Here is a 143,804-nt window from a genome sequence, read left to right as displayed (position 1 = left end):
GGACGTTGGGAAGATGTTTCCATTGGTAGGAGAGACTCCGACCCGAGGACACAGCCTCAGAGTAAAGAGAAGGCCTTTTAGAACATAGATAAACATCAACCTCTTCAGCCAGATAGTGATGAATCTATGGAATACATTGCCACAGAAGGTTGCAGAGCCTAGGTCACTGAGTATATCTAAGACTGAGACACATGTTCTTGAGTACCAAGGGGATCGAGGGTTATGGAGAGAAAGCAAGACAATGGGATTGAGAAACCTATGAGTCACAATTGAATGGTATGAGCAGACTTGATGGGCTGAATGGCCTACTTTCTGCTCCTATGTCTTATAGTCTTTTGCTGTCCTGGACACAGTAAGAGAACTGGGAACAGAAGTCAGCCATTTGGTCTTTGGAGCCTGCACCAGCATTGAACAGATCATAACTGGATATGAATCTAACTACATCGAAGTGGATAGGCTGGGACTTTTTCACTGGAGCACAGCAGGTTGCGAGGTGACCATATAGAGGTTTATAAAATCATGAAAGATATAGATGAAGTGAACGGCGGGTCTTCTTTCTCTGGGGTGGTTTCAAGATTGGGAGCAAAATTTGACGGTGAGTGGAGAAAGATTTTAAAAAGACATGAGGGGCACCAGTTTTTTAAAAAAAACACAGAGTGTGGTTTGTGTGTGGAATAGATGTCCAGAGGAAGGATGCAGGAAACGTAACAACGTTTGAAAGAAATTTGGACAAGTACATGAATAGGAAATGTTTGGAGGGATATGGGCCAAACACAGGCAGCTGGGACTAATTTAGTTTGAGAACATAGTCAGCATGACTAGTTGGACTGAAACTGTTCTAAAACCATTTCCTTGCCTTCCCCCATAAACATCCACTTCTTTGTTGTTCAAAAATCAGACAAACTCAGCCTTGAATACATTCAATGACACCCTAACTGCAGGAAGAAATCCCCACTTCTGAACTCAATTCCTCTTGTTAACAAACCACTTGCCTTGCTGATTGCTTGCTGCACCTGTCTGACAACTGGTACTGACTGGTGTGGAATGATGCTGAGCTCCCTTTGTACATTCACATATCATTCCTGATGAAGGGCTCATGCCCAAAACGTCAACTCTCCTACTCCTTGGATGCTGTCTGACCTGCTGTGCTTTTCCAGTGCCACACTTTTCGACTCTGATCTCCAGCATCTGCAGTCCTCACTTGCTCCACATCCCAATACATCACCATTTAAACAATACACCTCCTTTCTGCTTTTGTTTTCACAGCAGAAGCTATAATTTTACATTGTGGTACTGCATTTGCCAATTGTGAACTTCTCTACATCGGGGAGACTTGGGGAACAGTTCACCGAGCATCGTACCTGGGCCCGCAGAGGCTGACCGGACCTCCCAGTCACCAGCCATTTTAATTCCCCTTCCCACTCCCTTTTTGACATAACTATCTTTGGCCTCCTCCCTTTCCACAATGAATCAAACTGCAAATTGGAGGAACAACATCCCATCTTCCGCCCGGGCTGCGTAGAGTTGGGAGGACTCAACATTGGGGAACTCAATTTCGAATAAGCTCCCAATCTTTCTAGCTCCTCCTCCTCCCTGCCACCTTCCTCTCATTGATGGGGGCTCTAGGGTGGGGCTTGGAAGAACAGAAAGAGAATGGACGGAGGCTGGGGAGAATAGAGAGAGAATGGACGGGGGCTGGGTGGAGCTGTGGAGAACAGAGAGAGAGAGAATGGACAGGGTAGCAGAGGGTGAGGGAGAGGAGAAGGACTTGGGGGGGAGAGAAAGGCCTGCGGGGCTGAGCGTGGGGGACCCAGAGAATGGGGGGGAAGGGTCTGAGAGGGAGAATGTGGGAGTAGAGTGTTGGGGGGGGGGGGGGGCAGAAGAGAGAATGGTGTGGGGTGCAGAATGTGAGGGGAGACAGAGAATGGACGTGGACAGAGGGTGGGTGGAGAGAGAGAATGAGTGGCAAGGAGAGGGTGGGGGCAGTGGAAGAATGGGCAGCAGAGAATTGGTGGAGAGAGAGAATAGACAGGGAACAGAGAGATGGAGAGTGGAGGGTGGGGGGAGAGAGGGAGGATGGATGGGTGGGCAGAGGGTGGGGAGAGGGAAATGGACATGGGGCACTGTGGGTGGCAAGGTGGGAATGGACAGGAGGCGCTGTGGATGGACAGGGGATGCTGAGGGTGGTGGGGAACAGAGAAGAGGTGCTGTGGGTAGCAAGAAAGGAATAAGTGACCTCAAGGACAATTTTTTTTATGCAGAGGGTGGTGTGTGTGTGGAACAAGCTGACAGGGAAGTGGTGGAGATGGGTACAATTACAATATTTAAAAGGCATCTGGGAGGGATATGGGCCAAAGGCTGGAACTTGGGACTGGATCAGCTTGGGACATCTGGTCAGCATGGATGAGTTGAACCAAAGGATCAGTTTCCGTGCAGTGTGTCTCCAGATGTCTATAACTCTGTGATTGAAACCAGACCTTTTTACTGATAATCTTCCTGCTTGACTTTTGTAGCGCACCCAGTTTCAGGAGATTTGTGGTGGGTACAAGTGGCACATGTCTCCTATCATGGGAATTCTGGAAAATATAAAGGGGCTGTTAAAAGTACTTCAACTTTGGGAACACTGGGTCTTGTGGAAGCAGGGCATTTGACAAACCTTTTCAGAGAAATTTTCTCCAACTGGTGGACTGCAGACAGTTTTCCCACGGAATATTACACAGATATTAAGAATGTTACCTTCTGTAAAACATTTTCCTGAAAAATGCAGAAGAATTCAACTTGCTAACGTGAAACAAATGTTGGAGAGAAAGGAAACTACCAAGATCAAAAGGCTGATGAATGTCAACATTTATCAGATTGTTTCGAGAACAGAAAAACCTGCACTGGAGACACCCTGAAGAGGGTTGTCTCATACCTATTCCTTCAATTAGTTTATATGTCTTAATTGTTAAGTCATACCTAGCACATGGAAAAATGGCTATGAATTGTGGAGGTCAGTCATCTCGACTTCAGGACAACTCTGCAGGAGTTCATAGGCCGAACCATCTTCATCAATGACCTTCCTCCATCATAAGTTCAGAAGTGGAGATGTCGCAATAATTGCAGCTGTTCAGCACTATAAACAACTCCTCACAAACTGAAGCAGTTCAGTTTGAAATGCTACAAGATCTTAACCATATCCAATGGGCTGATGAGTGGCAAGTAACATGAATGCCATGCAAATGTCACAGAATGACTCATCCCCAAAAGAGATAATCTGACCACTGACCTGTGATATCAACAATGTTACTGTCACTAAATACCCCACGATCAACATCCTTGGGGTTTACCATTGAACAGAAACTCAACTAGATGAACCATATATACACAGTGGCTACAAAAGCAGGTCAGAGGCCAGAAATACTGTAGTGAGTAACTCACCTCCTGACTCTCCAAAACCTGTTCCAACTTCTACATGCCACAAGTCAGCAGTGTAATGGAATACTCCCCACTAGCTTGGATGTGGTTGCAGCTTCAACTGTATTTGAAACGCTTCATACCATCCAGGTCAATGTTGCCTGCTTGATTGGTACCATATCCACTGTTCAGAAGCAGTAGTGTGTAGTACCTACAAGATGCACTGCAAAGATTTACCAAAGCACCTTACAAATTGCCTTTCAAACTAACAACCACTTCCATCTGGAAGGACCAGGAAAACAGATACCTGGGAACACAACCTCTTGCAAGTACCCCTCCAAGCCACTCACCATCTTCACTTGGAAATGTTTCTTCAGTGTCACTGGTCCAAATCCTGGAATTCCTTCCCTCAAGATGCTGTGGGTCACCGTACAGGGTTTGGACTGCAACGGTTCAAGAAGGCAGCTCACCACCACATTCTCAAGGAGAACCAAATGCTGGCCAACCAGTGACGCCCATGTACCAGAAGTAGATTTTAATAAATTATTGAAGCAGTGTTGGAATCTGCAAACTAAAGAAAATCAACGTTAAGAAGGGTCAGATGGAGAGCATTGATTCGATGCTTATTTTAGAGCAGATAAAAAGCGATTATACTGACACTGAATTGGAACTAGAGTTTAGAGTTAAACACCTGTAGTGTTCCACTCAATGTATAAATCTAAAATCGATGAATGATTTACCCCTGACGTGTACTTCATTAAGGAGGAGAAAGTGAGGACTGCAGATGCTGGAGATCAGAGCTGAAAATGTGTTGCTGGAAAAGCGCAGCAGGTCAGGCAGCATCGAAGGAGCAGGAGAATCGACGTTTCGGGTATGAGCCCTTCTTCATTAACTTCATTAACACGTGAATAGGACAGTTAAGAAGGCATATGGGATACTGGATTTCATGACATTAATGGCGCCTTCAGTTCCCACGATCCCATGCGATCGAGAAACCTCCCTATAGGGCCCTCGCTGTGCGCATGCGTGCGGTGAGGCAAAGTTACTGAGTGTGGGAGAGGAATGGCGCCGGCGGCTGTCGGAACAGGAGCCGCTGGAAAAGCTGAGCAGGTCCGGCAGCGCCTGTCCAGAGAAATCGAGGAGGCATTTCGGGTCCGGTGATCCTTCTTCAGAACAGGACCAGGTTTCAGAAACATCCCGGGGAGAGGAGACAGTGAGACAGGGTAGGATTGGGAACCGCGGGAGGAGGGAGACTGGGGAGTTTATAAACTCCTAGGGGGAGGCCTGAGGCCGTGAATAAAACCTCCCCAGGCCCACTTCACCACCGAAGGAGCTATCATGTTGCCCGGGTAACAGGGCGCCATCTTTGTAAGGATAAGGCGCATGTTGACTTGGGGTGGGGAGCGCGGGCGGCCATCTTGGTGAGGGCACCATTTGCTGTCATTTCCGGGAGAGAAGTGACAGTTGGTGTCATTCAACTAGAATTTCCTCATTTCACTCTGAGAGACCTGGCCCTGAGCTTGGTCTGTGTGGCCTTAAAACAGGAAAAGGGAGTGGGGGAGAGAGAGAGATCTAGAATGACACGAAGGCGGACTGTGAATTTGAGGTGAAAGAATCTGATCATTTGTGGAGCTGGAACAGAAACTGGGTACTTCCAAGATCTCAGTGACCAGGAGAGCATTGATGTGTTGATGTTGTTTTCAGTTTGTAGACAGGAGAAAAGAGAACGCCAGGAGTGGAGGAAAGACATGATGAAGATGGATTTGAAATTCAATGCAGGAGGAGGGATAACTTGAGCCAGCACCCAGCCCATATCCCTCCGAACCCTTCCTGTTCACATACCCATCCAGATGCCTTTTAAATGTTGCAATTGCACTAGCCTCCTCCACTTCCTCCAGCAGCTCATTCCATACACTTACCACTCTCTGCATGAAAAATTGCCGCTTACATCTCCTTTAAATCTTTCCCCTCTCACCCTAAACCTATGTTCTAGAGTTATCAACTACCCCAATCCAGCAAGAAGACTTTGTCTATTTATTCTATCCGTGCATCTCATCATTTTATAAACCTTTATAAGGTCACCCCTCAGCGTCCGACTCTCCACGGAAAACCGCCAGCATGTTTAACTTCTCCCTATAGCTCAAATCTCTCAACCCTGGCATCATCTTTGTAAATCTTTTCTGAATCCTTTCAAGGTTCATACATCCTTCTGATAGGAAGGAGACCAGAATTGCATACAGTATTCCAAAAGTGACCTAACCAATGTCCTGTACAGCTGCAACATGACCTCCCAACTCCTGTACTCAATACTCTGACCGATGAAGGAAAGCATACCAAACACCTTCTTCACTATCCTATCTATCTATGACTCTACTTTCAAGGAGCGATGAACCTGCACTCCAAGGTCACTTTGTTCAGTAACACTCCATAGGACCTTACCATTAAACAGTTCTGCTAAGATCAGCCCAAGATTTTCCAATTGCATGACCTCAGACCATAGTTTGGGGTGTGGGTTACCAGCACAGGGATTTGTAAACTTTTAATCCCATCAGTTTCCCCAACACCACTTCCCCACAACTGCTCATTTCCTTCAGTTCTGCTCTCATTGGACTATGTGTTCCCCAACATGGGATGTTACCTGTGTTTTGATAGAAGCAACATATGTGGTTAATTGGTCTGCCATCTCTTTGTTCCACATGAGAACTTTGCCTGTTCTCATTGTTATTGTTTTCTCTAATTTTATTTTCCTCTTCACATACCCCATTTTCCCCTTTTGACCAATCCTTTTGTTGAAACCTGAACTGCTCCCAGTCTTCAGATCTGCGACTTTATTTTGAGCCAATTTGTACGCCACTCCTTTGGATCTAGTCCTATCCATCATGTCCCTTGATAGCCGTGGCTGTGTCACCTTCTGTGTTTTATTTTTTCAGACAGGAATGGACAACTGTTGCAGTTCCTCCAGGTGCTCTTTAAATGTTTGTCATTTCTTTCAAAAATGTTCCTTCATTTGTTGTGGCCTATTTGTGCCGCTGCCATTGTAATTTCCTTGCTTTAGATTTAAGTCCCCAGTCTCAGAATCACTCTGTTCCTCTCCATTTTAATGGAAAGTTCTCTCACTCAGTTCTTCACTCTTCCGCAAGAGGCCTCTTACAGCTACATTGCCAATTATTCCCTTCTCATGAAGAAATTAATATTTTGGAATTAAATTGCCATTGTTCAGCAGAACCATAGCCACTTTTGAAACGTTGTGTGCAGTTCTGGTCTCACTCCTATCAGAAAGATGTTGTGAAACTTGAAAGGGTTCAGAAAAGATTTACAAGGATGTTGCCAGGGTTGGAGGGTTTGAGTGATAGGGAGAGGCCAAACAGACTGGAGCTGTTTCCCCTTGCGCGCTGGAGGCTGAAGTTGATAAAATCATGAGGGGCATGGATGGGGTAAACAGTCAAGGTCTTTTCCTTGAGATGGGATACTCCAGAATGTAAGGGTAATAGGTTCATGGTGGGCAGGTGGGGTGGGGAAGGGAAGGTTTAAAAGGGACGTAAGGGGCAACGTTTTCATTCAGAAGGCGGTGTGTGTAAGGAATGAGCTGCCAGAGGAAATGGTGGAGGCTAGTGCAATCACAACATTGAAAAGGTATCCGGATGGGTATATGAATAGGAAGGGGTTAAAGGAAAATGGGCCAAGTGCTGGCAAACGGGCCTAGATTGTTTCTGGATACCTGATCGGCATGTTAACTTTCTCTCTGGTGTCGCTGTCAATACCTTGATGTCTCATTTTCTCCCCCTTCCTGAGGATGTTAACCATTTCATGTCTCATTGTTCGTCAAGAAGCTGCATTGCAGGTTCACCCTGAATTGACACAGTATTTGTTTCCCAAAATCAGACCTGTTCAGTCTCAGCAGTATTCCAATATTGGGAAAGATATCAACTTTCTGGTGGAGTTATCCAAAATTCAGAGAGATGTCAGACTTGACATTTTTGCTTTTCTGCCCCTGTAAGATCCTGAATCAGCACCTTCAGGAGAATTAGCGCAGAGTGAGAACAGAGGGGGAGAGAGAGAGAGAGAGAGAGTGGGATGATGCTTTCAATTTTGTGGAGTAACAAAAGAAAAAAAACGTTTTGCAGAAAGTAGAGTTGCTTGTTCTGAATTTCTACTCTGCACTGACAGTGATGATTTTTGTAATCTCTTTTTACAGATTATTTGAAGATCTGAATTTGGAAGTTTCAAAATCAACAGATGAAGGGCTTATGCTTGAAACATCGACTCTCCTGCTCCTCGGATGCTGCCTGACCTGCTGCGCTTTTCCAGCGCCGCACTTTTCGACACTGAGTGTCCAGTGTCTGCAGTCCTCACTTTGATGTCAATGTCAGACAGTCACTCAATCCATTGGGAACGCAACAATTTTCAACTGTGATTCTGTGAGAAGGAGCAAAGCTTTTTGGTTCCTGTTTCTGTATGTTTTCAGAATCAGTGGGACTGGATGAGAGACCACACTGTTGCAGTGCACTGAGTGAGGAGCCAGAAATAGTTATACAGCCTGGAAAGAGGGATTCATGGCAGGGAGGGGCTCTACACATTTTTGTGCGTAGTTTTGGCCATGGAAAAACCTGAGGGATCCCGCCCCGTAGAGAAACCATGTAAGTGCGGTGACTGTGGGAAAAGTTTCCATTTCCCGTCTGCCCTGGAGACTCATTGGCACACTCACACCGGGGAGAGGCCGTTCCCCTGCACAGAGTGTGGGAAGGCCTTCAGCAATTCCTCTGACCTGCTGAAGCACCAACGAGTCCACACGGGGGAGAGACCCTTCAGCTGTCCCAAATGCAGGAAGGGCTTTACCCAGGCCTCCAGTCTGCTGACCCACCGGCAGGTCCACACCGGGGAGAGGCCGTTCCTTTGCACCGAGTGCAGGAAGGCCTTCAGCAATTCCTCAGCCCTGCTGAGGCATCAGCGGGGCCACACTGGGGAGAGGCCCTTCAGCTGCCCTGAGTGTGGGAAGGTATTTAGCAATTCCTCCGCCCTGCTGAGACACCAGCGGGTCCACACGGGGGAGAGGCCCTTCAGCTGCCCCGAGTGCGGGAAGGCCTTCAGTAATTCCTCCGACAGACTGAAGCACCAGCAGGTCCACACTGGAGAGAAGCCCTTCAGCTGCCCCAAATGCGGGAAGGGCTTTACCCATGCCTCCACCTTGCTGACCCACCGGCGGGTCCACACCGGGGAGAGGCCCTTCACTTGCCCCGAGTGCGGGAAAGCCTTCAGCAATTCATCCGACAGACTGAAGCACCAGCGGGTCCACACTGGGGAGAGACCCTTCAGCTGCCCTGAGTGTGGGAAGGGCTTTAGACAGGCCTCCACCCTGCTGGCCCACCAGCGGGTCCACACTGGGGAGTGGCCATTCACCTGCTCTCAGTGTGGGAAGGGATTCACCCGCTCTTCCCACCTGCAGAGGCACCAGCGAGTTCACATGCCATGGCAGGGGGATTGAAGGAGCAATGGCAGAGTCCCATTATCGACTGGACCCCTGGGTTTGAATCCCGTCGTGGCAGATGGCGGAATTGGAATTCGGTCAGAAGTCTGGAGTTCGGAATCTAACGATGAAACCATTTTTGGGGGCGGGGGCGTGAGATCCCCCATCTGAATCACTCATGCCCTTTTAAGGAAAGGAAACTGCCTTTGCAGGAAAGGATTCACTCAGTTGTCCCAGCTGCATCCTTTACCTGGGTGGCCTACATGTGACTCCAGACCCAGAGCAGTGTGGTTGACTCCCACACCTGCAGAAATGAACAGGGAGAAACTCACTTGGATACAGGGTCTGGGTTGAAATTGCTGAGTGAGGCAATACTTCCTACGGGTTAAGGCTGTACCAAGGATCCAATTACAAAGGGACAACTTGGTGCTGACTAATAGTAAAGAAAGTGGGGGGTGGGGAGACTGTGTACTCTTTGACCTTGAACTGTTTTTTTTAAAAAAGCTACTTTTTCTACACCTTTTTGCTGGGGGAATCTGAAGCTGTAGTAAAGTTGGGTCTTGATAAAGGTTACCTGAACTTATTGCTGGGCTCAGACTCTCATTGAAAGCTTTGAGGTCCAAGAGGTTTTTTGTTTTAAAGCTGCTCATTTCTTCCAGCCTCCTGCGCTAAGTTTCTAATGTCGTGTATCAGATGGAGCAGTGAATGAGTAGCTAGTATCATTAGAAATTGTAAATTTTTAAGGAGTACAGGTACTGCATCGTTTCATCAGCATTGTAAAGTTTACTGGCAGCACCGGGAGGGGTGGGCTGCCTTCACGAGAAATGATGTGGAGGAGCCAGAGATGGACTGGGTTGGATCAAGTTAAAAAATCACACATCAGGTTATAGTGGTTTATTTGGAACCACTCGCTTTCGGAGCGTTGCTCCTTCATTAGGAAGCTGTGGAGCAGGATCATAAGACAGAATTTATAGCAAAAGATCACAGTATAGTGCAACTGATCGGATATATTGAACAAACCTAGATTGTTGTGAAGTCTTTTGTCTTTTAGAATAGGTTGCAAATTTTAGTTCATTAATGTGTAAATCCCAGAAAGTCTTTGAAGTCAGATTCTCGAGATGACTTAAGGTTTTATATAAATAGGTTTCATCTCAGTTCAGACAATAATGAAATGTGTGAGGTTTGAGTTTGTCTGTATCCCAATCTTGAATCAGACTGGTTCTATTTCCAAAGTAGGAATTTACAAATATTACATGTATCAACTGCCTGCAGGTTGTTTGCTTTTTGATCAAAATTGAATGTATCTGCAAATGCAAATTCACCCCATAGACCTGTGTGTGCATGAGAGAGTGTGTGTGCATGAGAGCGCGTGTGTCTGTTTGCGTGTGTGCATGCTTGAAGCGTGAGTGTGATGGAGGAGAAGCCTGTGAGAGGGTGTGAGTGTCTCAGAGAGAGCATGTGTATGAGAGAGGTATGGATAAAAGCGAGGGGTTTCATTTTGCTAAAACAAGGAAGGGCAGGGTTTGTATAGTTAATGATAGGGCCCTGGGTTGCGTTGTAGAACAGAGACATGGTGGGTTTCAGGTACATTGTTCTATGAAAGTTGCATCATTGGTAGACAGGGTGGTTAAGAGGCGTTCATTACACTTGCCTTCATTGTTCACAGCGTTGTGTATAGGAGTTGGGACATCATGTTGGTAAGACCACTTTCAGAGTACTGAGTACAGTTTTTTTTGCCCTGTTATAGCATGTCGGAGAAATTTGCCCAATAAGTTAGAGATCACAAAGTGAAATTGACAAACACTTTATTACAAGCAATGTCACTGGAAGAGAAACTGACTAGACTGACACAGAATTGACAGTCTGTACAGGTAGATCAGAATTTCTCTTCTAAGAGCTGAGGATGAGACCAGTTTTTATAATAATGCTGTACGATAAGGCTGATTAAGAAATGGGGAATATACAATGTATCTGGAAATGGAGTAATCTAGTTACAAGGATGCTAATTGGAAACAGTTATCGGATGAATGTCCTGTTCCTTCACACAGCGTAACATCCTGACTATCGATGGTTCCATTCCTCTTCACAGGTAGGTGTTAACTTCTCCTCTGAAGTGGTGAGGTGCTTCCATTTCTTGTTCTGGAAGCAAGTCCTTGCTGGTGCCTCTCTGTCTGACCTGCTCTTTGTGTGGCTTTGGTATTGTTGGGTTGTGAAACTGTCCTTGGGGCTTTGAGGTACCTGTGGTGCTCTGTCATTGTAGTGAGGTTGAAGTGCATTCCTCTGTCCGTGTGTGCTGTCAGTTTTGGCTTGCGAGCCTGTATGGGCATTCTGGGTGTTTTAGGTACAGTTTGGCCAATTTTGCTTTTGTGGGCCTATTGTGGGTTGGCAGTGTGGCAGATCTTTTTCCACAATTTCCCCCCTTTTCTTTTTGTTTTGCTCAGGGGAGGGACGAGAAGGGGCAATGTAGCCGGAGCCAGGGGGATTGTCGGGTGGGGTCTCGGTATCAGACAGATAGCTCTCTGTGTCCGAGTCTGGTCCAGGAGAGGCTATTTTAGGGGCAGGGATGTTCTCCCAGTGGATCTGTGCTAGCTGAGTGGTGAGGGGGCCAGAGGGCAACAGAATTGTACATAGGTGTGAACAGCACAGTCGGATAGCCATGGCTAGCACTCTAAGCCTGGCAATGATAGTGATGAGGGCTATCAGTCCCTGCAGTCAGGCTCTGCGCGTGCCCTCTTTCACAGCGAGTAGGTAGTCCAGGGCTATCGTGTTCTGCAGAGTCACAGTACAGATGGCAACAGCCTCCACATTCAGCTGGGCGAATACGTCTGCTGTGGAGTTTGCCACCTCCTGTACTGTGACAGCGAGTTTGTGGGCTTCTACCTGTAACTGTAAGGTTGCGGAGTGGGGTGACATCAGGTAGAGAGCTGCTTCAATGGCAGCGAGGGGTCGTCTGCTGCCTGGCATGGGCTTTGGGAAGGGAGGGGACTGGGAGTGATAAATGAATGGTACCGCATACCCAACATTGTAGCTCCCTGTCCAGGACAGCAGTAGGCTTTGTGGCCACAGATAAAATAGGTGCCATTGTCGGTCTGGAGATGGAGTGTCTGGGTCCCTGTCCAGCTGGTGAGGAAGGTGGTATTCTGGGTGATCTTGTTGAGGCCCTGTCGGTTTAAAATGCTGCCTTCTGCAGTGGATCGGCGTGCTGCGGGAGTTAGGAGTAGGGAGTCAGTGCACCGGCTCTAGTCAGCCTCCCATCCAGATGGCTGTGTGTGTTTCAAACAGATGGAACCTGCAGGTGGCCCGTGTGTGTTAGTGTCAGCAATGGTCAGGGCTGGGGGCTCATGGGAGAGGTTGTAGGCCGGGTAAAAGCACCCTTTATATTTTTCCACGTGGTAACCTGCAGACCTCCAGCGGGCTGGACTGTTACCCCCATATTTGGTCATTGATGGTGGTATTTTGAGTGTGGTAACTTCAGGGGACCTGTCTGGCTCCAGGCACCATTCCGCCATGTCAGAGATATTTAAGGGGATTGAGGCTGAGGAAATACCCCCCGTGAGAGTGGACAGGGACCTAGTGCAGACCCAGCAGCGGGTTTGATTAAATCGCATACCCATGAGCCATTTTGAGGAAGGTGTTGGCCTGCAAATCACAGTGGATTATGAAATGTGCTGCCCCTTGGGCCTGTTTACCAGCAAGCCACAGTGTGATGGTCAGACAGATCAGACAGCTGGATTCATCCTCTGTGTTCGGAGTGGTGCCTTCCTCTGTGTGGTCCCTGTTCAGAGGTTGTGGAGCCCTCTTGCAGCGGGTGGTATGTGTCCATTCGGGCCATCCTTCCGGTTTCACAGCAGTCCGGATTGTCATCAGGATCAGGTAGAGACCTTTCCACCGAGGGGAGAGAGAATCTTTTTCTAGTGATTTGATCATGACATAGTCCCCAGGTCAGAACAGATGAATGGGCAATGATTGGGGTGTGGGCAATGCAGCCCTGACCTGGTTGTGTGAGCACTAATGCTCCTGCTAAGGGCCTGGACATACTCTAGTGGGGCCTCTTGTGTCAGAAGCAGGGCTGTGTCTGTGGTGAGTGTCAGGGGTCTGGTGGCAGTGGGCATAGGCTGCCCCATAAGTACTTGAAAAGGGGTGAGCACAGCTGTTCAGTTTGGCTGCATATGTGTAGCATAGAGGGCAAGTGGCAAGGCGTCTGACCAGGTCAGTCCTGTTTTCTGGGTGGTTTTAGTCAGTGTGGTCTTCAGGATGCCATTCATCTGCTCGACTATGCCTGACAACGGGTTGGTTGGGGATGGGGTGTCGCTGTGGTATCCCTCGTGCCTCGCTAATGCCGGTCACGAGCTAAGCCGTGAGTGAGTCCCTCTCTCCGTCGTTATGCTACTGGGAACTCCAAATCTGGGGATGACATCCTTTAGGAGGCATTTTACTACCATACATGCATCATCCTTTCTTGTGGGAAATGCTTCCATCCATTCGGAGAACATGTCTCTGATGACCAGGATGTACTTGTAACCCTGTATTTGTGTGTGAAGTCAATCTGTAAGAGGCTGAAAGGCCCCTCAGGAACTGGCAGGTACTTGACAACTGGCTTCCCTGCATTGTTCTGCAGGCAGATGAGGCACTGTGACAGCAGGACTTGGGCAGCGGCAGTGAATCCTGGTCCAAACCAGGACTGCGTTACAGTGTGTATCATGCCCCTCTTGCCTGTATGGCCAATGCTGTGGGCTGCTAGGGCCAGTGTGTGTAGGTGGGCACTTGGGCAAATGATGTGGCCATCAGGGTGTATTAGCAGTTTGAGGGAAGGAGATTGTGTGGCCCCAGTGCAGGCCCAACTGTCCTTTTCCTGCTGTGGAGCAGTTTCTTGGGTAGCTTGCACAGCCTCCATAGGGTCAGGGAATATGGGAGCCTGCAGGATGTAGATGGTGGGGTGCAGATGATGAAGGATGAACCATATGTGTAGAATATGAGGTCAGAGTTGTTTAGAGGTGTTTCAGAGAGGTCAGGGCATGGGGCAACGAACTGCTGGACAAGGTCTAAACAGTTGTGTTCATCCGTAATAGTGGTCAGAGTGAGTGGAAGCAGGGTGGTGGGGTTTAGGGCAGGGGCACATTGTAGGGACATGATGGCTTTGGATAGTAAAGCAACCTCATAGCCAATTCTCTGGGTGGCAGTGAAATGTTGCTGCTGGAAATGGAGTAATCTAGTTACAATGATGCTAATCGCAAAACAGTTATCAGAGGAATGTCCTAATTCTCTACACAAAGCAACATTCTGACAGTATCGATGGATCAGGAGCTTCCATTCGTCTTCGCAGGTAGGTGCTAATGTCTCCTCTGAAGTGGTGAGGTGCTTCCATTATCCTGTCCTGGGAGCAATGCTCTTGCTGGTGCCTCTCTGTCTGACCTGTTCTTTGTGTGGCTTTGGTATTGCTGGGTTGTGAAACTGCCCTCAGGGCTTTGGGATAGCTGTGGTACTCTGTCATTGTTAGTGGGTACTTGAGCTGTACAGGTATTCCCTTGTCTGCAAGTGCTGTCTAGTTTCACTTGTTAGCCTGCTTGGTCCCTGCTGAGGCATTCTGGGTGTTTTGGTACAGTTTGGCCAATTTTGCTTTTGTGGGCCTTTTGTGGGTTGCCAGGGTGGCAGATCTTTTCCCACATACAATTACCAGGAATACTTGGAATCCTGAGAAGGATTCAAGTGAATCCTAGAGAGATGTTGCATCCCTTGGACTATTCCCAGAAAGTGAATAAACTATCAAGACTCCAATTAATTGGTAATTTTTATTTCTTTAAAAATGTGAAAACTTAATGAAGAGTTCTTCCAGTTAATCACTGGGTATTCAAATTTCTCTTCAGAATTAAAGATCATAACAAAACTGGGTGTCATTGTGGGATGTTGAATCTGTAGTATGTGCTTGGTAAGATTTGGATGAACAATATTTCAAAGTGAATTTTATCATGTTAAGTACTAAGACTTTCTGGAGAGGAAAGATTTGCCCTTGTGTGTTTTGCAACACTTAATCAATATCAGTTCAATAGAATACGCAGACAAGTTGATGCTAGAGTTGGGAGCTGTGGCAAAATATCAGAAATAATGCAGGCAGTAGCACGGCAATTAAGGTTAGAAAGTTAGCTAAAAAAATTATAATAACAGGTTGGAAAGTTTTGTCAGCTTTTCTTAAAAAAAAGTTAACAAAAATGAGTCTGGGGATTCAGTAACGGAGGATAAAGGGATGGCACATGAATTGAAAAGAGTTTGAATCTGACTTCACTAGAGAGGATACAAGGAACACCCTGGAACTAGCTGTAAATCAGGAATTGAAAGGGAGGGAGGAACTGAAGAAAATTACAATCACCAAGGAATTAGTACTGAGTAAACTGTTGGAACTACGAGCTGATAAGTCCCGGGTATTTGAAGGAATTCATCCTAGACTCTTAAAGAGAAATTAGCGAGTGAAATAAGACCATAAGACATAGGAGTGGAAGTAAGGCCATTCAGCCCATCGAGTCCACTCTGCCATTCAATCATGGCTGATGGGCATTTCAACTCTACTTACCCGCATTCTCCCCGTAATAGTTAATGTATTGGTTTTAATTTTCCAAACCTCATTAGTTTCAGGGATGGTTTCTTTAGATTGGAAAAATCCTTTCTTCAAAAAGGGAGACCGAGAACAGGAAACTGCAGACCATTTAACTTAACATATGTAATGGGGAAAATGTTCAAAGCTATTATCAAAGATATTATGACAGGGCACTTGTATAAGTTCAAGGTAATCAGGCAGCGTGAATGTGTTTTTGTCAATGGGAAATAATGTTGTAATAATTTTTTGAAGAACGGCCTCTCCGCACTGCAACTGAGCTGATGAATCTCCAGTGCCCACAGGGAATGGAATCCCTTCCCTCAGTCCCCACATTTCCACAACTTCTCCGCAGTTCTGGTGACTTTTTGGCTCTGTGTTTCCGATGAACAATTGAAAGTGTGATCACACTCAGGAAACGTGTACAGTCACTCCCTCCTGCGAATAGTGTAATGTTTCTTCAGTCTGTGTAACTGGTTAAAGCGCTGCCCACAGTCAGCTCACGGGGAGACTCTCTCAACAAGGGTAAAAGACGTACAAAGGTTGAGCAGCGAGACAAAATGCAAAAGCAATAAAATGTCGAACCACGGGGAAAACGTATTGTGGCTCGACCCCTTTTTTTCCTATTGGCATTTGAACACTTAAAATCTGTCAGTAACACCAGCATCCCGATAGAGCATACAGCGCATGTTTGCCGGTGTCAGCAAGCCATGCGCATGCTCGCCGGGTGTCAGCAAAAACACTGGGTATGATCATCGCAGTCCGCACAAAAAGGCGCGCGATCTTCTTTTGATTGACCAATAGGAAGTACAGGAGGACCGGAAAGAGTCTAGTCCTCCTGCCAATCAGAGCCACCCCATTGTCTGAATGCGGAAGTTGGACCCTGAGTTTCTGAAGCTGCTGCTACTGCTCCTGTTTCTCTGAATGAAGATTGAGCTTCACCCCAGACTGCAATCTCCTTCCTCTGTCCAACATCTGTGAGTACGGCACTCTCTTTTCTCACCACCTTTTCCATTTCTTTTTTTTTCATTCAGGGCTTCAGTTGTTGACTTGCAGCAACTGAAAGGAAAGGTAGTGAATCGGGGTGGACAGACTCTAGAAACGTTGCTCCACGTCTGTGTCGCAATTGGCAAAATAGACAGGCAGGAGACTGGAAGAACAAGCCAGGTAGCATCAGGAGGTGGAGAAGTCGACGTTTCAGGGGTAACCCTTCTTCAGGATTGGGGATAGGTGCAGATAAAGAGTGTCCTTGGGGCAGGGTGGTGAATTGGGGATAGGTGAAAGGTCTGACCTGGTTGGTGAATGGGAGGAATAAATCTGGTTCATGAGTGATGAGGGGGAGGAGCTGAGAAGGGAGTTGTTTGGGGGGGGGGGGGGAGAATGGGAAGTGAGGTTATTTGAGACTGGAGAACTCAATGTTGAGTCCTCTAGGCTATAGGCTGCCCAGGCGGAAGATGAGGTGTTGTTCCTCCAATTTGCTGTTTGGTTCATTGTGGTAATGGAGAAGGCCTAAGATAATCTTTTCAGAAAGGGAGGGGGAAGGGAAATTAAAGTGGGCAGTGACTGTGGACCTGCCTGCGATGCTCAGCAAACCGTTCCCAAGTTTATGCTCAGTCTCCCCAATGTAGAGAAGACCACAATTGGAAAACATGAGAAAAAGAGTACAACAATGTGAAGTTGTGAAAAAGAGCAGAAAGGAAGTGTATTATTTAAATGGTGATATATTGAGATGTGGAGAAAGTGAGATCTGCAGATACTGGTGATTAGAGTCAGTAAGTGTGGCGCTGGAAAAGCACAGCAGGTCAGACAGCATCTGAGGGGCAGGACAGTCGATGTTTCAGGCACAAGGGAATAGGGAATGATATGTGGATGTAGAAAGGGGGCTCAGTGTCTTTCTACACCAGTCACTGCCAGTTGTCAGACAGGTGCAGCAAGCAATCAGCAAGGCAAGTGGTATATTAGCAAGAGGAATTGTGTTCAGAATTGTGGATGCCTTCCTGCAGTTAGTGGTCATTGAATATATTCAAGGCTGAGTTCATCTGAGTTTTGAGCAACAATAAAGTGGATGTTTATGGGAGAAAGCAAGAAAATGTTTTGAAGACAAGTACAGAACAGTTACAGTCATACAGCAAAAAAAACAGACCATTCAGTCCAACTAGACCACGTTGAATATATTCACAAACTAATCTAGTCCCACCTACCTGTGTTTGGCCCATATCCCTCCGAACCTTTCCTATTCATGTAATTAACCAAATGTCTTTTGAAAGTAACATCACTTCCTCTGGACACGTGAACTACTGTATTTAAAAAAAAAGCTGCCTCAAGTCTTTTCAAAACCTTTCTCCTCTCTCCTTTCAAAATTTGCTGCCTAATCCTGAAACCCCCACCTGAGGGAAATGACACCTGCCATTCACCTCATGTATACTTCTCATGATTTTATAAACCTCTATAAGGTCACTTCTCAACCTCCTGTGCTCCAGTGAAGAAAGTCCCAGCCTATCCACCGAGATGTAGGAAGATTCATATCCAGTTATGGTCTGTTCAATGCTGGTTCAGGCTCCAAAGACCAAATGACCAACTCCTGCTCCCAATTCTCACGCTCTGTGTCCAAAGTTAAAAATCAAAAACACAGGATTATGGTCCAACAGGTTTATTTGGAAGCACTAGCTTTCAGATTGCTGCTCCTTCATCGGGTGGTTGTGAAGAATACCATTGTAAGACACTGAATTTATAGCAAAAGTTTACAGTGGGATGTAACTGAAATTATATATTGAAAAAGACCTGGATTGTTGTTAAGTCTCTCCTCTTTTAGAATAACCATGTTGGTTTTAGTTCTTTCATATGTAAATAGCAAAACCTTTTTTAAAAGTTACATTCCCAATTGGTATCATGTTGTCCCAGATAACGTATTGAAGGTGTGAGTTTCCCTGTGTGAGGCTGTCTGTACCACAACGGTTAGACTGATTCTAATCTTAAAAAATGGATTAACAGAATCTTACTTGGATTCATACAGTTTGTGTCCAGGACAGCAAGAGACCATCAGATATAGGAACAGCAATTAGGCCATTCAGCCCATTGGGTTTGCTCATACCATTCAATCGTGGCTGTTAAGTTTCTTATCCGCGTTCTCCTGCTTTTTCCCCGTAACCCTCGATCCCCTTGATACTCAAGAACCTATCTATCTCAGTCTTACATATCCTCAGTGACCTGGCCTCCACAGCCTTCTGTGGCAGTTAATTCCATAGATTCATTACTCTCTGGCTGAAGACGTTTCTCCTTACCTCCAATGTAAAGGGTCTTCCCTTTACTCTAAGACTGTGCCTCGAGCCCGAGTCTCTCCTCCCAATGGAAAGATCTTCCCAACATCCACTCTGTCCAGGCCGTTCAGTATTCTGTATGTTTCAATTAGATCTCCCCTGAGTGTGGGCCTGTTAAACAGCATGAACCAGACCCTTCAGGATGAGATACAGCAGGGATTAGGTTCTACAAAGTGAGAAGGGAGGGAGAGTGTGTGGGATGGAGATTTTCAGCTTCGAGAGAATGAGAGGAAGCAGAATTCACTATAAATTAGAATTGATCAGATGGTCCAATGGGCCAAGGAGTGGCAGATGGAGTTTAATTTAGAGAAATTAGGTTTTGCATTTTGGTCAAGCAATCCAGGCAGGACTGGCACAGTGAAGGGGAGTGTTGCAGAACAAAGAGACCTTGGAGTGCAGGTTCATAGCTCCTTGAAAGTGGAGTCGCAGGTAGACAGGATAGTGGTGGTGGTGTTTGGTATGCTTTCCTTTATTGGTCAGCGTATTGAGTATAGGCATTGGGAGATCATGTTGTGGCTGTACATTGGTAAGGCGACTTTTGGAATAGTGCATCCAGTGCTGGTCTCCCTGCTTTCGGAAATAACTTGTGAAACTTTGAGAGGGTTCAGAAAAGATTTGCGAGGATGTTGCTAGACTTGGAGGGTTTGAACTACCCTGGAGCATCGGAGGCTGAGGGGCAGCCATATAGAGGTTTATAATGAGCATGGATTGGGTGAATATCCAAGGTCTTTTCCCCAAGGTAGGAGAGTCCAAAACTAGAAGGCATATGTTTGAGGTGAGAGGGGAATGATTTAAAAGGGCCCTGAGGGGCAACTTTTTCACGCAGAGGGTTGTGCATGTATGGAACGAGCTGCCAGAGGAAGTGGTGAGGCTGGTACAATTATCTTTAAAATGTATCTGGCTGGGTACATGAATAGGAATGGTTTAGAACCATAAGAGCCACATGCTGGCAAATGGGACTAGATTAATTTCGGATATCTGTTTGGCACAGACGAATTTGACCAAAGGGTCTGTTTCCGTGCTGTATGACTAATTGTCTTCGGTGAAAGCAGAAGTGTGGTTGTGAAGACTGGACTTTCAGAGCAACTTTCAAAGATTTTTTTGCCCTTACTGGGAGCAGAAGAAGTTACAATGAAATATGCTGACCATTTGGGATTTTGGTGGAAAGTGGGAATTCATTGCACTGTGGGGATCAAGCCCTTCCTATCCAGTCATTTCATCTGGTGGATGAGACTCGGCAGTTCATGCAGGCAGTCAATCCAGATAATATTTTATAAATTCCTGCTTTGGAAATAGAAACAGTCTGACTCAAGACTGAGATACAGGCAAACTCTGACCTCATACCTTTAGTGCATTGTCTGAGCTGAGATGCCACCTTTTGTTGTAAAGCCTTATGTTATCTTGAGAGGGTGCCTTGCAGGAAGTTTTGGGATTTACATATTAATGATCCCTGCAATCCATTCTAAAAGATGAAAGACTTAACAATCCAGATTTGTTCAATATATCATTTCCATGGCAGGCCACAAATGTCTTTCCATAAATTCTGTGCCTTATGGTCTTATTCTCCACAATCACCTGATGATGGAGCAGTGCTCCGAACGCTGGTCCTTCCAAATAAACCTGTTGGACTATAACGCGCGTTTGTGTAGTTTTTAACTTTGCCCAGGTTAGGGTGGATTGATCATGCTAAATTATGCATAGTGCCCAGGGATGTGCAGGTGAGGGTGGATTGGCCGTGTTAAAGTACCCATCGTTCCCAAGGAGGTGCAGGTTTGTGTGGGTTAGCCATGCTAACTTACACATAGTGTCCAGGGATGTGCAAAGTAGGGTGGATTGGCCAAGGGATATGGGCCAAGTGCTGACAAATGGGACTAAATTGATTTACAATATCTGGTCAGCATAGACGAATTGGACCAGAAGGTCTGTTACTGTGCGGTATATCTTAATGACTCTGGCTTTTTACTAAAGTTTGCCACGTCTCTTCTGTTCAGTTTCTCTCTGGTGTCTGTGTTAATACCTTGATGTGTCTGGTTATTCCTCAAGCTGTATTCCTGATTCATCCTGAATTGACACATTTTGTTTTGCTTCCCAAAATCAGACCTGCTCACTCTCAGTATCCCAATGTTGTGAAAGATATTAACTTTCAGGTGGAGTTATCCAATATGTAAGTCTTGACGTGTTTGCTGTTCTGATCCTGAATCAGCACCTTCAGGAGAATTACTTAGAGCGGAGTGAGAACAGAGGGGTGAGGGGGAGAGAGAGAGAGAGAAGGAAGTTGCTTTCAATTTTGTGGAATAACAAAAGAAAAGAATGCTGCACAGAAAGTAGAATAGCTTGTTCTGAATTTCTACCCTGCACTGACAGCGATGACTTTTGTAATCTCTTTTTCCAGAGTATTTGAAGATCCGAAGACAGAAGTTTCAAAATGAACAGATGAAGGGCTTATGCCAGAAATGTTGACTCTCCTGCTCCTTGGATGCTGCCTGACCTACTGTGCTTTTCCAGCGCCGCACTGTTCAACACTGACTCTCCCCTGTCTGCGGTCCTCACTTTCACGTCAATATCTGACAGTCACTCAATCGATTGGGGCAGCCACGATTTTTTATTACAATTCTGTGAGAAGGAGCAAAGCTTTTTGGTTCCTATTTCAGTACATTTTCATTATCAGTGGGACTGGATGAGAGACCCTACTGTTGCTGCGTACTGAGAGTGGAGCCTGAAACTGTTATACGGCCTGGAAAGAGGAACTCACAGCAGTGAGGGGCAGGACATGCATTTGCTTGTGGCCGAAGCTTCGGACATGGAGAAACCGTGGAAGTGTGGTAACTGTGGGAAAGGCTTCCGTACTCCGTCTGACCTGGAGATTCATCGGCGCATCCACACCGGGGAGAGGCCATTCTCCTGTCCCAAGTGTGGGAAGGGCTTTACCCAGGTCTCTGCCCTGCTTAGGCACCAGCGGATCCACACGGGGGAGAGGCCCTTCAGCTGTCCCGAGTGTGGGAAGGCCTTCAGCGATTCGTCCTCCCTACTGACCCACCGGCGAGTCCATACGGGAGAGAGGCCCTTCAGCTGTCCCGAGTGTGGGAAGACCTTCAGCAATTCCTCCACCCTGCTGAGGCACCAGCGGGTCCACACGGGGGAGACCCCCTTCAGCTGCCCCGAGTGCGGGAAGGCCTTCAGCCGTTCCTCCAATTTGCTGACCCACCAGCAGGTCCACACAGGGGAGAGGCCCTTCTGCTGTCCCGAGTGTGGGAAGGCCTTCAGCTATTCCTCCTCCCTGCTGACCCACCGGCGAGTCCATACAGGGGAGAGGTCCTTCTGCTGTCCCGAGGGCGGGAAGGCTTTCACCCGCTCCTCCCACCTCCGGAGCCACCAGCGACTTCACGTGCTATCGCAGGGGGACTGACAAAGCGACTGCTGAGTGCAGTTATCGACTGGACTATTAACCCAGTTCTGGGATCTGTTGGGTTTGAATACCACCGCGGCAGATGGCGGAATTGGAATACGGTCAGAATCTAACGATGAAACCATTTTCTGGGGGGGCGGGGAGAGAGAAAACCCCAATCTGATTCACTCACGCCCTTTTTCGCGAAGGAAACTGCCATTGTGGGAAAGGATTCACTCAGTCGTCCCAGCTGCATCCTTTACCCGGTTTGGCCTACACGTGACTCCAGACCCACAGCAGTCTGTTTCACTCCACACTGCCCCCGTTCCCGGCCCCACGGGTTCAGGCTGTACCAAGGATCCAATTACAAAAGGACAATCTGTGCTGACCGATAGTAAAGAAAGTGAGGTGGGGAGGGGGAGTGTGTGCGCTTTGACCTTGAGCTGTTTAAAAAGCAGCTACTTTCTCTACATCTTTTTGCTGGGGGGGGATCTGAAGCTGTAACAAAGCTGGGTCACAATAAAGATTACCTGAACTTACTGCTGGGCTCAGACTCTCATTGAAAGCTTTGAGCTCCAGATGGTTTTTTTGTTTTAAAGCTGCTCATTTCTTCCAGCCTCCTGCACTAAGTTTCTAATGTCGTGTATCAGATGGAGCAGTGAATGAGTAGGTAGTATCGTTAGAAATTGTAAATGTTTAAGGAGTCCAGGTACTGCATCGTTTCATCAACATTGTAAAGGTTACTGGCTGCACTGGGAGGTGTGGGCTGTGTTCACTCGAAACTCTTATCTTTAAAATTGCGATTAGCTAAAATGATATATTCAGAAACATCATTGAAGTCTAAACGCATTTCAATTTTTTAAAAGAGCTGCTGAAATCTTTCTGAAACTTGCACTGGAATATGTGCAGTTAGGCCACAGCTCAGGACAGGCTGTAAGGGGTGAATGACCTATTCCTCATTTTGTGAAATTGGTTTCCAACTATGTAGACATAGTTATAGAGTTGTAGAGCCTGAAACAAACCCTTCAGTCCATATCTTAAATGAATCTGGTGACCCATTTGCCAGCATTTGGCCTATGTTCATCTGTACCCTTCCTATTCGTATCCCCATTCAGATGCCTTTTAAGTGTTGTAATTGTACCAGCCTCCACCACTTCTGGCAGTTCATTCCATACACGCACCACCCTCTGCGTGAAAATGTTGCCCCTCAGGTCCCTTTCCCCACTCACCTTCAACCTATGCCCCTTTAGTACTAGACTTTGGGGAAAGACCTTGGGTATTCACCCTATCCATGCCCCTTATAAATGTCTATAATTTTAAGGAGGAGAGAATGAGGACTGCAGATGCTAGACATCATTTTCCACCCCCCCCCCCCCACTTTATCCCAGTCCCATGCCTTCAACTCAGCACGCCATCTTGACCTGTCCATCAACTTTTCAATCTATCAGCTCCACCCACTTCTCCAACCTATCCATCGCCAAACCGTTACTACCTGATGCCTGGAGGAGGAACACCTCATACTCTGCCTTGCGACCCTGCAACCACACAGGACAAATGTGGATTTCAACAGTTTCCTCACCTCCCCCACTTTATCCCAGTCCCAAGCCTCCAACTTGGCGCTGCCCCTTCTGACCTGTCCATCATTTTTTCCTATCTATCTGCACCATAACCCCCTCCGAACTATCATCTTGCCACCCCCCCAACCCCCACCTCTCACAAACACACACACACACACCCCTACCTTCATCTACCTATGGCATTCTCAGCCACCTTGTCCCCAACCCCACCCTCTTCCCATTTATCTCTCAGCACCCCCGACCACAAGCCTCGGTCCTGATGAAGGGCTTATGCCCAAAACATCAATTCTCCTGCTCCTTGGCTGCTGCCTGACCTGCTATGGTTTTCCAGCACCACACTCTCGGCATAATTTTAAGGTAATTGGAGGAAGGTTTCGGGGAGATGTCAGAGTAGGTTCTCTACTCGGATAGTGGTGGCTGTGTGAAATGCACTGTCAACTGTGGTAGTAGAGTCAGATACATTAGGGACTTTTAATCGACTCTTGGATAAGCACATGAAAGTTAGTACAATAAATGGTATGTAGGTCAGTCTGATCTTAGAGTAGGATAAAGGACCGGTACTGCATCGAGTGCCGAAGGGCCTGTACTGTGCTATGTACCTAAGTAGAGTTAAAAGTTTTGTTTTATCAGCAGTACAGTCAGATCCGAGCAAACAAGGACATGCAGGTCATACTGCGCTTAGACAGAGTGAGGCGTACAGGGTTACAGCTGCACAGGAGGTGCGCAGAAGCAAGCTCAACATTAGATTTCAAATTGGAGAGCTCCATTCAGCAGTCTAATAATGGCAGGGAAGAAGCTATTCTTGAACCTGTTGGTACATGTGTTCAAGCTTCTGTATCTTCTGCCTGACAGAAGATGGTGCAAGAGATCATTCCTGGGGTGGGAGGGGTCTTTGAGGTTGGTAGCCTTTCCATGACAATGAGAAGTGAAGATGGATCTCATGGGTGGGAGGTTGGCTTCTATGATGGACTGTGCTGTGCACACCACCTTCTGTAGTTTCTTCCAGTCCTGGGCAGAGCAGTTGCCGTAGCAGAGTGTGATGCACCCAGATTCAATGCTTTCTGTGGTGCATCTGGAAATGTTGGTGAGTGTCATTATGGACATGCCGAATTTCTTGAGCATCTTGAGGAAGAAAAAGTGTTGTTGTGCCTTCTTGATCGTTGCATGGGTAGGTTTAGATATTTAGCCACTCCTTTCTCATTCTTACTAACTCCTTTACTTGATGCAGTCACAGTCAGTTTCATACCTTGTGCTAATCTCTTTTGAAGGTCTTCTTCAGAAGGATAAAATATTATAAGGGGCAAAGGTAGTGTACATACATAATATGAAATCTTTAAACTTGAATTCATTAAGAGCAGAACAACGTATTTATGGTAAAAATGGGTAAACTTAACAGGTTTTATGGAGGGTGAGAGTGGGAAGTATGTGGAGGTGCATGGTAAAACAGGACCGAGTCTGCATGGCTTTGACAACAGGAGGTCATGTCTGACAAATCTATTAGGATTCTTTGAGCAGGTAATGAGTAAGTTAGACAAACGGAGAGCCAGTGGACATGAGCGATTTGGATTTCCAGAAGGCCTTTGACGAGGTGCCGTGCAGGAGGCTGCTAAGTAAGATAAGAGTCCCTGGTGTAAGAGCAAGTACTGGCACGGATAGAGGATTGGCTGACTGGCAGAAGGCAGAGAGTTGGCATAAAGGGGTCTTTGGAGTTCCAAAGGAGTCCATGCTGAGAATGCTTGGACAGGCCAGGAGAATGGTCAGAGAAGGGGCAGATGCAATACAATGTGGTAAAGTCTGAGGTTATGCACTTTGGTGGGAAGACCAGAAACAGAGACTGTTCTCAAAATGGGAAATGTTTCGGAAATGTGAAACAGAAAGGGATTGGGGAATCCCAGCTCAGGAGGAGGATTGTACCATTCATTCGGGGTGGTGTAGAAAGGATCGTACCATTGAGACTTTGGAGGATTGTACCCTTAATGGCTGTGGGGGAGTAAAGGATTATACCATTCAGAGGGGGACGATTGCATCATTCGAAGGTGGAGGGGTGTGGAGGAGGAAAAGGGGCGGGGAGTATTGTACCATTCACATCACGGGGTGTGGATTATACCATTCACAGGGAGAATTATTTATTTTTATTTTTCAGAATTTCCACGATACAGGACATATGCCAATTTTCCCCACTAGAAATCGACTGAAACTGGGTGCACGAAAAAAATCCAGCAGGAAGATTATCAGTAAAAAGGTCTCGTTTCGGTCATAACCGTTATAGACTTATCGTCACACCGCACAGAAACAGACACTTCAGTTCAACTCATCCATGCCGACCAGATGTTCCAATCTGGCCCAGTCCCAAGTTCCAGCATTTGCTCCATATTCCTCTCAATCCGAACTATTCATCTAGACACCTTTTAAATATTGTAATTGTACCCACCTCCACCACTACCTCTGGCTGCTCATTCCATACCTTCTGCGTGAAAACGTTGCCCCTTAGTTCCCTTTTAAATCTTTCCCCCTCTCATCTTAAACTTATACCTTCTAGTTTTGGACTCCTCCATTTCGGGGGGTAAAAGACCTTGGCTGTTCGCCCTATCCGTGATTTTCATGATTTTATAAACCTCTCAGGTCACCCCTCAGCTGCCTCCACTCCAGGGAGAACAGCCTCAGCCTAGTCAACCTCTCCCTATAGCTCAAATCCTCCAACCCTGGCAACATCCTTGTAAATCTTTTCTGAACCCTTTCAAGTTTCACAACATCCTTCCAAGAGGAAGGATGCCGGAATTGTACACTTATTCCAAAAGGGTCCTAAACATTCTCCTGTACAGCCACAACATGACCTCTCAAATCCTATACTCAATACTCTGACCAATAAAGGAAAGTATACCAAACACCACCTTCACTATCCTATCTATCTGCAACTCCACTTTCAAGGAACTGTGAACCTGCACTCCAAGGTCTCTTTGTTCAACAACACTCCCTAGAACCTTCCCATTAAGTGTAGATGTGCTGCTCGGATTTGTTTTTCCAAAATGCAGCACCTTGCATTCATCGAAATTAAACTCCATCTGCCACCTTTCAGCCCATTGGCACATCTGATCAAGATCCCATTGTAATCTGAGGTAACCTTCCTCGTTGTTCACTACACCTCCAATTTTGGTGTCATCAGCAAACCTACTAACTATACATTTATGTTCACATCCAAGTCATTTGCATAAAAAATACAGAAAGTAGTGGACCTTGCACTGATCCTTGTGGCACTCCACTGGTCATAAGCCAGTGGAGTGCCACAAGGCAACGGAAAAACAACTCTCCACCATTACCTTCTACCTTTGAGCCAGTTCTGTATCCAAATGGTTAGTTCTCTCTGTATTCCATAAGATCTAACCTTGCTAACCAGTCTCCCTTGGGGAACCTTGTCAAACACCTTACTGAAGTCCGTATAGATCACGTCCATTGCTCTGCCCTCATCAATCTTCTTTGTTACTTCTTCAAAGCACTCAATCAAGTTTGGGAGACATGATTTCCCATGCATAAAGCTATGCCGACTATCCCTAATCAGTCCTTGCCTTTCCAAATATGTGTAAATCCTGTCTCTCAGGTTTCACTCCAATAACCTGCCCACCACCGATGTCAGGTTCCCTGGCTTTTCCTTATCACCTTTCTTAACTAGTGGTACCATGTTAACCAACCTCCAGTTTTCTGGCACCTCTCCTGTGACTATCAATGATACAAATATTTCAGCAAGGGGCCCCACAATCACTTCCCGTAGCCTCCCACAGAGTTCTCGGGTACACCTGACCAGGTCCTGGAGATTTATCCACCTTCATGTTTCAAGACATCCAGGACCACCACCTCTGTAATATGGACATTTTTAAAGATGTTATAATCAATTTCCCTACATTCTATATTTTTCATGTCCTTCGCCAGAGTAAACATTGATGCAAAATACTCGTTTAGTATCTCCCCTATCTCCTGTAGTTCCACACATTGGCTGCCTTGCTCATCTTTGATGTGCTGGAAATGTGTTGCTGGAAAAGCGCAGCAGGTCAGGCAGCATCCAGGGAACAGGAGAATCGATGTTTCGGGCATAAGCCCTTCTTCATCTTTGATGTGCCCTATTCTCTCCCCAGTGACCCTTTTGTCCTTAATGTATTTGTAAAAACCCTTTGGATTCTCCTTAACCCTATTTGCCAAAGTTGGGGGGATTTGTCTCAGTCAAATCCCTCGAACTCAGCACCGCCTTCCTAACCTGCAATCTTCTTCCTGACCTCTCCGCCCCCACCCCCACCCCCACCCCCACCCCTACTCCCACTCCCACTCCGGCCTATCACCCTCACCTTGACCTCCTTCCACCTATCACATTTCCAAAGCCCCTCCCCCAAGTCACTCCTCCCTGCCTTTTATCTTAGACTGCTGGACACACTTTCCTCATTCCTGAAAAAGGGCTCATGCCCGAAACGTCGATTCTCCTGTTCCCTGGATGCTGCCTGACCTGCTGCGCTTTTCCAGCAACACATTTTCAGCTCTGATCTCCAGCATCTGCAGCCCTCACTTTCTCCTCTTTCGTAATTTACCTTACCTATTTCTATTCATCTTTGAAAATCCCTTTGTTTGTGTCTGGAAGTTTCCCGATGTTTCAGCTTTCCAAAGGTCTGGAGTAACATTCCTGAACAGGCTGGGGGCGGGGAAAACCAACCCCCATTGTCCCCTATTGGTTGGACGGCTCCCCAACCACGCCCCCTCCGTTGGTGACGTTGTCGGGACCACGCCCCCAGTGTGTTGGCGCATGTGCAGTGTAGGTCCCGCGGCCGGACGAAGACAGTGTTACTGAGTGAGGGAGGGGATTGGCGCCGGCGGCTGAAGGAACAAGAACAGGAGCCGCTGGGAAAGCTGAGCAGGTCCGGCAGCTCGTGTCGGGAGGAATGTGAGGAGGTGTTTCGGGTCCGGGGATCCTCCTTCAGAACAGGACCAGGTTTCAGGAACATCCCGGGGAGGTCGCCAGGCCCGAGCGCCAAGACCTGGCTCCTGCCCCCGGGGAGAGGAGACAGTGAGACAGGGTAGGATTGGGACCCGCGGGAGGAGGGAGACTGGGGAGTTTATAAACTCCGAGGGGGAGGCCTCAGGCCTCCAATAGAAGCCCCACAGGCCCAGTGTTTACTTCACCGGCGAAGGAGCTCTCGGGTTGCCCGGGCAACCGGCCGCCAGCTTTGTGAGGGTCAGGCGCCTGTTGTCTTGGGACGGGGTTGTTGGATTGTTGTATAATATTGATCTCCTCTGTACTTTTAATCTTGAATATTTTTAAAATGTACATTGGCTTCAATTTCTGAATTCTAAGTACAGAAGCAAAATATAAACATCTCCTGACATGTATCCCAACATGTGCATAGGAGCTAAGACTGCCTCAAGATTTACTGAGGTGCTGAATCAATAGCTCTTTCCCTTTTGATTAATGAAGGTGGTGCCCAGCAGACTCCTGCACACAGCCTGTTCTGTCAGCGTTTATGGGAGAGATATGACAGCAAAACCCGTGAAGCCAAGTAATTTGAAGTCACACTTTAGTGCTTTAATCCCCTCAAATTCAGCATTACGTCGAGGCTATAGGTGTACCAGGCTCCCCAAGATAGCCAGGATGGATAACAAAGAGGAGAGCTGAAGTGTTATCCTTATCAAGCCTGGAACGTCTTCACAAATCTCTAACAAGTTAGTTAAATGCAGTGTCCCCGTCAGAAATCCCATGCAGACTCTTCCTAATCAATCCACCTTTCTCCATGTGATTATTAATTTTGACCAGAATAAGTATTACTGGAAGCTTCTCCACCAAATTTAAACTGGCAGGTGGGACTAGATTGGGTTGGGATATCTGGTCGGCATGGACGGGTTGGACCGAAGGGTCTGTTTCCATGCTGTACATCTCTGTGACTCTATAATTGCTGAGATTAACTTTACAACCTTTCTTAAACCAGGCTGCAATGTTTGCAATTCTCCAGTCTTCTGACACCTCCTCCAAGTCTCTTCCTTCAAGATTGTTGGATGCATTTCATCAGTGCCTTGTCAAAATTTAAGTACCAAATGCTTATCGAAGACTTCTTTCATGTTAATTTTGAACTCTTGGGAGGTCATGTTGCGGCTGTACATTGGTTAGGACACTGTTGGAATATTGCGTGCAATTCTGGTCTCCTTCCAACGAAAAGATGTTGTGAAACTTGAAAGGGTTCAGAAACGATTTACAAGGATGTCGCCAGGGTTGGAGGATTTGAGCTTTAGGGAGAGGCTGAACAGACTGGAGCTGTTTTCCCTGGAGTTTTGGAGCCTGAGGGATAACCTTATAGAGGTTTACAAATTTATGAGGGTTATGTATAGGATAAATAGACAGTCTTTTCCCTGGGTTCAGGTCTGTTTCCATGCTGTACATCTCTATGACTCTATGTTGGTTGCATCTGTAAGATCCTGAATCAGGACCTTGAGGAGAATTAGAGCAGAGTGAGAACAGAGGGGGTGAGAGAGTGGGATGGTGTGTTCAATTTTGTGGAATAATAAAAGAAAAGTATAATCTGCAGAAAGTAGAATTGCTTGTTCAGAATTGTTACACTGCACTAAGTGTAATGACTTTTGTAATCTCTTTTTACAGAGTATTTGAAGATCTGAAGACGGAAATTTCAAAATCGCCTTCTGCTCCTCTGATGCTGCCTGACCTACAGTGCTTTTCCAGCGTCATACTTTTGAACTCTTGACTCTCCAGCATCTGCAGTCCTCACTTTCACATCAATGTCTGACAGTGACACTGGGACATCGGGACTGCAACGATTTTTGACTGTGATTCTGTGAGAAGGAGCAAAGCGTTTGCTTCCGGCTTGAATACATTTTCAGAATCAGTGGGACTGGATGAGAGACCCTACGTTGCAGCGCAGTGAGTATGGAGCCTGAAACAGTGAAACGGCCTGGAAAGAGGAATTCACGGCAGGGTGGGGCTGTACCCACGTTTGTGTGCGGCTGAAACTTCGGCCATGGAGAATCCCGAGGAATCCCGCCCCGTGAAGCAACCGTGGAAGTGTGGCGACTGTGGGAAAGGCTTCTGTGCCCCGTCTGCTCTGGAGACTCATCGGCGCAGTCACACCGGTGAGAGGCCCTTCAGCTGCCCCGAGTGCAGGAAGGGCTTTACCCAGGCATCTGCCCTGCTTACCCACAGGCGGGTCCACACGGGGGAGAGGCCCTTCAGCTGCTGTGAATGCGGGAAGTGCTTTACCCAGGCCTCTGCCCGGCTGAGACACCAGCAGTCCCACACCGGGGAGAGGCCCTTCAGGTGCCCCGAGTGTGGGAGGGGCTTTGCCCGGGCCTCCAACCTCCAGACCCGCCAGCGGACCCACACGGGGGAGAGGCCCTTTCGTTGTCCCGAGTGCGGAAAGTGCTTTACCCAGGCCATCACACTTCAGAAACACCAGCAGGTCCACATAGGGGAGAGGCCCTTCAGTTGCCCCAGGTATAGTAAGGTGTTCACTCACCTGCAGAGGCACCAGCAAGTTCACGTGCCATAGCAGGGGCATTGAAGGAGTGACGGCTGAGTGCCATTATCGACTGGAGTATTAACCCAATTCCAGGGCCTCCCGGGTTCGAATCCTGCTGTGGCAGATGGTGAAATTGGAATTCAGTCAGTAATCTGGAGTTCCAAGTCTAATGATGAAGCCATTTTTTGGGGGGAGGGGGAAGAAAACCCCCATCTGATTCACTCACGTCATTTTTCAGGAAGGAAACTGCCGTTGTGGGAAAGGATTCACTCAGTCGTCCCAGCTGCATCCTTTACCCTGTCTGGCCTATGGTTGACTCTACACTGCCTCCCCCCCACCCCTCCCACCCTCCTCTCCTCCCCCCCACCCCTCCCACCCTCCTCTCCTCCCCCCCACCCCTCCCACCCTCCTCTCCTCCCCCCCACCCCTCCCACCCTCCTCTCCTCCCCCCCACCCCTCCCACCCCTCCCACCCTCCTCTCCTCCCCCCCACCCCTCCCATCCTCCTCCCACCCCATCCTCCTCCCCCCCACCTCCCTCCCCCACTCTGTTCTCTCCCCCACTGGGCCCCTCCCTCTCCCCAGCAAATGAACAGGGAGAAACCTACTTGGATATAGAGTATATGTTGAAATTGCTGAATGAGGCAATACTTCCTACAGGTTAAGAAAGGGAGTGTGTGCGCTTTGACTTTGAGCTGTTTTTAAATAAAAAGCTACTTTTTCCATGCCTTTTTGCTGGGGGGAATTTGAAGCTGTAACAAAGTTGTGTCACAATAAAGGGTTACCTGAACTTACCGCCAGGCTCAGACTCTCATTGAAGGCTTTGAGCTTCAAATGGTTTTTGTTTTAAACCTGTTGATTTCTTTCAGCCTCCTGCACTAAGTTTCCAATGTCGTGTATCAGATGGAGCAGTGAATGAGTAGCTAGTATCGTTGGAAATTGCAAATATTTCAGGAGTGCAGGTACTGTGTCGTTTTATCGGCATTGTAAAGTTTACTGGCAGCACCAGGAGGTATGGGCTGTGTTAATTAGAAATGATGTGGAGTTGCTGGTGTTGGACTGAAGTGGATAAAGTTAAAATCTACACAACTCCAGGTTATAGTCCCAACAGATTTATTTGGAAGCGCTAGCTTTCGGACCGCTGCTCCTTCATTGGGTAGCTGTTGAGCAGGATCATAAGACACAGAATTTATCGCCAAACATTACAGTGTCATGCAGTTGATAAGATTTCCTGAACCAGTCCAGTTGCAATTCAGTCTTTCATCTTTTAGAATGGGTTGCAGGTTTCGGTTCATTAACATGTATATTCCAGAATTACTTTTAAGTCACATTCTCCCGATGACTTAAGATGTTATAAAATTAGGTGACATCTCAGCTCAGAAAATGCAAGAAAGGTGTGAGGTTCAAGGCTGTCTGTATCCCAGTCCTGAGTCACACATGTTCTATTTCCAAAGTAGGAATTTATAAAATATTACATAGATTGACTGCCTGCAGATTGTGTTTTGCTCAAATAGCACAATGTATCTGCAAATGCAAATTCACTGCATAGGTTTGTGTGTGTGTGTGCGCGCATGAGAGAGACAGTGTGTGTGTTTGCATGTGCATGCTTGATAAAGTGTGTCGATGCAATGGAGTATAAGCCTGTGAGAAGGTGTGTGCATGGATTTGAGTGTGGGAGGTGTATGTGTGTGAGAGAGGGTCTGCGTGACTGGGTGTGTATGTGTGGGAGTGAGAGACAGTGTAAAGTGCAGTGAAGGTCCCGGTTGAGACCGTCCTCATTGGTTCCAAACTTGCCTATCGGCCTCTGCTTGGCCAGTAGAAACAATTAATCAGTTACTTGGTGGCTCGGTGGTTAGCAGTGCTGCCTCGCAGCACCAGGGATCCAGGTTCGATTCCCACCTTGGGCAACTGTCTATGTGGAGTTGGCACATTCTCCCCAATGCTTGCATGAGTTTCCTCCGGGTGCTCCAGTTTCCTCCCACAATCCAAAAGATATGCAGGTCAGGTGAATTGGCCATGCTAAATTCCACATAATGTTGGGTGCGTTAGTCACGGGTAAATATAGGGAGGGGAACGGGTCTGGGTGGATTACTCTTTGGAGGGTCAGTGTGGACATTTTGGGCCAAAGGGCCAGTTTCCATACTGTAGGGAATCAAATCTAATCTACACGTACACACATTGGAGCGGGCAGGGTGAGACTTGTCTTTCACTTTGCAGAAGGTGGGAGGTTCTGGATGCTGTGATTTAGGGTAAACACACGCTGGAAGACCTTTGGCTCAGAGAGATGGAGTTGGAAGCCAGGCTGCAGAGATGTCACGGAGCAAGTTAACCGGACACTTTATTCCAGAAGATAGTCATTCCCCTCTGGACAGAACCTTCTAATTAGGTCATTGGAAAGGGTCAGAAGGGTGAGAGTGTGAATCACACAGGTAAAGGGGATCTGAGATTGGGCAGCGGGGAGGAGCTAACTGGCTGAGTGGTCGGGGGGGGGGGCGCTGGGGGTAAGGGGCAGAATATTGACAGGTGATTGTCGTCTTTCTCTGCAGTTAGCAGCAGGAGGCCAGATGGCATCGGTGTCTGGCACCAGGTTCAGGAACCGACGTGCTCAGGACAGGAGAAGTGGGAAAGGGAGGCTGCAGTGGGTGTGGTCCACAAATCTCAGGAGGGGAGAGCTTCTGCTGAGGGCGCATGAGAAGTCAGAAGCTATGAAGACAAAGCAGAACATCAAAGCTCTGGGTAGCATGATGGCTCAGTGGTTTGTACTGCTGCCTCAGTGCTGGGTTTGATTACAGCCTCAGGTGACTTTGGTACATTGTCCCCCTTGTGTCTGCATGGGTTTCCTCCAGGTGCTCCAGTTTCCTCCCACAGTCCAGAGATCTGCAGTTTAGGGTGGATCAGCTGTGCTGAAGTGTCCAGGGATATGCATTTTCGGGTGTGTAAGCCATGGGGAACTGCAGGGTTTTATGGTAAGTGCGTTGGTCTGGTGGGATGCTGTTTGGAAGATCAGTGTGAGGTGAATGGGCTGAATGGCCTGCAGGGATTATGTGATTCTACTGCTTTAGCCATTTGTATATTGAGAAATGATTACTGTGGTCCTGGGAAAGGTGGGATTTGTAGTGTCACTGTCCTCTGTCCATTCTCTTTCTGTCCCCCTGTCCATTTTCTCTCTCTTGACACCCACCCTCAGCTCCTCCCCCCCCCCAACCATTCTCTTTCCCCACCACCTATTATTTCTCGTGCCTCCATCCCTCTTTGTTCGCTGTATCAAGCCCTTCTAAGAAGAGAGAGACAGATGGTGATGACTCTACCTGGGAGATGGGGGTGCACAAGAAATGGCTGATCTTTAACATTGAGAATAGCTACTCAGAAACAACATTAAAGCATGTTCAATTCTATTTTTAAAAAAGCTGCAGGCATCCTTCTGAAACTTGCGTTGAAAAATGTGCAGTCTGGCCACAGTTGAGGACAGGCTGTAAGGGGTGAGTTGCCCATTCTAATATTGTCAAATTGGTTCTGATTATGAAGAAATAGAGTCATGGAGCATGGAATGAAACAGTTTGGTCTGTACCGACCAGATATCCTAAATTAATCTACTCCTATTTGCCAACACTTAGCCCAAACCCCTTTAAACTTTCCTATTCGTACACCCATCCAGATGCCTTTTAAAAGTTGTAATTGTACCAGCCTCCACTCCGGCAGCTCATTCAATACATTTACCATCCTCTGCGTGAAACAAGTTACCCCTTAGGTCCCTTTTAAACCTTTCCCCAATCACCCAAAACTAATGTCCTCTCGTTCTGGCATTTCTTGACGCAAATTAAATGTCTCACGTTTTTTCTCTCCTTTGGTCCCTCATCTTTCCCCACTCAACCTAAACCTAACCCTCCAGTTTGTGACTCCCCTAACCGAGGGAAAAGATATACAAAATATATACAAAAGATATACAATGTCGAGCCACAGGGGGGAAAAAATTGTGGTTCAACTTTTTTTTCCTCCGATTGGCATTTGGACACTTCAAATCTGTCAGTAACGTAAGCGTCTCTGAAGAGCATAATGCGCATGCCCCTCGGTGTCAGCAAGCACTGCGCATGTCCGCTGGTGTCAGCAAAAGACTGCATGCTCCTGGTTGTACACACAAACGACTCATGACCTACTTTTGATGTACCAATAGGGAACTCGGGAGGACCGGAAGGTGTCTTGTCCTCCTGCCAATCAGAACACCGCTATTGCCTGAATGCGGAAGTTGGACAATGAGCTTCTGAAGTTGCTGCTGCTGTCTCTCTGAATGAAGATTGAGCTTTACCCCAAACTGCAACTTTCTTCCTCTGTCCAACAACTGTGAGTACAGCACTCTCTTTTCTCGCCATCTGTTCCACTTTTTTTTTCATTCTGGCGTTCAATTGTTGACTTGCAACAACTGAAAGGAAAGGGAGTGAATTCAGGGAGGGGACAGAGTGTGGTGCTGGAAAAGCATAGCAGGTCAGGCAGCGTCCGAGGAGCAAGAAAATCGACGTTTCGGGCAAAAGTCCTTCATCAGGAATTTTCCTGTTCCTCAGATGCTGCCTGACCTGCGTGCTTTTCCAGCACCACACTCTCGACTCTAATCTCCGGCATCTGCAGTACTCACTTTTTTGTCTAGAAATGTTGATCCAGATCTGTGTCTCAATTGGCAAACACATGGCAAATGCATTACCATAATGTGATAATATAGCCTTTGCTGTGGAAAGGAGGTGCATTGTTTTAATGGTGACATGTTGGGATATGGAGAAAGTGAGGAGTGCCAATGCTGGAGATCAGAGTTGACAAGTGTGGCCCTGGAAAAGAACAGCGGGTCAGACAGCATCCGAGGACCAGGAGAGTTGACGTTTTGGACACGAGCCGTTCATCAGGAACGTTATGTGGATGTACAGAGGTTTCAGTGTCTTTCTACACCAGTCAATACCCGTTGTCAGACAGGTGCACTAAGCAGTCAGCAGGGCAAGTGGTGTATTAGCAAGAGGAATTGAGTTCAGAAGTGGGGTGGGGCCTTCCTGCGGTTAGGGGGTCATTGAATATATTCAAGGCTGAGTTCATCTGATTTTTGAACAACAATGAAGTGGATGGTTATGAGGGAACAGAAAAAATGGTTTTAAGAACAGTTACAGAATCATACAGCACAGAAACAGATACTTGATTTCATGCTGACTATATTCATAAACTAAACTAGTGCTACCTTGTTTGGCCTATATATCTCTGAACCTTTCCTATACATAAGAGCAGAAATTAAGCCATTCAGCCCACTGGGTCTGCGGCTGATAAGTCTCCCAGCCCCATTCTCCTGTTTTCTCCCTGTAACCCTCAATCCCCTTGATACTCAAGAACTGTTTCTGTCTCAGTGTTAAATATCCTCAGTTACCTGGCCTCCACAGCCTTCTGTGGCAATGAATTCCATCAGTTCACCACTCTCTGGCTAAAGAAATTTCTCCTAATCTCCGTTCTGAAAGGTCTTCCCTTTACTCTAAGGCTGTGCCCTCGGCTGCTAGTCTCTCCTTCCAATGGAAACATCTTCCCAACATCAACTCGTCCAGGCCATTGAGTATTCTGTTTGTTTCAGTTAGATTCCCCTGAGTGTGACCCTGTTAATCAGCATGAACCAGACCCTTCAGGATGAGGTACAGCAGGGATTAGGGTCAATAAAGTGAGAATGGAGGGAGTGTGTGGGATGGAGATTTTGAACTTCCAGGGAATAAGAATTACAGAGAGTTTGCTATAAATTAGAATTGATTGGATGGGGCAATGGGCCAGGGAGTGGCAGATGGAGATTAATTTAGGGAAATGTGATGTTTGCATTATGGTAAGGCAATCCAGGCAGCACAGTTAAGGGAGTGTTTCAGAACAAAGAGACCTTGGAGTGTAGGTTCATTGTTCCTTGAAAGTGCAGTCTCAGGAAGCCAGAACAGTGAAGAAGGCATTTTGTATGCTTTCCTTTATTAGTCAGAGCATTGAGTATCGGAGTTGGGAGGACATGTTGTGGCTGTACAGGACATCGGTTAGGCCACTTTTAAAATACTGCATTCAGTTCTGGTCTCCCTGCTACAGGAAGGATGGTGTGAAACTTTGAAAGGGGTCAGAAAAGACTTGAAAGGCTATTGTCAGAGTTGGAGGGTTTGATCTACAGAGAGAGGCTGAATCGGTCAGGGATATTTTCCTGGAGCATCGGATGCTCAGGGGTGACCGTATAAATATGTATAAGGGGCATGGATAGGGTGAATGCAAAACTAGAGAGCAAATGTTTGAGGTGAGAGGGGAATGATTTAAAAGGGACATGAAGGGCAACTTGTTTCACGCAGAAGGTGGTGCATGTATTGAATGAGCTGTCATAGGAAGGGGTGGAGCCTGATACAATTACAGCATTTAAAAGGCATCTGGATGGGTACAAGAATAGGAAGCATTTAGAGGGATATGGGCCAAATGCTGGTAAATGGGACGAGATTAAGTTAGGATATCTGGGCGGCACATATGAGTTGGACTGAAGGGTCTGTTTCTGTGCTGTATGACTCTCTGGGTCTTTGGTGAAACCAGAAGTGTCATTGTGAAGACTGGACTTTCAGAGCAGCCTTCAAAGATGTTTTGTCCTTACTGGGAGCAGAAGAAGTTACAATGAAATCTTTCATTTATGAGACAGCACCTGAGTGAGTGAGTACATCTGAGATTTTGTGGAAAGTGGGATTTCATTGCACTGTGGGGATGAAACCCTACCCTATCCAGTCATTTCTGCTGGTGGGTGAGACCAGACCTCAAGATTAGTTGGAGTAGATTTAGGATAGAGATGAGGAAGAACTGCTTTTCCCAGAGAATCGTGAATCTATGTAATTCTCTGCCCAGGGAAGCAGTAGAGGCAGCTTAATTAAGTATATTCAGGACCCAGTTAGATGGGTTTTTGCATGGTAAAGGTATTAAGGGTAGTTGGGACAATGCAGGGAGGAGAAGCTGAGACAATGGAGAGATCAGTCATGATCTAAATGAATGGCGAAGCAGGCTCGACGGGCCAAATGACCTACTCCTGCTTCTATTACTATGAAACTCTAACCCTGCATTTCCAATGGCTAACCCACCTAACCTGCACATCTCTGGACACTATGGGCAATTTAGCATGGCCAATCCAAATCCAGGCCAGTGAGCAATACAGTGATGTGAAAAATGAACATCCGAGAATGACAGAAAGACATGGAGAGTAAATGTCCCAGCAATCAAAACTGGATTCTAAAGATCACAAAAACTGAAACTAAAAATGGTTTGTCTGAATGTGTGCTGCATTGCAGCAAAAGCGAATGAATTGACTGCACACGTTGAAGGGAACTCCTTCAATTAAAATATGGGACTCCTTACAGAGATATGGCTCCAGGATGACAAGGATTGGATCCTCAATATTGAGGAGGTGATCAAATGGAAAGCAAGATAAAGGTAGAGGGTTAGCACAGGTAATCAAAGCACTGATCACAGGGTAATCTGGTGTCAGCTCGGATTTCAGGTCCTGATTTCTCACCCCTCCTGGATTTTTGCTGACGCTTTGGACCCCCTTTTTTTTTTTTACACCTTCTGGAACAATAAGTCAATCCAGACCCACAATCTCCCAGCCAGTTAACCATCCAGACACCGAGTGTAGTCATAGCAGGGAATAAAACAAGAAATGTGAACCAAAATTAGAAATAAGTAGGTGCACTTGCTTAATATTGTTCAATAGGACGTAAACCAGAAATACTATTCTCCCTGGATTCCTACAGTGCTTTATTTGAGGAATTCTCTCACCCTTACATCGAGCTATTAGTCCCCACTATGATTTACAACAATATTTATACCATCAGAAAAAAAAGTATCTGTTGTCAAATTCACATAGAGATATACAGCATGGAAACATACTTTTTCTCTCTCTCATGCAGACACATGCACAAGTCCATGGGGGTGAATTTGTGTTTGCAGAATGATATTTGCATATGCATTCTATTTTCCTCAAAAAATGCACAATCTGCAGGCAGTTAATATATGTAATATTTTGTAAATTTCACATTGGAAATGGAACCAGTCTGACTCTAGACTGGGATACAGACAAATTCTGACCTTACACCTTTAATGCATTGTTTGAGCTGAGGTGTCTCCTTTTGTTATAAAGTTATCCTGAGAAGGTGCCTTACAGGAAGTTCTGGGATTTACATATTAATGGTATCTGTAATCCATTGCAAAAGATGAAAGACTTAACGATCCAGGTTTGTTCAATATATCATTTCAATGCCAGGACACTGTAATGCTTTTCCAGAAATTCTGTGTCTTATGATCTTACACTCCACAGCCACCTGATGAAGGAGCAGCGCTCCAAATGCTAGTGCTTCCAAATAAACCCATTGGACGATAACCTGGTGTTGTGCGATTTTTAAATTTGTCCAGGTAAGGTTTGATTGGCCAGGTCAAATTACACATAGTCCCCAGGGATGTGCAGGTTAGGGTGGATTGGCGATGCTAAATTACCCACAGTGCCCAGGGATGTGCAGGTTAGATGTGTTAGTCAAGGGGTAAATGTAGAGCAATAGGAGTAGGGGAATGGGTGTGGTGAGGTTGCCATTCGGAGGTTGGTGTGGACTTGTTAGAACAGTGAGGGTTCTGTGAAGAGAAGGGATTTTTGTTAACTGTTCAGGAAGAGGGGGGAGGGGGGAAGCGGTGGGTGGAGTGCGGGGGGGAAGTAATTTGTTCACTTGTAGCAACTGGAGTGAACCCAGGGAGGGAGCAGACTCTGTAAACTCAGATATGTGTCTTAATTACCCAGGGAAGGAGGGTTGGAAGGATAGGGTGTTGCTGTTTTCCCTAGTGCATCAGAGTGTGAGGAGTAACCTGATAGACTTTTTTTAAAATCATGAGGGGCATGGATTGGGTAAATAGACGAGGTCTTTTCCTTGGGATGGGGAGTCCAGAACTCGAGGGTAATAGATTTAAGGTGAGGGCAGGGGGAGGGAGACTGCAAAGAGACCTAAGGGGCAACATTTTCACGCAGAGGATGGTGCATGTATGGAATGAGCTGCCAAAGGAAGTGGTGAAGGCTGGTACAATGACAACATTTAAAAGTCATCAGCATGAGTGTATGAAAAGGAAGGGTTCAAAGGGATATGGGCAAAGCGCTGGCAAATGGGACGAGATTAATTTTGGATATCTGGTTGGGCACAGAAGAATTTGACCGAAGTGTCTGTTTCTGTGTTGTACATCTCGATGACTGTGGCTTTCCACAAAAGTTTGTCATGTCTGTATGTTCAGTTTCTCTCTGGTGGCGGTGTCAATGCCTTGATGTCTCATTTTGCTTTCCCCCCCACTTCCTGGGAATGTTAACCATTTTGTGTCTGGTTGTTCTTCAAGAACCTGCATTGCAGGTTCACCCTGAATTGACATTTTTTTGCTTCCCAAAATCCGACCTGCTCACTCTCAGCAATATCCCAGTGTTGTGAAAGATATTAAATTTCAGGTGGAGTTATCCAAAACTCAGATGTCAGTCTTGACGTTTTTGCTTTTCTGCCCCTATAAGATCCTGAATCAACACCTTCAGGAGAATGAGTTAGAGTGGAGGGTGGGGGAGAGAGAGAGTGTGGGATAGTGCTTTCAATTTTGTGGAATAACAACACAAACAAATTGCTTGTTCTGAATTTTTATTCTGGACTGACAGTAATGAATTTTGTAATGTCTTTTGACAGAGTATTTGAAGATATGAAGACGGAAGTTTCAAAATCAACAGATGAAGACCTTATGCCCAAAATGTCGACTCTCCTGCTCCTCAGGTGCTGCCTGACTTGCTGTGCTTTTCCAGTGCCGCACTTTTCGATACTGACTCTCCAGTGTCTGCAGTCCTCACTTTGACGTCAATGTCTGACAGTCACTCAATCCATCGGGACCACAACCATTTTTGACTGATTCTGTGAGAAGGAGCAAAACGTTTTGGTTCCTGTTTCAGTCCATTCTCGGCATCAGTGGGACTGGACGAGAGACCCTACTGTTGGAGTGCACGGAGTGTGGAGCCTGAAACAGTTATAAGGCCTGGGAAGAGGAATTCACAGAGGGGAGGAGCTCTACACGTGTTGTGTGCAGCTGAAGCTTTGGCCATGGAGAAACCAGAGGAATCCCGCCCTGTGGAGAAACCGTGGAAGTGTGGCGACTGTGGGAAAGGCTTCCGTTTCCCATCTGCTCTGGCGATTCATCGTCGCAGTCACACCGGGGAAAGGCCATTCCCCTGCAGAGAGTGTGGGAAGGCCTTCAGCAATTCCTCCGACCTGGTGAGGCACCGGCGGGTCCACACCAGGGAGAGGCCCTTCAGCTGCTCCGAGTGTGGGAAGGCCTTCAGCAATTGCTCTGACCTGTTGAGGCACCGGCGGGTCCACACAGGGGAGCGGCCCTTCAGGTGCTCCGCATGCGGGAAGGGCTTTACCCAGGCATCCACCCTGTTGGCCCACCGGCAGGTCCACACTGGGGAGAGGCTGTTCCTCTGCACCGAGTGCGGGAAGGGCTTCAGCAATTCCTTCGCCCTGCTGACCCACCAGCGGGTCCACACAGGGGAGAGGCCATTCCCCTGCACAGAGTGCAGGAAGGGCTTCAACAGTTCCTCCGACAGGCTGAAGCACCAGCGGGTCCACACGGGGGAGAGGCCCTTCAGCTGCCCAGAGTGCAGGAAGGGCTTTACCCAGGCCTCTGACCTGCTGAGGCACCAGTGGGTCCACACAGGGGAGAGGCCGTTCACCTGCTATCAGTGCGGGAAGAGCTTTAGCCGCTCCTCCCACCTGCGGAGGCACCAGAGAGTTCACATGCCATCGCAGGGAGTTTAAAGCAGTGACGGCTGAGTGCCTTTATCGACTGGACTATCAACCCAGTTCCGGGAGCTGCCAAGGCTGATGGCGGAATTGGAATTCGGTTAGATTCTGAACTCCAGATTTCTAACAACGAAACAATTGTCAGGGAGGGGAGGGGGAACCCCCATCTGATTTACTCACAACCTTTTAAGGGAAGGAAACTGCTAATGTGGGAACGGATTCACTCACTTGTCCCAGTGCATCCTTTACCCGAGCTGGCTTACATGTGACTCCAGACCCACAGCAGTCTGGATGACTATTCTGCACTCCTTTCCCCCTCCCCACCCGATGAGGGGGGAGAAACTTACTTGGAGACAAGGTATGGGTTTAAATTGGTGCATGAGGCAATACTTCTAGTTTATGGCTATACTAAGGATCCAATTTCAAAAGGACAACTCTGTGCTGACAAATAGTAAAGAAAGTGGGGGTGAGGGGGAGAGAAGTGTGTGTGCTTTGAGCTTGAGCTGTTTTTTTAAAAAAAGATACTTTTTCTAGACCTTTTTGCTGGGGGGATCTGAAGCTGTAACAAAGTTGGGTCGCAATAAAGGTTACCTGAACTTACTGCCGGGCTCAGACTCTCATTGAAAGCTTTGAGCTCCAAGAGGTTTTTGTTTTAAAGCTGCTCATTTCTTTCAGCCTCCTGCACTAAGTTTCCAATGTCGTGTTTCAGATGGAGCAGTGAATGAGTAGCTAGTATCATTAAAAATTGTAAAGTTTTTAGGAATGCACGTACTGCGTTGTTTTATCAGCATTGTAAAGTTTCCTGGCGGAAGTATGGACTGTGATCACTAGAAACGTTGTGGAGGTGTCACTGTTGGACTGATGTGCACAAAGGTAAAATCTCACAACACCAGGTTATAGTCCAACAGGTTTATTTGGAAGCACTAGCTTTCAGAGCGCTGCAGTGGAGCAGGATCAGAAGACACAGATTTTATAGCAAAAGATCACAGTTTCATGCAACTAATAGGATGTATTGAACAAACCTTGATTGCTGTTAAGTCTTCCATCTTTTCGAATGGGTTGCAGGTTTCTGTTCATTTAATATATAAATCCCAGAACTACTTTTAATTCAGGTTCTCAAGATGACTTAAGGTTTTATAAAAATAGGTGACATCTCAGCTCAGACAATGCATGAAGGGTGAGAGGTTCAGTCTGTCTGTATCCCAATCTTGAATCAGACTGGTTCTATTTCCAAAGTATGAGTTGATAAAATATTACATGGATTGATTGCCTTCATTAACTGCCTGCCGATTTTTCCACAAAAAGCACACATTGAATCTATCTGCAAATATGATACTGCAAACGCAAATTCGTCCCATGGACTTGTATGTGCGTGCATGAGAGTAGTGTGAGTGTGTGTTTTTGCATGTGTGTATGATGGAGTATGAGCCTGTGAGAGGGTGTGTGCATTGGTGGATTTGTGTGTGTCTGAGAGAGACCGTGAGTGTAGAGTGTAGTGGGGTCACCCAAGGTTATCCTCTTGGGTTCTGAACTTGGCCATCAACCTCTGCTCAGTCACTGGAAACAGTTAAGCAGTGACACAACACACATCGGAGAGGACAGAGTGGCACTTGTCTCACAGAAGGTGGGAGGCTCTGGATGCTATCATCCAGGGTAAACACACGCTGGAGAACCTTCGGCTCAGATTCAGCTGGACGCCAGGCTGCAGACACGGTGGTGGTGGTGGGTGGGGGGATCTTAACCGGACACTTTATTCTGGGAGACGGTCATTGCCCTCCGGACAGCCTTCTTATTGGGTCAGGGATTGTCTCCGTTCTCTGCAGTTGCCAGCAGGAGGCCAGATGATATTGGTGTCTGCCTGGTGCCAGGATTCAGGAACCGATAAGAAGAGGGAGAGAGAATGGATGGTGATGACTCTACCTGGGAAATGGCTTATTTTTAAAATTAAGAATAGCTAAAATGATATATTCAGAAACATTATTAAAGCATGTTTAATTTTATAAAAAACCTGCAGACATCTTTAGAAACTCGCATTGAAATATGTGCAGTTAGGCCACAGCTGAGGACAGGCTGTAATGGGTGAATGGCCTATTCCTAGTCTTGTGAAATTGGCTCAGACTATGTCGAAAAAGAATCATAGAATTGTAGAGCACAGAAACAAAGCCTTTGGTTCTGACCGAACAGATATCCCAAATTAACCTTGTCTCATTTGCCAGCACTTTGCCCATATCCCTGTAAACCTTCCTGTTCATGTCCCCATCCAGATACCTTTTAAATGTTGTAATTGTACCACTTCCTCTGGCAGCTCATTCAATTTACACACCACTCTCTGTGTGAAACAAGCTGCCCCATAGGACACTTTTAAGTTTTCCCCCCTCGCCCTAAAACTAATGTTTTCTACTTCTGGACCTCCCCACCCCAGGGGAAATACCTTGTCTATTTACATTATCTATGCCCTTCATGATTTTATAAACCTCTATAAGGTTACCCCCTCAGCCTCCAATACTACAGGGAAAACAGTCCCAGCCTATTCAGCCTCTCCCTGGAGCTCCAAACCTAACAACATCCTTATAAGTGGGCGGCCCGGTGGCACAGTGGTTAGCACTGCTGCCTCACAGCGCTTGAGACCCGGGTTCAATTCCCGCCTCAGGCGACTGACTGTGTGGAGTTTGCCCGTTCTCCCCGTGTCTGCGTGGGTTTCCTCCGGGTGCTCTGGTTTCCTCCCACAGTCCAAAGATGTGCAGGGTCAGGTGAATTGGCCATACTAAATTGCCCGTAGTGTTAGGTAAGGGGGTATGGGGGGGTATGGGGTGGGTTTCGCTTCGGCGGGTCGGTGTGGACTTGTTGGGCCTGTTTCCACACTGTAATCTAATCTAAAAAAAAAAGTCGTTTCTCAACCCTTTCAAGTTTCACAACATTCTTCCCACTGAGTGATCCAATAGGCTGTGAGCAATCTATTTTTGTTGTGGTGTAAGGGAGGGTATTTCTTAAGGACAATTAACTTTCACACGGTTTTTCTTTCTAATCCGAAGTCCCTCAAATTTTCCCCCATTTACCCTAAACCTATGCCCTCTCTTTTAGGACCCCCAACCCCGGGGAAGAGATATACAAAAGTTGAGCAGCCAAACAAATGCAAAAGGGCTAAGAAGTCGAGCCACAGATGGGAAAAGAAAGTGGCTCCAGCCTTTTTTTCTCCTATTGGCAATTGGACACTTCAAATCTGTCAGTCATACCACCTCCCAGGGTCTCCAGCGTCTCTGTGGCAGCAAGCACTGCGCATGCTCCTCGGAGTCAGCAAGAAAACTGCGCCAGCTGCTCGGTGTCCGCGCACGCGGCTCGCGCCCTTCTTTTGATGGACCAATAGGAGGCACTGGAGGACCGGAAAGAGACTGGTCCTCCTGCCAATCAGAGCGCCGCTATTGTCTGAATGCGGAAGTTGGAACATGAGCTTCGGAAGTTGCTGTTGTTGCTCCTCTCTCTCTCTCTGAATAAAGATTGAACTTCACCCCATACTGCAACCTCCTTCCTCTGTCCAACATCTGTGAGTACGGCACTCTCTTTTCTCACGTCGATTCTCCTGTTCCCTAGATGCTGCCTGACCTGCTGCGCTTTTCCAGCAACACATTTCCAACTCTCTTTTCTCACCCTATTTTCCGTTTCTTTTCTAAATTCTGAGCTTCAATTGTTGACTTGCAGCAACTGAAAGGAAATGGGGTGAATCGGGGGTTGGGGGAACAGACTCTGCACACGTTGGTCCAGGTCTGTGTCTCCATTGGCAAACGCGTTACCACAATGTGATGATTTTGCCTTTGCTGTGGAAGAAAATGCAGAAAAAAAGGTCATTTGTTTAAATGGTTATATATTGGGATGTGGAAAAAGTGGGGGCTACACATGCTGGAGATTAGAGTTGAAAAGTGTGGTGCTGGAAAAGCACAGCAGGTCAGGCAGCATCCGAGGAGCAGGAGTGTTGGTGATGTGGACACGAGCCCTTCACCAGGAATGATGTGTGGATGTACAATGGGGTCTCGGCAACTTTCCACACCAGTCACTGCCAGTTGTCAGACAAGTGTAGCAAGCAATCAGCAAGGCGAGTGGTACATTAGCAAGAATTCAGAAGTTGGGATGGCTTTCTGTGATCAGGCAGTCATTGAATATATTCAAGCCTGCGTTCATCTGATATCTGAACAACAAAGAAGTGGATGGTGATGGGGGAAGGCAAAAATAATGGTTTTAAGACCAGTACAGAACAGTTACAGAGTCATACAGCACAGAAATAGACACTTCAGTCCAGCTAGTCCATGCTGGCTGTATTCATAAACTAAACTAGTACCACGTAGTTTGGCTCATATCCCTTTGAACCTTTCCTACTCATGTACTTATCCAAATGTCTTTTAAATGTTATTACTGTACCTATATCCACCACTTCCTCAGGACATTGATTCCACACACAAACCACTCTCTTTCAAAAGAAAGGTGTTCCTCATATCTTTTTTTAAATCTTTCTCCTCTCTCCTTAAAAGTTTGCTCCCTAATCTTGAAACCCCCACCAGAAGGCAACAGCACCAGCCACTCACCTCATTGACACCCCTCTTGGTTTTATAAATTTCATAGGTAACCTCTCAACTTCCTGTCCCTCAGTGGAAAAATGTCCCAGCCTATCCACCTAGATGTAGGCATATTCATATCCAGTTATGATCTGTTCAGTGCTGCTGCATGCTCAAAAGACCAAATGGCCTACTCCTGCTCCCAATTCTCTCTCACTCTGCGTCCAAGACAGCAAGAGACCATAAGACACAGGAGCAGAAAGTAGGCTATTCAGCCCATCAGGTCTGCTCATACCACACAATTGTGGCTGATATGTTTCTCAACCCCATTCTCCCACTTCCTCCCCATAACCCTTGATACTCAAGAACTTATCTATCTCAGTCTTAAATATCCCCAGTGACTTGGCCTCCACAGCCTCATGTGGCAGTGAATTCCATGGATTCACCACTCTCAGGCTGCAAAGTTTCTCCTTATCTCCCTTCTAAAAGGTCTTCCCTTTTCTAGTCTCTTTCAGGTCCTGGTCTCGCCCACCAATGGAAACATCTTCCCAACGCCCACTTTGTTTAGGCCTTTCAATGTTCTGTATGTTTCAATTGTATCTCCCCGAGTGAGAGTGTGGGCCTGTTATGGACTAAGCCAGACCACTCAAAACATTCTTAAGCAGGCAGCCCCAGACCATAACTTTGTAATTTGATTTGGTAAGTGTACAGTGAAAATTATCTGGAGTAAGTTAGCTCAGTTGACTACTAGATTTTAAAACAGACAAAAATTTATTCTCAAAACTACACAATGAAACACAAAGATCAGAATAAAGAACCCCTACAACACTCAGCCTATCCAACGAGACTCAGTTATGCTGTTCTGAATATACAGTCCCAATAAGCCAACTCCCTTTGAAAACCAGTATAAATGGAACACATGCTTATAGGTTGAAATTGAGAGAGAGAGAGAGAGTTTCCACACAGCTCCCTGTTGAACTTGCAGCCAGTTCAAGACTGAACTAAAACTGCTCAGCTCACTCCCCTTTCTTTATACAAGTCACTTCTAAAACATGACCAATTTGGCCTGAAGTCACATCTGTTTACATATAAACAAAAGGCCTCTCAAAATTCTTTTCATCTCTGTTCAAACCAGACTGAATGGAACCCGGCCTGTTTATTACCTCTCTGAAAAAAGTCATGGACAGAGTCTCCTTGAGCCAGGGAAAAGCTTTTAGTCAACAACGGAACTACCTTTGTGACACCTGTTAATCAGCATGAACCAAACCCTTCAAGATGAGGTGCAGCAGGAATTAGGTTCAACAAAGTGAGAATGGAGGGAGATTGCGTTGGATGGAGATTTTCAGCTTCCAGGGAATAAGAGAGGAAAAAGAGTTTGCTGTGAATTAGAATTGATCGGATGGGCCAATGGGCTGAGGACTGGCAGATGGAGTTTAATTTAGAGAAATGTGAGGTATTGCGTTTTGGTCAAGCAATCCAGGTAGGACTGGCACAGTGGAGGGGAGTGTTGCAAAACAAAAAGAGACCTTGGAGTGCAGGTTCATAGTTCCTTGAAAGTGAGTCTTAGGAGGTCATGGAGTGGCTGTACAGGACATTGGTTTAGGCCACTTTTAGAATACTGTGTTCAGTTCTGGTCTCCCTGTTACAGGAAAGATGTGAAACTTTGAAAGGGTTCAGAAAGGTTTTTCAAGGCTGTTACCAGAGTTGGAGTGTTTAAGACACAGGAAGAGGTTAAATAGGCCAGGAACATTTTCTGTGGAGCATTGGAGGTTGAGGGGTGACCTTATAGATGTTTATAAGGGGCAGGATAGGGTGAGTACCCAGACTAGGGGAGTCTAAAACTAGACGGCATTTGTTTGCGGTGAGAGGGAATGATTTAAAAGGGACCAGAGGAGCAATGTTTTCAAAGAGGATGATGGAGTCTGATACAATTACTACAAAATTTCAAAGGCATCTGGATGGGGATATAAAGTGGAAGAGTTTAGGGGGATATGGGCCAAATGCTGGCAAATGATTTAGATTAATTTAGGATTTCTTGTTGGCACAAACGAGTTGGGTTGAAGAGTCTGTTTCTGTGCTTATGACTCTAATCATCTTCGGTGAAAGCAGATGTGTGGTTGTGAAGACTGGACTTTCAGAGCAGCTTTCAAAGATGTTTTGCCTTGTCTGGGAACAGAAGAAGTTGCAATTAAATCTTTTATTTGTGAGACAGCAACTGAATGAGTGAATACATCTTGGAAAGTGAGAATTCATTGAACTGTGGGGATGAAGCCCTACCCTATCCAGTCATTTCTGCTGGTAGATGAGACTCGGACTCAATAGGGGGAATAGATTTAGGACAGAGATGAGGAGGAACTGCTTTTCCTGGAGAGTAGTGAATCTATGGAATTTTCTGCCAAGGAATCAGGAGAGGCAGCTTCATTAAGTATATTCAAGACACAGTTGGATGGGTTTTTGCAATGGTAGGGGAATTAAGGGGAGTTGGGACAATGGAGGGAGGAGTAGCTGAGACGATGGATAGGTCAGTCATGAGCTTAATGAATGGCTGAGGAGGCTCGATGAGCCAATGGCCTACTCCTGCTTCTATTACTATGGAACTATAACCCTGCATTTCTCATGGCTAACCCACCTAACCTGCACATCCCTGGACACTCTGGGCAATTTAGCACGGCCAATCCAAATCAAGGCCAGTGAGCAATGTTGTGATCTGGAGAATTAACATCAGAGAATGATAGAAAGGGACAAGGAGAGTAAATGTACCAGCAATCAAAACTGGATTCTAAAGATCACAAAAATGGAAACTAAAAATGGTTTGTCTGAATGTGTGCTGCATTGTAACAAAAGTGAATGAATTGACTGCACACATTGAAGAGAATAATTATGATCTGAGACTCCTAATGGAGACATGGCTTCCGAATGACAAGGATTGGATCCTGAAAATTGAGGGGGGTAGTCAAATGGAAAGTAAGAGAATGTGAGAGGTGCTAATGAAAGCACTGATCACAGGGTAATCTGGTGTCAGCTCGGATTTCAGGTCCTGGTTTCTCTGGCCTCTGTTGATTTTCCTGTTCCAACAGAGTAAAATGTGGGTCTGCTCTCAGCTCTGCTGGATTTCTGCTGAAGCTTTGACCCCACCCCTTTACACCTTCTGGAACAATAAAACATTCAGTGAATTGAGACCCAACCCACAATCTCCCAGTCTCTCAAACCAATCAGACACAAGAGTGTAGTCATAGCATGGAATCAAACAAGAAAAATGAAACAAAGTTAAACATATAGGTGCTCGTGCTTAATTAGATTAGATTCCTATAGTATGGAAACAAGCCCTTCCACCCAAAAAGTCCACACTGACCCTCCGAAGAGTAACCCACCCAGACCCATTCCCCTATATTTACCCCTATCTAATGCACCTAACATTATGGGCGATTTAGCATGACGAATTCACCTGACCTGCGCAACTTTGGACTGTGGGAGGAAACAGGAGCACTCGGTGGAAACCCACTCAGACCCGGGTAGAATGTGCAAACTCCACACAGAATCAAACCCAGGTCCCTATTGCTGTGAGGTAGCAGTACTAACCACTGAGCCACCATGCTACCCCCAAATGTTTGTTCATTAGGAAGTAAACCATAAATAGAGATTTCCCAGGATTCTTATACTGCCCTACTGGAGGAATACTCTCTCCCTTACATCTAACTATTAGTACCCAGCTATGATTTACAACAATATTTACACCAACGTAAATAAAGCATTTGTTATCGTACAGACATAGAGATATACAGCACGGAAAGAGACTTTTTCTCTCCCTCATGCATGCATGCACACACGTAACTGACAGGAAGTTCTAGGATTTACATATTATTGATACCTGCAACCCATTCTAAACGATGAAAGACTTAATCCAGGTCTGTTCAATATATCATTTCAGTGGCAGGACACTGTAATGTTTTTCCATGAATTCTGTGCCTTATGATCTTATTCTCCACAATCACCTGATGAAGGAGCAGCGCTGTTAACACCAGTCCTTCCAAATCAACCTGTTGGGTGTTTGATTTTTAACTTTGTCCAAGTTAGGTTGGATTGGCCAAGCTAAATTACTCATAGTGCTCAGGGATGTGCATTAGTCAGAGCACTAGGGGAATGGGTGTAGGTGTGTTACCCTTCGGAGGGTCGGTATGGACTCCTTGGGCCGAGTGGCCTACTTCCACACTCTGGGAATTCTCTGAAAGGAAGGGATTACCCAATTGCAAACTGCAGAGCAGCGCAGGCGCAGTGCGCGGAGCTGTTGTCGGCCTTTCCCCGCCTCCTCGCTTTATCTATGACGTCATAACGCGGAAGTGACCCAGACCGTTTCAGAGTGAAACTCCCTCCCTCTGGGCAACTCTTCATCCTGGGGGGGAGTGGGGGTAAAATCTGTTCAGTTCGAGCAACTGGAGTGATTCCAGGGAGGGGGCAGACTCTGCAAACTCAGGAATGTGTTTTAATTACCCGGGTGAGGAGGGATGGGATGGGGCTGTTTTCCCTCCCGCGCCAGAGACTTAGGGGTGACCTTATAGACTTTTTATAAACGCATGAGGGGCATGGATAGTGTAAATATACAAGGTCTTTACCTTGGGATGGGGGAGTCCAGAACCAGAAGATAATAGGTTTAAGGTGGGGGGAAGATTTAAAAGGGATCTAAGGGGCAACGTTTTCATGCAGAATGTCATGTGTGTAAGGAATGAGCTGCCAGAGGAAATGGTGGATGCTGGCATCTGGATGGGTGTTTGAATAGGAAGGGTTCAGAGGGATATGGGCCAAGTACTGACAAATGGGACTAGATTGATTTTGGGTATCAGGTTGGCACGGAAGAGATTGACCGAAGGGTCTGTTTCTGTGCTGTGTATCTCTATGACTCTGGCTTTCTACTAATATATGTACAGTTTCTCTCTGGTGTCAGTGTTAATGCTTTGATGTCTCCTTTCCCCCCACTTCCCAGAGACGTTAATGTGAGAACCGAGAGAGAGAGAGTGAGATGGTGCTTTCAATTTTGTGGAATAACTAAAGAAAAGAAAGTAGAAATGCTTGTTCTGAATTTCTACCCTGGACTGACACTGATGACTTTTGTAACCTCTTTTTACAGAGTATTTGGCGATCTGAGGACGGAAGTTTCAAAATTAACAGATGAAGGGCTTATGCCTGAAACGTCGACGCTCCTGCTCCGCAGATGCTGTCTGACCAGCTGTGCTTTTCCAGCACTGACTGTCCAGTAACTACAGTCCTCACTTTGTTGTCAATGTCTGACTGCAACAATGTTTGACTGTGATTCTGTGAGAAGGAGCAAAGCTTTTTGGTTCCTGTTTGAGTACATTTTCAGCATCGGTGGGTCTGGGTGAGTGACCCAACTGTTGGCAGCGCACTCAGTGTGGAGCCAGAAACAGTTGTACAGCCTGGAAAGAGGAATTCACGGTGAGGAGGGGCTCTACACGTATTTGTGTACAGCTGAAGCTTCGGCCATGGAGAAACCTGAGGAATCCCACCCCGTGGAGGAATCGTGGAAGTGTGGCGACTGCGGGAAAGGCTTCCGTGCTCCATCTGCCCTGGAGATTCATCGGCGCAGTCACACCGGAGAGAGGCCATTCATCTGCCCCAGGTGTGGGAAGGCCTTCAGCAATTCCTCCGCCCGACTGAGGCACCGATGGGTCCACACCGGGGAGAGGCCCTTCAGCTGCCCCGATTGCGGGAAGGACTTCAGCTATTCTTCTGACCTGAAGACCCACAGGCGGGTCCACACGGGGGAGAGGCCGTTCTCCTGCACTGTGTGTGGGAAGGCCTTCAGCACCTCCTCCACCCTACTGACCCACTGGTGGGTCCACACTGGGGAGAGGCCATTCCCTTGTTCCGAGTGCAGGAAGGGATTCACTCAGGAGGGCAAGTTGCGGACGCACCAGCGGGTCCACACTGGGGAGAAGCCTTTCAGCTTCCCTGAGTGTGGGAAGGCCTTCAACGATTCCTCTGCCCTGCAGACCCACAAGTGGGTCCACACGCAGGAGAGGCCTTTCCCCTGCACAGAGTGCGGCAAGATCTTCAGCAATTCCTCCTCCCTGCTGAAGCACCAGCGGGTCCACACAGGGGAGAGGCCCTTCAGCTGCCCCGAGTGTGGGAAAAGCTTTACCCAGGCGTCGGTCCTGCTGATCCACCAGCGGATCCACACAGGTGAGAAGCCTTTCTGTTGCCCTGAGTGTGGGAAGGGATTCACTCAGATGGGCAACTTGCGCACGCACCAGCGGGTCCACACGGGGGAGAAGCCCTTCATCTGTCCCAAGTGCGGGAATGCCTTCAGCGATTCCTCCACCCTGCTGAAGCACCAGCGGGTTCACACGGGGAAGAGACCATTCCCCTGCCCCGAATGTGGGAAGGCCTTCAGCGATTCCTCTGACCTGCTGAAGCATCGGCGGGTCCACACGGGGGAGAGGCCCTTCAGCTGTCCTGAATGTGGGAAGGGCTTTACCCGGGCAGCCACCCTGCGGAGGCACCAAGGAGTTCACGTGCCATCGCAGGGGGATTGAAGGAGCGACTGTCGAGTGCCATTGTCGACTGGGCTACCAACCCAGTTCTGGAACTCCCAGGTTTGAATCCCACCGCAGCAGACAGCGGATTTGGAATTCGGTCAAAAGTCTGGAGGTCAGAATCTAACAATGAAACCATCGGGCGGGATGGGGGGAAGCCCCATTCTGATTCAGTCACGTCCTTTTTAGGGAAGGAAACTGCTGTTGTGGCAAAGAATTCACTCCGTCGTCCCAGCTGCATCCTTTCCCTGGTCTGGCCTACACGTGACTGCAGACCGACAGCAGTGTGGTTGACTCCACCTGCTTCCCCCCACTTCTTTCCCTCCCGGCAGTTGGGCGGGGAGAAACTTACTTGGAGACAGGGTATGGGTTGAAATCGCTGAGTGAGGCAATACTTCCTCCGGGTTAAGGCTGTACCAAGGATCCAATTACAAAGGGACAAGTCAGTGGTGACCAATAGTAAAGAAAGTGGTTGGGGAGGGGGGGGGGGTGTGCTTTGACCTTGAGCTGTTAAAAAGCAGCTACTTTTTCAACACCTTTTTGCTGAGGTGATCTGGAGCTGTCACAAAGTTGGATCACAATAAAGGTAACCTGAACTTACTGCTGGGCTCAGACTCTGAAAGCTTTCATCCTCCTGCACTAAGTTTCCAATGTCGTGTATCAGATGGAGCAGTGAATGAGTATCGTTAGAAATTGTAAATTTTTCAGGAGTGTAGAGTGCGTCATTTCATCGGCATTGTAAAGCTTACTGGCAGCACCAAGGTGTGGGCTGTGTTCACGAGATATGATGTGGAGATGCCAGCATTGGACTGGGGTGGATAAAGTTAAAAATCACACAACACCAGGTTACAGTCCAACTGGTTTCTTTGGAAGCACTAACTTTTGGAGCGCTGCTCCTTCATCAGGTAGCTGTAGAGCAGGATCATAGGACACATATTTTATTACAAAAATCACAGTATCATGCAACTAATAGGATATATTGAACAAACCTAGAGTGCTGTTAAGCCATTCATCTTTTAGAATGGGTTGCAGGTTTTAGTTCGTTAATACGTAAATCCCAGAACTACTTTTAAGTCATAGTCTTGAGATGACTGAAGGTTTTTTTTAAAAAGTGATATCTTAGCTCAGACAATGCATTACAGGTGTGAGCTTTGAATCTATCAGTATCCCAATCTTGAATCAGACTGGTTCTATTTCCAAAATAGGAATTTATAAAATATTACATGGATTGACTGGCTGCATTGGCTGCCAGCAGATTCTGTGCTTTTTGAGCAAAATTGAATATCTGCAAATATAATTCTGCCAATACAAATTCACTCCATAAAGTTGTGCGTGCATGAGAGAGTGTGATTGTGTGCATGTCAGTTTGTGCATGCGAGTGTGCGTAAGACTGTGAACATTTGGTAAAGTGTGAGTGTGATGGAGTACAAGCCTGTGAGTGTGTTCGGGGGGGTGGGGGGGTGTGTACATGTATATGACTGAGAGAGAGAGCGTGTGTATGAGAGAGGTATGAATAACAGCGAGCGGTTGCGTTTTGCTGAAAGAAGGGCAGGACTTGTACAGTTAATGGTAGGGCCCTGGGTCATGTTGTAAAGCAGAGATATGGGGGGAGTTCAGGTACATAGTTCTTTGAAAGTTGCATCACTGCCAGACAGGGAGGTGAAGAAGGCATTCAGCAGCATTGCCTCCACTGTTCACACCATTGAGTTGGGACATCTTGTTGAGGTACAGAATGTTGGTAAGGCCACTTTCCGGGTACTGAGTACAGCTCTGGGTGACCCTGTAAGAGGAAGAATACTTCAAAGTTTGGGAGAAGATTTGTAGCTCGGGTGCTCGTTGTTGTGGTTCTGTTCGCCGAGCTGGGAATTTGTGTTGCAGAGGTTTCGTCCCCTGTCTAGGGGACATCCTGAGTGCTTGGGAGCCTCTTCTGAAGTGCTTTTGTGATGTTTCCTCCGGCATTTATAGTGGTTTGTCTCTGCCGCTTCCGGTTGTCAGTTCCAGCTGCCGGAACACAGGAGGTTGAGGGCTGCACTCGTTGAGACTTATAAAATCATGGAGTGGAGCTAAGGTGAATAAAAAGGGTCTTCTTAGTGTAGGGCAGCTCAAACGTAGGAGTCAGTTTTTAAGGTGTAAAGAGAGGTGTAAAAGGAACCTGAGGAGCAACGTTTTGACAGAGGGTGGTTTACATGAGGAATGAACTTGCTGAGGAAGTGGGAGATGCAGGGATAGTTACAGCGTTTAAATGACATTTGGATTGGTACATGAAAAGAAAGGTTTAGAGGGATATGGGCCAAATACAGGCAAGTGGGACGAGGTTCAGTTTGAGAATCCATGGACGATTTGAACCAAAGGGTCTGTTTCTGTGCTGTATATCTCTCTGAATCAGAAGTGATCTTATTGAAACCAGTAGAATTCTGAAAGGGGCTTGACAGGATAGATGCAGATAAAATGTGCCTTTGTTGGGGAGGGTCACAGAATCCTGACAATGTGAAAGCAGGCCATTCGGCCCATCTATTCCACATTGGCCCTCCATATTGCTACCCATCCATACACACCCCCTTACTCCATATTTTCCATGGCTAATCCACCCGAACCTGCACATCTCTGGGCACTGTGGGTAATTTAGCACTGCCAATCCACCATGATCTATAATTTACCTTCTCAAGAATGTAATTTAAGTACAGAGCTTTTCTAAGAAAAATGTCAGTCTGAATGGACATTGGGACACAAACAGAATTCACACCTCTGTTCAAAAAGCTCTGCATTTCAATGGCATTTTTGAGAAGTTAATTAAAACCAAATTCTGGGATTAACATACCAAAGAGCAGAAACCCATTCTAAAAGATGAAAGATTTAATCTAAAATTGTTTAATGTATCACATTTCCATAATACTTGACTCCTTTGACTATAAATTCCGTGACCATGATCTCATTCTCCACAACCACCAGATGAAGGAGCAGTGCTCCAAAAGCTAGTGCTTCCAAACAAATCTGTTGGATTATAACCTGGTGTTGTGTGATTTTTAACTTTGTCCATGGAAACTCATGAGTTGTGGGACTGGTAACTGTTGTCATTTTGTGATCTGTTCCAAGTGAAATTTATCCTCTGCTCAGGCACAGGTGAACAGTCTGTTCTTTGACTTTGGGGATGACCAGGCTGGCACTTATTAAATGCTTATGTTAACCAGCAGAAGCAAACTGTAGATCAGCAATCGTTACTCGATAGCCCTGATAATCCTGTTGGGTCAACAGAGAGAGAGAGAGAGGGGGAGAGGGAGAGGATGTCACATCTAAAGTGCATACAGAAAAGTTGTTTTGCTTGTTCAGTCAGTTGAGTTGGTTCTGCACTCAGATGAGAGTAGATACTGCTTTTAATGGATCATAATTAAATATTATGATGGAACACCTTAATTTCAAGGAACGCTGAAAGGGCAAATTGAGCTGTAACCTTGAAGAGAGATGTTCTTCCATTTCTAACCTTGGATAATCCAACTGAGACATTTTTACTGATAGCTCCATAATCATTTTACTGCTGGATTTTTTTCAGGGCAAATAATTTCTGGGAGAAAATTTCTATCCTGGAAAGGCAGGGAAATTTAAAAGGAAAAGACTGTTAAAAGCATTTTAACTGTGGCCCCACGAGCTCTCGTGGGAGCAGTGCATTTGCTATAAACATTTCAGAGAAATTCTGTCTAACTGTTGGACTGAAAATAGTTTCCCCATTGAATGTTAAAGAGCTATTGAGAACATTGCACATTATAAAGTGCGTTCCTGAGGAACGGAGGAGGATTGAACTTGCCAACGTGAACCACATTTTGCAGAGAGAGGAAATTTCTCAGGATTGAAGAGGTTGATAGAAGTCAACAATTGTCAAATTATTTCATGAAAAGTACAGCTGGTATGGGGAGATGATTGGGGATCACAGAAGAGGAGTATCTGTAATGAGCACATAGAAACAAACCCTTCAGTCCAGGCCAACCAGATATCCTAAAGTAACCTAGTGACCCATTTGCCAGCATTTGGCCCATATCCCTCTGATTCCTTCCTTATTCATGTCCCCATCCAGATGCGTTTTTTTTTCTTCGGAGAATACTTGGGTGAGAGCCAAGATATTGCTATTGCTCATCCTTTCCCTTCGTGCTAATTGTAGCTGGAGAAGCCTGAAATCTGAAAGGGATTTCCTGAAAAAAACATTGATTCAAGGTTGGGCTCAGTGATGGATTTTCTAAAGCTTTGCTATTGTAGTTTCAATTCGCCAAAAAAACTTTCAGTCATTGTTGTCCAAGACAGAGTAGATATTCATTTAAGATATAATTGAGATATATATATGTTCTTCACAATGTTTTTCCTTCATTACCAGTGATTGTCTGTCATTGGTACATTGAGCATCATCTTTTAGTGATTCAACAGATATGATTTGAATTGAATTCTGTAAGATGGTTTTGTATTTTATTTAACTTTGTGTTAAAGATTTCGTTTTCATGACTTTATTAAAATATCTTAATGTATTATAATGAAGCAGCTAATTTATTCTGAAGTTATTTCAATTAGTTGGTCAATTGCCAAATAATAGCTGCATAACTGTTGTAAATATTGATACACAGGAAAGCTATTTTGTTTAATATATTTGTAAAGATCTTATCAAAACTATAAAATTGTTTTTCATAAGAAATAAAATTTGCAGTGTTTTATCAAATGGTTGATAGTTACTTTGCACTTAATTGCTCCATTTGGGATTAAACATTGTTACTTTGAAAGATTATTTTTATCAGAGTTAATGGTGAGTGTATTAACAAACGAATGTTGCCATTTGCTCTTGAATTACCTCAAACTCAATTTGAAATTCTTGAATGAGTTGAATAAGGTGTACAAAGTGAATATTTATTGCACTTTGCTGAAATTCTCTGCACTGCCAATGTATTTGGTTAAACAAGATATGTATCTCTCCTATTTCTTTGATATTTTATTTGTCAGTGCTAGTGCCCAAACATCCTAAATAAAAATGTTTTGGCATTTGGTGAAGTTGTGAATTTTCAGTCTGTTTCACAATTAAAGACACAACCAATCTAAAGATTAAATACATATAACAACGTCAAAGAGATTGTGATAATAGAAAGTCAACATGTAGAATTGCCAATGAAACATAAACCGTGGCTGCTCTGAATTTGGTACAGACTGAATATCAATTGAAATGATCAGAATTAGTAGACATGATGGCATTGTGCGCAAACTGTGTGTAGTGTGAGTTCAGAATTTTTCTGATCACTTAATTCTGACACATGCAGTGATGGCAGCATCATAATCTGTTTTATTTGTTCATGGAACAATAGGAGCAGAAAAGCAAAAATGTCAAGATTGACATCTCTCTGACTTTTGGATAACTCCACCTGAAAGTTAATATCTTTCACAACACTGGGATCTGCTGAGAGTGAGCAGGTCTGATTTTGGGAAGCAAAAAAAAAGTGCATCAATTCAGGGTGAACTTGCAATGCAGCTTCTTGAGGAACAACCAGACGTGAAATGGTTAACATCCCCAGGAAGGTGGGAGCAAAATGAGACATCAAGGCATTAACACAGACACACTTCAGTCAAACACTTCTGCTCCCAGTAAGGGCAAAACGTACTTGAAAGATGCTCTGAAAGTCCAGTCTTCACAACCACACTTTTGCTTTCACCGAAGACAATTAGCACAAGACAGCACCGAAACAGACCCTTTGGCCCACCTCATTTGAGTTGACCAGATATCCTAAATTAATCAAGTCACATTTGCCAATATTTGGCCCCTATATTGGCCGGGTGCTGGCAGGTGGGACTAAATTGGATTGGCTATCTTGTCGGCATGGACGAGTTGGAGCGAAGAGTCCGTTTCCATGCTGTACACCTCTATGACACCAGTCGCATTTACTATCACTTGGCCCCTATCTGTCTGAACCATTTGTATTCATGCACCCATCCAGATGCCTTTTAACTGTTGTAATTGTACCAGCCCCCACCACTTCCTCCAGCAGCTCATTCCATACATGCACCATCCTCTCAGTGAAAAAGCTGCCCCTGAGATCTCTTTTACATCTCCTCCACCCTCACCTGAAACCTATTACCCTTGAGTTCTGGACTTCCCCATCCCAAAGAAAAAGCCTTGTCTACTTCCCCTATCCATGCCCCTCATGATTTTATAAAACTCATAATGTCACCTATCAGACTCTGGCGCGATGGGGAAAACAGCCCTACCCCATCCTTCTGTCCCTCCTCACCCGGGTAATTAAGACACCTACCTGAGTTTACAGAGTCTGCTCCCTCCCTGGATTCACTTCAGTTTCTGCAAGTGAATAGATTTCCCCCCTCCCCGCTCTCTCTCACACAGGAGGAAGAGTTGCCCAGAGGGAAGGAGCTTCACCCTGAAACTGACAGGGCCACTTCCACGTTGTGACACCATCAATGGGTTGGGGTGGGGAAGGGTACGGGAGAAGGGGCGAGAGAAAGGGGAGGGGCGAGATCCAGGGCTCAGCCAGCAGTGGGACCCAACACTGCGCCTGCGCTGCCTTGCACAGTTTGCAGAAATTCCCTTCCCTCCAGAGAATCCCCACAGTGTGGAAGCAGGCCACTCGGCCCAACAAGGCCACACCGATCCTCCCAAGGGTAACCCACCCACACCCATTCCCCTACCCCTAGTGCTCTACATTTAGCCCCTGACTAATAAACCTAACCTGCACATTCCTGGGCACTATGGGTAATTTAGCACCGCCAATCCACCCTAACCTGCACATTCCTGGGCACTATGGGTAATTTAGCATAACAAATCCCCCCCATAACCAGGACAAAGTTAAAAATCACAACACCAGGTTATGGTCCAACAGGTTTATTTGGAAGCACTAGAATTTGGAGCGCTGCCCCTTCATTAGGTGGTTATGGAGAATAAGTCACAGAATTTATGGAAAAACATTATAATGACCTGCCATTGAAATGATATATTGAACAAACCTGGATTGTTAAGTCTTTCATCTTTTCGAATGGGTTGCAGGCATCATTAATATGTAAATCTTGAACTTCCTGTAAGGCACCTTCTTGAGATAACTTAAGGCTTTATAACAAAAAGTGACACTTCAGCTCAGCCGTGCAAAAAGATACATTCACTCCCATGGACTTATGTTTGTGTGTGCATGAGAGAGAGAAAATGTCTATTTCCATCCTGAATGTCTTTATATCTATTCGAGAACAGATGCCTCACTTCTGTTGGTGCAAATATTGTTGTAAGTCATAGCTGGGTACTAATAGTTAGATGTAAGGGAGAGAGTAGTCCTCAGGTTGGGCACTATAAGAATCCTGGAAGACCCCCATTTCTGGTTTACTTCCTAATGAACAAACATTAAGCATGAGCACCTATTTCTTTCAAATTTGGTTTCATTTTTCTTGTTTGATTCCCTGCTATGATTACACTGTGTCTGGATGGTTGACAGGCTGGGAGATTGTGGGTTGGGACTTAATTGACTGAATGCTTTATTGTTCCAGAAGGTATAAAGGGGGAAGGGGGGGGGTGTCAAAGCTTCTGCAGAAATCCCGCAGAGCTGAGAACAGACCGACATCTTACTCCGTGGGAACAGAACAGAGAAATCAGAACCTGAAATCTGACCTGACACCAGCTGACCCTGTGATCAGTGCTTTCATTAGCAGGGCTGCAAATATGTTGCTGGAAAAACGAAGCAGGTCAGGCAGCATCCAAGGAGCAGGAGAATCGACGTTTTGATTAGCAGAGCCAACCCTCTACCTTTACCTAGTGTCCCATTTGACTACCCCCTTGATATTCAGGATCCAATCCTTGTCATCCTGAAGCCATGTCTCTGTAAGGAGTCTCAGATCATAATTATTCTCTTCAATGTGTGCAGTCAATTCATTCGCTTTTGTTACAATGCAACACACTTTCAGACACTGTTTTTAGTTTCAATTTTTGTGATCCTTAGAATCCAATTTTGATTGCTGAAATATTTGCTCTCCTTGTCCCTTTCTGTCATTCTCTGATGTTCATTTTCCACACGACTACATTGCTCACTGGCCTTGATTTGGATTGGCCATGCTAAATTGCCCATAGTGTCCATAGATGTGCAGGTTAGGTGGGTTAGCCATGGGAAATAGTAATAGAAGCAGGAGTAGGCCCATTTGTCCCATCTCGCCTGCTCAGCCATTTATTAAGATCATGGCTGATCTATCCATTGTCCCAGCTCCTCCTCCCTGCATTGTCCCAACTAACCTTAATTCCCCTACTATTGCAAAACCCCATCCACCTGTGTCTTAAATATACTTAATGAAGCTGCCTCTACTGCTTCCTTCGGCAGAAAATTCCATAGATACACTACTCTCCAGGAAACACAATTCCTCCTCATCTCTGTCCTAAATCTACTCCTCCTAATAATTAGGCCTGGTTTCATTCACCAGCAGAAATGACTGGATAGGGTAGGGCTTCATCCTACAGTGCAATGAAATCCCACTTTCCACCAAAACCTCGGATGTACTCACTCACTCAGTTGCTGTCTCACAAATGCAAGATTTCACTGCAATTTCTTCTGCTCCCATTAAGGGCAAAACATCTTTGAAAGCTGCTCCGAAACTCCAGCCTTCACAATCACACTTCTGCTTTCACCGAAGGAGATTAGAGTCATACAGAACGGAAACAGACCCTTTGGTTCAACTTGTCTGGCCAAACAGATATCCTAAATTAATCTAGTCCAATTTGCCTGCATGTGGCCTATATCCCTCTGAACCCTTCCTATTCATGTACAAATCCAGATGCCTTTTAAAATTTCCCCTCACCTCAAACATGTGCCTTCTAGTTATGGACTCTCCTACCTTGGGGAAAAGACCTTGGGTATTCACTCTATCCATGCCTCTGATGAGTGTCTATAAGGTCACTCCTCAGCCTCCAATGCTCTCGGCAAAATATCCCCAGCCTATTGAGCCTCTCCCTGTAGCCTGAACCCTCCAACTCTGACAGCAGCCTCGGAAATCTTTTCTGACCCCTTTCAAACTTTCACAACCGGGTGCTCCGGTTTCCTCCCACAGTCCAAAAATGTGCAGGTTCGGTGAATTGGCCGTGCTAAGTTGCCCGTAGTGTTAGGTGAAGGGGTGAATGTAGGGGAATGGGTCTGGGTGGGCTGCGCTTTGGCAGGTTGGTGTGGACTTGTTGGGCCAAAGGGCTTGTTTCCACACTATAAGTGATCTAATCTAATCTTTTTTTTAGATATTTTTATTAGAAATTTAACATTTTTACAAGTTTACAAAAATAAACAAAACTCTCATATATAAACATTGATATACAATTAGCTCAAATATACAATAGCTAAAATTTGACAAAAAAAAAACAAAACAATAAAAAAAAAACCGAAAAGAAAAAAAAACAAACAAACAAAACTCAACTATCTACTAATCTAACTTACAACTAACCAGGGTGTATATTTAAGTCTCTTACATGCTCGGGATGTGTTAGCATCAGATATAATAAAACCCGTATTCGTGCGGGATTCCTCCCCCGAGGGGCCGCGGACTAGCCAGGTTTGTAATCTCAATTAAATAAAAGCCCTTGTTAGGATAGCCGAAATATCTGTATTTATGTCATTCAAAAAGGGCTGCCATATTTTATAAAATAATTCGGTCTTTCGGTGCACCATATTTGTAAGGAAGTCAAGGGGAATACATTCCATAATTAGTCTGTGCCAATTTGAAAGTCCAGAGGGGCCCTCCGCCACCCAGTTCATCAAAATATTTTTCCTTGCACAGAAAGAAAGAATAGAAAATAGTCTCTTCCCGTACGTGTCCAGGGAGGGAACGTTCGAAAAGCCCAAGCGGAGAGATACGGGGTCCACTTTTATTTCCGTTCCTAACATTTCTGTCAGGGTACTTGCTACTTTAGTCCAATATCTACGGATCTTATGACAGGTCCATAAGTAATGTACAAGAGTGCCCACCTCTATTTTGCATTTAGGACACATTGGAGATGCTCCTGCCTTAAATTTTGCCAATCGAACCGGTGCTATATGGGCCCTATGAAGTATCTTCAGCTGGATAGCCTGGGTTCTGTTACAAATAGTAATTCTTCTAGCATTTTCCCAGATATCATTCCACGTTTCTGTGGAGATTTCTAGTCCCAGATCCTGATCCCATGTTTTAAGCAGATTATCCATATCTCCCGATACTTCATCATGTAGTAAATGATAAATATTACTGACGGAAGATACCCCCACTGGTCGTAGGACACTACATTCTCTATCGGATTTATAAAGACTATCTAATAACGTGGTCTTCTTCTGTATATAATCTTGAATTTGGAAGTATCGAAAGAGGTCTCCATTTCTGACGCAGATGTCCGAAAGACATCAGGACCCCATCTTTAAATAAATCCCCGAGACATGAGATACCCCTGGATCTCCAGAGTTTAAAAGTGGCATCTGTTAACCCCGGTTGGAATCCCCATGCTCCCACTATCGGTGCATAGGGGGATGTTTTATGTGAATTACCCTCATTGTGCCGCATTATATTCCAAGCCTTGATTGTATTTAGTATTATAGGGTTTTTACAGTGATCTGTAATGATTTTCCTCTTGTCTGAGAATAAAAGGTTAATAAGTGGGTATTTTACTTGAGAAGCCTCGATGTCCAACCAGATTGATTGTGGATCAAACAAGACCCAATCAGCTATGTAACTTAATAGGGAACTTAATTGATATTTCCTAAAATCTGGGAAGTCCAATCCACCCCTTGCCTGTGGAAGCTGTAGCTTCTTCAGCTTAATGAGAGGCCGCCTATGATTCCAGATAAAGGAACTCAGCCAGCCGTATAATTTACATAAAGCCGTCCTCGGCAGCATCACCGGAAGCATTCTCATAGGATATTGGAGACGGGGCAGGATATTCATTTTGATTAATGCTATCTACCCAACCAGGAAATTGGCAGGTCTCCCCATCGCTGGAGGTCCTGCCTTATCCTTTCCAATAAATACACAAAATTACCCTTATACAACTGACCAAATACTGGAGTAATAAAAATGCCTAAATATAAGAAACCCTCCAGGGACCAGCGAAAGGGAAAAAGGGAACCATCCGCTAAGCGGGGTATCACAGCAAGGCCACCCATTGGCATAGCCTCCGATTTTGAAAAATTAATTTTATAGCCTGAGAATGCACTAAATGTATTAATAACTTGGATTAAGCGAGGTATGGACATCAAAGGGTTACTGAGGAATAGAAGAACATCATCTGCATAAAGGGTAATTTTATGTTTACCTGTACCAATCCTTGGGGCCACTATATTAGGATCAGCTCGTATAGCTTCTGCTAGTGGTTCAATTATTAGCGTGAATAACAATGGCGAGAGGGGACATCCGTGACGGCAGCCCCTACCCACACTGAAGCTATCCGAGCCTAATCCATTGGTAACCACAACTGCTTTGGGATCACTATACAATGTTGAGATCCATTTGGTAAACACCTGTCCAACACCAAACCTCTCCAATGTGTAAAACAAATATGACCATTCGACCCTATCAAATGCCTTTTCCGCGTCTAATGAAACCATTACTCCTGGTATCTTTCCCTGATGACAAGCTTGAATCATATTCAGAGCCCTTCTAACATTATTGGATGATCTACGGCCCTTAATAAACCCCGTCTGATCCTCCTTTATAATATGTGGCAGTATCCTTTCTAGTCTCAGTGCTAACGTTTTAGAGAGGATTTTAAAATCTAGATTTAGTAAGGATATTGGTCTGTATGATGTACAATCTTCTGGGTCTTTTCCTTTTTTAAGGATAAGAGAGATATTTGCCTCTTTCAGCGAAGGCGGGAAACAGCCCTGACTATATGCATAGTTTTCCATGTCCATAAGTGGACCAACCAGTATTTCTGTAAATTCTTTACAGAATTCAGCTTGAAAGCCATCTGGGCCCGGCGCCTTACCATTTTGAAGGTGCCTAATTGCATCAACTATTTCTTGGGGTGTAAGAGGAGCATTTAGGACTGATACTTGTTCCAGAGTTAGGTCTGGAAAAGTCAAATTTTTAAAAAATGACTGCATCCTCTTCGTCCTATCTTCACAATCCTGTGATTTATATAACTCAGAATAGAATTCTCTAAAGGTCGCATTAATCTTTTTATGATCATGAGTCAAAATACCCGTACTTTCCTTGATAGACATAATAGTCTGAGGGGCCTTTTTTTTCTTTGCAAGAAATGCTAAGTATCTACCCGGTTTGTCGCCATATTCATATAACCTTTGCTTTGCAAATAATATTTCCCTCTTAGCCGTTTGAGTAAGTGTAGTGTTTAGAGCTGTCCTAAGAGCTGTAATCCTTTGCAATTTAATAATAGAAGGTCTATCAGTGTATGCTGTTTCAGCCGCTTTTAAGCGAGCTTCAAGCAGACGCTGTTGTTCTCCCTTTAATTTCTTCTGGGTCGCTGAGTAGGAGATGATCAAGCCTCGCGTGTAAGCTTTGATGGTCTCCCACATCATTGACGGGTTGCTAGCTGTACCTGAATTAATTTCTAAAAAAGTTTTAAATTCTTGAGAGAAGTACTTTACAAATTTACTATCTTTCATTAAGAAGGGGTCCATACGCCAATGCCGAGGGGATGTCCCACTGTTCCTCGCCTTAGTTTCCATATATACAGCAGCGTGGTCAGAAATTGCTATATTACGTATTTTACAGGATGATATGGAATTTAAAAAAATCGAGGGGGCAAAAAACATATCAATTCTGGTATGACATTTATGTGGATTAGAGTAGAAAGAAAAATCTCTACCCTGTGGATGAAGACATCTCCATACATCTACTAATCCTAATTCTTTGTTCAGATCCATCAATTGTCTAGATCTGGGAGATACTCCTGCAGTACTCTTGGGAATCCTGTCTATTTCCGGATCCATAATACAATTAAAGTCTCCCCCTATAATTATATGACGGGCATCAAAAGCCATCAATTTTGAAAAGGCTTCCGTTATAAATTTAAAGGGGTGTGCCGCGGGGCAGTACAAATTTAAAATCCCATATTCCTCTCCATTTATGAGGGCTTTAATCAAGATATATCGTCCAGATTCGTCTTTTATCTGCTTTAGGATTTTGAAAGGGAAATTCTTCCGAACAAGAATAACAACTCCCCTGCTTTTTGAGCTAAAAGAAGAAAAAAAGGCCTGATCAAATCCGCCCTGTCGTAATTTCAAGTGTTCTTTATCTGACAGGTGTGTCTCCTGTAGGAGAGCTATATCAACTCTTTCCTTCTTAAGATTTGATAATATTTTCTTCCTTTTAAGTGGCGAATTACTCCCCTTGACATTCCAGGTGCACCACTTAACCGACTGATCAACCATAATCCTCTGGGCCAATCTGAGACCCCTCGGGAGGGGGAACCCTATCCAGAACATCCCGAGCGTGGAACATGTAAAATTTACAAAAATAAAGCCTCTTTAATACACCCACAACAATACAGTAAAAAACTATTTCTAAATAAAAAAAATATAAAACGTATCTAAGTGGAGACTTTCCCCCTTGTTCCCAGGGGGCGTCACTTCCTCTCCAAAAGTCCCTCATACCCTCTCCCAACCAATGCCCCACCCTTGACCCAGGCACTCCTCAATAAAATGAGGAGAATTCAAATATAATACAAAGCCAGAGTTAACAGTGAGCACCCCACCCCCACCCATACCAACACCTGGGTATATTTGGTAATGTTAATACCATATATAAACATATAACTATAAAATTACCACTTCAACAAATAATAATTAAATATGATAATACAAAATAACGAAGGGAAAAACAACCCTGCTCCTAAAGACAAAGGTAAAATCGAATAAGGTAACCACCTCCCCCCACCAACATTAACCAAATCCCCCAGCTTATATATATATATACACATATATATACATACACATACACACATATATATATATATATATACACATATACACACATACATCCCTCATATATACATAAAATAATAACAGAAAACAACTCCAGGGGGGGGGGGGGGGGGGGGGAGAAAATCAAATCCCTCTCCCCACCCCCATGATAATATTAAGCAGTAAGGTAAGAAAAAAAAAGGGAGGGGATATAAACCAAAGCGGGTGGGGGGGAAGGCAGACCAACATCCATTATGTCCTACAGTTTATCTAAGAGAGTCCAAGAATTCCTTAGCCTTTTCTGGTGATCCAAAGTTATATACGGATCCTTCATGGTTAAAGCGTAACATCGCTGGGTAGCGTAAGGAGTACTGAACATTTAAGTCCCTTAAACGCTTCTTCACCTCGTCGAATGCCTTCCTCTTTCGAACCAGAGCCGGGGAAATGTCCTCAAATAGCATGATCTTGGATCCTTTGTAGATCATAGCTTGGGGGTCTTTTCCGAGATTTCTAGAGGCTTCTAGGAGTATCTGCCTCTCCCTGTAGCTCTGCAGCTGGAACAGGACCGGGCGTGGGCGCTGGTTCGAGCCAGGCCCGCGTATTGCGACCCGGTAGGCGCATTCCACCCTTACCTGGCCTGATCCAGCTTGCAGATTTAAAAGTTGTGGCAGCCACTGCTCCAGGAATGCTGTAAGATGGCCTTCCTCTTCCCGTTCGGGAAGGCCCAGCAAACGAATATTTTTTTGACGACCTCGATTATCGAGGTCGTCAATATGATTTTCCAAGGTCCGGACTCGCTGCTCGAGAGTCCGGACCTGATCCACGGCCGATTGAGCGGTTGTCTCGGAGGTCGCGGCCTTTAGCTCCGCCCCTCCGACTCGGCGTTGAATTTCTTCAATCTCACGGTCGTGCTTCTGCAGCGCGGCCGACAGCGACTCCCAACGATTTCTGGATTCGACGATAAAAGCATCGATCTTCGAGTCAAGCTTGGAAAGCATTTCTGCAAGACTTGCTACTGTAGGTAAGTCCCCCGGGGCGGCTGTGGACGCCTCTGCTGCAGCTGGAGAGTGTGGGGGAGGGGTTCCTGCTTGCTGAGAGCTGCGGGCTCCCTTCCCTTTAGTCATTTTAACTTAGGAGTAAGCTGTTTAAGTGTAATATTACACAACTAATTGAGTTACTAAACTATTATAAATGATTTATAAATGATTTGGTGAGCTTGGTAGGGGGTAGGTGACCCACTGTGCCCAAGTCTTGGGAGGAGCACTATAGACTCAGTCTTACTGGGTCGCCGCCATCTTGGATCCCCTCGATCTAATCTAATCTAGTCTTTCTTATAACAGGGAGACCAGACATGAATGCAGTCTTGCAAACGTGGACTAACCAATGGCCTATACAGCCACAACATGACCTCCCAATTCCTGTACTCTCTGCTCTGACCAATAAAGGAAAGCATACCAAACACCTCCTTCACTATCCTGTCTACTGGTGATTCCATTTTCAAGGAACTATGAACTTGCACTCCAAGGTCTCTTTGTTCTGCAACACTCCCCTTAACTGTGTCAGTCCTGCCTGGATTACTCGTCCAAGATGCAAACCACACATTTCTCTAAAGTAAACTGTCACTCCTTGGCCCATCAGCCCATCCGATCAATTCTAATTCATAGTGAACTCTCTTTCCTCTCTCATTCCCTCGAAGTTGAAAATCTCCATCCTATACGCTCTCCCTGTATTCTCAGTTTGCTCACCTAATCCCTGCCTTACGTTATCCTGAAGGGTCTGGTTCATGCTGATTAACAGGCCCACACTAAGGGGAGTTCTAATTGAAACATAAAGAATAGTGAATGGCCTGGACAGAGTGGAAGTTGGGAAGATGTTTCCATTGGTTGGAGGGACTAGAACCAGTGGGTACAGCCTGAGAGTAAAGGGAAGACCTTTTAGAATGGAGGTAAGGAGAAACTTCTTCAGCCAGAGCGCGGTGAATCTGTGGAATTCATTGCCACAGAAGGCTGTGGAGGCCAGGTCACTGAGGATATTTAAGACTGAGATAGAGACGTTCTTGAGTATCAAGATGATGGAGGGTTATAGAGACCAAGTGGGACAATGTGGTTGAGAAACCTATCAGCCATGATTGAATAGCAGAGCAGACTTTGGATGGCCTAATTTCTGCTCCGATGTCTTATGTTCTCTTGCTTTCCTGGACACAGTGTGAGAGAATTGGAAGCAGGAGTAGGCCATTTGGTTTTACAAGCCTGCACCAACATTCAACAGATTGGTTGTGAATCTGCCGACATCAAGCTGAATAGGCTGGGACTTGCTCACTGGACCACATGAGGTTGAGAGGTGATCTTACAGAGGTTTATAAAATCATGAGGGGGATAGATGAGGTGACCGCTGGGTATCCTTTCCCTAGGGTGGGGGTTTCAAGATTAGACAGTAAATTTGAAGGTGAGAGGAGAAAGATTTTACAGAGGCAGGAGGGGCACCTTTTCTTTTACACAGAGTGGTTTGTGTGTGGAATGAATGTCCAGGAGAAGTGGTGAATGCAGGTACAGTAACAACATTTAAAAACCATTTGAATAAGTACATGAATAAGGAAGGTTCGGACGGATATGGGTCAAACATAGGCAGGTGGGAATAGTTTAGTTTGTGAATATAGTTGGCATGGACTATTTGGACTGAAGGGTCTGTTTCTGTGCTGTATGGCTCTGTAACTGTTGTATATTGGTCTTAAAATCATTTTCTTGCCTTCCCCCATTAACATCCACTTTTTTGTTGTTCCAAAATCAGATGAACTCAGCCTTGAATAATATTAAATGACCCCCTAACTGCAGGAAGATACCCCCACTTCTGAACTCTATTCCTGTTGCTAATATACCACTTGCCTTGCTGATTGCTTGCTGCCCCTGTCTGACAACTGGCAGTGACTGGTGTAGAAGGACATTGATCATTTGTACATCCATACATCATTCTTGATGAAGGAATCGTGCCCAAAACGTCAACTCTCCTGCTCCTTGGATGCTGCCTGACCTACTGTGTTTTCCAGTGCCACACTTTGACTCTGATCTCCAGCATCTGCAGTTCTCACTTTCTCCACATCCCAATATATCACCATTTAAACAATACACCTCCTTTCTGCTTTTTTCACAGCAATGGCTATTACTTCACAATGTGGTACTGCATTTGCTGTGTGTTTGTCAATTGTGTCTTCTCTACATCGGGGATACAGAGCGTAAACTTGCAGAATAGTTCGCCGGTCATCGCAGCCAGGTCCACAGAGGCCAACCAGACCTCCCAGTCACCACACATTTTAATTCCCCTTCCCACTCCCTTTCTGACAAGAACATTTTAGGCTTCCTCTATTGCCAAAATGAAGCAAACCACAAATTGGGGGAACAGCACCTCATCTTCTGCCCGGGCAGCCTACAGCCTGCAGAACTCAACATCGAGTTCTCCAATTTCAAATAACCTCCCTTTCCATCCCCTGACTCCCTTCTCAGCCCCTTGCCCCTCATTTCCACTCCTTCCTGCCACCAATCCGATTTCTTCCTCCTGTTGAATAATCAAGTCGTACTCTCTCCCTGTCTTCACCTATTCCCACTTTAGCCCCTGGCCCTGGCACCCATCTCCAATCTTGAAGAAGGATTACACCTGAAACATCGACTTCTCCACCTCCTGAAGCTGCCTGGCTTGCTGTGTTCTTCCAGCCTGCTGCCTGTCTATTTTGCCAATTGAGACACAGACCTGGACCACGTTTCCAGAGTGTGTCACCTCCCGGATTCACTCCCTTTCCTTTCAGTTGCTGCAAGTCAACAAATCAACTCCACAATGAAAAAGAAATGGAAACGGGGGCGAGAAAAGAGAGTGCCGTCCTCACAGATCTTGGACAGAGGAAAGATTTTGCAGTCTGGGTGAAGCTCAATGTTGATTCAGAAAGAGAGGAGCAGGAGTAACAGCTTCAGAAACTCATGGTCCAACTTCCGCATTCAGACAATGCAGTGGCTCTGATTGGCAGGAGGACCAATCTCCTTCCGCTCCTCTGTGGTTCCCTATTGGGCCAAAGGAAAGTCAATTGCCTTTTTTCGGGAAGCGATGAACATGCCCACAGTTTTGCTGACACCGGAAAACATGCGCAGTCCGCTCACTGCGGGTGCCGGTGTTTTCAGAGTCCAAATGCCAAGAGTTCAACCTTTATGCGTCTTTTCCCTAGAGTAGGGGCGCGAGTCCAGAACTGGACGGCAGAGGTTGAGGGTGTAAGGGGAAAGATTTCTGAGGGGCAACCTTTTTGCACAGAGGGCGGTGCGTGTATGGAATGAGCTGCCAGAGGAAGTGGTGGAGGCTAGTACAATGATAATGTTTAATATGCACCTGCATGGGAACATGAATAGGAAAGATTCAGAGGGATAAGGGGCCAAATGCTGGTAAATGGGTCACGAGATTAATTCAGGATATCTGGTCGGCATAGACCGAAGGGTATGTTTCTGTGCTCTGTGACTCTATTTCTAGATAGTCGGAATTTACTTCACAAGACTAGGACGAGGCCATTCACCCCTTTACAGTCAAGATTAGAGTTCACCTGGAAATGCACAGCAGGCCAGGCAGCAACTGAGGCGCAGGAAAATCGATGTTTCGGGCAGGAGGCCTTCATTCCTGACAGGGGCACAGAGTGGGGGGGTAGAGAAAGATTGGGGGGTACAGAGGGTGGTACAGAGAGAGAGAGAGAGAATGAGTGGGATTGATAGAGAGAATGGAGAGAATGGCCGGGGGGACAAGTGGGAGCTGGCACGGGGCAGGGTGACACTAGGCACACGGATAGACAAGATGGCCGCTGAGCCATCCGTTGGCCAACTTGACACAGAAAAAGGCCCCAGGATCACAATAGGGAGGGAAACAGCAGAGCTGATACAGACACTGCCTGGGCCCACCAGAATACCAGCACAATGGACTCGCAACCCAGTTGATTAGTTTAAGGCGAGTGGGGGAGAGAATATACATGAGTAATGAACACTGCCCTCCGAAGTGTCCGGGTCCAGCCAACACCTCTTATAGAAGTGCTAACAGCTTGATACAGCTCAATACCAAATGCTAATAGCCAGGGCTGCAGGAATCCTCCTTCTCAGGAAGAGCAATTAGCGCCCATTACTACAACAATGGATTTCCACGCAGACATTGAAATGGACAATGTCTGCACTGAAACTGAAAGGACTGTGCGGAAATTAACAGAGGCTGTGCTGGAACTGACAAAGACTGTATCGAAACTATCAACGATTCTGCAATGATTACCATAAACAAATCATATGAGGGGCATGGATAGGATAAATAGACAAAGTCTTTTCCCTGGGGTCGGGGAGTCCAGAACTAGAGGGCATAGGTTTAGGGTGAGAGGGGAAAGATACAAAAGAGACCTAAGGGGCAACTTTTTCACGCAGAGGGTGGTGCGTGTATGGAATGAGCTGCCAGAGGATGTGGTGGAGGCTGGTACAATTACAACATTTAAGAGGCATTTGGATGGGTATATGAATAGGAAGGGTTTGGAGGGATATGGGCCGGGTGCTGGCAGGTGGGATAGAATTGGGTGGGGATATCTGGTCGACATGGACGGGTTGGACCGAAGGGTCTGTTTCCATGCTGTACATCTCTATGACTCTATGTTACAAAGAAAATAATCTCATCACTGATTGATTGTATCACAAGATGCATAAAAGTTTCTTGACATGTGCTCTGGGTCGAGAGAAGACCCGCAGGTGACATTGTGTTGTTGGTGTCTTTCTCTCCCCAAAGTTCCGGTATTTCATTATGCAATAAACTCTGTCATTGAACCCCAATTCTGACTCTGAGCCTGGTGTTTTTCCCACAACAGGGGAGAGAGAATGGGCGGGGGTGGGACGGAGAAAGAGAGAATGGGTGGTGGGGGGCTGGAAGAATGGACATGGGATAGAGGGTTTGATGAGAAAGAATAGATGGGGGCACAGGGTGGGTAGGAGGATTGGAAAGGAGCAGAGGGTGGGGAGAAAAACAACAGGGGTGCAGAGGTTTGCGTGAGAGATAATGAACAGGGTGGTCAGAGTATAGAGGGAGAATGGACAAGATGCTGGGGATGGAGAGAGAATGCACAAGGGGAGCTGTGGGTGGTGGGGGGAATGGACAGGGGGCGCAGTGAGTGGCAAAGATCAAAAAGGTTGATGAAAGTCAACGCTTATCAGATTGTTTCTCGAACAGAAAAGCTTGCACTGGAGACTCGCAAAAGAGCGGTGTCTTGTATGTATTCCTTCAATTAGTTTTGAAATATTGTTTGTGTGTCTTAATTGTTAAGCCATACCAGGCACATAGAAAAATTGCTATGGTTGTTGGAGGTCAGTCATCTCAGTTCCAGGACGTCTCTGCAGGAATTCATAGGGTAGTGTCCTCGGCTCAACCATCTTCATCAATGACCTTCCTCCATCCAAAGGTCAGAGGTGGAAATATTCAATAATTGCACAATGTTCAGCACTGTTCACATCTCCTCACAAACTTCAGTTTGAACTGCAACAAGATCTTAACAATATCCAATGGCTGACGAGTGGGAAGTAATATTTATGCCATGCCAATGCCAAACAATGACTCATCCCCAAAAGAGATAATCTGACCACTGCCCCGTGATATTCAATAGTGTTACTGGCACTAAACACCCCACTATCAACATCCTTGGGGTTTACCATTGACCAGAAACTCAACTAGACTAACCACAGCCACAATGGCAACAAGAACAGGTTACAGGTGGCTCAGTGGTTAGCACTGCTGCCTCATAGCACCAGGGACCCAGGTGTGTCCGATCTACAAGCTGCACCACAGAAATTCACCAAAGATACTTAGAAAATACCTTCCACACCACAAACCACTGCCATTTAGAAGGACTAGGACAACAGATACTTGGGAACAGAACCTCTTGCAAGTACTCCTCCAAGCCACTCACCATCTTGACTTGGAAGCAACTTGATGCTCCTTTAGTGTCGCTGGAGCTAAATCCTGGAATTCCCTCCATAAGGGCATTGCAGGTCACCGTATAGCATGTGGACCACAGCAGTTGAAGAAGGCAGGTCACCACCACCTTCTCAAGGGAAATAAATGCTGGCCAGCCAGCAATGCTCATGCACCACGAATAACTTTTAATAAATGGTTGAAACAGAGGGTTGGAACCCGCAAGTTTAAAAAAAAAATCGACGTTCAGGTGGGATAGATGTCAGGCTTTGATTCAGTCTTTATTTGAGGACAGATAAAGAGCGATGTGCTGACACTGACTTGGAAATAGAGTTTAAAGTTGAACAGCTGTAGCGTTTCATTCAGTGTATCAATTTAAAATCGATTAAAGATTGGCTCATGACGTGTACGTTACCAACACATGGAAAAGGACGATTAAGAAGGCACATGGGACTCTTGATTTCATCTCTGTAATGGCCAATGTCGCCCCCACAATCCCAGGCGATCCAGAAACCGCTCTATCGGCCGTAAGCAGTGTTCATGGTGCGCATGTGTGAGATGTGAGATGTCCATCGTTCTGATGGACGGGGAGACTAACCTTTGGAAATCCCTGGACGACCGGAAGGAGACTGGTCCTCCTGCCAATCAGAGCCCCCCTATTGTCTGAATGCGGAAGTTGGACCACGAGCTGCTGAAGTTGCTGTTGCTCCTCTCTCTCTCTCTCTCTCTCTGAAAGAAGATTGAGCTTCACTCCAGACTGCAACTTCCTTCCTCTGTTTGACATCTGTGAGGACGGCACTCTTCTTTTCTCATCCTTGGGTTTAGCTGTTGGTCTGTAGGAGCTGAGGGAAAAAGAAAGTCAATCGAGGGGAAGGGACAGACTCTGGAAAAGGTTGGTCTAGATTTGTGTCTATTAATGTTTGACAGGCTTTGTTTCCTGAGCTTGACACATTTACTTGTCTGGCAAAAAAGGGTGGCCCCTTGATCCATGCTGGGGATGGAAGTAGATTATGCTGTGGGTGACTTGCTTGTAGTAGTCCAATTTAGATATGTAATCATGACACAAAAACCTTGGGTTATTGACTGTTTATTCAGGAGCTCACGGGGAGAGCCAAGTCAACCTAATGGTCACAAGTCACTCTGACGAGAAAGAGAGAGTTGTGTGATTATATAGGTGACAATAATTTAACAATTAGCAAACTAAGTCACTTTGCCCAGTGATTTAGTGTCTAGACAGTGTTGGTTAGTAGCTGATAAGTATATAATAGGTCCTTGCAAAGAGAAGAATATTCCCATGCAAGGAAATAATGTGTTTAACAGGTAGCAGTACAGCTGCAAGGCCGACTGTCTCTGATGAGCCTGGAAAAGGCAATCTTATCCTGAAAACAAGCTTCAGCAAGCAGGCACTAAGCTGAGCTTGAAAATGGTTTCTAGGTTTTTAATATGTGACAAAATGGCTGACCAGAATGTAATAATTCTCCCACAATTCCTTTTTCACCAAATCAGGAGGGCAGTTCAGAGGAACTGGCAAAAGGAGGGACGTAGCAGACCCAGGGTGTGTGTTGGTGGTGGGGGTTTAGAGTCGCCTCGGTAACTGTCATAGTCAGGGTCACCAGGATCGAGAGAGTGAGAGTCAGTGAAACCATCCATTGGTGGGTGAATGTCAGAAAAGGGAAGCAGCACAAGTTGGAAAGATGCTGGGATATTCGGCATCAGAAGACAGCTGAAATGGGCACAGCACTGTTTCTGGAAAATAATGCTAAGTGCTCGCAGAACAAAACCTGCAATGAGAAGCACAAGACCCTGGAGGAGGGCAGAAGCCCAAGAGCCAAGCAGCTACCCACCCATGTTCAAAGGTCCCAACAGAGAGTAGTGTCATGGAGGGAGGAGGCTGCCTTGTGAATGTGGGCGGCCATGATAGTAATGTTCTCACTGGAGTCAGGGATGCAGGCACAGCAGTCAGAGCTGATAAGGGTACAAGTGCCTCCATTCTCGGCTAACAGATAGTCGAGGGCAATGTGATTTTGGAGAGCAATGGTGCAGACAGTGACCATCCCTGCATTGAGCAGGTCAAAGGCTGAAGATGTGGCATTGGCAATCTCTTCCAGAGTGGTAACATTTCGCCGAACCTCAACCACCTTATAGAGGTTTACAAAATTATGAAGGGCAGGGATAGGATAAATAGACAAAGTCTTTTCCCTGGGGTTAGGGAGTCCAGAACTAGAGGGCACAGGTTTAGGATGAGAGGGGAAAGATATAAAAGAGACCTAAGGGGCAACTTTTTCACGCAGAAGGTGGTACATGTATGGAATGAGCTGCTAGAGGATGTGGTGGAGGCTGGTACAATTACAACATTTAAGAGGCATATGGTTGGGTATTTGAATAGGAAGGGTTTGGAGGGATATGGGCCGGGTGCTGGCAGGTGGGACTAGATTGGGTTGGGATATCTGGTTGGCATAGACAGGTTGGACCGAAGGGTCTGTTTCCATGCTGTACATCTCTATGACTCAAAGTGGAGGGTAGCATAGGGAGGGGAGAAGGTAGAGAAAAGATGCTGAAAAGTTGTGAGCGCTCTCTTGATGTGTGGTTTGGAATTCTCAAAAGGCAAAGTGTGGGAGTAGTCAAGGAAAGAGACAACATAACCTAAATACCAGCTGCCAGTCCAGGAGGTAGGCAGCCAGGAGTAGGCCATATGACCACAAAAGAAATCAGTGCCCTTGAAGGGCAACAGATTATTGCATTGGGCTCCAGTCCAAAACGTGGGAAACGAGGAATTGATGGCGGTCTTGTTGGGAACCCTGAGGTTAGATATGCTCCTGTCCACAATGGACTGGTAAGCAGTTGAAGTAATGAGCAGGGAATGCAGACACTTACTGAAACCAGCCTGCTATCCTGAGGGATGCTTGCTCTTGATGTAAATATTCCTAGAGGTGGAGTCGTGGCCGAGAGATTGGTGAGGAACGGGGAGGGAGGTGTACGGGATGATTGTATTGAGGCTGGATCCAACATTTAAATGTGTCCATCTTATATCTGCTAATCACCAGGGTTATCTCTGGAAGTGTTTGGATGCCCACCAACTTAAGGAAACCAGGGGTGTGTGAAAAGTTGTGACAGCAGCAGAACGACCCTGATGCAGCCCCCATTCAGCAGGGTCAGATTCATTAAAAGGTATGGATCTCGGGGGATCCCTCCCTTGGAATGGATGGGAATATGGGCACAAACCCAGCAGTTAGAGCGATTGTCCTTTTCTGCATAAAGGTATGTCCTGTAAAGAAAAGTATTAGACTGTAATTCCCATTTACTACAGGTTATCAGGCTATCCGTTGTGTCCCAATCAAACATAGTTAGTGAAAGAAAGATAAGGAAGAGTGTAGTGAAAGGCAGAACGATCAGGCTGAGCCATTCATGGATGAAGGCTGAAGATGTCTCTCTGACGGGGTCTTCTGGTGTTTCTGCAGGTGGTGGCACTCTTTTCCACTGCGTCCTGTGCATCCATGCGGCCTCCCCTTGAACCTGACTGCTGTATGGGTTACCAGCAGGACTAGGAATGGGCCTTTCCATCTTGGCTTCAATATCCCCCGGCCCTAATTCTTAGGCTTGGCGTACCCGTGACTGTAAACTTTGAAGGGTTTTGGTTAACAGATGCAAATATTTCCCACTTGTCCACCACTACAGTGTCAGCTGTTTCAGTCATTGGGATGGTTTTGATTAATCTCCTAAATACATCTACTCTTACTAGATAATATTCATAACAATACGTGAGGTGATTCTATAAAAGCAAGTTATAGACAAGTAAAAAGGCCGACCAGGTAAGGAGGTGGTTAACAAACAAACACAGGGCATCCCTCTTAGAGCATGCATCTTGTTTGTTTACAAATTAAACACGCTTCAGCTCTTTTCCTCGCTGCATTCTGAACATCTGGTTGCCTCCATGTTTGTAACAGAGTATTAACCATTCCCTCCCTGCCCAAGTGTGTACAATTATGCTCATAATCAACTGAAATAGGCAGCAGCAAAGAATGAACACAAAGCAGGCCAGCAGGGGCCACCCACATTTCAGTTTGAGTATTGAGGGAGAACCCTATTTGAGGCCATAGTTTGTGCTGTTCAGCAGGGGGCCTCCCCTGTGATTTCAGTACCATAGCCAGGCCTGGCATACCTGTCCCCATATTGTCTCTATCCGGTTTTGCTGGGGACCCAATGGGACCAGAGGTTTGGGGTGTAAGGCTGCCTGCTTGGCAGCAGCATCTATCTGCTCATTCCTTTGGAGACTGTATCCATTGCCTCAGCATGAGCCGAACATCTTGATAGCTGCCAGATTGCTTGGACAAAACAGCATTACTATTCGTCTGCCCCGTGGGGGTTAAAAGCCCTTTATGTTCCCACAAGGATCTGTAACCATGGGTCACACCAAAAGCACAGTGAGAGTTGAAGATCTCAACCCCTGGGAGGGCTCTCTCAGTTCTGCAATCGGTCAAATGAACATGAGGAGTATGGTCTGCTTCAGCAAGGTTTCATACTTTAAGTGGTAACGGCCGGGCAAAGATTTGTCCATCAACACAGACGTTGAAAGTTTTTGTGTTCCTTGGAGAAACTGCGTGATTAACTTGGAACCAAAAGCAATTTCAAATGTTTCTTCAGAGACAGTACAGCCTTAATTACAGAGTAAATCCAATAAAATGTAATAAAATTACATAATGGACCACAGGCCAATGATGTTTCCTAGGAAACAATGTTGTTTCACATGCATTATCTCCTCATACTTGTGCTTCAAGGTTAGCTAGGATGGTCAGTAATATCCTTTTGAGCTTAATTAGATCCATACGATGAAGAAGGCATTGTTTGGTTAATCTGTAATTCAGTTAGCTCAGGAATGCAGTTTTTAGCCATTTTAAACACAGTGTTAATTTGAAGCCTGAAGCCATTTTGTCATTTTAATTTATATTGAGATGCCATTTTGTGGTTCATAAAAGCTTACACACACTTGTTGCTCCTGACAACAGCCTAAATCCAGGTATTAGATCCTCATCTGGTGTGGACCTACTCCATCACTCGAAAGAAAACTAGATTTACAATTTAAGGCCATACATGCTATTCTGCTAAGTTACTCCAGTTTTATTTTTGTTTAAAAATGTGAAAACTTCGCGAACAGTTCTTCCAGTTCTGAATATTCAGTGGATATTCAGATTTCTCTTCAAAATTAAAGGTCATTCCAAAACTAGGTGCCATTGTGGGATTTTGAATCTGTAGTGTGTGCATGGTAAAGTTTTAATGAACAATACTTCAAAGTGAATGTTATCGTGTTAAGTACTAAGACTTTCTGGAGAGGAAAGATTTGCCCTTGTGTGTTTTGCATCACTTAACCAAGGTCAGTTCAATAGAATAAGCAGACAGGTTGATGCTAGAGTTGAGAGCTGGGGCAAAACATCAGAAATAATACAGGCAGGAGCACAGCAATTAGGGTAAGAAAGTTAGCGAAAAATATAAAAACAGGTAGGAAAGTTTCATTAGCTTTTTTTAAAAAAGTTAACAAATTAAGTGTTAGTTTTGCAGAAAATGAGTCTGGAGATTCAATAACAGAGGCTAAAGAGATGGCAGATGAATTGAAAAGAGCTTGAATCTGTCTTCACTAGAGACATACAAGTAACACACTAGAACTAGCTGTAAATCAGGAATTGAAAGGGAAGGAGGACCTGAAGAAAATTACAATTACCAGGGAAGTAGTACTGAGTAAACTGTGGAACTACGAGTTGACAAGTCCCAGGTATCTGAAGGACTTCATCCAAGACTCTTAAAGAAAAACTAACTAGTGAAATAGTTAATGCATTGGTTTTAATTTTCCAAACCTCATTAGTCTCAGGGAAGGTTTTTTAAGATTGGTAAACTCTTTTCTTCAAAAAGGGAGATAGAGAACAGGAAACTGCAGACCGTTTACCTTAAGATATGTCATAGAGAAAATGTTTAAAGCTATTATTAAAGATGTTATGACAGGGCACTTGTATAAGTTCAAAGTAATCAGGCAGCGTGAATGTGTTTTTGTCAATGGGAAATAATGTTATAGAGGCATAGAGATGTACGGCATGGAAACAGACCCTTCGGTCCAACCTGTCCATGCCAGCCAGATATCCCAACCCAATCTAGTCCCACCTGCCAGCACCCGGCCCATATCCCTCCAAACCCTTCCTATTCAAATACCCATCCAAATGCCTCTTAAATGTTGTAATTGTACCAGCCTCCACCACATCCTCTGGCAGCTCATTCCATACACGTACCACCCTCTGCGTGAAAAAGTTGCCCCTTAGGTCTCTTTTCTATCTTTCCCCTCTCACCCGAAACCTATGCCCTCTAGTTCTGGACTCCCCGACCCCAGGGAAAAAACTTTGTCTATTTATCCTACCCATGCCCCACATAATTTTGTAAACCGCTAATAAGGTCACCCCTCAGCCTCCGACGCTCCAGGGAAAACAGCCCCAGCCTGTTCAGCCTCTCCCAGTAGCTCAGATCCCCCAACCCTGGCAACATCCTTGTAAATCTTTTCTGAACCCTTTCAAGTTTCACAACATCTTTCCGATAGGAAGGAGACCAGAACTGCACGTAATATTCCAACAGTGGCCTAACCAATGTCCTGTACAGCCGCAACATGACCTCAATACTCTGACCAATAAAGGAAAGCATACCAAGCGCCTTGTTCATTATCCTATCTACCTGCGACTGCACTTTCAAGGAGCTATGAGCCTGCACTCCAAGGTCTCTTTGTTCAGCAACACTCTCTAGGGCCTTACCATTAAGTGTATAAGTCCTGCTAAGATTTGCTTTCCCAAAATGCAGCACCTTGCATTCGTCTGAATTAAACTCCATCTGCCACTTCTCAGCCCATTGGCCCATCTGGTCCAGATCCTGTTGCAATCTGAGGTAACTCTCTTTGCTGTTCACTACACCTCCAATTTTGGTGTCATCTGCAAACTTACTAACTGTACCTCTTATGCTCACATCCAAATCATTTAAGTAAATGACAAAAAGTAGAGGACCGAGCACCGATCCTTGTGGCACTCCACTGGTCACAGGCCTCCAGTCTGAAAAACAATCCTCCACCACCACCCTCTGTCTTCTACCTTTGAGCCAGTTCTGTCCAAATGGCTAGTTCTCCCTGTATTCCATGAGATCTAACCTTGCTAATCAGTCTCCGATGGGGAATCTAGTCGAACCCCTTACTGAAGTCCATATAGATCACATCTACTGCTCTGCCCTCATAAATCTTCTTTGTTACTTCATCAAAAAACTCAAACAAGTTTGTGAGACATGATTTCCCACGCACAAAGCCATGTTGACTATCCCGAATCAGTCCTTGCCTTTCCAAATATATGTACATTCTGTCCCTCAGGATTCCCTCCAACAACTTGCCCACCACCGAGGTCAGGCTCACTGGTCTATAGTTCCCTGGCTTGTCCTTACCACCCTTCTTAAATAGTGGCACCACGTTTGCCAACCTCCAGGCTTCCGGCACCTCACCAGTGACTTTTGATGATACAAATATCTCAGCAAGAGGCTCAGCAATCACTTCTTCAGCTTCCCACAGAGTTCTCGGATACACCTGATCAGGTCCTGGGGATATATCCACCTTTAACCGTTTCAAGACATCCAGCACTTCCTCCTCTGTAATCTGGACATTTTGCAAGATGTCACCATCTATTTCCCTACAGGCTATATCTTCCATATCCTTTTCCACAGTAAATACTGATGGTAATAATGTGTTGAAGAACGGCCTCTCCCCACTGCGACTGAGCTGATGAATCTCCAGTGCCCACAGGGAATGGAATCCCTTCCCTCAGTCCCCACATTTCCACAACTTCTCCGCAGTTCTGGTGTCCTTTTGGCTCTGTGTTTCCGATGAACAACAGAAACTGTGATCACACTCAGGAAACGTGTACAGTCACCCCGCTGCTGCGAATAGTGTAATGTTTCTTTAGTCTGTGTAACTGGTTATAGCTCCTTCCCACAGTCAGCTCACTGGGGCACACTCTCTCTCAACAAGGGGAAAAAACATATAAAAGTTGAGCAACGAGACAAAATGCAAAAGCAATAAAATGTCGAATCACATCGGGAAAATAATTGTGGCTCTGCCTTTTTTTTTCCTTTTGGCGTTTGGATACTTAAAATCTGTCAGGAACACCAGCACCCGCGTAGAGCATAACGCGCATGTTTGCCGGTGTCAGCAAAGCAGTACGCATGTCCACCAGTGTCAGCAAACCACTGGGCATGCTCATTGCTGACACAGAAAAAGGCGCGCGACCTTTTCTTGATGGGCCAATAGAGAGCCCTGGAGGACCGGAAGGAGTCTGGTCCTCCTGCCATTCAGAGTCATCCCATCGTCTGAATGCGGACGTTGGACCATGAGCTTCTCCTGCTCCTGTCTGTGAATGAAGATTAAGCTTCACCCAGGCTGTAAATTCTTTCCTCTGTCCAACTTCTGTGAGTACAGCACTCTGTTTTCTCACTCCTTTTCCCATTTCTTTTTCATTGTGTAGTGCAATTGTTGACTTGCAGCAATCGAAAGAAAAGGGAGTGAATCCGGACTCTGGAAACGTTGGTGCAGATGTGTCTCAATTGGCAAAATAGACAGGCAGGAGGCTGGAAGAACACCGCAAACCAGGCAGCTTCAGTAGATGAAGAAGTTGACGTTTCGGGTGTATCCTTTCTTCGGGACTGGGGACGGGTGTAGGAGGAGATGCAGATAAAAGGGGGTGCAAAGGGCAGGGGGGTGAAGTGGGGATAGGTGAAGACAGGCTGAGGGTACGATCTGGTTGGTCAGTAAGAAGTAGGAATCTGGTTGGTGGCAGGGAGCAGTGGAAATGAAGGGTTGGTGCTGAGAAGGGAGGTTATTTGAAACTGGATAACTCAGTTATTGAGTCCTCTGGGTTGTAGGCTGTCCAGGCGGAAGGTGAGGTGGTGTTCCTCTAACTTGTGGTTTGGTTCGTTGTGGCAATGGAGGTGGCAAATATGGTCACGTCAGAAAGGGAGTGGGAAGGGGAAGTAAAATAGGTGGTGACTGGGAGGTTCGGTCAGCCTCTGTGGATCTAGTTGCGATGCTCGGCGAGCTGTTCCCCAAGTTTATGCTTGGTCTACCCAATGTAGACAAGACCACAATTGGCAAACATGTGGCAAATGCACTACCACAATGTGAAGTTATAGCCTTTGCTGTGGAAAAAAAAAGCAGAAAGGAGGTGTATTGTTTAAATAGTGATACATTGGGATGTGGAGAAAGTGAGCATTGCAGACACTGGAGATCAGTGTCAAAAAGTGTGGCCCTGGAAACTCTCAGTAGGTCAAGCAGCATCCAAGGAGCAGGAGAGTTGATGCTTCAGACACGGGCCCTTCATCAGGAACGAGAAAATGGGTTCAGAAATGTCTTCCTGTAGTTAGGGGCTCATTGAATATATTCAAGGCTGAGTTCATCTGATCTTTGAACAACAAAGAAGTGGAAGTTTATGGGGGAAGGCATGATTTTTTAAAACCAGTATAGAACACTTACAGAATCATACAGCACAGAAACAGACCCTTCAGTCCAACTGGTCCATGCTGACTATATTCACGAACCTAACAAGCCCTGCCTGCCAGTGTTTGGCCCATGTCCCCCTCAACCTTGCCTGTTCATGTACTTATCCAAATGTCTTTTCAGTCAATCGAAAGCCTACCCACAATCTCCCAGCCTGTCAACCATCCAGACACATAGTGTAGCCATAGCAGGGAATCAAAGAAGAAAAATGAAACAAAATTAGAATAAAATAAATGCTTAATGTTTGTTCATTAGGAAGTAAACCAGAAATAGGGGTCTCCCAGGATTCTGATGTCCCCGACATGAGGAATTCTGTCTCCCTTAGATGTAACTGTTAGTACTTAGATGTAACTGTTAGCAAAGTAACTCGTGTGCCAAATAATTTAAAGCAAAGTAGTCAGGAGAGGAGACTTTGAGCAATTAACTAGCTTTATTCATTGCCATGGGGAAGACCCATTTGGAATACGTTGACTTTGTGTTGAACAATGAAATACAGAATGTTACAAGTTTTATGGTAAAACCCAAGCCTACTGTCCATTAATTATGCAATGGAGGGGCAGTTGTAAGGTTCACATTTCTTAATGTCTGCAAAACTGAATGTTATCTTCTACTGCAGATTTAGCTCGGCTCGAATTACCGATAAGGAACAGAGAGAAACAATGCATCATTCTATGGAGCAGCACAGTATAATGGTCTGAGGAGCAGAGACAGTCTGCAGCTGCAAGGTCAGGCTATCAAAACAGAATTCCTTAGCCAGGGCTCAGACAGCATTATGTTAACAGGCTACATTTTACTGCAAACATTGCTTTGTGACAAAATGACTTCCACGCAGTTTTGTGTCAATTTTGGTCAAATTCTCCCACAATCCCTCCATTTTTTTATTAAAAAGAAGAGATTGGGGGTGTCAGCAAAAAGGGAATTATACCCAGAGCCAGGGGGATTGTCAGGGGGTGGTGGTTGGAGATCAGACAGATAGTCCTCTGGTTCAGTAAGGACAGGGGCAGAAGGCTCCAGGGATTGGGAATCATCATCAGGAAGGGGAAATCTCGGCATCTGAGAGATCGCTGGAGAGGAGGGCCACAACAGTGAACTGAGCCGTCCACAGGATTGTCTGCGGGGTGACTTTGATTTTCAGTCGAGCAGTTCCAAAGGCAGGGGAAAAGAAAGCTGCAAGTCGGTCAAATTCTATAAGGGCTCGCTTGGTGCGAGTTTGGGATAGATGGGGATATGGGCACATACCCAGCTAGAGTGGTTGACCTTCTGTGTAGAAAGAAAAGTATTAAACTGTAATTCCTGTTTACTAGAGGTTATCAGGTCCAATCAAATGTAGTTCATGAAAGAAAGGTAAGAAAGAATGCAGTGAAAGGCAGAATGATCAGGCTGAGCCATTCACTGATGAAGGCTGAAGATCTGTCTTCTGTGTTCCTCCAGGAGGTGGCGCTCTTTTGCATTTTGTTGTGTGTGTCCATGCAGCCTCCTTTGACCTTGACTGCTGACCGGGTGACCAACAGGACTAGGAATGGGCCCTTCCATCTCGGCTCCAATATGCCCGGTAGTAATTCTTAGGCTTGGCGTACCTGTGAATGCAAACTTTGAAGAGTTTTGGTTAACTGATGCAAATATTTCGCATTTGTCCAACACTATAGTGGCAGCTGTTTCAATCATTGGGATGGTTTTGATTCATCTACTAAATACATCTACTCTTATTAGACAATATTCATAACAACGTACGCAACGTAATTCTATAAGAGCAAGTTGTAGACAGGTAAAAAGGCCCACTAGGCAAGGAAGTGGTTAACAAATTCAAGGCAGCCCTCTTACAGCATGCATATTGTTTATTTACAAATTAAACACTCTTCAGCTCTTTTCCTCGCTGCTTTCTGAAAATCTGGGTGCCACCAAGTTTGTAACAGAGTATTATCCATTCCCTCCCTGCCCAAGTGTGTACAATATTGCGTATAATCAAATGAAATACACAGCAGCAAAGAAGGAACACAAACCAGTCCATCAGGGGTCACCCACATTTTGGTTTGGGTGTGGAGGGAGTACCCTATTTGAGGCCATATTTTGTGCTCTTCTTCAGGGGCATCCCCTGTGATTTCAGCACCATACCCAGGCAAATGTGCATTCAAACCAGATTACAAAGTGTTAACCTTTATACAACCTGGAAAATGTCGGCACTGAATTGAAAAATGTGGTGCTGGAAAAACACAGCAGGCCAGGCAGCATCCGGGAGCAGGCGAATTGACGTTTCGGGCATAAATCCGTCTTCAGGCCCGAAACGTCGATTCTCCTGCTCTTGGGATGCTGCCTGGCATGCTGTGTTTTTCCAGCACCACATTTTTCAACTCTGGTCTCCAGCACCTGCAGTCCTCGCTTTCTCCTCGGTGTCGGCACTGAGTCAGTCTCTCCCTGTCTGTCTCTCTCTCTATGCCTGTCGATGCGCCTCTCTCTTTTTGTGCTTGTCTGCGTCTCTTTGTCTCTCTCTCTCTCTCTTCCTGCCTGCGCGTCTCTCTCTCTCTGCCTGCCTGTTCCTCTCTCTGCCTACATGTCTCTCTCTGCAATATTTTCCAACTTTCTTCGAATCTCAGTTTGTCAGTTTTTGTTTATTCCTTCCTTCCAAGGGTAATGAGACACTCTCATTCCAGAACAGTCCAAGTTCGGGAGTTGAGCCTCATAAATCCTGGCTGTGACACATTGCTGCCTAACCAAGTGTGCAAACTCTAAATACCTGTCAGCTGTTCCATTTGCAAATCGAACACTGTTTTCAAGGCAAGTTGTTCGTGTCTCTGCATTAGTCCACAACCCAGGGGAAATACAACAGAGTCTTTAATAGTTGCCCACTGCATCCTGTATGCCAAATTTATTCAAGTCTGGACGTCCTGAAGCAAGCAATTATACTTATTGCAGAATTTTACAAGCCAATTAAAACTAATGTTGGGCATTTGAATGGATCGGTGGCATTTTGAAGCCTGCCGCAGACCTCAGTGTGGGTCCAGGTCTTATCAAAGAGGGTTTCACCAGCTATAACCCTGGGGCAAGCAAATTCTTTATTACTAATTTTTTAAAGCACAAGCTGCTCTCAGCAGCATTACGTCAGGACACTCTCACTAGTATCTTGTGGCTGAGTAGCGAGAATTGTATCACCATTTTTGTCCCTGGCCAGCATTCCTTTTTATTTGGACACAACAAAGCAGCAACCACCCTCTATATTTCATCTCTCAAAGGATATCAGCCAGTGACCTGGCAGGACCAGGGTATCTCCTGGCTGACTCGCCAACTGTGGGGGATGGAAATAAAGTCCCATGTCAGGAAAGAATTTGTTTATCAGGGAGCAGTACAGCTGCAAGGCCAACCGTCTCTGCTGAGCCTGGGAAACATAAGCTTTAGCAAGCAAGCACTAAGATGAAATTCAAAATGGTTTCCAGGCTTTAATATGTGACAAAATGGCTGACCCAAATCGAACAATTCTCCCACATCATCGCAGGGAATAAAACAATGAAAATGCAACAAAGTTAGAAATAAATAGACGATCGAGCGTAATGTTTGTTCATTAGGAAGTAAACAAGAAATAGGGGTCTCCCAGGATTCTTATCATGCCCTACTTGAAGAATTCTCTCTCTCTGACATCTAACTATTAGTACCCAGCTAAGATTTAATACAATATTTACATCAATAGAAATAAAGCATCTGTTATCAAATAGACATAAAGGCATACAACACTGATGTAGACTTTTCTCTCTCTCATGCACATACGTGCACACATAAGTCCATGGGAGTAAATGTGTATTTGCAGAATTATATTTGCAGAGTTAAAAATCACACACACCATGTTATAGTCCAACAGGTTTAATTGGAAGCACTAGCTTTCGGAGTGCAGCTCCTTCATCAGGTGTTTATGGAGTATAAGATTGTAAGAACCAAAATTTATAGCAACAGTTTACAGTGTGATGTAACTTATTATATATTGAATAAGACCTGGATTTGTTAAGTCTCTTATCTGTTAGAATGACCATGTTGGTTTCAGTTCTTTCATATGTAAATCACGATGTTTTTTAAAAGTTAAATTCTCATGTGAACTTTAGCAATTGGTGTCGTGTCAGCCCAGATAATGTATTGAAGGTGTGAGCTCCCCTGTGTGAGACTGTCTGTGCCACAATGGTTAAACTGATTTACAGAATCTTACATGGATTCATGCAGTTTTGAGTAAAGATGTAATTCTGCAAGTACAAATTCACCCAACAAACGTGTGCGTGTTTGGGGAGGTATATTTGCAGATACATTGTGCATTTTTTAAACAAAATAAAATCTGCAGACAGTCCAATACATATAATAGTTTGTAAATTTCACTTTGGGAAATAGAATCAGTCTGACTCAAGATTGGGATACAGGCAGATTCTGACCTCACACCTTTAATGCATTGTCTGAGCTGAGATGTCACCTTTTGCTATAAAACCTTGTTATCTCGTGAAGGGGACATACAAGAAGTTCTGGGGTTTACTTTGGAATAATACCTGCAACCCATTCTAAAAGGTGAAAGATTTAACAATCCAGGTTTGTTCAATATACCATTTCAGTGGCAGGATGCCTTAATGTTTTGCTATAAATTCTGTGTTTTATGATCTTATTCTCCACAACCACCTGATGAAGAAGCAGCACTCCAAACGTTACTGCTTCCAAAGGAGCCTGTTGGACTACAGCCTGGAGTTGAGATTTAAACTTTGTCCAGATTAAAGTGGATTGGCCATGCTAAATTACCCATAGTGCACAGGGAGTGCAGGTTAGGGTGGATTGGCCATGCTAAATTACCCATAGTGCCCAGGGATGTGCAGGTTAGGGTGGATTGGCTATGCTAAATCATGCGTAATGTCCAGCGATATGCAGCTAAGGTGCGTTACTCAGGGTTAACTGTAGAGCAGTGGGGGTAGGGGAATGGATGTGGGTGCCTTACCCTTGGGAGGGTCGGTGTGGACACATCGGACCGAGTGGCCTGCTTCCCACACTGTGGGGATTCTCTGAAATGATGGGGTATTCCCCTCCCCTTGTGCTGCCGGGCACCGCATGCGCAGTGCGTGGGCCGCTCTCGGTCTCGTCCCGCCGCCTTCACCGTCATTTTGCTCCGCTTTTCGCCCCGCCCCTCGTTCCTTTATTGACGTCACAAGGCGGAAGTGGCCCTGTCAGTTTCATAATGAATCCCCCTCCCTCTGGGCAGCTCTTCATCCTGGGAGGGAGACAGAGATAAAAGGAGGGGAAATTGGTCACTTGTAGCAACTGGAGTGAATCCAGGAAGGGAGCAGACTCAGGTATGTGCCTTAATTATCCGGGTGAGGAGGAACTGAAGAATCGACGTTGGGAAAGCGGAGGGCAGATAGCTTTTCTGTTTTTATGTTTAAAATGCACCCGATTCCCACAAGTAACTGCAGCAGGTACAAGTACAGCACATGCAATATTCCTCATTGCAGCTTGAAGCCGGTTTTGCATCCTCTGTTCTTCCTGCGCCTTGGCTCCAGCACATTCAGCTACCTTCCCTCATTCCCATCCCCCGCCCTGATGTCCAAGCTGACCCGCAAAAGTTCGGTTTGTCCCTCCATTCTTTCCCGGTTGTCTTTTGTGGGTTTTGAAAACTTTCCCAATCCTCTGATTATACGAGCTGGGAAGTTATGTTGAAGCTGCACCAGACATTGGTTAGGCCACTTTTGGAATATTGCATGTACTTCTCGTCTCTCTGCTAGTGGAAGGATGTTGCAAAACTTGAAAGGGTTCTGAAAAGATTGACAAAGATGTTGTCAGGCTGGGGCTGTTTTCTCTCGAGCGCCAGAGGCCGAGGGTGACCCTACAAACTGTTATAAAGTCATGAGAGGCATGGACAGGGTAAATAGACAAGTCTTTTCCCTGGACGGGTCATAGGTTCAGGGTGAGGGTGAGATTTAAAAAGAACCTAAGGGGCAACACCTATATTCAGAGGGTAGTGCGTGCAAGGAATGAGCTGCTAGAGGGTGGTGGCGGCTGGTACAATTACAGCATTTAAAAGGTATCTGGATGGGTATATGGATGGGAAGGGTTTAGAGGGACATGGGCCAAGCGCTGGCAAATGGGACGAGATAGATTTAGGATATCTGGTCGGCATAGATGAGTTGGACGGAAGGGACTGTTCTCTGCTGTAACTCTCTAACGTTTGCCATGTCTGTTTGTTCAGTTTCTCTCTGGTGTTGGTGTTAATGCCTTGATGTCTCATTTTGCTCCCCACATCCTGGGGACATTAACCATTTCCTGTCTGGTTGTTCTGATGACCTGGACTGCTGTCTGGGTCTTCGGGTTTCTGGGATTGGTCAATAAATGCACCTGGAAATGACGCTTTGTTAATCACACAAGCAATTGTTTATTCTTTGGTATGGCCGGGTCGGTAGACTCTGATCAGCCCAGAAGGATGAGTACTTCTAGACCACCAAAATAATCTGCCGACTTTACCAGAGTTTGTATAGAGCTTATATACATTGTTTATAGTCAGACACTGAGCATGATGACATAGTAACAATTGTCGTGGTAATTAAATCGACTCGATTCAAATGTTTATTTCAGACCTTTGCAAAAGGACCCAAGACATTGGCAAGACGCCTCATGTAAGGGGCACTGATAGCTTTCACGTACTCCCTTTATACTATAATTTGCTTTTCCTTATCAGCTCCTGCATGGCCAGAGGCCTGGAACATTCAAGTTCCTTTCCATCTATGGAGTTGATTTTCTCATTTCTTGGCTGCTGATATGGTAGTTTAACTGGCCTTGTAAGTCTGCTGTTAGGTCGGTTTGCCTTTACATTTTTGTTTGTTTGCAATACCCTTAGTTCCAGTCAGATCCTTACTTCTCTGTTCCCCATGCCTTTATAGATTTCACAATGGATGTTAATTTTCCATTTCATGACGGCAATGACATGAAAATATACCGAGCCAGATAGCTATACATCAGACTGCTTAGGGAGCACCAGGCCTTTCCTCCAACATCATCTACCTGTAACACAGCTTTCTGGTGTTATCGCCACTTGCTCTGGTGTGCCCTGTACATAGGAGAAAGTGAGGACTGCAGATGCTGGAGAAGGGCTCATGCCCAAAACGTCGATTCTCCTGCTCCTTGGATGCTGCCTGACTTGCTGCCCTGTACATAGCCCATTTTCACACATCACACACTTCAGCGTTACTGTATGGTGGGATCCACGCAATCAGGTCTTCCTGCGGTGGAACCTCTGGTCGTTTTACCACTTGGTATCCTGCTGCACTCCTAAGCAAACGCCATAGGCAGGTACACAAGCAGGGTCCTAATACAAAGCACTATCAGTATGACCAGCCCTACAACTAGTAGAACGTGTAGGATCCAATACCCCCAAGCTCCCCAAAGGGCGGTAAGCCGTTGGAACCAAGAGTCATATGCTGGGGGAGACAGTCTTACTGCCGCCTTCATATAATTTATCACACTAGTGATATTCTGGGACTCATCGGGAATATTAAAACAGCAGGACGTACATAACAATTTGCAGACGCCCCCTCTCTCTGCCATCAGTATGATTAGTACTAATCGATTTTGTATCGCTGCTTCCCTTACTACTGTTAATTCAGTAATGGTGAGTGCTAGACCTTCCTCCGTCTCATTTGCTAACAGTAATATACTATATGCCACGCCATTAATCTTGTTTATTGCCAATGTTGTCCCAGCTCCCAAGACAATAGACCATCCAATGTTCGCTCCTGGTGTAGTCCAGGGGTCTGCGAGTGTGTCCCCCTTCCAATGCAGTGGCATGTCCCTTCGGGTTTGCCCATTACTAGCTTTTGGGACGAACACTGTACCATGGGGTAGCAGCACCCTTTCCATCCTGGAGGAAGGTGGTGGTACCCTCTCTCTCCACAGGCCCATATTATACCCGCCATCATGGTCTGATTACTGATTAAAGGAACAAGTAATGTTGATTGTACCATTTGCGTAGGTTGCTGAGCAATAATCGTTGTTCAAGTACAATGTCATCATACATTGGGAGATCCCCAAATGGAGTCTCCCCTGATTTGTGCAAATACATGTTTCTCCCCTGCCTTCCACTATATGGAAGGCTGTGGTTGGGAGCGTGTCAGCCTTGGGACTGCAGTTAGCCTTGCGTTCGGGTGCTGGCGCGAGTTTTGCCCTTATTGCTCCCCCTATCAGGGTCAGGGTAGTCGCTGCCCGCAGAAGCAGGCAGCTAGCATTTCTTGCCGGGCTCTATTATTGGTTCGGCAGTCCACCATTGGGCTGTGTGCAAACATATCCAACAAGGGTAGCCAACCTCTAATCTCCGGTGTTGTATTTGGGCCAAGGCACAAGCTCTGTTCCCTTCACATCTAGCGATGGCCCTTCGCACCTCCCAACCTACTGGCGTCGCATTTACACCATTTATCTCATGGAGGGCCAATTCCACTACCGAGTTAGACTCGGTCCTGAGCCCTGACTGACTCCCTCTAGGTTCTGGTGTGACATTAATGCCCTTTGCCCTGCTTGGGGTTATGTCCATGATTTGGTTTGTTTGGTTGCCGTGCCCTGGTGCTACTATCTTCTGTCGGACCTTCTGCCGGGTTGGTGGGGAGGGGAACTGTACCACTATATTCACCTTTCTATAAATGTCGGAGAAGGGGCTATCTATTCCACACCACCAGACACCCTCATCATTCTTCTGAGTCTTGGTTATTATTACCCGTGTCTTGGGACCTCCTTCCTTGATAATAGAATACCTATTTCCCGTGTCAGGTGTCCCTGTAGCCATGGTGACCACTATTAAGTGCCAGTCACTGGGACACACGGATCCCTGCATAAATATTTATCATCCCATTTATAGTCATCCTGGTTACTAAACAGCCATGGGTCGCATTTAAAGGTCCCCTTAGCACCCTCGGTTATGATTACTGTCTGCAGCTGTATCTCAGATGCCCCTGCCCTTGGGAATAGTCCTGCCAGGGCGCTTACTGATAATGTGAGCTGGGGCAGCCCCAAATTTATATGAGGCATCTAGCAACCTTACAATCCCCATGTATATAAGTCCAATCTGGTTATCGGAGTTTCACTGCTTGCACTTATTTGGTTCCGGTGCTGTCCGATGTCTCCTCAGGTCCAGCTACACATTTGCAATGGCTGGCGTGTATCCATGTGGTTCTTTCGGTGATCTTAACAGCTGTCTGTGTTGTAAGGAGCACTTGAAATGGCCCCAGCTGCCTCTTTGCCTTCCAGCTTTTCCTCTTGAAGCCTTTCATCACTATCCAGTCTCCAGGTTCTAGATCGTGCAGCTTCCCTCCTGCTGGTTGGGGTAGTGCTGCCTTCACTTGATTCTGTATTTGAGACAAAAGTCTAGAGTTTTATACAGTAACACAACATCTCATCCTCACTGTGGTCTGTTATTTGTCTTGCTTTAGGTCTTGGGCCAACTCCTGTATTGGGCGGCCTACCAAACAAAATCTCAAACGGGCTAAGATTGGGTCTTCCTCTCCTTTTAGATCTCATATACATTAGCACAATTGGAAATGCCTTTGTCCATGTCACCCCGAGTTCCTCACAGCATTTTGTCAATTTATTTTTTAGGGTAGCATTTTCTCTTTCCACTGTACCATCGCTCGCTGGGTGGTAGGCACAGTGTTGTCTCATATTTATTCCCAAGTAATCACTGATCTGCTGTAAGGCATTATTGACAAATGGTGTCCCATTGTCACTACTAAGCCTTTCAGGGATGCCCCATCTTGGAATTAGTTCAGTTAGCAAAGCCTTGGCTACGACACTGTCATCTGTTTAGACGTGGGGAATGCTTCCACCCATTTGGAAAACATACCAACTATTACCAGGCAATACCTTTTCCCTCAGTTGTGTGTTAGTTCAATAAAATCCAACCATAAATGTTCCAAGGGTCTTTGGGGTTGGGGGTGTGCTGCCTGACTCATCTGTATTCCCTTCCCCACACTAATAGTGGCACAGATAACACATCATTCAAAATATTTCTAGTAGTAGTGAGCCAATCCCGTAGTGTACATCTCCACCTCCCCCATCCCCGGTTTCTGACACATGGTCATTACCGTGTCATAGAATGGCTTAGAATGGGAATAATGATCGCGGTAGACAGGGTTTACGATTGGGGCCACACCACGCCCCTTCCTTCATGCTGCATCCTGCCCTTGTCCACTCATGCTTCTCCTCCGGCGTGGCCTGTGACTGTAACTTCCATATGTCTGTTGTTGGGGCACAAAGTTTTGTCATACACACGTCAAACTGATCACTTGGCGGCTGCTGTCCTTGCTGCTGAGTCTGCCTTCATATTGCCTTGAGAAATGGAATCGTTATTTTTTGTGTGGGCTTCACACTTCCACACAGCGAGTGATTTGGGCAATAGGACCGCTTCCAGGAGGTCAGACATCAGGCCAGGGTGCGTGATGGGCTTTCCAGAGGAGGTCAAGAAGCCCCTGTGTTTCCATAGAGTTCCAAAATCATGTACAACCCCAAATGCATATCTGCTGTCTGTGTAAATATTCACTGTCCTTTCCTTTGCTTTGACTGAGACATGTAATTTGGCTATCAGCTCTGCTACTTGCGCTGACAGATGAGAAGGGAGTGATCCCGCTTTGACTACCCTTTGGGTAACAGTAAAGATACTGCATGTGGGGCCAGTAGGGTTAATACACTATAGCCGACTTTGTCCCTGGACGCTACAACACCCTTTTCAGCTGCAGCCACAGCTCGCAGATATTTCGGCAATCCTGCCACTATGGGGTTTAGTTTTGTCGAAAAATAAGCTACCGGCCTCAATTTTGCCCCATGATCCTGCAACAGCAGAGATGTCATGCAGCCACGCTTCTCATCTACCGTTTGTACAAAAGGCTTGTTTGGATTCGGAATCCCCGGTGTCTGTGTAGTTTGGAGGGCCTTTTTCAATTCAGCAAAGGCACTCTTGGCCTCTGGGGTCCACTGCAACGGACTCTGGCTCAGCAACCCTTTGCCATGGGCTATGTCACTTAGGGATGCCTCAAGGGTTGTGTAATGTGGATAAACATTCTACAGTAGGAGCACATGCCCAAAAAGGACAGCAATTGTTTCTTCGTGTGAGGCTTTGGAATTTGCTGGATTGCTTGAACTCTGTCTTGACCAATGGCCTTCCCTTGTTCAGATATTAAGTGACCTAAGAACTTCACCAGTTGTTGCACAAATTGTAGCTTTGCGAGACTAGCTTTGTGCCCTTCCCTTGCTGGATGGCAGAGCAATGCAAGGGTATCTTTCTCACATTGTTCCTCTGTTGGTGCTGCTATTAAGCAATCATCTACATACAGCAGAAGCGCTGACCCTGGGGTTAAAACAAGAGACTCTAGACTCCTGCGTAGAGCCTCATTATATATGGTGGGGGGACTCACAGTAACCTTGACAAAGTCACGTGAAGGTATACGATTTTCCTTTGAATGAAAAAGTGAACCAGATTGACTCTCTGGGTGTACTGGTTACACTAAAGAAAGCATTTGCTAAATCCACAACAGAGAACCATTTACTGTCTGGTGGAATGTGAGGTTATATAGTTGGGAACATTTGGGGCGTGTGGAACAACAGCGTTATTGACTGCCTGCAGGTCTTAAACAAACCTCCATTCCTCTGGTTCACCCGGAATATTTGCGTTTTTGACTGGAAAAATGGGTGTTCTCGCTAGTGAGTTTTCACCGGGGATTATCACTTCAGCCTTTAGGAGGGATTCAAAGACTGGAGTAATTCCTTCGATAGCCTCGGGTTTTAACGGGCGTTGTGCTCTGCAAGGCCGATACTCAGCCTTGGGGGTTATTTGTATGGGTTCACAGCCTCATATGAGCCCCACGTCATGTTTGCCTTTTGCCCACAGCTCAGTAGGGACCTTTCTCAATCTTGGGTCCGAGATTTCTACTTTAGCAAAATGCCAATATAGTATAAGGCTACCTTCCTAGGCTCTCCAGGGCTAGCCGGGGTTACCTGGACTGCCCTATCTGCCTGAGTTAGCCAATTTAGTTTCTTCCTCTATGTCCACATATCTTCACTGAACCAGATACCCACATCGTCCCTCAAGACCCAATCTTTTTGTTTTTTATGCCTTTCGTACCCATGGTCCCAAATCCTGCCACCCATTGCCGGACGCTTTCGCCAATGACACATGAGAAAAAGAGCCTTCCACGTCAAAAAGATAGGTTCTCCTTGCCATCACAGAGACCTTAGATAAGTTCACACTGACTGCACATCTGTCGTCATTCCAATGAAATTCGCACAATGACAATTGATCTGGTTTAACCCGTCTCCTGAACCAATCCTTCCCATATGATTTGTCAGGGATATTGCGGTGTATGTGTGCTGTGCAGTGCAGCATATCCCCAGCGAGAAAATCGGTGTTAATAGGATGAACATGGTTACTTGCTTCCAGGGCGAGTGAATCGCTCACTGAACTTATCGCTGTCTGGCTTAATCGTCATTCATAGACATACATCAGGGGTCGTGAGTTGTATTTTACAGCCTGCACTGGTAAATCATCTTTTCGTATTACCTGCAAGCCTGTCGGGATACTGAGCAAATCCAACCCCAGTCTCACTGAGATCCTGAGCCATCAGATTTAAAGGACAGAATTCCGATAACAAAACTGAGAATTGGAATGTTTCCCAATTACTGGTTTTGCACAATAGGGATGTGGTAAACCCCACTCTTATCACAACTCCTGATGCACCCATTGAGTCCAGGAACCTTCCACTCATCTTTATTTGCGTTGACTCTCTGAACTGGCTTGATTTTAAGGACTGAATATGTTGCCCCTGTACCTACCAAAAAGGTAACTGGTGTACGTTCCACGTATGACATAGAGGTAGGCATCAACTTATACGCATCAATGTTATAGTGAACGTATGGTCCACGCTCCGCAATCTCAGCACTCACTGTGGAGGTGGGACATGTTTCAGTGCCTGTAAGGTTAGTAGAAGAGATTAGCATAAGCGAGTCTTCATTGCCAAGAATAAAGGAAAGAGGCTTAACTGTCCCTTGTGGGCTGCCCACCTCCATCTTAGCCTTCCCCCGTCAGTCACCCTGCTGTCCAGCCTCCAGGGCTGACTGAGGCTGTCTGTGTGGGCACTGCCTTGCCCGGTGGTCCATTGTTCCACAAACAAAGCACCTGCCAGATCTACCTCTGCCAGCCCCTCTTCCGTGACCTCCACCTCTGCCTCTCCCTTTTCCCACAGCATCTCCCTCCAACGGCTGGGCGACCATTTGCATCATAGCAAGCTGAGCTTATCCTTCTCTTGAGCCAGCAATTTTTCAGCATGTATCGCGTGTTGTTCTATCAAATTGAGCTTTCCCGTGTCCCAGGTAATAAATGTGTCTTTTACCTTTTTTTGCTATTTTGTCCTTCATTCCATTGATGAAGCTGTTGCTCAGGTGTGCCTCATACGGTGTGATTTCTGCCGTCGTTATGTCCTCGGGTGGTGTCAGTCCACTCCAGGCATTATGGATTAGAGTGAGGCGCGGAAGGTACTGGGACACTGTCTCACCTTTGTGTTGTTTACACATTGCAATTTTGGTCATGTCCATTCATACTGGGAATGTCTCTGTCTCTCTGTCTCTCTCTCTCTCTCTCTCTCTCTCTCTGTCTGTCTCTATCTTTTTTTTTGCTAATATGACTTTTATCTCCTGAGGTTCCCTCTCATTGGGCGCATCCGGGCAAGTCCAACTCAGCCAGTGGTGGTTCCAGGGCTAAAACCACCCTTAAACCTGCTCTCTCTTAAACACTCTAGAGACAGCAATCCTTTCTCTTGAGTTTTACTCTAATACCACGCAAGAGTTCACTGGACCCTCCTCCTGATTTATTTATTCTCTTAGAACGAGTCTCGATGTAGGATTACTTAAACCACGACTCTTACCAGGAACCTATTTGATTCGGATCCCGGCGCCAGGATGATCCACAGATTCCCAACCCTCTTGCGAAAGGGGCCAATTTAGCGCTCGAGATGAAGTGAAAGTCCTTCAATGCGCTGGCGCCTACACCTCCTTGGAATCTTCAGAATCTTCCCCAGTTGCGGGGTCCTGGGCGAGCCCCCAAGTTTACTATCATGCAAATTAAATCGACTCGACTATTAGCAAGAGCAAAGAAAAAGTTTATTTTTAACCTCTGCAAAGGGACGTGATACATTGGCAAGACGCCTCATGTAAGGGGTGCCTGATAGCTTTCCCATATTCCCTTTATAATATAATTCACTTTTCCTTATCAACACCTCAAGGCTAGGAGCCTGGAACACTCGAGTTCCTTTCCATATATGGAATTGTTTTTCTCATTACTTGACTGTTGATATAGTAGTTTACTGGCCTTGAAAGTCTACTGTTAGGTCGGTTTAACTTTACATTTTCCTGTCTGTCTGCAATGCTTGCCCTCTGCAAAGTCAGGCCCTTACTTCTTTGTTCCCCTATGCTTTTATAGATTTCACAATAAATGTTAATTTTCCAATACACTTCCCAATGAACAAACATTAAACACAAGCACTTATTTATTTCTAGTTTTGTTTCATTTTATTTGCTTGTTAACCCTGCTATGACTACACTCCACGTCTGGATGGTTGACAGGCTGGTCAATTGTGGGTTGGGTCTCAATGGACTGAATGTTTTATTGTTCCGGAAGGTGTAGCAGGGGGTCAGAGCTTGAGCAGAAATCCAGCAGAGCAGAGAACAGACACACATCTTGCTCTGTGGGAACAGGGAGATCAACAGGGGACAGAGAAATCAGGACCTGAAATCCGAGCTGACACCAGACTACCCTGTGGTCAGTGCTTTGATTAGCAGTGCCAACCCTCTACCTTTACCTAGCTTCCCATTTGACCAAACCCTGTATATTCAGGATCTAATTTCTGCCATCCTGAAGGCGGGTCTCTGTAAGGAGTCTCTGATCATAATTATTCTCTTCAATGTGTGCAGTCAATTCATTCACTTTTGTTACAATGCATCACACTTTCAGACACACCGTTTTTAGTTTCAGTTTTTGTGATCCTTAGAATCCAGTTTTGATCGCTGGTATATTTTCTCTCTTTGTCCCTTTCTTTAGTTCTGATCGTTTTCCACATCACTCACCAGCCTTGATTTGGATTGGCCATGCTAAATTGCCCAGAGTGTCCAGGGATGTGCAGGTTAGGTGGGTTAGCCAATTGGAAATGCAGGGTTATAGTTTCATAGTAAGAGAAGCAGGAGTAGGCCATTTGGCCCGTCCAGCCTGTTCCACCATCGTTAAGATCATGGCTGAGCTTTACATCATCTCAGCTTCTCCTCCCTGCATTATCCCAACTACCCTTTATTCCCCTACCATGCAAAAACCCATCCAACTGTGTCTTGAATATTTGTAATGAAGCTGCCTCTCCTGCTTCCTTGGGCAGAGAATTCCATAGATTCACTACTCTCCTGGAAAAGTAGTTCCTCCTCATCTGTGTTCTAAATCCCATCCTCCAAATCCTTTGGCCTAGTCTAAACCATCAGCAGAAATAACTGGATAGGGTATGGCTTCATCCCCACAGTGCAACGAATTCCCACTTTCCACCAAAATCCCGGATGTACTAATTTAGTTGCTTGCTGTCTCACAAATGAAAGATTTCATTGTAACTTCTTCCGGTCCCAGTAAGGGCAAAGCATCTATGAAAGCTGCTCTGAAAGTCCAGTCTTCACACTATATTTCTGCTTTCACCAAAGATGATTAGAGTCCTCCACCATGGAAACAGACAGTTCGACCCAACTCGTCCATGCCAACCAGATATCTGAAATCAATCGATTCCCATTTGCCAGCATGTGGCCCATGTCCTTTTCAACCCTTCCAATTTATGTACGCACTCAGATGCTTTTTAAATGTTGTAATTGTACCAGCCTCCACCACTTCCCCTGGCAGCTCATTTTATACATGCACCACCCTCTGCGTGAAAACGTTGTCCCTGAGGTCCCTTTTAAATCTTTCTCCTCTCACTTCTAACATATGCCCTCGAGTTTGGACTCCCCTGCCCTGGGGAGAAGACCTTGGGTATTCACCCTATCCATGCCCCTTATAAATGTCGACAAGATTACCCCTCGGCCTCCGATGCTTCAGTGAAAATTTCCCTGGCTTACTCATCCTCTCCAACTCCGGTAACAGTCTTGTAAAGCTTTCCAACCCCTTTCAAAGTTTCACAAGTTCTTTCCTATATCTGGGAGACCAGAACTGAACGCAGTATTCCAAAATAGGCCAAAATAATGTATAGCCACAACATGATGTCCCAACGCCGATATTCAATACTCTGACCAATAAAGGAAAGCATACCAAATGCCGCCTTCACTATCCTATCGACCTGTGACTCCACTTTCAAGGAACTATGAACCTGCACTCCAAGGTGTCTTTATTCTGCAACATCCCCCTTGACTGTGTCAGTCCTGCTTGACCAAAATTCAAGCCTGACATTTCTCTAAATTAAATTGCATCTGCCACTGCTCGGCCAATCCAATCAATTCTAATTTATAGTGAACTCTCTTTCCTCTCTTATTCCCTAGAAGCTAAATATCTCCATCCCACACACTCCCTCAGTTTTCACTTTTCTAAAAGTGGGAGAATAGGGTTGAGAAACGTATTGGCTGCAATTAAATGGTATGAGCAGACCTGATGGGCTGAATGGCCTCATTTCTGCTTCTATGTCCTATGGTCTCTTGCTGTCCAGGACACAGAGAGAGAGAATGGGAGCAGGAGTTGGCCATTTGGTCTTTTGACCCTGCACCAGTATTGAACACATCATAACTGGATATGGATCTACCTACAATCGAGGTGGATAGGCTGGACATTTGCACTGGAGCATATACGGTTGAGAGGTGACCTTATCGAGGTTTATAAAATCATGGGGGGGGGGGGGGATAGATGAGCTGAATGGCAGGTGTCATTTCCTTCGGGTGGTGGTTTCAAGATTACAAAGCAAATTTTGAACGTGAGTGGAGAAAGATTTTAAAAAGTCTTCGGGGGCATCATTTTTTTCATAGAGTGGTTCGTGTGTGGGATGAATGTCCAGAGGAAGTGGTGGATGCAGATACAGTTACAATGTTTTGATTATGTATCGTGAATAGGAAAGGTTTGGAGGGATATGAGCCAAACACAGGCAGCTGGGACTAGTTTGGTTTGAGAACACAATCCGCATGGACTAGTTGGTCTGAAGGGTCTGTTTCTGTGCTGTCTGACTCTGTCACTGTTCTGTACTGGTCTTAAAACCATTTTATTGCCTTCCCCCATAAACATCCACTTCTGTGTTGTTCCAAAATCAGATGAACTCAGCCTTGAATATATTCAAGGACCCCCTAACTGCAGGGAGATATCCCCAATTCTGAACTCAATTCCTCTTGCTGATTGCTTGCTGCATCTGTCTGATGAGTGGCATTGACTGGTGTAGGAGGGCGCTGAGGCCACTTTGTACACCCACACGCCATTCCTGATGAAGGGCCTGTGCCCGAAATGTCGAGTCTCCTCCTTGGATGCTGCTTGACCTGCTGTGCTTTTCCTGCACCACACTTTCTGACTCTGATCTCTAGCATCTGCAGTTCTCACTTCCTCCACATCCAAATACATCTCCATTTAAACAAAAGCTATGACTTCACATTGTGGTACTGCATTTGCCATGTTTTTGCCAACTGTGGTCTTCTCTACATTGGGAAGACCAAGCGTAAACTTGGGGAATGGTTCGCCAGGCATTGCAGCCGGGTCTGCAGAGGCCGTACGGACCACCCGTTTTCATTTCCGTTCCCACTCCCTTTCTGACATGACCATCTTTGGCCTCCTCCATTGCCACGACAAACTAAGCCGCAAATTGGAGGAACAACACCTCACCTTCCTCCTGAACAGTCCACAGCCCAGAGGACTCAACATTGCGTTCTCCAATTCAAATAACCTCCCTTCCCATCCCCAACTCCCTTCCCAGTCCTTCCCCCTCCCTTCCGCTCCTCCCTGCCACCAACCCTCGTGATGAAAGGCTTATGCCCGAAATGTTGATTCTCCTGCTGCTTGCATGCTGCCTGACCTGTGCTTTTCCAGCACTACACTCTCGACACTGAGTTAGGATACCTGGTCGGCATGGACGGGTTGGACCAAAGGATCTGTTTCCGAGCTGTACAACTCTATGGCTCTAAATAATAAAAAGTATACTTTGACAAATAACAAACTATATCCATGTTAACAAGGGTTGGTGCATCACATGCTTTACTAACCATTCTGAACAGGTCCTGCCCCTTCAGTGACTGGGTAACATATACATGCTGGTGCATAATCTCCTTCACTAGTATTTACACACTACCCTAGGCAATTGCACAAGTAACAGCAAAGGGTAAACAGCACAGGAATTAAAAAAACAGTGAGGGTAAAAAGCACAAGCCCCAGTAAAAACAGATGGAAAGTCACTGTAACATGTCACTATGACAGATTCTGGATAAGTGGTGATGAAAGAGCACAGCAGTTCAGGCAGCATCCGAGGAGCAGTAAAATAGACGTATGTGTGCATGTGGGTCTTTGTCTGTCTGGGTTGGGGGTTGAGAGTGTGAGAAAGTGTGTGTGTGTGTGTGTGTGTGTGTGTGTGTAGTGAGTGCAGAGTGTCTTAAGTCTGTGAGGGGGTGAATGTGGGAGTGTGTGTGTCTGTAAGGGTGTGTGTGTGTGTCTGTCTGTGTGTGTGTGTAGGAGTATCTGTGTGTGTGCGTATAGTGCAATGGTGGTCATCTGTAATGTGACATGAACCCAAGATCCCGGTTGAGGCCCTCCCTATGGGTACCGAACTTAGCTATCAGCCTCTGCTCGAACACTTTTCTCTGCTGCCTGTCCTGAGAATGCTAACCCGAGAATGCAACTTTTTTTAAAAAAAAAGGTTTTGTGATTTACACATGAAAGAAGTGAAACTATCACTGTATTCTAACAGATAAAAGGCTTAACAGACAATCAATTTTGCAATGTATAATTTCAGTTACATCACACTGTAAATTGTTGCTATACATTCTGTGTTAGGATTGAGCCCTCCACTACCACCTGATGAAGGAGCGTCACTCCGAAAGCTAGTGTGCTTCCAATTAAACCTGTTGGACTATAACCTGGTGTTGTGTGATTTTTAACTTTGTCCACCCCAGTCCAACACCGGCATCTCTAAATCATGACTGTTATCAAACAGGCACAGAAATATACAGCACAGAAATAGACTTTTCTTTTTCTCTCATGCACATACAGACTTTTAAGTCCATGGGGGTGAATTTGAACTTGGAGAATGATAAATGCATATACATTCTATTTTGCTCAAAAAATGCACAATCTGCAGGCAGTCAATCCATGTAATAGTTTGTAAATTCTGCTTTGGAAATAGAACTAGTCTGACTCAAGATTGGGAAACAGACAGACTCTGACCTCGCACCTTTAATGCATTGTCTGAGCTGAGATGTCACATTTTGCTATAGATTAGATTAGATTACTTTAGATTAGATTAGATTACTTACAGTGTGGAAACAGGCCCTTCGGCCCAACAAGTCCACACCGACCCGCCGAAGCGTAACCCACCCATACCCCTACATTTACCCCTTTACCTAACACTACGGGCAATTTAGCATGGCCAATTCACCTGACAAAATCAAGTTATCTTGAGAAAGTGACCTACAAGAACTTCTGGGATTTACATGGTAATAATAACTGGAAACCATTCTAAAAGATGAAAGACTTAATAATCCAGTTTTGTTCAATACATCATTTCAGTGGCAGGACACTATAATGTTTTCCTATGAATTCTGTGTCTCAGATTAGATTACTTCGTATGGAAACAGGCCCTTCAGCCCAACAAGTCCACACCGACCCTCCGAAGAGCAACCCACCCAGACCCATTCCCCTACATTTACCCCTTCACCTAACACTACAGGCAATTTAGCATGGCCAATTCACATAACCTGCACATCTTTGGACTGTGGGAGGAAACCGAAGCACCCAGAGGGTGCCCACACAGACACGGGGAGAATGCAAACTCCACACAGACAGTTGCCCGAGGCAGGGATTGAACCCGGGTCTCTGGCACTGTGAGGCAGCAGTGCTAACCACCGTGCCACCCTTATGATCTTATTCATCCACAGTCCCCTGATGAAGGATCAGCGCTCTGAAAGCGAGTGCTTCCAAATAAACCTGTTGAACTATAACCCGATGTTGTGTGATTTTTAACTTTGTCCAGGTTAAGATGGATTGACCGTGCTAAATTACATAATGCCCAGGGACATGCAGGTTAGGCACATTAATTAGGGGGTAAATGCTGAGCAATAGGGGTAAGGGAATGGGTGTGGCTGGGTTACCCTTCGGAGGGACAGTGTGGAATATTTGGGCCGAGTGGCCTGCTTCCACACTGTGGGGATTCTCTAAAGAAAAGAGAACTTTTGTTTTGCTTCCCAAAATCAGACCTGCTCACTCTCAGCAGTATCCCAATGTTGTGAAAGATATTAACTTTCTGGTGGAGTTATCCAAAATTCTCCCCGTGTCAGTCTTAATGTTTTTGCTTTTCTGCCCCTGTGAGATCCTGAATCAGCACCTTCAGGAGAATTAGTTAGAACGGAGTGAGAACAGAGGGGGAGAGAGAGTGGGATGGTGCTTTCAATTTTGTGGAATAATAAAAGAAAAGAATGTTCCACAGAAAGTAGAATTGCTTGTTCAGAATTCCCACGCTGGACTGACAGTGAGACATTTGTAATCTCTTTTTTTACAGAGTATTTGAAGATCTGAAGACGAAAGTTTCAAAATTAATAGATGAAGGACTTCTACCCAAAACGTTGACTCTCCTGCTCCTCGGATGCTGCCTGATCTGCCGTGCTTTACCAGCGCTGCACTTTTTGACTCTGACTCTCCAGCGTCTGCAGTCCTCACTTTGACGTCAATGTCTGACAGTCACTCAATCCATTGGGACCACAATTGTTTTCAACTATGATTCTGTGAGAAGGAGCAAAGCTTTGTGGTTCCTGTTTGAGTACGTTTTCAGCATCCGTGGGACTGGCTGAGAGACCCTACCATTGCGGTACACGGAGAGTGGAGTCTGAAACAGTTGTACAGCCCAGAAAGAGGAATTCACGCCGGGGAGGGGCTGTACACACATTTATGTGCGGCTGAAGCTTTGGCCATGGAGAAACCCGAGGAATCCCGTCCCGTGGAGAAACTGTGGAAGTGTGACGACTGTGGGAAAGGCTTCTGTGTCCCGTCTGCTCTGGAGACTCATCGGCGCAGTCACACCGGGGAGAGGCCCTTCAGCTGCCCCGAGTGTGGGAAGGCCTTTATCAGTTCCTCCGACTTGCTGACCCACCAGCGGGTCCACACAGGGGAGAGGCCTTTCAGCTGCCCTGAGTGTGGGAAGGCCTTTACCCAGGCCTCCACCCTGCTGACCCACCAGCGTGTCCACACAGGGGAGAGGCCCTTCAGCTGCCCAAAGTGCGAGAAGGCCTTCAGCCATTCTTCTGCTCTGCTAACCCACTGGCGGATCCACACGGGGGAGAGGCCGTTCTTCTGTCCCAAGTGTGGGAAGGCCTTCATCAATTCCTCCAACCTGCTGACCCACCAGCGGGTCCACACAGGGGAGAGGCCCTTCAGCTGCCCTGAGTGCGGGAAAGCCTTTACCAAGGCCTCCAACCTGCTGACCCACCAGCAGATCCACACGGGGGTGATGCCCTTCAGTTGCCCCAAGTGTGGAAAGGCCTTTACCCAGGCCTCCACCCTGCTGACCCACCAGCAGGTCCACACAGGGGAGAGGCCCTTCAGCTGCCCTGAGTGCGGGAAGGCCTTTACCAAGGCTTCCAACCTGCTGACCCACCGGCGGGTCCACACGGGGGAGCGGCCCTTCAGCTGCCCCCAGTGCGGGAAGGCCTTCAGCCATTCCTCTGCTCTGCTGACCCACCAGCGGATCCACACGAGGGACAGGCCCTTCAGCTGCCCCCAGTGCGGGAAGGCCTTCACCCAGGCCTCCAACTTGCTAACCCACCGGCGGATCCACACACAGGGGAGAGGCCCTTCAGCTGCCCTGAGTGAAGGAAGGCCTTCAACGATTCCTCTGCCTTGCTTAGGCATCAGCGGGTCCACAAGGGGGACAGGCCCTTCAGCTGTCCCGGGTGTGGGAAGGCCTTCACCCGCTTCTCTCACCTGTGAGTTCACATGCCATTGCAGGGGGATTGAAGGACTAACGGCCATCATTACCGACTGAACTATCAACCCAATTCCAGGGATCCCGGTTCGATTCCCACCACGACAGATGGTGGAATTGGAATTTGGTCCGAAATCTGGAGGTTGGAATTTAACGATTAAACCATTGATGGTGGGCTGGGGGTGGAAGAAAACCCCCATCTGGTTCACTCAGTTCCTTTTTAGGGAAGTAAACTGTCATTGTGGGAGAGGATTCACTCAGTCGTCCCAGCTGCATCCTTTACCCAGTCTGGCCTACACGTAACTCCAGACCCACAGCAGTCTGGTTGACTCTACACCTGCCCGTCCAACTTACTTGGAGACAAGGTATGGGTTGAAATTGCTGAGTGAGGCAATACTTCCTCCGGGTTAAGGCTGTACCAAGGATCCAATTACAAAGGGACAACTTGGTGGTGACCAATAATGAAGAAAGTGAGGGGTTGGAGGGGGTGTGTGCACTTTGACCTTGAGCTGTTGTTTAAAAATTGCTACTTTTTCTACGCCTTTCTGCTGGGAGCTTCTGAAGCTGTAACAAAGTTGGGTCGCAAAAAAGATTACCTGAACTTCCCACCGAGCTCAGACTCTCATTGAGAGCTTTGAACTGCGACAGGTTTTTGTTTTAAAACTGCTCATTTCTTACAAGTCAAAGTGAGAACTGCAGATGCTGGAGATTAGAGTGGTGCTGGCAAAGCACAGCAGGTCAGGCAGCATCCAAGGAACAGGAAAATCGACATATCGGGCAACGTTGATGTTCCTGCTCCTCGGTTGCTGCCTGACCTGTTGTGCTAATTTCTTATAACCTCCTGTACTATGTTTCCAATGTTGTGTACCGGTTGCAGCAGTGAATGAGTAGCCAGTATTGTTAGAAATTGTAAATTTTTCAGGAGTGCAGGTACTACATCACGTCATCGGCATTGTACAGTTTCCTGGCAGCGCTGGGAGGTGTGGGCTGTGTCCACTAGGGTGGATAAAGTTAAAAATCACCCAACACCAGGTTAAAGTCCAACAGGTTTATTTGGAAGCACTAGGTTTCAGAACGCTGCTCCTTCATCAGGTAGCTGTGGAGCAGGATCATAAGACACAGAATTTAGAACAAAAGCTCACAGTGTCATACAACTGAAAGGATATATTGTACAAACCTAGATTGTGGATTAGTCTTTCATCTTTTACCATGGGTTGCAGGTTTCAGTTCGTTAATATGTAAACCCCTGAACTATTTTTAATTCACCTTCTCGAGATGGTTTAAGGTTTTATAAAATTAGGTGACATCTCAGCTCAGATACTGCAAAAAAGGTGTGAGGTTTGAGTCTATATCCCAATCTTGAATCAGACTGGTTCTATTAACCAAAGTAGGAATTTATAAAATATTACATGGATTGACTGCCTGCAGTTTGTGTGCTTTTTGAGCAAAATTGAATATATCTGCAAATATAATTCTCCAAATGCAAAGTCACTCCAGAGACTTGTGTGTGCATGCGTGTTTATGCATGCATGCTAATGAAGTGTGTGATGGATGGAGTATAAGCCTGTGAGACGGTGTGAGTATTGGGTGTGTCTGAGAGAGTAACAGATGAAGGTAAGGAGTTGCATTTTACTAAAACAAGGACGGACAGGACTTGTACAGTTAATGGCAGGGCCCTGCTTCGTCTTGTAGAACAGAGACATGGGGTGGGGTGGGGGAGTTCGGTACATAAAGTTAAAATTCACACATCATCAGGTTGGCAGCACGAGCTTCTTCATTGGGTGTTTGTGGAGCAGGATCAGAAGACACAACCACCTGATGAAGGAGCAGCGCTCCAAAAGCTGCGCTTGCAAATGAACCTGTTGGGAGTATCACCTGGTGTTGTGTGAATTTTAACTTTGTACACCTCAGTCCAACACCAGCATCTCCAAATCAGGTACATAATTCTTTGAAAGTTGCATCATTGGTAGACAGGGTGGTGCAAGAGGCGTTTAGCACACTTGCTTTCATTGTTAAAGCCGTTCAGTGTAAGAATTGGGACATCATGTTGAGGTTGTACAGGATTTTTGCAATATTGGTGAAGCCATATTCAATTTTGCTCAAAAAGCACACAAACTGCAGGCAGTCAATCCATGTAATATTTTATAAATTCCTACTTTGGTTAATAGAACCAGTCTGATTCAAGATTGGGATATGTGGCTAAGATTGGGAGTACAGTTCTGGTCGCCTTATTGACGACCACAGGTTGATGGGTGACCTTATTTCGAATTATAAAATCATGAGGCGTATTGGAAAGGTAAATATCACCTGGGAAAAAAATTGTGACTCTCCCCTATTTTTACTTCACATGGCATTTGGACACTTAAATTCTGTCAGCATCGCCAGAGTGCATACTGCCGGTGTCAGGAAGAAAATGCGCATGCTCCTGGCTGCACGGAAGGCACGCATCACGACTTTCTTTTGGTGGGTCATGATTCGGAGATGCCAGTGTTGGACTGGGATGTACAAAGTTAAAAATCACACAACACCAGGTTATAGTCCAACAGGTTTAATTGGAAGCACATTAGCTTTTGAGGCTGTTGCCACGATGCCATCCTTGTGGGGGATGCTGGTGTAGAGTGCGGAACCGTCCATTGTAACGAGGAATGTTCCCTGTTCGACTGGTCCATGGGTGCTGAGTTTCTGTAAGAAATCTGTAGTGTCGCGACAGAAGCTGGAGATCCCCTGTACTATACGTTTCAAGATGCCTTCCACATAGCCAGAGAGATTCTCACATCGGGTCCCATTGCCCGACACGATGGGACGTCCCGGTGTGTTGGCTTTGTGTACCTTTGGAAGGCAGTAGAAGTCACCTACACGAGAAGGACGTGGGATGAGGGCGCGTAGAGAACTCTGAAGGACTGAATCCAAAGTTCTGATCAGTGTGTTTAATTCATGGGTTTGTTCTTTGGCCGGATCAGCTGGTAGTTGCCTGTTCCTGGTTGTTCAGTTGTCGGTACACTTCCTTGCAGTAATCTGTTCTATTCTGAATGACAATGGCTCCTTCTTTATCTGCTGGTTTGAAGACAATGTTGTGATTAGTTTTGAGAGCCTGGATGGCATTGCGTTGTGAACGGGTGATGTTTTGCTCTACCTTGAGGGTACGGCTGATGAATCTGGCATTTAGATATTTCCTGACAGATTGAGCATACATGTCAAGCCCAGGGCAGCGGCCCTCCGGTGGGGTCCATGTTGACACCTTCTTTGGTCGCTCCTCTACAGATCCCTGTGATGACTGTTCTAGTTCATCAGTGGGCTCCGTGGGATCACTGCCGGCACCTTGAAAGGATTCCCGGAGTCTCATTCGTCTGATGAACTCCTCTGTGTCTGCTGCCAGAACCAACGGGTCCATTTTGGTGGTGGGGCAGAAGTTGAGACCCCTACTCAGGACTTCAATCTCTTCCGGTCGAAGGGTGTGGTCCAATAAGTTGACAATAGACTTCCCCACAGTGATAATGTTGTCCACTGTGGTTCCAGGGCGGGCTTTGCTATTACTGGTGAGAATGCCAAGCTTCTCCAGTTTTTTGTTCTTGGCGTGCATGTACGTGGTGTAGTTTTGTCGCCTTGTCTGTTTGGCAATGTCACGTAATTGTACTGGTATATCCTGTGTGCAGGCTGTGAGTGTGGACTCCATCTGAATTTCAAGGTTGTGGCGCCTGCTGTAGAGTTGGTGCACGAGATGATTGAGAAGTTTACGAGAGGTGCAGTGGCAAAGTCTCTCTGCGTAGTCTGTGTTGTAGGTCGACCTAACTGGGTTCGTGATTCGTAATCCTTTCGGGATCTTGCCTGCGTTCCTGTAGAAACTTGATGTCTGTGTCGATATGTGCAATCTTCTTGGAGATCCTCTCCACTTTAAGCCGGCGGTTAGTGGGGTCGATAGTGGTCATGATTACTACTTGATTTTACGCGCGCACGCACACACGCACACAGACAGACAAAGACCCACATGCACACATATATTTTGTGGGGTGAATTTGTACTTGCAGAGTTACATTGCACTTTGCTCAAAAACTGCATACATTCATGTAGAACTCTAAGCTCAAAACTGCATGAATTTATGTAAAACTCTGTTATCTCACTTTTTGGATTAGAATCAATCTAAACATCAGGTCATAGACAGAGAACACAGAGGGCTAACACCTTCAACATATTGTCTAGCTAGCACCATCGTTAATAGCTAACCCGAGAATGCAACTTTATAAAAAAAGGGTTTTGTGATTTACACATGAAAGAAGTGAAACGATCACTGTATTCTACAGATGAAAGGCTTAACAAACAATCAATTTTTCAATGTTTAATTTCAGTTACATCATACTGTAAAGTTTTGCTATAAATTCTGTGTTACGATCGAGCCCTCCACTATCACCTGATGAAGGAGCGTCACTCCGAAAGCTAGTGTGCTTCCAATTAAACCTCATGGACTATAACCTGGTGTTGTATGATTTTTAACTCCGAGTTCTTGGAGGACTCCTCCAACCACACCCCCTAAACGGGTGATGACATCAAAGTTTTTATAATAGCCAACAATATCAGATATACACCATATGAAGCAACATATGTCTACCTTTGAAATCAATGTGTCAATCCCTTAAATACTGCTCAGTTCCATGAGAAACTACCCTTATAATTCTGAACATGAGGAAAGAAGTAAACCTTTTCCAGGATTCAAACTCTATACGTGACAAACTGAGGGAATACACAAGGAAAATACCTTTGAGGTGGGACAGAGAGCATCTGAGCACCTTTGGAGAGCCTGCTCCCTCCATGGAATCACTCCAGTTGCTACATGTGAACAGTCTCCACCCCCTCCACACACCCCCAGGCCTCTCTCTCTCTCCCCCCCTCCCAGGTTGAGGAATGGAAAGGGGGAGACATTGCTTTGCTCCCAGATGTTGCCCAGAGGGAGGGAGTTTCACTCTGAAATTGACAGGGCAACCTCCACGTTGTGACGTCCACAATGGGGTGGGGGTGGGGACGCACTGTGCCTGCGCTGCCCTGCAGCTGAGGGACATGGGGAGGGGAGGACACTTTGCAAACTCCTTTCGATCTCCACCACGTCAATGCGGTTTGAGTTCAAGCAAAGCACGGGGTTTAATTTTAGCTTTACACTCTCAAAAGACCCCCACCTCTGTGAATCCAACACTTTACTCCACCCTCCACTCCATGGAAATACCGATTTGAGAGACTCCAGAGTTGGAGTTGCTACCATACCTGCTGTAAGGGGTTTGGTAGAAACTGTTTATTTTAATGAACCATTTCAATTTAACTTCATCCTTGCCATTCAAATACTAATTTTACACAGAGGGTGGTTGATGTGTGGAATGAACCTCCTCAGGAAGCGATGGATGCGGGTACAATAAAAAGACATTTGTTTTAGTACATGAATAGGAAAGGTTTGGAGGGATACAGGCCAACAGCAGGCAGGAGAGACTGATTTAGTTTGGGATTATGATTGGCATGGACTGGTTGGACCAAAGGTCCATGACCATGCTGTATGACTCGATGGTAAGTTCATAGTTCCTTGAAAGGGGAGTCGCACATAGACAGCATATTGAAGAAGGTGTTTGATATGCCTGCCTTTATTGGTCAGTGCACTGAGTGCAGGAGTCGGGAGGTAATGTTGCAACTGTAGAAGACATTGGTTAGGCCACGTTTGGAGTATTGTATGCAATTCTGGTACCAGTGATCCCACCCTGACACACCATAAACCAGAGATAGTGACTGATATTGACTCTGATACAAAATCAAATCATTAAATCGCCAATGTGCCAATATGGGCCAATCATTGGCAGGTGGGACCTGTTTACTTTCAGAACACCGCCAGCATAGACTGGTTCGACTGAGTGGTCTGTTTCTGTGCTGTATGACTCTGTAACTGTTCTGTACTGGTTTTAAAACCATTTTCTTGCCTTCTCCCATAACTTCTTTGTTCTTCAAAGTCACATGAACTCAGCCTTGAATACATTCATTAACCGACCTAATTGCAGGAAGACATCCCCACTTCTGAACTCAATTCCTCTCGCTGATATACCACTTGCTTTGCTCATTGCTTGCTGCACTTTCTGACAACTGGCAGTGACTGGTGTAGAAGGACACTGAGGGCCCTTTGTCTATCCACACATCAATCCTGATGAAGGGCTCGTGCCCGAAACGTCGACTTTCTTCCTCCTCAGTTGCTGCCTGACCTACTGTGGTTTTCCAGCGCCACAATATTCGACTCTGATCTCCAGCATCTCTTTTCGCCACATCTCAACATATCACCACTTAGACAATGCACCTCCTTTCTGCTTTTTTTTACACTGCAAAGGCTAGAACTTCACATTGTGGGACTGCATTTTCCATGTGTTTGCAAGTTGACACACAGACCGGGATCAACTTTTCCAGAGTCTGGCCCCTCCTTCGGTTCACTCTTGAACCCCAGAATGAAAAAGTGGTGAGAAAAACACTGTTGTACTCACAAATGTTAGACAGAGGAAGGAAGTTACAGTCTGGGGTGAAGTTTAACCTTATGCAGAGAGAAAAGAGCAGCAGCAACTTCAGAGCTCATGGTCCGTCCAACCTTCGCATTTCCACAATGGCCGGCTCTGATTGGCAGGAGGACAAGACTCCTTCCGGTCCTCCAAGGTTCTACACTGCTCCATGGAAAGGAGCTCGCGCGCTCCCAAGAGTATGCGCAGTACTTGCTGACACTGGCGGTCATGCGCAGTGCTTGGTGACACCGTGGAGCATGCTCAGTGTGCAGGAATTTGTTTCAAATTTTAAAGTTAAAAATCACAAAGCACTTGGTGATAGTCCAACAGACTTATTTGGAAGCACTAGCTTTCGGAGCCCTGCTCCTTCATCAGCTGATTGTAGAGTATAACATCGTAAGACACAGAATTTATGATCTTACGATCTTATATTCCACAACCACCTGGTGAGGTAGCAGTGCTCCGAAAGCTAGTGCTTCCAGACAAGCCGATTGGACTGTAACCTGGTGTTGTGTGATTTCGAACTTCGTACACCCCAGTCCAACACGGGCACCTCCCGATCATGACAAATATTAAGCGTCCAAATGCGAATACGAGAGAAAAATGCCGAAGTTATTTTATTTTGCCGATTTTTTCCCTGTGCCTCGACATTTTATTTATTTTGCATTTTGTCTGGCTGCTCAACGTTTCTGTCTTTTCCCCAGGATAGAGGTATTCCAAAACTAGAGGGTAAAGGTTCAGGGTGTGGGGGAAAGATTTTAAAAGACCTAAAAGACTAGGAATAGAACATTCACCACTTACTGGGCGGAAGTGAGGACTGAAGATGCTGGAGATGAGGGTCAAGAATGTGGTGCTGGAAACGCACAGCAGGTCAGGGAGCATCCGAGAAGCAGGAGACTCGACGTTTCGGGCAAAACCCTTCGTCAGGAAATAGCCATGGGGAACTGCAGGGCTGTGGCATAATCGAGTGAGTCTCAGTGGGATGCTGTTGGGAATGTCGGTGTGAATGGCCTGTCGGGATGATATGGTTCCACTGCCTTAGCCATGCATATATTGAGAAATGTGGGAGGAGTGGGTTCCAGTTCGTGGGACACTGACACCAGTCCTGGAGAAGGTGGCATTTGTGCTGTCTCTCTCTTCACATTCTGCCCCTTGTCCATTTTCTCCCCATCCACTGCCCACTGCCCATTCTCTCTCCTCACACTGCACCATCTATTCTCTCCCCCAACCCTCTGAACCCCTGTCCATTTCCCTCCCTTCTCCACCACCACCAGCGACCCCTTCACCCCCCCACCCTCACAATCGTCCTTTCTCGTGCCTCAGCCCTCTTTGATCGCTGTATGAAGTCTTTCTCAGGGAAGAGAGAGAATGGATGGTGATGACTTTACCTGGGAAACACGGCATGTGAGAAATAGCTGATTTTTAAAATTGAGAATAACTCAAACCATATATTCAGAAACTTCGTTACAGTCGGGAAGAATTTTATTTTTTTCAAACAAAAAGCTGCAGAAATCTTTCTGAAACTTCCATTGATGTATGTGCAGTTAGGCCACAACAAAGGACAGGCTGTAAGGAGTGAATGAGTGAATGAAAGACAAGTCCAACCTTGCCCTCGAGGAGAAAGTGAAAAATGCAGATGCTGGCGATCAGAGTCGAGAGTGTGGTGTTGGAAAAGCACAGCAGGTCCGGCAGCATCCAAGGAGCAGGAGAATCGACGTTTCGTGCATAAGCGCTTGGCACTCGGCCACCGCTCCTTCAACCCCCCTGTGATGGCGCGTGAACTCACTGGTGCCTCTGCAGGTGGGAGGAGCAGGTGAATCCCTTCCGGCACATGCAGCAGGTGAATGGCCTCTCTCCAGGGTGGAGCCGCTGGTGGGTCAGCAGTGCAGCTGACTGAGTGAAACCCCTCCCGCACATGGAACACGTGAATGGCTTCTCTCCCTTGTGGACTCACTCGTGCGTCTGCAGATGGCTGATCCAACTGAAGCCCTTCCGACACACTGAGCAGGTGAATGGCCTCTCCCGGTGTGAATGCGTCTGTGGGTTTCCAGCAGGGATGGGGAAGGGAATCCTTTCCCAAAGACCCCACATTTCCAAGGTTTCTCCTTTGGAGGGAGCTTTCCTTGTGTTTCTCTGGGATTGAAATTACAAACAGAACGGGTACATAGCGTTTCCCACCTTGAGGGGTGAGACTTTGATTCCTCCAAGCTGAGTAAATGGTTTGAAGCACTTTTCACTGTCAGCGCACTGAATCTCCATCACTCGGTGTCTCAGTATTCTTCCTGCCACAGGACTGTCCACAATCTCTCAAACAAACAAAAGCAAACATGCCTTCTTGATTGGAATGGCTGCTGATATTCAAGTCCCAATGAATCAAGTGGCTCTGTCAGAAGTTGATGTATCATTTGCTATAAGATTTCTTTCTGCACGTCTTCCTACAAAGAAAAATCACAAAATAAGTGATCACTGTCAGTACAGTTAATGAACATAACATTGGTGGCAATTCCTGTAGATTGTGAGATGTCTGCTGATCACATATTAGCCAGGCCACAGAAACCTGAAAACCCTCATGCAGCCAGATAGGATTAGCTGTGCATGGAGGAAAACTTCTTTTCAGTGACAATAACATGGAACAAACTGCCTACAAAGATGCTAGAAATGGAGCTGAATCAAGGATATGAAAATGAAATGTTAATGCTGCTTGAGAAAAGAAAGGCAGTAAAATTGCTGAATGACTTCCTGCTGACCTATTAAATAAAATAATTATGACAAAAAAAGGACGTAACTCCATTACTACATAAGAAGGTGAATAATAATTACAAAGAAACTTTGACAACAGCCAACAATATCAGATATACACCATATAGAACAAAGAAAGCTTACAGCCCAGGAACAGGCCCTTCAAGCCTGAGCCGATCCAAATGTACATTCTGAACCTGTCGGTCAATTCCGAAGCATCTGTATCCCTCTACTCCCGACCCACTCATGCATTTATTCAGACGCATCTTAAATGAATCTACCATGCCTGCCTCTACTACGTCTGCTGGCAACGCGTTCCAAACACCCATCACCCCCTCTGTGAAGGAAAGCACGTATTCTCTTTGAATATCTCGTTAAATGAAGCTGCTATTTGAGAGTATTGACTGGCCGTTTTTGCACAAGGCAGTGTAAGAAACAAGGGCTCGTCCGGGATTTGAACCCGGACCAGAAGGCCCGAAGCGAAAATCATGCCCCTAGACCAACGAGCCACAGGCCCCCAAGCTGCCTTCATTTTTTGAGCAATGTGCCAATCCCTTAAATGCTGTTCAGTTCCTTGAGAATCTAACCTTTTAGTTGTGAACATGAGGAAAGGAGCAATCCTTTTCTAGGGTGCAAACTGCATACGTGCCAAACTGAGGAAATACACAAGGAAAATAGCTTTAAGAGAGATAGAAAGTATTTGAGCACCTTTGGAGTGTCTGCTCCCTCCCTGGATTCACTCCAGTTGCTACAAGTGAACAGTGTTTCACCCATCCCTACCTCCCCTTCCCCTCGCTGCTGGAGGATTGTATATGGAAAGGGGGAGACATTGCTTGGCTCCCAGATGTTGCCCAGAGGGAGGGGGTTTCACTCTGAAACTGACAGGGCTGCATCCGTATTGTGACGTCAACAATGGAGGGCGGGCCGGACAGCTGTCCTGCAGTTGAGGCACGTGTGGAGGGGAGGACACTTTGCAAATCCCACTCTCCTCCAAGTCAATGCAGTTTGAGTTCAAGCAAAGCAAGGCGTTTAAATATACTTTAGAAAACCTCTTTTGTGCCGTGGGAAAACTCCGGCCACGGGAAATGCAGTATTACAGATTCATAGTAATCTTCCTACCCTCCAACCTCCAACCCTGGCAACATCCTTGTAAATCTTTTCTGCACCTTTTCTAGTTTCACAACATCTTTCCGATAGGAAGCAGACCAAAGTTACATGCAATATTCCAAACGTGGCCTGACCAATGTTCTGTACAGTGGCAACATGAGCTCCCAACATCTATCCTCGATGGTCTGACCAACAAAGGAAAGCACACCAAACGCCTTCTTTGCTATCCAATCTGCCTGCGTCTCTACTTTTAAGGAACTATCAACCTGAACTCCAAGGTCTCTTTGTTCAGCAACACTTCCAAGGAAATTACCATTAAGTGTAAAAGTCCTGCTCTGATTTGTTTTTCCAAAATGCAGCACCTTATTTTTATCTACATTAACCTCCAACTGCCATTCCTCAGCCCATTGGCCCATCTGATCAAGGTCCCGTTGTGATCTGAGGTAACCTTCTTTACTGTCCACTACGCCTCCAATTTTGGTGTCATCTACAAACTTGCTAACTATACCTCCTCCGTTTACATACAAATCATTTATATAAATTACAAAAAGTAGCGGACCCAGCATCAATCCTGGTGACACACCATTGGTCACAGGCCTTCAGTCTGAAAAGCAACCCTCCATCACCACCCTCTGTCTTCTGCCTTCGAGCCAGTTCTATATCCAAATGGCTAGTTGTCCCTGCATGCCATGAGATTAAACCTTGCTCACCAGTCTCCCATGAGGAACCTTGATGAACGTCTCCCTGAAGTCCATATAGATCACGACCATCGCTCTGCCCTCATCAATCCACTTTGTTACTTCTTCAAAAAACTCAATCATGTTCATGAGACATGATTTCCCAAGCATAAAGGCATGCTGACTATCCCTAATCAATTCTTGCCTTTCCAAATACATGTAAATCCTGTCTCTTAGGATTCTCTCCAAAAACCTGCCCATCACGGATCTCAGGTTCACTGGTCTATAGTTCCCTGGCTTTTCCTTACCACCTTTCTTAAATAGTGACAACACGTTAGCCACCCTCTAGCCTTCCGGCACCTCACCTGTGACTATTAATGATACAAATATCTCAGTAAGAGGCCCAGCAATCACTTCCCCAGTTTCCCATAGAGTTCTAGGGTACTCCTGATCAGGTCCTTGGGATTTATCCACTTTTATGCATATCAAGATATCCAGCAATTTCTCATCTGTAATATGGGCATTTTTTCAACATGTCACCATCTACTTTCTCACATTCTATATCTTGCATGCCCTTCTCCACAGTAAACACTGATGCACAATATCCGTTCAGTATCCCGTACCCCCCAACCCATCTACTGCAGCTCCACACAAAGGCCGCCTTGCTGATCTTTGAGGGGCCCTATTCTCTCCCTTGTTATCCTTTTGTCCTTAATGTATTTATAAAAACCCTTTGGGTTATCCATGACTCTATTTGCCAAAGCTATCTCATGTCCCCTTTTTGCCCTCATGATTTCCCTCTTAAGTATGCCCTTACTGCCTTTATACTCTAAGGATTCACTCGATCTCTCTGCCGATACCTGATATATGCATCCTTCTTTATCTTAACCAAAATCTAATTTTCTCTAGTCATCCAGCACTCCCCAACCTACCAGGCTTTCCTTTCACCCTTATAGGAATATACTCTAAATCAGACAATCACCTGATGAAGGAGCGTCGCTCCGAAAGCTAGTGTGCTTGCAAGTAAGCCTGTTGGACTATAACCTGGTGTTGTGTGATTTTTAACTTTGTACACCCCAGTCCAACACCGGCATCTCCAAATCAGGAATATACTGTGTCTGGACTCTTGTTATCTCATATTTGAAGGCTTCCCATTTTCCAGCAGTCCTTTAACCTGCGAACATCTGCCCCCAATCAGCTTTTGAAAGATCTTGCCTAATACCTGAGCCTTCCTCCAATTTAGAACTTCAATTTTTAGATCTGATATATTATTTTCAATCACTATTCTAATGTTAATAGAATTGTGGTTGCTGGCCCTTAGGTTTTGCACCCTCGCCAGTATGTACATCCATATTGTGAATTAGAAAATGTCCTTGTACACACTTAACAAATTCCTCTCTTTGGCAGATAGGTAAATGGGCGGGAGTTAAACCTTGGGTCCACTCTTCCTTCATTCCCATCAACCCTAACCCCTTCCCACCCCAATAGTCCAACGGCACTTTCCCCTGCAACTGCCGAATGTGTGACACCAGCCCATTTACCTGCTCCCTCCTCTCTATCCAAGGGCCCAAACTTACCTTCCAGGTGAAGCAGCACTTTACTTGCACTTCCCACAACCCAGTCTACTGCATTTGCTGCTCGTAATGTGGTCTCATCTACATTGGGGAAAACGAAGCATAAACTGGGTGACTGACTGTGTGGAGTTTGCACGTTCTCCCCGTGTCTGCGTGGGTTTCCTCCGGGTGCTCCGGTTTCCTCCCACAGTCCAAAGATGTGCAGGACCAGGTGAATTGGCCATACTAAATTGCCCGTAGTGTTAGGTAAGGGGTAAATGTAGGGGTATGGGTGGGTTTCGCTTCGGCCGATCGGTGTGGACTTGTTGGGTCGAAGGGCCTGTTTCCACACTGTAATGTAATCTAATCTAATAATCTAATCTAAAAACATGTACGTTCTGCCTGCAAAAAAGACCCTGAGCTTCCAGTTGCCTGCCAATTCCACACCCCACCCTGTTCCCTGGCCAACATCTCTGTCTCAGGTTTGCTGTAGTGTTCCAGCGAAGCTCAGCACCAGCAGAACGAAGAGCACCGAATATTACACTTGGGGACCATATATCCCTCTGGTCCCAATATCGAATTCAATAAGTATAGGGCCTGAAATCCATAGCATCCTCGTCGCTTCCACACACAATATCTCCTGCATATCAACCAACGTTTTCCCAATCACCATCAGTTCTGTGGAAGGGTCACCGGCAACTCCTGTTTTTTGTTTCTGATATACAGCATTCACAGTTCTTTCTCCTTTTTATTGAGGTAGAGTTGGAAATTGTTTCGAGAGACAGAAGGAGAGGAGGGAGAGACAGAACAGCGGCACAGCGCTGCGTGTGCGCAGCGGAACAGCGTATGGGCGGCACGGTGGCACAGTGGGCGGCACGGTGGCCCAGTGGTTAGCCGCCTAGGGCGACTGACTGTGTGGAGTTTGCACGTTCTCCCCGTGTCTGCGTGGGTTTCCTCCGGGTGCTCCGGTTTCCTCCCACAGTCCAAAAATTTGCAGGGCGAGGTGAAGTGGCCATACTAAATTGCCCGTAGTGTTAGGTAAGGGGTAAATGTAGGGGTATGGGTGGGTTGCGCTTCGGCGGGTCGGTGTGGACTTGTTGGGCCGAAGGGCCTGTTTCCACACTGTAAGTAATCTAATGTAAACAGACATGAACTGTTGATCTCCGTTGTTTCTCATAACGTAAAATCATTGCAGTGCGATCACTTCCCTTAATCATGAATTGAGGCCGTTAGATACGCATGAGCTTGTGGCGCAACGGTAGCGCGTCTGACTCCAGATCAGAAGGTTGCGTGTTCAAATCACGTCAGGCTCACTAACGTCAACTCCGTTCAATTAAAGAGTACATTTATTCCGAATATCTGTTAAGCCAAATCTTCTTTGTGGAAACTTTTGATCACTCTCGTCTGACGGCCCCTCTCCACATTAACGGTGAGCCTGAATTTTATAAACGGTGTCAGTAAAATCCAGTGGCGGACACTGATTTGGTTCAATCGATTTTTTTGCCAAGAGTAATTCACCGAGAGGATGCTGCTGCGTGAAACAGCGTGGGGAATTACTGCAGGGCCTCCTGCGCATGGGACACACCGCAACTGATGTGTTTCACCTTCACCAGTTTATTCCTATCTCGGAGAAGAGAGGTTTGATGATTCGGATCATAGCAGCCAGACAGAGAACAGGAGAAGAGCACTCAGACCTTCACAAGCTTGTCACCACAGCTGGGTCATCGTGGCCCGTGTATCAGTATGGGATAGTGAGCTGCATCTACTGACTGGAAGCACAGCAAATTGGAGTGCTGGTGGGACTATCACACAGGAGAAAACGGCTTCGACCTATCAACTGGAGTGGCTCCCAATGCGCAACTCCGCTCACCTCAACTGAATAACTAAACAAATTACTCAGTGATTTAAAGGAATACTCGGTTTTGAATCTGCATTGTGTCATGTACCTTCGAGAATGACGTCAAAACACCTTCTTTGCTGTGATGGAGTATCCTGGTGGGCAGAATATATCCGTTGTCAAATTTCCTACGTTCTGTTGGTCCAACTCCGATTTCACTCGGAATCACGAAATGTGTGACAGCGCAGACTGAAGCCATGCAGCCCACCTTAGCTCTGCTGGTGCAACACAATATGTAAATAAGTGTCTCATTCTGTCGCCTTCACCCTGTAAATCTGCACATTGTTACATTGAACATGCCCACCGAATTCCCTTTTGTGTCCATTGAATCTACCTCTTTGTCACTGCCATACAGGAACTTACTGACCCCACTCCCTGTGTGAAAACGGTCTTCCTAATGTCACTTTTGCTTATTTTCGTGATGACTTTCAATCTCTGCCAAATCGTTCTTGATCTTTTCAGGCCTGGGAGCATTTTCATTACATTATTTCCTCTGTCTAAAACCCTCATGACGTGGAAAACTTCAATCAGACCTGCTTTCAGTCTTCTGTTCACCAAAGAGAGCTGCCCCAAATTTCCAATCTACCTTCATGACCGACATTCCTCATACACGACACCATTCAGTTCAAACTGTTCAGCGCCGTCTGCAATCACTTCACTTCCCCGCTTCCTGAAGTATCACCCTCAGAATTGAGCAGTAATGCAGCTGGAGGTTCCATTCAGAGTCGGATTGCGCGGGCGAAAAATCTGCAATACTTGTTTTCACTTTGAACAAGTGTTTCCCTTCGCCGTGTTCTCTGCAATGGCACCATAAGACCATAAGGCATAGGAGTGGAAGTAGCCATTCGGCCCATCTAGTCCACTCCACCATTTAATCATGGCTGATGGGCATTTCAACTCCACTTATCAGCATTCTCCCGTAGCCCTTAATTTCTTGTGACATCAAGAATTTATCAATCTTGGCCTTGAAGCCATTTAGCGTCCCGGCCTCCCTGCACTCCACGGCAATGAATTCCACAGGCTCACCACTCTCTGGCTGAAGAAATGTCTCCGCATTTCTGTTCTGAATTTACCCCTTCTAATTCTAAGGTTGTGCCCACGGGTCCTAGTCTCTTCGCGTAACGGAATCAATTTCTTAGCGTCCACCCTTTCCAAGCCATGCATTATCTTGTAAGCTTCTATTAGATCTCCCCTTAACCTTCTAAACTCCAATGAATACAATCCCAGGATCTTCAGCCGTTACTCGTATGTTCGACCTGCCATTCCAGGGATCATCCGTGTGAATCTCGGCTGGACACGCTCCAGTGCCAGTATGTGCCTCCTGAGGTGTGGGGCCAAAACTGGACACAGTACTCCAAATGGGGCATAACCAGAGCTTTATAAAGGCTCAGTAGCACATCGCTGCTTTTATATTCCAACCCTCTTGAGATAAATGACAACATTGCATTCGCTTTCTTAATCACGGATTCAGCCTGCATGTTTACCTTTAGAGAAGGTAAACCTCTGTCCCATACCTAATTCAGGCAGTCCGATCTGATTTAATGAAGCGGTTTTTGAGAAAACTGATCCGGCATTTTTGCTCAGGTCAATTTAAGAAAAGAGGGTTCGCCTGGGATTGGAACCCGGTATCTCCGACACGTCTGTATAAGCTAGAAAACCCAAAGCTAGCATAACCAAAGCTAGCATAATACCCCGAGACCAGCGAGCCACCAACCATGGGCGCAGCCAGCTCCTGAAGCAACTGAGACTTGCTCAGTACGAAATACATTGCACATTGCTCCCAGAATTGCAAGCAGGGAAGATTTTCAAGAACATCTGCTTCTCAATCGGTCTCCCTGCTCCCAGGGCGCTGCTGTTTGCCCCGTCCACAGGAACCGGGCTCTCTCTACTGGTGGATAATTGAACCTTTTGTTTCCACTTGCAAGCTGTGTTGGTGGAAGGCAGAGCCCATTCACTCTTCTGCTCTCTCTCTCTCACTATTATGTGAGGCAGGAGAAGTCAGTTACAGTCATGCGTAGGAAATGGGCAACTTTGAAATTGTTCCAAAGGTCCTGTTAACGGAGACACAGAAAGATGCTGTGCTTCCGGGACAGAGAGAAATGGAGACCGGAGACTCTTCCCTCAAGTAAATTGATATGAGTACATTTTTGTGCAGCCTGCTTGGTGTTCAGAATTTGTCTAGACACAGCAATCCTGCAGAGAGTCTTTTCTTACACGGGCGTTGGTTTCTTTACTGCAGGAATGGACCAAACCAGCAAGTCATGTGTTACAACTTCACCGGTTCATTGCCATCTGAGAGAAGAGGTTTAACACTTGAGATCAGGACACACCGACAGAGAACAGGACCAGACAACTCAGAACTCCACAAGTGTGCCAGCGCAACTGTATAAATTTGACTTGTGTATCGATGTGACATATTTAACTCAGATACCCGAAGTTTTGGGAAGCAGATGACAAGGTAAAGGAGAGAGCAGAGCGCCGTTATACGGGAAAGCTGCTAAAGACGACATTGAGTGAATAGGAGAAAATGGTTTCACTTCTGAGTTGTGATCCCAACATGCACCCGCTGTGCCATTCTCCTGCATTGCACGGCAGCTTTTCCAGAGAAGTATTCAGCTTTTCATCTGGCGTGTGACTTGCACGTTCGAGAATGACATCAAAAGATCTTCACTGCTGTAGTGTCATGTGCTGTTGTGCAGACATATTGTCGATGTGCAAATATAAACTCAGAGAGCAATCTACACTGGAGACTGTGAACCAGCTGAAACTTGCTCCGTGTGAAATACATTCCACATTGCTCCAAGAATTGCAGGCACCAGAGTTTCCAGAACATCTGCTTGTCATTCTGTCCCCGGGGCGCTGGTATTTGTCTCATCCCCAGGAAGTGGACTATATCCACTGGCGGATAATTAAACCATTTTATTTCTACTTGCACGTTGTTCCGGGGAGAGAGAAGAGTCCATTCGCTCTTCGGCTTTCTCTCTCAATCCCTTAGGGTGAGAGGTATCACCTACACTAATGCGTGGGAAGTGAGTAACTTTGATCGTGAATTTCCTCCAAACGTCTGTTATCAGAGAGATAGAAAGATGCTGTGCTGGCGGGGCAGAGAGAAATGGAGACCGAGGACTCTTCACTCAAGTAAATTCACATGAGTACATTGTTGTGCAGCCTGCTTGGTGTTCAGAATTCCTCACACGCAGCAATCTTACAGGAAGTTTATTGCAAAGTCAGCATCGCTTTCTTTGCTGCGACCGCGCAGCAGTTAACATCTGAGCTTCAAGTGTCCCAGATGAAGAGAATCCGAGTGAAACCTTCACTCACTGAGAGTCATCCCCGCGACCCTGAGCTGAGGGACTGCAGGCAGTCCAACACTGAAGGGACGGTTAAAAATGAACCACTGTTGCTCCCTCAGCCTCTCTGTCCCAGAGACAGGCAGTGGGACAGCATATATGCGGAGCATCATTCTCCCGCCGACAGAGGCGGTTCAGCCCATTGAATCCACGGCGACTCTCTGCCACTTGTCTCTCTCTGAGGTGATTCACAATCAGTGATACCTGTCCTAATAGTAAAGGACTGTGTCTGAGTGGTGATACAGTTTCTGAGATGCTGATCGTCTTGTCATTCACGTCCGAACCGGCGTGCCGAATTACTGCAGGGAATGGACGAAACTGCAAGGCATGTGTTTCAACTTTATCAGCTTATTGGCATCTCGGAGAAGTGGTTTTACGAATTAGTTCATAGGAAACCGACGAGGAACAGGAGAAGACCACTCAGACCTCCAAAAAGCATGTTACTTGAACCGTGTGAGTTTCCCGAGTGTATCGATATGATACACGATATTCAGGCAGTCGGTGCAAAGGCAAGATACAGAATAGAGCACAGCACCATTACAAATGAAAGCTGCTCAAGGAGACATTGCGCAACAGAGGAGGATGGTGATCCATCAACCTCTGGGATATGAGCCTAGCACACTACCGCTACGCCACTCTGCTCCCGCACGCCTTGTGTTTTCCACAGGTCCCTTCGAGACTGATGTCGAAGATCTCCACTGCTGTCGTATCGTATGCTGTTACGCAGACGTATTGAGGCTGTGTCAATATAAACTTTTTTTCTGAACTCCCACATTCTGTTCGTCGAACTGTGATTTCACTCTGAATCACAGCTTGTATCACAGCGCAGCCGGAGGCCATGCGGCCCACCTTCGCTCTGCTGGGTCGACACAGTAAGTAAACGTGTGTCTCTTGCCTTCTCCGTGTAATTCTGCACATTGTTACTTTAAACATGACCACCGAATTCCCGTTTGCGTCTATTGAATCTGCCTCTTTGTCAGTGTCAATTAGGGATTTACTGACCCCAACCACCACTCCCTGTACGAAAGCGTTTTCCCTAATGTCACTTTGGGTTCTTTTCCCCATGACTTTAAAACTCTGCCGAATCGTTGCCTATCCTTTCAGGCGTGGGAGCATTTTGACTACATTACTTTCTCTGTCTAGACTTCGCATGACTTGGAAAGCTTCAATCAGGCCAGATTTCAAACTTTTTTCTCCGAGGAGAGCTATCCTAATTTTCCAATCTTGCTTCATTGCTGATATTCCTTAAACGCGACACCACTCACGTCAGCGCAATATTCCATCATTTCACTTCCTTGCTTTCTGCCCAATTCGTACTCCAAGCAGGTAAAATCAATGACTGCAGATGCTGGAAACCAGATTCTGGATTAGTGGTCCTGGAAAAGTACAGTAGTTGAGGCAGCATCTGAGGAGTAGTAAAATCGACGTTTCGGGCAAAAGCCCCGACTTTAGCGAAGGTGCTTTTTGAGAAGGTTAACCGGGCACTCTTGCACATGTCAGGAAACGCGGGCTCGTCCGGGATTTCGCGCAAGTCTATGTAGTAGAAGACCCCAAGCGAGAATGATACCCCGAGACCCACGAGCCACACCGAGAGCACACAAGCACCCCCGCTCCACCTTTTTAACCAGCTGAGTCTTGCTCAGTGTGAAATACATTTGACATTGCTCTGAGAATTGCAAGCGGCAAAGAGTTTCCAGAACAATTGCTTCTCATTCTGTCTCCCTGCTGCTCTTTGTCCGGGACCCTGGAACCGGCCTCCCTCTACTGGCAGAAAATTAAACCGTTTTGATTCTAAACTTTTCTCTGACACCGGAGTGACCCGTGACAAGCATTGCCCTCCTCAACATAGGGTACAGAGAACAGGAGAAGACCCCGCAGACCTCCACGAGTGTGTCATCTCAATTGTGCACATTGGGCCAGTATATCAATGTGAAATATTTATGTCGAAGTTTTTTGAGAAAGAGATGAGAAGGCGAGGTGTAGAACAGTGCGCCGTTATACGGGAAAGCTGCTGAAGACGACATTGACTGAATAGGAGAGATGGTTTCCCTTCTGGGTGATGCTCTCATCACGCACCCGCAGACATATCGCCGTCGTGCAAGTATAAACTCTGTCTAAATTCCCACATTCTGTTTTTACGAACTGTGCTTTCGGTCAAAAGCACATAATTTCAACACTCGCAACGTTCAAACTTTACGAACTTGTCATAGATATATTTAGCAACACCTGGAAGAAATTCTTCCAAACGTACCTGGGGAATTTCGGTTTGAGTGCTCTTGAACTTTAAGTGGAAGGACGGGAAGTTTGCCTCGAGGCTGCGTAATGTGGAGATGTGTTAACTGGTAGTGGTTGACCATCCCAGTGCTTCCCGATGCAGGTTGCCCTGACCCATCGGGAGGTTTCTTTGATAAACTGTCCCGGGGGCTTCCAGCCGTACCGTGACGTCATAGGGCGAGTCCCCGGTGATGGCCTGCAGCTGCTGTGATACAATAACGATGCTGGCCCCGGAATATGAATACGAATTAGTTCATGAGTCACGTGGTACTGAATCATTCTATGGAATATTCTTTCAACATCACGGATTTATATATGAGAGGAAGCAAGTGGGCAGGGCTTACACCTCGGGTCCACTCTTCCTTCACTCTCAACACCCCACACCAACGTCCCATAGTCCCAAGGCACTTTCCGCTGCAACCGCCGAATGTGTAACACCTGGCATTTACCTGCTCCCTCCGAAATATCCAAGGGCTCTAACATACCTTCCAGGTAAAGCAGCACTTTACCTGCACATTTGTCACAAACTAGTCGACTGCATTCGTTGCTCACAGTGTGGTTTCCCCAAAGTAACATGAAGCATAAACTGGGTGACTGCTTCGCAGAACATCTCGGTTCTGCCCGCAAAAAAAGGCCTTGAGCTTCTGGTTGCCTGTCACTTTAACACGCCACCCTGTTCCCTGGCCAACATCTCTGTCTCAGGCATGTAGCAGTGTTCCAGCAAAGCTCAGCTCCTGATGGAAGACCAAAGCCTCATTTTCCTCTTGGAGATCCTATAGCCCTCCAGTCTTCAACATCGAGTTCAATATTGTTTGGACGCGAACTCCCCCATGCCCTTGATCCCTACCACACCCACACGAGGCCTTGTTATCACATAGTCTGCTGTTACACACGACTTATTATTAGCCAGGAACAGTCTCCATTAACAATTAGTCACCCTCCTACACAGATTGTTATTCACTCCTTTGGCCCTCCATTGTTCTCCCTCTGAACTGTTGGCAAAGAGAGCAATGTGGACTGATATCCCTGAGCCAGCTGTTTGTCCCATCTCCAGGAACATGGCTCCCTCCACTGGTGGATAATTAAACTATTTTGCTGTTGCGCTGTGAGGACATTGTGTAAATATAAACTTTTTCTGAATTCCCACCTTCCGTTGGTCGAACGGTGAAGTCACTCTGAATCACAACACGTGTCACAGCACACTTGGAGGCCCACCTGCTTCTACACAGAAAGTAAACGAGAGTCTCTGTTCGTATCATTCCCTTGCCTTCTCCCTGTAAATCCCCACATTGTTACTTTGAACATGACCACCGAATTCCCTTTTGTGTTATTGAATCTGCCTCTTTGTCACGGTCAGACAGGGATTTACGGATCCGAACCACTCCCTGTGCGAAAATGTTCTTCCTAATATCACTTTTACTTTTTTTCCAAATGCCTTGAAATCTCTGCAAATTTTTTGGGAAATTGAATGGATTCTCATTCCTGCACATGAGGCTGAATTGATTAAATTTCTAACGTAAAGGACTGCGGATGCTGAGAATTCGAGACAGAAAGAGGAAGTGCTGGAGAAACTCAGCAGATTTGGCAGTACCTATGGGAGAAAACAGAGTTCTGAAATATTGTCATTGATTCTCTTTCCACCGATGGTGCCTGACCTGCTGAGTTGCTCCTGCAATTTCTGTTTTTGCTTTGAACTGAAAGTTCATTTCATCTTTCGGGATGAAACAACCAGACTCGCCATGTGCAAGTATTTAACCCTTTCGAAACCTGTGAAGTGATTGGATTCAAACAAACTCAGCAATAATTCACTCTTTCTCAGCTCCACAGGCAGAGAGACCTGGGAAATGAATCTGTCAGTTGGTTCTGTATTGGTGGGCCGAGTGGTTAATGCGACGGACTTGAGATCCATTGCGGTTTCCCCACGCAGGTGTAAACCCTGCCGAGTACAGTTGAGAACTGTCGTCAGAAAGAAAGGGAGATTGCTCCACGTTTTTTTAAAGATGCAAATCAGTGGAGGGGTTGAAATATTTCAATCACATTGGGACTGGTCGGGAATCTGCAACCCACTGCCTGTCAGGGTGGAACAAGCAGAAACCCACAGAGCTGCTTTTGAGGCGATGAGCCAAGTGTTTGGAAATGAGACTTGAACAGTGAGGGGCGTGAAGTCGTGATCGAAATGAAGCAGGCACCTGAGGATTAATATGTTTTATTTGCCAGTGAAAGATACTGCTTCACAAAGTTGGGCCTGTGGAAGGGAATCAGTAACGGTGATTATCTTTGGTTATTCACCTTGTGAATGTTCCCATTGCTGCGCATGTCCGTGTTAACGTCAGTACTCTGCAGCATGGCGGCGTTAGATACGCACAGGGCCGGGGGCGCAATGGATGACGCATCTGACTCCACCTACCTGTTTGAAATACAGCTCACAGCTTCTTCACACACCCCAATTAATCTTTCTCATTGTCCTGAAGCCGGCATACGGTTTGAATTCCCGATCTGCGGGAACGAGACTTTTTTCACTGTCTCGCGTCAGGAAGGGTCCCTGAGAACATCAGAGTCACGTCACAGCGCTGTCAGAGGAGGGGAAGCTGAAATAGCCCCACACGCTGCTCATGGACACATTTCACTTTTTCCAACTCATCGACCCAACCACTGCGGCTCCTTGGAGTGGAAAGGAAACAAATACCAAAATCCAGTCTTAGCTTTATGAATCTTCAGAAAATAAGAAATTTGTTCATCCCTTCGGATTTTCTATCCTGGACTGACAGGAATGAGGTTTATCACTCTTTTAGGAGAACATTGCAAGTGGATGTTTTGCAGAAAAGCCCCAAAATACAATCTGACATTGACACTTGATTAATCAGGACCTGGATGTTATCGGCCTTTGAATGTGTGTGTTGTGCTCCAGAACTTTGTTGTTCACAGTTTTTAATGTTTATCTTCCCAGTCCCCTGTATCACTTGCTGAAAATGTTTAATCTGCGCCGTGTAATCCTTTCACTATCTGCTAATCAGAATAGCATTTCTTTGTTTTACCTAAATTATCTTGATCTTGCATATGTCAAGCCTCAAGCCAATTTCACTGGAAACCTCCTCCAGTTCAAAAACCAACTGTTAATGATGGCTCTGTTTTCTGTCACGTAACCAATTTCAGATCGATGTTGTTAATGTTTCTTTTATTCCTTCAGATCCAGGTTTCGCTCACAGGGCTAGAACAGAAATATCACCAAAGACATTTACCAATCTACGTTCATCCTATCGATTGTATTAGCATCATCAACACTTCTCATCAAAATAACTCGAGAGACTTTCATCACAATTTTCTGTGAACAGTTCTACATTAACTTTGCTGAATGAACCCCAATTTTTTTGAAGTGGCTCCTTATTTTCGGCCAAAATTATTAATCTCTCTCTACGTGGAAATGGATCTTTCTCACCCGCTCTATCTCTCATCAATGTGTGGAGTTCAGTTCAATTTTCCATCAGCCTCCTCTGTTCTGATCAAATCCAGGGGAACAGGAAACATTGGGGTTATGATGCGGCCATGACAAGCCCAATACTCACCTTTCCTGTTGGACCCATTCGATGAGAAATATTAGACCACAACTTGGGGCCTCGAGTTGTGGCCGAACATTTACGTTGCCGCCTTACACATCCTTTGCGGGCTCTCCCGCCCATGTTGGAATCCTGCTGAATGTGCTTTCTTCGCTGGCGATTTTAAATGACTTCCTGTTGGTTGCATTATGCTCAAACTTCACAAAACCCGTCTCAATAAAGCCACGTTTTCTCACGTCTGGGAATTTATTGCCATGCAGGAAACTCGAGTTCTGAACAAAAACCGTAGCACACTCAAAACGTCGGCTCTGTTCACCTTTCCACAGATTCGATTTCCGGGCAGGGAAGAAATTTTCAGAGGAGTTGTCAGCATGCATCCTTATCTCCCTGGTAGTCTAGTGGTTAGGATTCGGCGCTTTCACTGCTGCGGCCCGGGTTCGATTCCCGGTCAGGGAAGCAACTTTCTGGGCGTTTATAGGTTGCCCGTTCTTCTTAAATGTGCTGTGCAGTTATTTATTGATCTACGAAGTTCCTGGATGCTGCAGTGTGTCGTGGCTTGTTGAAATAGTGTCCTGATTGAGATTTGTTTGTATGTGTAGGGATGATTGCTTCTGCAGTTAAGTTCTTGGATCGTGTGCGTTGTTTTCCTGTCGAGGCTGTTTTGAATTTACCATTGACTGTTCGTTCTCCTGTGACATCTAGAAATGGCACTTTGTTGTTGTTCTCCTCTTTTGCGAATTTTATGCCAGTAAGGAGATTGTTGATGGTGTTGTAGGATTCTTCTAATTTGTTTCATTTTGTGCTGACAAAAGTGTCATCACTGTAGCGGACCCAAAGTTTGGGTTGGATCGTTGGAAGGGCAGTTGGTTCGAGTCTCTGCATTATTGCTTCTGCGAGGAATCCTGATACTGGTGGTTTCGTTGATTTGTTTGTTAGTCTTGTTACTGAATATGAAGTGGGTGGTAAGGCACAGCTCCACGAGGTTGACAGTGTTTTCTTTGCTGATGAAGTTGGTGCTGTGTTTGTGTCTTTGGTTCTTCGAGTAGTGTCTTCAGTTTTCTTTGGCCACGTTGATGTTAATGGATGTGAACAGGGCTGTTATGTCAAAGGACAGCATTATTCCATCCTCTTCTATTTTGGTGTCTTTGGTGTTCAGGAATTCTTGGATGGAGTAAATGGAGTGGCGTGAATCTTCGACTTGGTGTTTTCGTCTTCTGTCGAGTTCTTTGACTAGTCTGTATATTGGTGTTCCAAGAAGTGAGACTGAGGGCCTGAGGGTTTGAGGAGGAGGAGAACAACAACAAAGTGCCATTCTTAGATGTCACAGTAGAGCGAACAGTCAATGGGGGAACTTCACACTAGCATCTACAGAAAAACAACACACACAAACCAAATACTTAACCACAGAAGCAATCATCCCAACACCCACAAACGAAGCTGCAGCAGGACATTATTTCAACGAGCCACTACACACTGCAGCACAGAGAAACTATGAAGAGCACAAGAGGAATACGTATATAGTGTTTTTAAGGAGAACGGGTACCCAATAAACCCAGTCCGCCGATTTCTCATTGATGCTTCCAAGCTGACTCTCAAAAATTCGTTTGGCCCTCCATTCTTTCCTGTTTGTTTTTTGCGGGTTTTGAAACCTTTCGCAATCCTCTGACTGAGTATTGGAGTTGGGAAGTTATGTTGTGGCTGTATAGGACATTGGTTAGACCACTTTTGGAATATTGTGTGCAATTCTGGTCTCCCTCGTATCAGAAGGATATTGTGAAATTTGAAAGGGTTCTGAAGCACCAGTGGGTCCACAGAGGGGAAGAGGCCCTTCTGCTGCCCTGAATGTGGGAAGGCCTTCAGTGATTCCTCTGCCCTGCTTACGCACTAGTTGGTCCACGCCAGGGACGGCTGTTCGCCTGCCCTGAGTGCGAGATGGCCTTCAGCAGTTCTTCCCACCTGCTGAGACACCAGTGGGTCCACACTGAGGAGAGGCCGTTCTTCTGCCCCGAGTGCAGGAGGGGCTTTGCTCTTTCCTCCGACCTGCTGGCCCTTTGGTGGGTCCACATGGGGGAGATGTCGTTCAGTTGCCCTAAGTGCAGGAAGACCTTCAGCAATTCCTCAGCCCTGCTGAGGGACCAGTCCATCCACACCGTGGAGAGGCCCTTCAGCTGGCACGACTGTGGGAAGAGGTTCATGTTTTCCTGCAACTTGCGGAAGCACCAGCGGGGGCACCAGCGCTCCCAGCAATCAGATCCCACCGGTGATGCTGCCTTCGGTCACACCCCAGGACTGAACCTCCTGCCAGTTCTCACAGTGGGTGCAGTGGGAGAGTAGGTGGGATGTTTTTGTTTTCTGCTGGACTGCAATTGTCTTCCCCACCCCCCCACAACCACAACCCCATGGTGCCTCAGGGTTAGCACTGCTGCCTCATGGCACCAGAAACCCAGGATCAATTCCACCCTAGGGGGTCTGTGTGCAGTTTAGGGAAGGTAGGAAAATAGATCTGAGTAGGTTACTCGTCGGAATATCAGTGCAGATGTGTTGGGCTGAAGGACCTGTTTCCACATTGTGGGTGTTCTACGATCCTATGAGCTTTGCTTTCAGTGGAGACTGCTGCTCATTGAGCCCGGGACTGTACATTGCCAATGAAATGATCCAGAGAAACCTAAGACCGCAAGACAATCAGAGCAGAAGTTAGGCCATTCGGCCCGTCGAGTCTACTCTGAAATTCGTTAGTGACAAAAGTAGTGCACATGAGATTAGCTTCAGTGTGGAAACAGGCCATTTGTCCCAACAAGTCCACACCGACCCTCTGAAGAGTAACTCATCTAGACCCATTTCCCTCTGACTAATGTACCTAACTCTGTGGGCAATTAAGTATGGCCAATCCACATGACCTGCACATCTTTGGTTTATGGAAGAAAGCAGGATCACCCACAGAAAACCCACGCAGACATTGGGAGAAAGTGCAATCTCCTCACAGACAGCTACCTGGGTCCCTGGCACTGTGAGGCTGCAGTGGTAACACTGAGCCACTACATGTAGCCCGAAGTAGGCAAGCAGGAGGTTATGAGAATTCAGCAAGCCAGACAGCACCAGGATGTGGAGTCATCAGCGTTTTGAGTATTAACCCTTCTTCAGGACTGAAATGTTGACTTGTCTATGAGAAACGATTTACGGGAATGTTGCAGGGGTTTGGAGGATTTGAGCTAAAGGGAGAGGCTGAATCGGCTGGGGCTGCTTTCACTGGAGCATTAGAGGCAGAGGAGTGATCTAAAGAGATTACAAAATCATGAGGGGCATGGACAGGGTAACAGACAAGATCTTTTCCCTGGGATGGGGGAGTCCAGAACTAGAGGGCAGAGGTTTAGGGTAGAAAGTAAAATATATTAAACGGACAACTTCTTCATGTAGAGGGTGGTATATATATGAAATGAGCTGCCAGAGTATATGGGTCAGGTGCTGTCAAATGAGACTACATTAATTTAGGGTATCAGGTCAGCATGGACAAGTTGGACCGAAAGGTCTGTTTACATGCTGTACGTGTCTCTGACTACTGGTCCTGATGTAAGTTTAAAATAAAGTCCAAGTAACTTTGAATAGTTCAATCTTGTTGAGCTCACCTCCTGAAAAGTTTCAAATGAATCCCGCTGAGAGATACTGTTTAAACATGCTGAGTTGGACAAAGTATCCCATCAAGTTCAACACAGACCCAGAGTTGAAAAAGTCAGAAGTCAGAACACCAAGGGGACCAAAACTGAGAGAGATCTAGGGTTCGGGCTATTAGCTCCTAGAAAATGGAGTCGTGGGTAGACAGGGTGGTGAAGAAGGCTTTTGGCAAGCTTGCTTTCATTGGTCAGAGCATTGAGCACAGAGTTGGGACGTCTTGTTGCAGCTATCACGCATGCCACACAACAACGATAGGCGTGGCCCTGCCCCCCTCTGACTGGCTGTCCCTTTGAATATCTGGGGGAAGATTCGACCCACCTGCCTGTGTTTGGCTCATATGTACTTATCCAAATAATTTTAAACATTGTAACATTACCTGCATCCACCACTTCCTCTGACAGTTCATTCCATACACGAACCACCTTCAATTTAAAAAAAGTTGCCCCCACCCCCATCCTTTTTAAATCTTCTCCCTCTTATCTTAAAAATATACTCCCAAATTTTGAACTCCCCTATCCTGAGGGAAAAAACCAAGGTTATTCAACTTATCTTTGTCCCTCATGACTTCATAAACCTCCATAACCTCCACCCTCAACCTTCGACACTCCAGTGAGAAAAAGTCCCAGCCTATGCCGTCTATAAATCATTCTGGCAACATCATAGTTAAAAAAGGTGAGCTTTAAGAATTGGCTGAAAGGGCAGTGAAGATTCAACCAGCTGACAGTGGATCTGAAATCACATGAAGATCAGACCAGGTTCGGACACAGGAAACCAGATAAGTTTTTACAACAAACCTCAACGGTTTCATCATTAGACTCTTAATTACAGATTTATATTGAATTCAGATTCCACCATCTGCCGTGGTAGATTTTGAACCCAGGTCCACAGAACATTACCTGGGTGAATAGTCTGGTGACAATAAAGTCGGCCATCACCTCCCCTGAACACATTGGCTTATTGTCTTTCGCGGTAACAGAGGAGCAAGAGGTTTCAGCAGCTGTTAAGTTGTTGATATTACACAAGGGAGCATCAGCACTCTCAGTAATGGCACATACTGAAGCCAGGGCCCTGTATCAGAGGTAAGGGCTCGGGAACCATAAGAAATAGGAACAGGAAAATGCCAATCAACCCCTTGAGCCTGCTTCTCCTTTTAATAGGATTGTGGCTGATCTGACATTCCCCACATCCACTTTCCTGCCCTTTTACTGTAACTGTTCATCCCCCGACTGATCACGAATCTATCGATCCTAGTTTTAAATGTGACATGAAGGCTGTTACTTGAATGGGGGAGGGGGGAGCTAAGGTCGAACTTGGGGACTAAAACAATGGCTTCACACTTCACAATATTTAACTAAGGGAATGTTTATTGTTTATAGTTAAAAATTCCTGAAGAAGGGCTCATGCCCAAAACGTCGATTCTCCTGCTCCTTGGATGCTGCCTGACCTGCTGGGCTTTTCCAGCAACACATTTTCAGCTCTGATCTCCAGCATGGCAGTCCTCACTTTCTCCTAGAGAATCCCATGGAGTTTTACAGAGTGACACAGATGTACAGCACGGAAACAGACCCTTCAGTCCAACTCATCCATGCAGCCCAGATATCCTAACCTAATCTAGTCCCATATGCCAGCACTTGGCCCAAATCCCCATAAAACCTTCCTATTCATATACACATCCAGATGCATTTTAAATGCTGTAATTATGCAGCCTCCATCATTTACTCCAGCAGCTCATGCCATACATGCATCACCCTCTGCGTGAAAAGGTTGCCCCTTAAGTCCCTTCTATATCTTTCCCCTCCCCTCCCTAAAACCATGCCCTCTAGTTCTGGACTCCCCCACCCCAGCGAAAAGGATTTGTCTATTTGCCCTATCCATATCCCTCATGATTTTATAAACCTCTATAAGGTCATCCCTTAGACTCCGACGCTCCAGAGAAAACAGTCTATTCAGCCTCGCCCTATAGCTCAACCCTCCAACTCTGGCAACATCCTTGTAAATCTTTTCTGCACCTTTTCTAGTTTCTCAACATCTTTCCGATAGGAAGCAGACCAAAATTACATGCAATATTCAAAACGTGGCCTGACCAATGTTCTGTACAGTGGCAACATGAGCTCCCAACATCTATCATCGATGCTCTGACCAACAAGGAAAGCATACCAAACGCCTTCTTTACTATCCAATCTGCCTGCGTCTCTACTTTTAAGGAACTATCAATCTGAACTCCAAGGTGTCTGCTCAGCAACACTTCCAAGGAACTTACCATTAAGTGTAAAAGTCCTGTTCTGATTTGTTTTTCAAAATGCAGCACCTCATATTTATCTACATTAACTTCCATTTGCCACTTCTCAGCCCATTGGCCCATCTGATCAAGGTGCCGTTGTAATCTGAGGTAACCTTCTTTGCTGTCCACTACAACTTCAATTTTGGTGTCATCTACAAACTTGCTAACTATACCTCCTCCGTTCACATACAAATCATTTATTTAAATGACAAAAAGTAGCGGACCCAGCATCGATCCTTGTGATACCCCATTGGTCACAGGCCTTCAGTCTGAAAAGCAACCTCCATCACCACACTCTGTCTTCTGCCTTCTAGCCAGTTCTGTATCCAAATGGCTAGTTGTCCCTGCATGCCATGAGATGAAACATTGCTCACCAGTCTCCCATGCGGAACCTTGATGAACGCCTTACTGAAGTCCATCGCTCTGCCCTCTCCAATCCACTTTGTACTTCTTCAAAAAACTCAATCATGTTCGTGAGACATGATTTCCCAAGCATAAAACCATGCTGACTATCCCTAATCAATTCTTGCCTTTCCAAATACATGTAAATCCTGTCTCTCAGGATTCTCTCCAAAACCTTGCCCGTCACGGATGTCTGGCTCTCCGGTCTATAGTTCCCTGGCTTTTCCTTACCACCTTTCTTAAATAGTGGCACCACATTGGCCACCCTCTAGCCTTCCGGCACCTCACCTGTGACTATTGATGGTGCAAATATCTCAGTGAAAGGCCCAGCAATCAGTTCACCAGTTTCCCACAGAGTTCTAGGGTACTCCTGATCATGTCCTTGGGATTTATCCACTTTTATGCATTTCAAGATATCCAGCAATTTCTCCTCTGTAATATGGGCATTTTTTTCAACATGTCACCATCTACTTTCTCACATTCTATATCTTCCATGCCCTTCTCCATCGTAAACACTGATGTATAATATCCGTTCAGTATCCCCCTCCTCCCCCCCCCCCCACCCCACCGCCCCCTCCCCGCCGATCTACTGCAGCTCCACACAAAGGCCGCCTTGCTGATCTTTAAGGGGCCCTATTCTCTCCCTTGTTATCCTTTTGTCCAGAACGTATTTATAAAAACCCTTTGGGTTATCCATGATTCTATTTGCCAAAGCTATCTCATGTCCCCTTTTTGCCCTCATGATTTCCCTCTTTAGTATGCTCGTACCGCCTTTATACTCTAAGGATTCACTCGATCTCTCTGTCGATACCTGACGTATGCATCCTTCTTTATCTTCACCAAAATCTCAATTTCTCTGGTCATTCAGCATTGCCTACACCTACCAGCCTTGCCTTTCACCCTAACAGGAATATACTGTGTCTGGACTCTTGTTATCTCATATTTGAAGGCTTCCCATTTTGCAGCAGTCCTTTAGCTTTTGAAAGATCTTGCCTAATACCTGAGTCTTCCTCCAATTTAGAACTTCAACTTTTAGATCTGATATATTATTTTCTATCACTATTCTAATGTTAATAGAATTATGGTTGCTGGCCCTTAGGTTTTGCACCCTCGCCAGTATGTACATCCACATTGTGAATTAGAAAATTTCCTTGTACACACTTAACAAATTTCTCTATTTGGCGGATAGGTAAATGGGCAGGAGTTATACCTTGGGTCAACTCTTCCTTCATTCCCATCAACCCTAACCCCTTCCCATCCCAATAGTCCGACGGCACTTTCCCCTGCAACTGCCGAATGTGTGACACCAGCCCATTCACCTGCTCCTGCCTCACTATCCAAGGGCCCAAACTTACCTTCCAGTCGAAGCAGCACTTTACCTGCTCTTCCCACATCCCAGTCTACTGCATTTGCTGCTCACAATGTGGTCTCATCTACAATAGGGAAAACGAAGCATAAACTGGGTGACTGCTGCATAGAACATCTACGTTCTGCCCGCAAAAGGATCCTGAGCTTCTAGTTGCCTGCATATTCCACACCCCACTCTGTTCCCTGGCCAACATCTCTGTCTCAGGTTTGCTGTATTGTTCCAGCGAAGCTCAGCACCAGCAGAACGGAGAGCACCGAATATTTCACTTGGGGACCATACATCCCTCTGGTCCCAATATCGAATTCAATAATTCTAGGGCCTGAAATCCATAGTATCCTCGTCCCTTCCACACACACCAAGCCTTGATATCACATAGTCTGTCATTACACACTACCTATTCTTAGCCATGAAAAGTCTCCATTCACCCTCCCACGCGGATCGTTATCAACTCCCTTTCCTGTCCAACAGTTCTTCCCTCGCTTTGGGGTCTGTCATGATCTATTATTTATTGCATCCGCCTTGCTCCCACGATATCTCCTGCGTTTGAACGTTCTCCCGATCACCATCAGTTCTGTGGAAAGATCACCGGCAATTACTGTTATTTTTGTTTCTGATATGCAGCGTCCGCAGTTCTTTCAGCTTTTTATTGAGGTAGAGTTGGAGATTGTTTCGAGAGACAGAAAGTGAGGGGGGGAGAAACAGAACAGACATGAACTGTTGATCTCCGTTGTCACTCAAAACTTAAAATCATTGTCGTGCGATCACTTCCCTTAAGCATGAATAGCGGTCAGCAGCTGTTTGTGACGCGCCGGTAGCGTGTCTGACTCCAATACAGAAGGTTGCGTGTTCTAATCCCGTCAGGCTCCCTATAACCAGCTTCTTATTCTTCAAATCAAGAAAGGCGGACGTTCACTCGGGATGTCTGTTGAGCCAAGTCTTCTTTACGGAAACTTTCGATCACAGGTGAAGCTTTGCTGTCAGTTTGATTTGTGAACACTGTGTCAGGGAGGTGGTGTGCCCATTGTTTGGGTAAATGCTCAGCACCCCCAGTTCATCACGGGATTTAAACACAGTCGTCTCCCTCTGGGCAGCCACTTCGTTCAGTTGGTGACAGCGCGGTGTGAATAACATAATACTGATACTTTTACAACATAGTCCAGAGACTCCCAGGTTTATGTTTCAATCTATCAGGAGAGTGATAGCGAGTTCAGATAGAAATGTTTCCCAGCAACAGCAAATTCTTTCTTTTCACTGGACACAGTTAAAATTATCCTTTCTCAACAGAAGGAGCGGAAACTACAGTCTGACGGCCCCTCTCCACATTAACGGTGAGCCTGAGTTTTATAAACGGTGTCAGTAAAATCCAGTGGCGGACACTGATTTGGTCCAGTCGATTTTTTTGCCAAGCGTAATTCACCGAGAGGATGCTGCTGTGTGAAACAGCGTGGGGAATTACTGCAGGGCCTCCTGCGCATGGGACACACCGCAACTGATGTGTTTCACCTTCACCAGTTTATTCCCATCTCAGAGAAGAGAGGTTTGATGATTCGGATCATAGCAGCCAGACAGCGGACAGGAGAAGAGCACTCAGCCCTTCACAAGCTTGTCACCACAGCTGGGTCATCGTGGTCCGTGTATCAGTATGGGATAGTAATCTGCATCTACTGACTGGAAGCACAGCAAATTGGAGTGCTGGTGGGACTATCACACAGGAGAAAACGGCTTCGACCTATCAACTGGAGTGGTTCCCAATGCGCAACTCCGCTCACCTCAACTGAATAACTGTAAACAAATTACTCAGTGATTCAAAGCAATACTCGGTTTTGAATCTGCATTGTGTCATGTACCTTCGAGAATGACGTCAACACACCTTCATTGATGTGATGGAGTATCCTGTTGGGCAGAATATATCCGTTGTCAAATTTTCCACGTTCTGTTGGTCCAACTCCGATTTCACTCAGAATCACAAAATGTGTGACAGCGCAGACTGAAGCCATGCAGCCCACCTTAGCTCTGCTGGTTCAACACAATATGTAAATAAGTGTCTCATTCTGTCTCCTTCTCCCTGTAAATCTGCACATTGTCACATTGAACATGCCCACCGAATTCCCTCTTGTGTCCATTGAATCTACCTCTTGGTCACTGTCAGACAGGAACTTACTGACCCCACTCCCTGTGAGAAAACGGTCTTCCTAATGTCCTTTCAGGCCTGGGAGCGTTTTCACGACATTATTTCCTCTGTCTAAAACCCTCATGACGTGGAACACTTCAATCAGACCAGCTTTCAGCCTTGTGTTCACCAAAGAGAACTGCCCCAACTTTGCAATCTACCTTCATGACCGACATTCCTCATGCACGGCACCATTCACTTCAACTTGTTAAGCGCTGTCTGCAGTCACTTCACTTCCCCGCTTCCTGAAGTATCACCCTCAGAATTGAGCGTAATACAGCTGGAGGATTCATTCAGGCTCGGATTGCGCGGACGAAAATCTGCAATACTTGGTTTCACTTTGAACGTCGTGCAACCACCCCCGCTCCACCTCTTCAACCAGCTGAGTCTTGCTCAGTGTGAAATACATTTGAGATTGCTCTAAGAATTGCAAGCGGCAAAGAGTTTCCAGAACAGCTGCTTCTCATTCTGTCTCCCTGCTGCTCTTTGTCCCGGGCCCTCTCTACTGGCAGAAAGTTGAACAATTTTGTTTCTAAACTTTTCTCTAACACCGGAGTGACCAGTGACAAGCATTGCCCTCCTCAACACAGGATACAGAGAACAACAGAAGACCACTCAGACCTCCACGAGGTTGTCATCTCAACTGTGCACATTGGGCCAGTATATCAATGTGAAATATTTATGTCGAAGTTTTTGGGAAAGAGATGAGAAGGCGAGGTGCAGGGCTGTCCTGACCCAGGGGGAGGTTTCTTTGATAAACTGTCCCGGGAGCTTCCAGCCGTACCGTGACGTCATAGGGCGAGCCCCAGGTGATGGCCTGCAGCTGTTGTGACACAATAACGATGCTGGCCCCGGAACATGAATGCGAATTAGTTCATGAGTCACGTGGTACTGAATCATTCTATGGAATGTTCTTTCAACTTCACGGATTTATATATGAGAGGAGGTAAGTGGGCAGGGTTACCCCTCGGGTCCACTCTTGCTTCACTCTCAACACCCCACACCCACCTCCCATTGTCCCAAGGCACTTTCCGCTGCAACCGCTGAATGTGGAACACCTGCCCATTTACCTTCTCTATCCTGAATATCCAAGGGCTCGAACATACCTTCCAGGTAACGCAGCACTTTACCTGCACATTTGCCACAACCTAGTCTACTGCATTCGTTGCTCACAGTGTGGTTTCCCCAAAGTAGCATGAAGCATAAACTGGGTGACTGCTTCGCAGAACATCTCGGTTCTGCCCGCAAAAAAAGGCCTTGAGCTTCTGGTTGCCTGTCACTTTAACACGCCAACCTGTTCTCTGGCCAACATCTCTGTCTCAGGCTTGCAGCAGTGTTCCAGCAAAGCCCAGCTCCTGATGGAAGACCAACGCCTCATTTTCCACTTGGAGATCCTATAGCCCTCCAGTTTCAACATCAATATTGTTTGGACACGAACTCCCCCATGCCCTTGACCCCTACCACACCCACACGAGGCCTTGTTATCACATCGTCTGCTGTTACACACGACTTATTGTTAGCCAGGAATAGTCTCCATTAACAGTTAGTCACCCTCCTGCACAAATCGTTATTCACTCCTTTGTCCCTTTAATGTTCTCCCTCTGAATTGGTGGCAAAGAGAGCAACGTGGACTGATATCCCTGAGCCAGCTGTTTGTCCCATCTCCAGGAACAGGGTTCTCTCCACTGGTGGATAATTAAACCATTTTTCTGTTACGCTGACGTGAGGAGATTGTGTAAATATAAACTTTTCTAAATCCCCACCTTCCGTTGGTCAAACTGTGAGTTCACTCTGAATCGCAACACGTGTCACAGCGCACTTGGAGGCCCACCTTAGCTCTGCTGGTTCTTCACAGCAAGTAAATGAGAGACTCTATGCGTATCATTCTCTTGCCTTCTCCCTGTAAATCTCCACATTGTTACTTTGAACATGACCACCGAATTCCCTTTTGTGTTATTGAATCGGCCTCTTTGTCGCGGTCAGACAGGGATTTACGGTTCCGAACCACTCCCTGTGCGAAAATGTTCTTACTAATGTCACTTTTACTTTTTTTTCCAATGCCTTGAAATCTCTGCCGATTTTTTGGGTAATTGAAAGGATTCTCATTCCTGCACATGAGGCAGAATTTATTTAATTTCTAACGTAAAGGACTGCGGATGCTGAGAATCCGAGTCAGAAAGAGAAACTGCTGGAGAAACTCAGCAGGTTCGGCATTACCTGTGGGAGAAAACAGAGTTCTGAAGTATTGTCTCTGATTCTCTTTCCACCGATGGTGCCTGACCTGCTGAGTTGCTCCTGCAATTTCTGTTTTTGCTTTTAACTGAAAGTTCATTTCATCTTTCGGGATGAAACAACCAGATACGCCATGTGCACATATTTAACCCTTTCTAAACCTGTGAAGTGATTGGATTCAAACAAACCCATCAATAATTCACTCTTTCTCAGCTCCACAGGCAGAGAGACCTGGGAAGTGAAGCTGTCAATGTGGTTCTTTATTCATCGTCCGAGTGGTTAATGCGATGGACATGAAATCCATTGCGGTTTCCCCACGCAGGTGTGAACCCTGCCGACGACAAAATGAAAAATGTCGTCAAAATGAAAGGGAGACTGTTCCCCGGCTTCACTCACATTTGAACTGGTCGGGAATCTGCAACCCACTGCCTGTCAGGGTGGAACAAGCAGATACCCACAGAGCTGCTTTTGAGGCTATGAGCCAAGTGTTTGGAAATGAGACTAGAACAGTGAGGAGCGTGAAGTCGTGATCGAAATGAAGCAGGCACCTGAGGATGAAGGTGTTTTATTTGCCAGTGAAAGATACTGCTTCACAAAGTTGGGACTATGGAAGGGAAGCAGTGACGGTGATTATCTTTGGCTGTTCACCTTGTGAATGTTCCCATTGCTGCGCATGTACGTGTTAATGTCAGAATTCTGCAGCATGGCGGTATCAGGTACGCACAGGGCCGGGGGCGCAATGGATGACGTATCTGACTCCAGCTACCTGTTTGAAATGCAGCTCACAGCTTCTTCACACACCCCAATTAATCTTTCCCATTTTCCTGCAGCCGGTTTGAATTCCTGATCTGCAGGAACGAGACTCTTTTCACTGTCTCGCGTCTGTAAGTGTCCCTGAGAACATCAGAGTCACGTCACAGCGCTGTCAGAGGAGGGGAAGCTCAAAGAGCCCCACACGCTGCTCACGGGCACATTTCACTTTCCCCAACTCACCGCCCCAACCACTGCTCCTGGGAGTGGAAACGAAACAAACACCAAAACCCAGTCTCATATTTGTAAATCTTCCAAAAATAAGAAAACTGTTCATCCCTTCGGATCTTCCATCCTGGGCTGACAGGGGTGATTTTAAATTGCTGTCCAGTCAGTGTCGAATTTTTTGGCTGAAAATATCTTCCTTATCTCATCCCAGCATTTCTTGCCACAGTGAACTGTGCAGCAGAGTTCATGTATATATTTCCTTGGATGGTATTTTGTAAACAACATTCGTTTGCTGGTTGTTTGTATCGGGTGTTTCAGGTTCATTCGCCGCTGTTCAAGTGTGTTGGTAGGTTTGTGGGCTACCATGATGGTGAGAGGGTTGAGTTGTCTGGACATCATTTACCAGATGTATTTAATGTAAGGTAATGTGGCTAGGGTCTCTGCACACGTTGTTGCTGCTTGTGTCAATTTGTTGATGAAAAATCGGCAGACTGGGTTTATTGGGTCTGCAAAAGTGAGGACTGGAGATGCTGGAAGCCAGAGTTTAGATCAGAGTGGTGCTGGAAAAGCACAGCAGGATAGACAGCAGGAAAATAGACGTTTCGGGCAAAAGCCCTTCATCAGGAATAGAGGCAGGACGCCTCCAGGGTGGAGAGATAAATTGGGGGTGGGGAGTGTGCTGGGGCGAAGGTAGCAAAGAGTGAGTGGTGGTGGGGATGGAGGTGACAGGTCAGAGAGGAGGGTTTAGCGGATAAGTGGGAAGGGAGATTGGCAGGTAGGACAGGTCATGAGGTCAGTGCTAAGCTGGAAGGTTGGAACTGAGGTAAGGTGGGGGGAGGGGAAATGAGGAAATTGGTGAAGTCCACATTGATGCCCTGGGGTTGAAATGCTCCGAGGCGGAAGATGAGGCGTTCTTCCTCCAGGCGTCGGGTAGGGAGGGAGCGGCGGTGAAGCAGGCCCAGGACCTGCATGTCCTCGGCAGAGTGGGAGGGGGGTTGAAATGTTGAACCACAGGGCTTTGCGGTTGATTGGTCCGGGTGTCCCGGAGATGTGACTTGACCCTCCAGTCTCCCCAATGTTGTAGAGATCGCATCGGCAACAATGGATAAAAAAAAAAATTGCATTGGTGGATGTACAGATGGAAGTCTTCTGACGACCACGGCCCGTGTTCGATTCCCGGGCAGCGAAGCAATTTTCAGTAGAGCAGACGAAGGTGCATCCGTGTCTCCCTGGTGGTCTAGTGGTTAGGATTCGGCGCTCTCCCCGTTACGGCCCGGGTTCGATTCCCGGCCAGGGAAGCCATTTTCAGCGTGATTATTGGCTAACCATTCTTCCTAAACGCGCTGTATTGACCTTCATAGTTCCTGGGTGCTGCAGTGTGTC

The 143,804-nt window shown here is 46.1% G+C and overlaps 4 protein-coding genes, 1 long non-coding RNA gene and 2 other non-coding genes across 12 annotated transcripts; all 7 read left to right on the top strand.

The window, feature by feature from the left end:
* The first annotated feature begins 4,492 nt into the window (after positions 1 to 4,492).
* Positions 4,493 to 22,498, top strand: LOC148143021 (uncharacterized). 2 transcript variants are annotated; one of them, XM_087973981.1, is made up of 3 exons: positions 4,493 to 4,619; positions 7,592 to 8,841; positions 21,713 to 22,498. In XM_087973981.1, exons 2-3 carry the CDS (start codon positions 7,994 to 7,996, stop codon positions 22,167 to 22,169), a joined length of 1,305 nt encoding a protein of 434 aa, XP_087830107.1. In that variant the 5' UTR covers positions 4,493 to 4,619; positions 7,592 to 7,993; the 3' UTR covers positions 22,170 to 22,498. The 2 variants fall into 2 exon arrangements, with proteins under 2 accessions (XP_087830107.1, XP_087830106.1); XM_087973980.1 differs by lacking the exons at positions 4,493 to 4,619; positions 7,592 to 8,841 and adding an exon at positions 16,168 to 16,423 and having other exon boundaries at positions 21,156 to 22,498.
* A 6,112-nt stretch (positions 22,499 to 28,610) lies between these two features.
* On the top strand, positions 28,611 to 42,633 carry LOC122546636 (uncharacterized). 5 transcript variants are annotated; one of them, XM_087973967.1, is made up of 5 exons: positions 31,740 to 32,184; positions 34,630 to 34,701; positions 35,394 to 35,560; positions 39,549 to 39,643; positions 40,933 to 42,633. In XM_087973967.1, the coding sequence occupies exon 5, from the start codon at positions 41,338 to 41,340 to the stop codon at positions 42,052 to 42,054; it is 717 nt and encodes a 238-aa protein (XP_087830093.1). In that variant the 5' UTR covers positions 31,740 to 32,184; positions 34,630 to 34,701; positions 35,394 to 35,560; positions 39,549 to 39,643; positions 40,933 to 41,337; the 3' UTR covers positions 42,055 to 42,633. The 5 variants fall into 5 exon arrangements, with proteins under 5 accessions (XP_087830094.1, XP_087830090.1, XP_087830093.1 ...); XM_087973965.1 differs by lacking the exon at positions 39,549 to 39,643; XM_087973968.1 differs by lacking the exons at positions 31,740 to 32,184; positions 34,630 to 34,701; positions 35,394 to 35,560; positions 39,549 to 39,643 and adding exons at positions 28,611 to 28,646; positions 30,351 to 30,838.
* Positions 42,634 to 45,230: 2,597 nt separating this feature from the next.
* LOC148143020 (uncharacterized) lies at positions 45,231 to 58,056 on the top strand. The gene is made up of 2 exons (XM_087973938.1): positions 45,231 to 45,580; positions 51,706 to 58,056. Exon 2 carries the CDS (start codon positions 52,079 to 52,081, stop codon positions 53,129 to 53,131), a length of 1,053 nt encoding a protein of 350 aa, XP_087830064.1. The 5' UTR covers positions 45,231 to 45,580; positions 51,706 to 52,078; the 3' UTR covers positions 53,132 to 58,056.
* A 16,680-nt stretch (positions 58,057 to 74,736) lies between these two features.
* On the top strand, positions 74,737 to 104,579 carry LOC148143019 (uncharacterized). The gene is made up of 3 exons (XR_015751094.1): positions 74,737 to 74,854; positions 77,007 to 77,130; positions 104,242 to 104,579. It is a non-coding gene; the product is annotated as an uncharacterized LOC148143019 (long non-coding RNA).
* A 70-nt stretch (positions 104,580 to 104,649) lies between these two features.
* LOC148143016 (uncharacterized) lies at positions 104,650 to 141,845 on the top strand. Its single transcript, XM_087975773.1, has 2 exons — positions 104,650 to 105,544; positions 141,766 to 141,845. The coding sequence occupies exons 1-2, from the start codon at positions 104,650 to 104,652 to the stop codon at positions 141,843 to 141,845; spliced, it is 975 nt and encodes a 324-aa protein (XP_087831899.1).
* Positions 119,487 to 119,558, top strand: trnaw-cca (transfer RNA tryptophan (anticodon CCA)). Its single transcript has one exon. It is a non-coding gene; the product is annotated as a tRNA-Trp (tRNA).
* On the top strand, positions 129,705 to 129,776 carry trnae-uuc (transfer RNA glutamic acid (anticodon UUC)). The gene has a single exon. It is a non-coding gene; the product is annotated as a tRNA-Glu (tRNA).
* Positions 141,846 to 143,804: the final 1,959 nt, after the last annotated feature.

Source organism: Chiloscyllium plagiosum, unplaced genomic scaffold, assembly GCF_037043375.1.
Source record: "Chiloscyllium plagiosum isolate Xiang-an unplaced genomic scaffold, Cpla_swu_hap1 HiC_scaffold_27, whole genome shotgun sequence".
Lineage (NCBI taxonomy): Eukaryota > Metazoa > Chordata > Chondrichthyes > Orectolobiformes > Hemiscylliidae > Chiloscyllium > Chiloscyllium plagiosum.
The sequence above is the reverse complement of the archived record's forward strand: the minus strand, read 5'-3'. Positions and strand labels throughout refer to the sequence as shown.

Bases quoted from the DNA above. Each gene is read 5' to 3' on its own strand.
- LOC148143021 (XM_087973981.1), top strand. From the start codon at position 7,994: ATGGAAAAACCTGAGGGATCCCGCCCCGTAGAGAAACCATGTAAGTGC. The intron at 8,842-21,712 runs GCACCAGCGAGT...TGCCCTGCTTAG, and splicing joins CGCTCTTCCCACCTGCAGAG to GCACCAGCGGATCCACACGG.
- LOC122546636 (XM_087973968.1), top strand. From the start codon at position 41,338: ATGGAGAAACCAGAGGAATCCCGCCCTGTGGAGAAACCGTGGAAGTGT.
- LOC148143020 (XM_087973938.1), top strand. From the start codon at position 52,079: ATGGAGAAACCTGAGGAATCCCACCCCGTGGAGGAATCGTGGAAGTGT.
- LOC148143016 (XM_087975773.1), top strand. From the start codon at position 104,650: ATGGAGAAACCCGAGGAATCCCGTCCCGTGGAGAAACTGTGGAAGTGT. The intron at 105,545-141,765 runs GTGAAGGAAGGC...TTCCCCACGCAG, and splicing joins AGGCCCTTCAGCTGCCCTGA to GTGTGAACCCTGCCGACGAC.